At 35.7% G+C, this 121,896-nt stretch overlaps 4 protein-coding genes and 1 long non-coding RNA gene across 6 annotated transcripts; 4 read left to right on the top strand and 1 right to left on the bottom strand.

Annotated features, from left to right (window-relative positions):
• The first annotated feature begins 637 nt into the window (after positions 1 to 637).
• Positions 638 to 26,763, top strand: LOC111792861 (putative triglyceride lipase). 2 transcript variants are annotated; one of them, XM_087123876.1, is made up of 18 exons: positions 638 to 1,038; positions 1,203 to 1,261; positions 1,448 to 1,529; positions 2,539 to 2,606; positions 7,048 to 7,117; positions 11,434 to 11,515; positions 15,667 to 15,731; positions 16,025 to 16,993; positions 17,123 to 17,185; positions 17,264 to 17,310; positions 17,878 to 17,923; positions 18,023 to 18,102; positions 20,702 to 20,815; positions 21,969 to 22,050; positions 24,455 to 24,580; positions 25,000 to 25,080; positions 25,704 to 25,829; positions 26,422 to 26,763. In XM_087123876.1, exons 1-18 carry the CDS (start codon positions 730 to 732, stop codon positions 26,467 to 26,469), a joined length of 2,517 nt encoding a protein of 838 aa, XP_086980002.1. In that variant the 5' UTR covers positions 638 to 729; the 3' UTR covers positions 26,470 to 26,763. The 2 variants fall into 2 exon arrangements, with proteins under 2 accessions (XP_086980002.1, XP_086980009.1); XM_087123883.1 differs by lacking the exons at positions 638 to 1,038; positions 1,203 to 1,261 and adding an exon at positions 3,214 to 3,233.
• A 1,090-nt stretch (positions 26,764 to 27,853) lies between these two features.
• Positions 27,854 to 32,580, top strand: LOC147794657 (uncharacterized). The gene is made up of 2 exons (XR_015420977.1): positions 27,854 to 32,239; positions 32,359 to 32,580. It is a non-coding gene; the product is annotated as an uncharacterized LOC147794657 (long non-coding RNA).
• A 5,828-nt stretch (positions 32,581 to 38,408) lies between these two features.
• LOC111792922 (auxin response factor 1) lies at positions 38,409 to 46,365 on the bottom strand. The gene is made up of 15 exons (XM_023674553.2): positions 46,104 to 46,365; positions 45,296 to 45,392; positions 44,989 to 45,104; positions 44,442 to 44,537; positions 44,268 to 44,324; positions 43,928 to 44,080; positions 43,762 to 43,846; positions 43,466 to 43,556; positions 43,191 to 43,355; positions 42,931 to 43,050; positions 42,776 to 42,851; positions 40,262 to 40,427; positions 39,683 to 40,182; positions 39,381 to 39,571; positions 38,409 to 39,171 (listed from the first exon to the last, which is right to left on the bottom strand). The coding sequence occupies exons 2-15, from the start codon at positions 45,342 to 45,344 to the stop codon at positions 38,997 to 38,999; spliced, it is 2,040 nt and encodes a 679-aa protein (XP_023530321.1). The 5' UTR covers positions 45,345 to 45,392; positions 46,104 to 46,365; the 3' UTR covers positions 38,409 to 38,996.
• Positions 46,366 to 54,885: 8,520 nt separating this feature from the next.
• Positions 54,886 to 90,941, top strand: MAD1 (mitotic checkpoint family protein). Its single transcript, XM_023674506.2, has 16 exons — positions 54,886 to 55,266; positions 57,670 to 57,769; positions 66,790 to 66,950; positions 71,742 to 71,939; positions 72,082 to 72,174; positions 79,115 to 79,231; positions 79,839 to 80,086; positions 80,420 to 80,591; positions 81,728 to 81,838; positions 81,924 to 82,127; positions 83,842 to 84,004; positions 86,030 to 86,120; positions 86,264 to 86,333; positions 86,629 to 86,757; positions 88,804 to 88,842; positions 90,497 to 90,941. Exons 1-16 carry the CDS (start codon positions 55,069 to 55,071, stop codon positions 90,584 to 90,586), a joined length of 2,184 nt encoding a protein of 727 aa, XP_023530274.1. The 5' UTR covers positions 54,886 to 55,068; the 3' UTR covers positions 90,587 to 90,941.
• A 4,406-nt stretch (positions 90,942 to 95,347) lies between these two features.
• Positions 95,348 to 102,468, top strand: LOC111793056 (nucleic acid binding/RNA binding protein). Its single transcript, XM_023674762.2, has 8 exons — positions 95,348 to 95,590; positions 96,214 to 96,282; positions 96,905 to 97,027; positions 99,420 to 99,502; positions 100,420 to 100,495; positions 101,121 to 101,303; positions 101,482 to 101,610; positions 101,891 to 102,468. The coding sequence occupies exons 1-8, from the start codon at positions 95,516 to 95,518 to the stop codon at positions 102,050 to 102,052; spliced, it is 900 nt and encodes a 299-aa protein (XP_023530530.1). The 5' UTR covers positions 95,348 to 95,515; the 3' UTR covers positions 102,053 to 102,468.
• The last annotated feature ends 19,428 nt before the right edge of the window (positions 102,469 to 121,896 follow it).

Raw genomic sequence — 121,896 nt, 5'->3', positions numbered from 1 at the left:
ATCATTCAAACAAACAAAATTTTCAACAACCATAAGCGAGAATGGTAACATTCTAGCATAGTTTAACATTCTCACGTATCTAAGCCATTGGTTAATAATAAAGTAAGAAAATAATAGGATGAACCTAAAATAAAAAAATAATAAAAATAATTAATTTAAAGAAATTATGCCTAACAAAAATTACTATAAAAATATTCCACTTACCATAGAAAATAAAAAAAAACGCTGGACAAAAATATGAATAGTTATACATTAGATTACAACAAAGAAATAATAAATGAGTTAAAATTTAGAATTAAAAAAATCTAATAACACTAATTTTTTACCCATCACATAGTACATAGGTGATTTCAATATACTTAATAATATTCGTCTAATAAACTTAAAATTTAAATTGAACTTATTCAGTTTTAAAAAATAAATCCAACCTAATTCAAAACGCTATTTAATAAGATCAAATTCTTATAATTCGAATGGTCATTTAAAGTTTAAAGTTATGGACATTCTACCCACAAAATTTAAAAAAGAGTGGGAATAAAGGTGAAATTTAACCGATTTAAAAATACGAAAAACACCCAACATTTTTAATAAAAAAAAAATGTGTGAAAATAGGCGCGCTCTAGAATGACCGTTACCTTCTAGACTTCACTCGGTGTTGCGTTGGCATACGCTAACTTCCTTCTAATCACTCCACAGAATTCAGAAGCTATCGCTCTGGCAGCTCCTACTATGGCGTCTCCTCTTCCCAGCCATCTTCACTACAATTCTTCTCTCTCCACTCTCATTCCCAACCTCCATTGGACCCGATGGATCCAGCTCTCCCGCTCAAGAGCCAAGTTTTCTGGGAAAGCTAGGGTTTTAGCTTTCCGGGTAAATCCTAGGGGTCGACGCGGCGTATCCTCTTTTCGTTGCTTCAGCAGTACAGGGACAGAAGTTCAAAATTTATCGCGCCTGGAAGAAAGTGAACGACCGCCATTCGATATCAATCTCGCCGTTATTCTTGCCGGTTTCGCGTTTGAAGCATACACCAGCCCCTCTGTAATTGGATTATTCTGCATGCTTCATTTTTTTTTGTTGGTTTCGTTTTTTTGTAGACTAGGAGAGGGTTAAGAACATGAATTTTAGTGTTTCAAGTGTTGGATGAATTGTTAGTTTGAAAATTTCTGTGATCTTTATTTATATATTTCTCCTGTTTGGCACAGGAAAATTTTGGGAAGCGTGAAGTTGACGCTGCAGGTTGTGAGACTGTATTTCTTTCGGAGTATGTAATCGCTGTAATAAACTTTAAATTGACTACACTTGTGCAGAATGAAGTCTTGGATTCTTTTTTTAATTGCATATACTTACTGCAACAGCGGTTCATAATTCTTTTTGCTATTAAGTGTAAATAACTTTCTTGCACTTCATCTTTGGACGTGACAAGTTCTATTCATGAATAAAAATGCAGGTCATTTGTTAGAGAGATATATGATGGTCAACTATTCATAAAATTGAAGAAGGGCATTGATTTTCCTGCAATGGATCTATGGGTAGCTCCTTTTCCCCTTATTATTATCATTTTTTCCCCCCCGTAGGAAACTTAATAAATCAAGGTCTTATAAAAAATTCAATTTTGTATTGGTCTCTCGTCTTTGGAAAACATGATGCTGTTGAAAAAAATGCAAGCTCTTACACCCTTTTACCTTTACCCACAATGACTGAGGCTGCTTTATGTAAAAGTGCTTGAGAAAACAATAATCATTTCTTCTTCCATTTCAACCATTTGGGGAATTGTGTTAGTACTTTTAGCTTTCCTCTCTTTTGCTATTGGTTTTAAACCCGAGGCAAAGCTGAAATCGTTTTTGATTGATACCATCTTGGTTGTTCTCTGGGAAGTTTGGAAGGAAAGGAATAGAAATATTTTCTTGAGAAGAGAAGCTCCAAAGACATTTGTGCTGAGGTCTAGTTTAGTGTTCAGTTTGTCTTTTACTGTCCAAAAATTTGTGGCTCTTATCAACAATGAAAGCCGTTGAACTTCAGACTTGCTAGCCCCCGTTTATTATTATTATAATTATTTTAGTTAATATGAATTTGAGGGTACTCTTTATTTCATGTATTAAATTTTCTCTTCTATAAAGTTTACATCGTTTCTTTTGGCCTCTTAACACGAAATAAGCAGTATCCTTACTTATCTCCCTACTGGTGAGGAGTACTATTTTTTAAAAAAGCTCTGAACTTTATACAACCACCACTTTTTATTTTTATTTTTTTTTATCTTATCTTATTTTATTTTACTGATAAGCCAAACTTTTCATTGATAAAATAGAAAATACAGAATCTTATCAATGATACTAAAAATAAAAAACTAAAATTTAAATTAAACCCAAACTTATAACCAGAGACTGATCTTAAGGATAACTCAAGACACCTATCCCTACTAAACAAAGGCACAGTAAATGACAACTGCTAAATCTGGACCAATTAGTACTTGGTCTTCTTTATAGACTTCTAATGCTATATGTTTTTTGCAACTCCTATTTGATAATATTTGTTCCTCAGGGAACCAGCGATCCATATGTGGTGTTTCAATTGGATGGTCAGGTTGTTAAAAGCAAGACAAAATGGGGGTGAGCAATGTATTCATACTGAAATCCTTCATCTTGTAAAAGTGGTTTTACACATCATTAAAAATATCAAATATTTTTGCCTTAATGAACAAATAACAATTAATGAAATTTCACTTGGTCTTCAAGTCTACGAACTTGGGTCTTGGAAGAGCTTTGGTAAAGGTTTTTACGATATGAAGCTATGTAGGTGTGCAAATGAGAGGTGCAAACTTTTTCTCTTTAGTGAAATGTCAATCAATTTAACATATTTCATACAATCAAGATGAGCTAGATTTTTGGTTATATTTATAGCAACGTGATTACCGTTTTTGAACTGGGAACAAAACTTTGCATATTCGGTCATGTGATATGACGCTCTAACATCAATTCAAGGCTTCACTTATTTTACTAGATGTTAGGCAATAAATGTAGTTCCTTGTGTCAACAACCTTAGTCTCGTCACTGTCTGACGCAGTATCATTTGCATTGTTTCTATCAATATGGAGTTGTCTCTACCTCTCTACCTTCTTTAATTATCAGAGAGGAGCAGTAGAGGTTGTAACTTATATGAGAAAGTACAAATAAACCACCAAAAGCAAAGGGATGACCGACATTTTCTTGATGGCAGATCTCTATTGAGAACTCGAGGTGAACAAATTCTTCTCTCTACAATAGGAATGAAGGTTGAACTAAATCTAGTTGAGTAAAAAATTCAAGCTAGGCTGGAGATCGATGACAACAACAATATGATAGAGATAGTGACCAGGTATCTCATGGTAGTTGAAAACTTGACTCGTGAGGTGGTTGGAGAACAAACAACTTGAACTCGTTATGTTGTCAAATGAAGACTAGGGCATAATTGGCAATGCATAGTAGGATCTACACAAATGCATGAAAAATGATGACAAAGATGGTCTAGCATAGGAAAATGTACGAACACGAAGATATTAGAACTTGAAGTGGCAATGAGAACTTCGAGTGGCATATGAATGTAGGCAACAACACCAGAGATTCTAGATAGAAAGAATGCATAATAGAGATTTTGTTGCTGTCGATGGAGGTGTCATCAAAAGAAGTTGTGTCGGTGGGGAACGACGATGGCAGCTAGGGTTTCAACAACTAGGTTTATGATCGTTATGGTTTTGATGTGATACTATCAAGTTTTTGGAAGAGAATACTATTGAATAACCTGAAGAGCTCTCCAAAGTGCTCTCTCCTCTTTCCTTTGTCTCCCTTCTCATTTAAAAAATCAGCCTTCATCTTGCAGCATCTCTTTTTCATCTTGCAGCATCTCTTTTCTTGTGGATTAAGTACTCATAAGATTTGTTCTTCCAAATAAGATTTTCTGCTCGTTTTAGTTCTTATTGACCAGCTTACATCTTTTTTCGCTATGTAAGTGAGTAGTTGCTGGGCTATTAATTCGTTCTTCTGTATTTGGTGCGAAGATGAAATTTATTTATTTATTTTTATCTAAGACTCTAAGAACAGGTTTATTAATGTTCCCATTGCTCTGGATCATCTGCGTTGTTTGCTTTGGTTTAAACGCTCGTTAATAGATCTTCTACAACTCCCAATTTCAACAACTTTCTTGCTAGAAGGCTGTGATGATAGAGAAATAATTGGTTGTCCAAATGTAGATATTTTTCAGGATGGTTTGTTGGTTTGTTGAATGCATAGTATACCCAATTTTTGGTGGAAGAAAGATGATTCAGGTTCCTGTGGGCTTTGAGAAAAAGGATGGGTTGTTTTTTGGGAAAAGTTTCAAGGATTTTTTTGAAGAATTATGAGAAAATCACCGAGCTTCCCTTGCTTTTGATTAGTAGACAGTTGAGAGAAAATCCTTCTCCAGTAGAAATATGAAGACAGGGAGGATGAACAAACCCTCTATTAGTAGTTATCTAGAGTTAGTAAAAAAGAATTTGAAGGGAAAGCAAAAGTTTGAGAGGTCCGTTGTTGAAACTGCAAATGGACTTTTAAGGAATGCTGTTGTGCAATCTATTTCAGATCCTCTTTGGATAAGAAAAGATCATAAGGTGTTTCACCAGAATGTTAGTGAGCTCTTGGTATCTAGACTGTTTACTCCTAATAGTTGGAGGGAGATTAAGGAACTTTGCAAGCACTTTTTAGGGTACCTGTTTTGATTAACCCTTTCATGGCAGACAAGACATTGATGAGAATTGAGGAAGGATTGTATCTCCAAACGTCAGATTCTTTTGGGAAATGATGATATATGGAGATTTTCCTTTAAAATTAAACAGTGGAGTTTTGACAAACACTCTCATCCAGAAGTTATTGAAGGGTATGGTGGGTGGATCTCCATAAAAAACCCACCTTTAACCTATTGGGAACGCAACACTTTCAAAGCCATTGGTGAGTACTTGGGTGGATTGGTCAGTATTTCCTTTAATACTTTAAACTTGCTAAATTTGACTGAGGTTCATATAGAAGATAAAAAGAAATTGTGTGGCTTCTTTCCTTTTTCTATTGAAATCATGTACAATAGAAACATGGACAAGTTGGTGATATTGACTCTATTGGTCTCATATGTCCTCCATCGAGAGCCTTTTTTAAAAGAATTTTCAAATCATTTGGATTTATCACGTTTACATCAGGTAATGGTTGATAACGGGGTTATTTCAACGAACGAGCAGAGTAATAATGTGGCATTAATGTAGAAGTTAATGAACATTGAAATGCCCATTATATACATGATTAGAATTCTCACGGAGCCCTTAGCATGTAAGGTCTGGTCGAACTACTGGTCTCCCTTGTTATCCTAAATGGATTTGATGCTGCCAGCATTGTGGTCTTGAATGGATTAACCGTTTCTCACTCAAGTCCCAAAAGTAATTTAATTGTTAATGGGACTTTTCCCGTTGTTCTGGATCCAGAACCTTCGCCAAGATTTATTCTCTCTCTCTCTCCCTCTCTCGTAAACCATTAGCATTGAGTACTGAGGATGTTGGAAATTGCATAATGGTCGAATCAGCTTTAAATGTTACAATGTTTGTTGAAGGATTGATTAATGCGGAGCAAAATAATATTTTTTCTTCCTTGAATGATGCAGTTTTAACTTGTTTTAGTTGAAGACTTTGATTATTCATTTGCCTGTTGAGGCGTTAAGTCCTGAACATGTTCAGTGCTGAGCGATTTAGTAAAGCCTATCCATATTATTACTCAGAAGAAGGATTCAACTTCATTTATTTACACTCTCCATGAGAATTCAACTTTCAATGAAGATATTTTAGAGGAACCTTGTTCTCGACTTTAAATAATTGAGCAGATTGTTAAATTTCCTTTCGTTGTTCAAGATGAGTTGCAGACTACAACGCTGTTATTTCAGCTTCCAAATTTTTCCACTAGCATTAAAGAAAAGGTCCCAGAAATTCATTGAAGCCTACCCTCTCCATTATTCTCGGAATAAAGGTCCCATTAACCTCCCTCTATAATTGAGAAATTTGGGTTCAATTCAGACACTTCAGAAGAATATTGCTCACACCTCTTCTAACTCCCTTCATCATTGCCATCAAATTCTCTTTAGCAGCGTACACCCACCAAGTCACTTCTTTCAGTCTGTTATTATTCCTCACTGGGTTCAGATGTTGTATTGACAAATGATGTCCTTACTTCTAATGTAAATAACGACCCTTACTTGATTTGTCCCCTTATTGACTTTGAAAGGGAGTCGGTCGTTAGCTTGAGTAGTGTGAAATATGTTTTAATCATTGCATTGACACACCGGTTGGAAACAGAGAAGGAATTTTTTTCTATGGAAGATTATTCAAAATGAGCCTCCTTTGAAATCAGTTGTTGGAAAACCTCAAGTAGTTGTATCGGCAATAAATTCCCCTTCAATTCCTGCCAAAATTTCTTCTCTTATAAAGGTATGTGGCCTTCAGTGGCTGACAGATACATCTCCGTCCCCTCTAGTTGAAGCTTAACAGGTTTTTGTTGAGATAAGAGTAATGAAGATAATTTCATGGAACACTAGAGGTTTTGAAGATAGATCTAAAAAGAGTTTTTTTTTACGGAATTTTTGAGTTTGTATCGTTGAGAATTAAGTCTCTTTTCATTTCCTTCACCAAATTTCAAAAAAAAAAAGAAAAAAAGAAAAAAACCAGTGCCCTGACTTGGTGTTAATCCAACAGACATAAAACAGTAGATTTTGAATCGTCAATTGGTCGTCGAATATCCCATATGATGTGATTGGCTGGATGTCATGCCTCTTCTGTAGTCATCTTTATTCTGTTAATCAAACTAAAGGTTTCTTGTTCATGGTGCCAAGGGTGAGTGTGTTCCTTATTTTCTTATTTTAGTTGCTACTTTTTACTTTCTAAATGATCTTTTTCAAAATTGAGGGACCTTTTTAGATATATATATATATATATATATATATTTGTTATTTTAGCTTTTGATGGATTTATAACTTTCCTCTGATTACCATGCTAACATGTTATGACAGGACAAAACAGCCAACATGGAACCAGGACTTCACTCTTAATGTCAAGGATCCTTCATCTAAATATATTCAGGTAGCATTAACTTGGGTCAGCCTTCATGCGAACAAATTTTGCTTTACCATTCCATTTTTAGAAAGTATTTCATTTTGTACTTGAAAATAAAGATGTTTTATGTTTGGTACTGCTAGGGAAAGTCTAGAACATTCATTTGTCCATTGCTACGAGTTTATGGGATGCCTACTTTATGCTATTGGGTTCATCATATGCATCCTATCAATTACTTTTTGTCTCAAGTGGTTTGGAATCCTAGGTCCTACGGAGGGTCTTAGATGAAACTCGAATTAAACCACTAAAGTAATGCCTCATTGCATAAAAAATGCGTACATTCTCGTAATGAGAAGGTAAGTTTGTGGATGGTGCAACTGTTATAGTTGTTGAGAACTGTCATTGCCATCATTGTTGCAGTTAGTCGTAATCACCATTCTTATCCTCAGTTGCTATTGTTGTGGTTTTTTTTTTCTTTTCGTTTTTCTGGTCTCCCTTTTGCGGGGTTGTCAACGTCTTTGGGTTTTATCTTCTCCTCTATCTTCCCATAACCATCTGCCAGCGTTATCATTGTCTTAGCAGTCACCATTGTCGTCAGTGGTTGTTGTCGTCCTTGTTGCCGTGCACAATCATTTTGTTCTCGATGTTGTTTGGGTTTTCTTTTCTCCTACCTGGTTACTCCATTTCTTGCTCTTCGTTCTTCTTTGCCATCCTCCTCCTTTGCTAGATTCTTTTTTGCTTCAATTTAGATTATTGGTTTGTTGCTTTGGTTGGGTTCTTCTTACTTTCAAGTTAGTGTGGTTTGGTTTGCTGCTTAGATTTGGTTTCGTGAGGTTCTTTGCTTTCCTGGTTGTGTGTTGTTGATCAAAGGCACTTTGTGATGAAGCATAGTAGTTGTATTGACAACAAGTACTTCCATATTTGGTTTGAAGATGAGCATTTCTGTTGTAGATTTGGATCTTAAGCCAGCCATTCTTCTATCTTTCTCTCACCTTCGTTGTAGAGTTGCGCCCAATCCGTCCCTACAAGGTACTTGGTCAACTCAAGGAGGTTATGGAACTCATGACTAGGTGCTAGGACCAAAATACACGAAACAGTAACTCATAGTCTTTGAAAACCATAACTAGCACTTTATGGCACATAGTGATAGTCCAACCCATGACTGGGCAATAATGGGCTATCCAATCCCTAAATCATGCATAATAAGCATATAAAGGCATACAACATGCTCATTAAATGATAATAATCCAACGTCAGTATACTAGAAAGCATAGAAGTCTAATGATTTATCAGAGTTCACCATCATGCGTGCAGAAGCTATAACTATAAATAGAACTAAGTGGTAAACGTTCACATTATCTTAGCACAATTATCATGAGGCTAGGTCAAAGTAGGCTCCTAAACATAATACTCAATCATTGCTCTCATTCCTAATCGACTCCTACAAGTATTTCTTAGGAACTTGCTCCATATGGTTACTTACTTGATTGTAGACTTTTTGAGCTTGTTTCAAGTCTTCGAGCATATTCCAAATTTCTCCAAAATTCCTCAGTATGCCCTAAATCAAGTCAAAAGAATAGTAAAACGACTAGCTTCAATTTGACAAAGAGAAGGTTGAGAAACTAACCATTGACTATATCGTATCTTCTCCAACTTGTGTGCGTGTCATTTTGCATTTCTTCCTTTTTCTAATTTTTTAAATTTTGAAAAAAATATTTTATTTATTTTCTTAAAATTCCAGGTGTACAATGTGCTCCACCTCCTTTGCTAAATTTGTTGTTTTCTCAAGTATATGCTAGAAGGAAAGTCATTTTAGAACCAATACAAGTTCAAACATTCGACTTTACTCGAAATAAAGGTGCAACATTAGTACCAATAGATGATAGACTCGTAGCTTTCAGAAAACCCACTAGAGAATGCACAAAATGACCCTTATACTCCCGTTGAACTATATCTCTCTGGAAAGATTAACTCTTATCACATAAGAGTTTCATAGTGAGTCTATATTTCATTGTTATACGTAACACGATTTTTGAAATTTTATCCAAGAGAATCGCAAGATGCTAGGAGAGAAGAAATGCATGCTTTTGAAAAGAATAACACGTGAAAAGTTGTGGATAGGGAAAAAGGAAAAATTTAGTTATCACAGTAGAGGACAAGACTGATGGAATGTTGAAGAGGTATGAGGTAAGGTTAGTAGCTAAGATGAATACTATGACCTTATTGTTATTCTTGATTGCCAACTTAAATATGCAACTCACATATGATGTGAAGAATGCATTTTTCACAGAAATCTACATGATTATTCCTCTAGGATTTGAAAGCTCAAGAGGTATAGTTTGCATCAAGAAAGGCCCCGTATAGATTAAAACAATTACCAAAGGCGGGGTTTGGAAGATTCACAAAGGTAATGAAAGACTATGGGTATAAGCGAAGTCGGGATGGGAGGAGTTTCATGCATCTCCAAGTCATAAGCTTCCGTAAGATGAGCAATTTTGTACAGAGGGAGGAGGATGAGAAATCTGTCACATTTTTTAAGAAATTAGATCTTCAACATACGACTCTTCAAAATCAATATCATCAATTTTATTTTTTGTAGGTTTTAAGACTGATTCCACCCTGTGCTCAATCTAGTTTCAAATTTAGCATCAAAGTCATCATCACAAATAAAGGAGATTGAGAAGGTGATATGTCTTTCGTCGAATGAATGACTCCTTTAGTGAAGACAAAATTTGGACCTGCTGAAGATAGTTCTTTAGCTGGTTGGATTTGGAAGGAGATGGAGACTGAAAGTTCCTTGTTTATAGCCAAAACCTTCAATTTGGAGTCGAGATCCGAAGAATTTGGTAAAATGAAGCATTTTGCTTCATCCTGGGGGTTTTCCTAAATTTTCAAGGGAGGTAGACTTGCTCTTCTCCAAGCCACACTTACAAATCTCCCTATATATTATCTTTCACTTTTCAATATGCCAAGCAAGATTGGTCAAGATGAGGAGAGATTATTTCAGAATTTTCTATGGAAGGAGGACATCCGGAACATGCATTTATTTTGCAATAGGGAACAAAATTCTTCTCCCCTTGGATAAAGGTGGTCTCGATTTTCATTCTTTGAGGGATAAAATTAGAGCCCTTCTTACAAAACAGATTTGGCGATACAATAATGAAAAGGGTGCTCTATGGAGGAAACTTAATAAGGGTAAATATGCCGAACGCCCCATGTGCAGTGGTCAATGTTAAACACTGCCAATGGCCCTTGGAACCCTGTTATCAAACACCAAACCCTTATTACTCAAAATTAGTCATCATATGGGAGATGAAGCTACAACACTATTTTGGACTACTCTGGTTAACTATCATCCCATTGGTATCCTAATACCCCTTTTATAAAGGCTGTCTAAAAAGGGTGTTGACTATGGTATCTCTTAGTGTAAATTGTCAGCATTGAACACTAAGCGTTGCCAAGGGTTCTGGGCACAACCTCTTGATGATTTTTGACCTCGTTGTTTTCTATGGTATCTCTTGGTGTAAATTCATATAGTGACGCTACCCTTTTAACTACTAGGAAAATCTTTTGTAATTCTTCTGGATTACCCACCCTTTTTGTAGATTCCATACATCAATGAAATTGATTCCTATAAAAATAAAAAATAAAATAAAAAAATAATAAACCAAAAGCTTCAAAATGAGAATCATCACGAACAATATTCTTCATGTTAGGTTACGTAACTGATTCCATAGTGCTCATGTAAACGTTAGATTCAACATTAGAATCATCATCATGTGAAGGAGAAATACGGTCTCTTGCCAAGTAGATAACTCTTTTGGATTCAAACGGGAGGTACTATTTGGTTGCAAGTATCGGAGAGTAAGGAATCAAAAGGTGAAAAGACAACTTGCTTCACGGGGGCTTAAGGACTTGAGCAGCTTTCTTCAAGTCAATCGAAATCCAAAGAATGTTTCCCAATTGTTGAAAGAAATGAAGAACTGGCTTCCTTTTTTTTTTTGGAGAATATGGCATATTCTCCAAATAAAACAATTCTTTACAGGCTTTGTTGACTCAAAAGGTGATTAGTTTCTTAATCTACAAAGTACTATTTCAAATGAAATTTGAATCAAAGACTTCCTGCCAAAGGAACCCACAGTATTAGTAGTGTTTACGAGCTTAATTTAAAAAAAACAAAAAATAAATAAATAAATCAAATAGTTATCATTTTATGTATTTACTTTCTATTGCCTCATGTAGTTGACCATATATATATATACATATATGAATGTTTATTTATTTTATTATATAAGTAGTTCGATTCATAATTTTTGAATGTTTATATATCAAGCAAATCTTAGGTTGCTGCATGGGATGCAAACTTGGTGACTCCTCATAAACGAATGGGTAATGCAGGCATCAATTTGGAATCTCTTTGTGATGGTGAGGACTGATTTAAAATTTCTTACTTTATACATTTTGGAACTGAAGTATTAATATAATGTATGACTGACTTTCGTTAGTCTTGAGATTTCAGCTTTTTACTCATCTACTCAAGTTCTTTTGTTATCAAGTCATTAGAATCATGGATTTAACTAGTTTTTATTGTTGTTAAAATTGTTTAAAGTGTTAAACTAATTAATTTTCTATAATCCATCATCTTAAGCATTTGGACTCATGGGTGATTTAACATGATACTAGAATAGGAGGTCCTATGTTTGAACTCCTATAGTGTCATTTCTCTCCAATTAACATTGATTTTTACATGTTGGGCTTTCTACAAATTTCCAAGTCCACAAGTAAAGGAAATGTTGAAGTGTCGATATAATTCATTTACCAAAACTCATTAGCTTAAGATTTTGGGTTCATTGATGATCTAATCGTTTCTTTAACAAGAAACTTCTTATTGATATTCAAGGGAGACAAACTCTCAAAAGCAGAGTCTTCCAAATCTGTTGCTATAGCTTTTGTTTTGTACCTCTTAGAAATGGCGGGGTAAGCATCATTGAGCTCTTGTTTGAGTTGGAGAAGAATCTCTAACTTCTTTTGAAGATATTCTATAATGCAAAGAACCATTTCATGATTAATTAATTCCAGCTTCCCAAAAAGTTGTGCAAACCTAGTTGAAAATTTATCCATAACAACGGCACAAAGGAAACATTCTTTAGATTAGCTTGCTTTAACATGTATCTTTGGACATGCATTTGTCTCCATAAAGAAGCTTCATAAGCAAGGCACAAAGGAATGCACTAGAAGACTAAATGAGGAGAAAGTGTGTAAGGCCTACTAGAATAATTAAATGGAAGAATGGCCATTGCAAAAACAGTTGCTCTTGAATGATAGATAGCCGAAATTCTTCTTGGAAAAGGAAATGCCATAATAACTTTGAACTTAATGATTCATCATTCATGCATATTTATGCAACCCTGAGCTATGAGAATTTAATAAAAGCTTCAACTTCATGCCCAATATTTGAAATTGAACCATCTTGAAATTTGGACGGCTTGGAGACATCCAATGCTGAATTCGAATTTAGTGTTGTCATAATGCTTCAAAAAAACATCCTCGAAAAATGCAAGTTCAGTTAAATATGGAAAAGATAGAAGTTTCTCTCCTACAACATTAAAGGGCAAAACATGAGACTGCCCCAAAATCAAAATTAATGGTTTAATTTTTTACCATCCTTATGTCCTAGGAATTAAGGCAACCTCTAACAGTTCAAAATGCAAAAAAGTAGAAAATGTTAGCTTGCTGTCTTTTCTTCTTTATTTTTAGAGAATTACATGTCCCAATTGCAGGGAAAGACGACTAAATCTAAATAGATAGTTAATCTAAATTCCCTAGATACTAGGTAATCTAACTCGATAAATCTACAAAAAAATCTATAGTTACTAGTCAGAATAAATCTAAACAATAATCCTACATACTAGGTGAATAAATCTAAACAAGGATCCTAGAGACTAGAGACTAGATACTAACTTATGAATTACACAAATATCTCCCAACTCAAATCCTTCGATGTGCATGGAGAAAACTTCAAAACCCCTAAATAAAAAGTTAAATCTCCTACTGAGTCATCAATAAAGTTTTTTCTCTAATGCATGAAAAAACTTCTAATCACTTAATTAAGAAACTTCAAACAAATGCATGATTCTCTTTGATTCTCCTGTGAAAAAGAAACTATTTTCAAAGTTGAAGACCACATGTCTCAATTTGAGATCGAAGTTTGATAGGAATAGAATTTGAAGAGGACGAATAATCCACTAAAGAAGGTGGGAAGGATCAACAGGGGAGGAGACTCTTGATGTTCATCTTGAAAAATTAACCCAAGAACGTTTGCGAATGAATCTTGAATAGCATTATCAAAAACATTCTCCTAAGCTGCAAGTTTAATTCCACACTGTTCACGTTGACCACTGATGTCACATTAGAATCATCTGAATAGGACATGGAGGAGACCTGCGCATGGAGGGATCTTTGATGGATGGTTTTTTTTAGTGTTATCTCCAAATCACTCAAGAAACATTAGAAAGAGTGAAATACTTAAAGAGGCCTGGTGTGAGGGCTCGATTATTGTTGCATCAAGAATAACGATTTGCTGAAGTGAAAGAGCCAAAAGATTTGAACATGATTCTTCAATTGTATCCAAGTTAAAATTAGAATTTTAAAAAATGGTTGTAAGTTAAGAGCCTTTTAGATGAAAAGGACTCTCCACAATGGTACGATATTGTCCACTTTGAACATAAGCTCTCATGACTTTGCTTTGGGCTTCCCCAAAAGGCCTCTCACCAATGGAGAGAGTATTCTTTGATTATAAACCCATGATCATTCCCTAAATTAGTCGATGTGGGACTTTCATCATCCAACACCTCCCCTCGAACAAAGTACGCCTCCCCTTAATCGAGGCTCGACTCCTTTTTCTTTTGGAGTCTTAGTCATTTTTTACTATGCCTTCGAGGAGGCTCGACTCCTTTTCTTTTGGAGTCCTTTGTTCGACATTTGAGGATTTACTAATCTATTGGCACGACTAAGTTTAGGGCATGGCTCTGATACCATGTTAGATGAACACGACTCTCCACAATGGTATGATATTATCCACTTTGAGCATAAGCTCTCCTAGCTTTGCTTTGGGCTTCCCCAAAAAGCCTCACACCAATGGAGAGAGTATTATTTGATTATAAACCTATGATCTGGGACTTTCATCCTCCAACAGAGCCAACCCTTTTTTTCAGGAATAAAAACAAGAAATAAATTTCAATAAAACAATTTTTTAACTTCTTGAATACTCTAAGGGTTTTGAGTCATAGAACCAAGAAACTTTATAGGGCGTACTTTCCTTACTCCTAGATCATTAGGAGGCACGATTGAATTTAGATCATTATCAAGAATACGGGCAGAGGCATCATTAATAATTTTGAAATCTCAGTTGTATCAATAAAGCCGATTGAATTAATTCCATTTGATAAAACCAAGGAAAATGGTTGTATCTGCAGATCATTATCATTAATATTATTTTCTTTTTCATGATGAGAGATACATTCATCAATGAAAGCTGTCATTTGAGAAGCTCCTCTATTAATTCTTCCCACCTCTTCGAATCCTATTCCTACCAAAATTCTCCCTCTCATTGACACTTGGATTTATGTTTGTTTGAAGTTTCTTATTTAAGTGATTAATAATTCATAGTTATTTTATGTGTAACAAGGAGTTTTATTAATACTTCATAGTTGGAGATTTGACTTTTTATTTAGGGGTCTTCGAGTTTCCTTCATGCATGCACTCTTCATTTTCTGCTCTTTCTGTAGATATTGAAGTTGTCTTTTGAAGCTTACCTTTATTTGCTTTGGTTTATTGCATTTTGAAGTGCTTGAGACGGCCTTAATTTCGCACAATTCGGGGATTGTGAAACATTATTAGTATTGATTTGGTGGCCATGTCTCGTGAAGTTTTTAGCCTTCAACATTTGTTTATGAGACAGAAGTTCTAATTTCTTCAATATTCCCAAGTTTCAAGTTAGTATGGTTTTCAACATTGTGCATGATGATGAAACTTTTATTCATCTCGTTAATTAAATATTTTTTTTGTTCAAGGTTGAATTAATATTCATAAAGAGTGATGTATAAAATTGAAGTTTCTAAGGTGTTTTCTTTTCTGTGAAAACTTTGTCTTCGTTCCAGAGCGGCTGTTTTTGCACTAATTCCCATCAAACTTTAATGGTAAAAGAAAATAATGCTCTCAACATTATTGAATAACCTGAAATTGAGAAGACACTATAATAGGTCAATGAATGCTTTTTTTAACCGGAAAATCGTCTCTTGTGCAAGCAAATAATGAAATAAAATGATGAAAGAAGAGAATCTCATCTTTCCCACCCTAATCACACCCTAGGATCATTATCTAATGTAATGGAAAGTACGTATATTCAGTTATACACTGATGGAAATCCGTTGAATATCTTAAGCTTAGACTTCATTGTTGAAATTACTTGAGCGATAGCTATGGAGGAAGCTAGAAAAGAGAATGGCCTGCCTATTATTGTTTGTGGTTTAATGAAAATAAACGTGTAAACTGTGAACAAATGTGTGTTTTGCTAGGAGATTTGCATGATGTATCAGTGGAGTTAGAAGGGATGGGTGGAGGTGGAAAGTTGCTATTGGAGGTAAGTTACCCTAGCAGTTTATGGCAACTAAATGTAGCATTCTCGTTTATGTTTTCTTAATTTACTGCTTGTTGTAGTAACTGTTTTGTTTAGGAGCTTTACCATATTCGTTTCTGTTTATATGTTTGTAACTCAAAAGGTAAATTTCTTTTCATTCTATTTTGTTTGTTTTAGATCTAGTAGGATAATGAACTTTTGAAGGTTTTGGTTCTTGTTGGATAATTAAGTTTTGCTTTCTTAAAACAAGTTTATGGCTCTGTGATTGATGTTTGTTTGTTAATGGTGTCTCTCAGATCAAGTTTATGACTTTTGATGAAATTGAAGATGACAAACGATGGTGGAGAGTCCCCTTCATTTCTGAATTTCTTCGCAGTAATGGTTTTGCATCTGCTTTAAACAAGGTTGTTGGGTCAGACACCGTGTCTGTAGGTCAGTTTGTAGAATATGCTTTTGGGAAGTTAAAGTCATTCAATGACGAATACCAATCAAGTGATAATTTATTAAGCAAGCAAAAAGACAAAGAGGATATACCTTCATACATGCAGACTAATGCAGAAGTCTCTATAACTGATATAAGCGATCCCGAAGAGGATGAATCGGATGACGATGCAACAAATGATAATACTAAGGAAACTGGACAGTTGCTGAAAGAAGTGACACAGAGTATTTTAGCAAAGCAATTCGATAAACATTTTTGGACAAACTTGGCTGATGTAACAAATCAAAATATTGTCAAGAAACTTGGTCTTCCCGCCCCTGAGAAATTAAAATGGGATGGATTTGAGTTATTAAATAAAATTGGTTTGGAGGCACGAAAGAGTGCTGAAGCAGGTTATATCGAATCAGGGCTTGCAACTTCCAAAAGTTTGGATGTTGATCAGGAACAGAAGAACATTAAAATGGACTCAACACTAACGGATGTGAAGAAAATTACAAAAGATCTATTAAGTCAAACTGAGTCTGTTTTAGGGGGATTGATGGTTCTGACAGCAACAATTTCTCAATTGAACAAGGAATCTCAGATAGGTAAAAAAGATACTGAAGATGAGGGCTCCAAAAAGGTTGGAGAGAAGCTTGGTAGTTCAGGGGATGGATCATTGTTGGATAATAGAAATTCTGAGGAAATGCGAGCGCTTTTTGCATCTGCAGAAAGCGCCATGGAAGCTTGGGCAATGCTTGCTACATCACTTGGCCATCCTAGTTTTATAAAGTCAGAATTTGAGAAGTTATGTTTCTTAGATAATGAGTCTACAGACACACAGGTAAAGTTTTCGGTTTTCAGAATGGCTCTAATATTGTAAAGTTGTGCCTAATTTTAGTGATTGAATGCCATAGCATTAGCAAATTTTGCCCAATTTTATTGTTTCAGTCCTAACTCTAGGAGTCTACAGGTTGCAATTTGGCGTGATTTTCGACGGAGAAGACTAGTTGTTGCCTTCAGGGGCACAGAACAAGTAGGTTATTATGTTGATATTCTGTTAACTGGAGTATAACTTTCCATGTAATAAGTTCATACCTTTTAACTTCTCCAGTCAAGATGGAAGGACCTAAGGACAGACCTGATGTTAGCTCCCGCAGGGTATTTTTTCTTTCCCTCGAAGTATAATCCCTTATTTGTTACTTTGCACATTTATCAATTTCATTGTTTGTTATGGAACGATGGAGAAGAAAAAAGAAAAAAGAACGTTGTTCATGGGATAACCCTCTCGAATAAAAAGCCATATACCATGGTAACTGTGGTAGTGCTGTTTATTCTAGTTAGTTAAGTTAAATCAAGGGGAAATAGAACTATTGAATTTTAAATGTACTTGAAATCACTAGCCTAGCTTTCCCATTTCTTTGCCAAGATCTATTTGTATGTTATTTGACCGGATCTCAGGAGAAGGGGCTATTTGACCCTTCATCCTTTGAATTTTAAATAGAAAGAGCCACTCTTTCTTTTGAATCTTAGGGAGAAAGGGGCTAATTAGAAAACAACTTGCATAAAATATTTCTGCAAGCATTGGCCAAAAAACGGTAAATGAGTGAGCATATGGCCATCTGAAGCCTTTAGAACTTATGTGAATAAAATGCGGTTATGTTGTGGTTTCATATCAGCTTCAGTTCTACAATCTTTTAACATGTCACCTATTTTCTTCTGTCTTAGGTTAAATCCTGAAAGGATAAGTGGAGATTTCAACGAGGAAATTCAAGTAAGAAATATTGTTATTTTATTACAGGATATTTATTGTTCTGAACTCCATGCACAACCTTTCTTCGCTTATAATGATGAATATCTCTGATTATTCCAGGTTCACAGTGGATTCTTAAGTGCATATGATTCAGTACGAATGAGGATTATGTCCCTCATTAAAATGGCTATTAACTATAAGTAAGTCTGCTACACTTTTTTTTTTTTTTTTGACACTTTTTATTAAAGAAATAAAAAAAGAGATGGATGCTTAAAGGATACAAACTCTAAAAGGAGTGAAAAATAAAATTTAGAAAAGAACTACAACAAACTAATAATAGCATTCCAGTTTTTTTAAAAAAAACGTCTTGCAAAGGAGAAACCATTAGAAATGTTAGAAAGAGGATTCCTACCATGTGGATGCACTAATTTGAGTTGAATCAAAATGGTCCCTCCAAGTCATTTGTCTGAACTTTTTCAACTTCTTCTCCAGTATCACCTCTACTCAATTTCAAATTGGCATCAGTAAGAGTGTTGCGAGGAGAAACATTTTCCAACCTGAACTTTGTCAACGAGTCACTAATATATTTTTGCTATGAAATAACAATCTCACCACCTTTTTGATTGACTTCAATCCTAAGAAAGTAATAGATGAATCCATATCGCTCATTTCAAATTCTCTTCTTAAGGAATTCTAAGTCATCATGCATCAACTTATTATTTTTAGTAAAAAGTAAGTCATGGTTAAAGGAATGACCTTGATGTAAGGAATATTTGTGTGATTCTTAGCCTTAAGTTTAGAGATATTTGTGTAATCCCTTTAAATAAGGGAAACGGTTAACCTCTCTAACTTATCTGTAATGTTATCTAGTATTTAGGAAGTTATTTAGAACTATCATTACTCTTGGGATTTAGTCAGCCTTTCTGTATTATAAAAGACATATGTATCTCTCTTAAGATCAATATAAAAAGTAAATAGTTGCTGGAAATCTGATTGTAACCAAACCCTAACCCAATTAGTGAAGCTTTCATAACTATTGATCATTCACTATGATCAAGTTTTATTCGAAGCCTTTATAGTTGCTGCCACCGTGACCAAATTTCATTCAATCTGCCTTTGGTACGTTCCCTCCGATCCATTTTCAACGGTTAATGGAAACCCAGCCAAGTATCCTAGCAAACCACAACTTTCTGAACAATCCAGCAAGCCTCATATCCTACCGCCTCTCTGCAAGCCATATTTAGCAAGCCAAGATCCCACCGCAAGCCATACCGCACTCAGAATCCAATATCTAGCAAAATCCTAGATAATCTACTTTCAATTTATTACCGTTCTGCAAGCCACATCTAACCCACTTTCAAACCACCGCCTCTAACCCACTGCTTCTAATCCCACTTTGAAATTATTACTGTTCGCGATTATTATTCGTAGTAAACCATCGCTTTTAAACCACTTTCAAATACAGTATCCAGTAAATCCACTTTCAAATCCTTGTAAACCACTATTCTCACGTTCAAGCCTAGTAAACCATATTCTGATTCTAACCCACATTCAAGATTATTCCTATCGATTCTAACTCATTATTTCCTATATCCAATATTCCACTTTCAAGCCCACTATTTCCTATATCCGGCAAGCCCACTATTAGCACTTTATTCATTTGTGCAATCTCTCTATTCCGCAAGTCCACCATGTTCAAGTAAGGATTTTTTCGTCATGACTTGGATAAATTTTGTTTTTAGACTAAATTTTCCTTCAAACTAACACCCACTAGTTCATCATGTTAGAAGAATAAAAAATCTCAAAGAAAGTTCCTACAACCCATAAGAAGGGTGACCTTCAACCCATCTGATTGTGTCATATCGACTCAACAAAAAAGAAAGAAAAAAAAACTTCCTCAAATGGTCTCAAATCGTGTGACAACCTTAAGGGAAAGGGAAAACTTCGATATCTCAATGGACTAGGACCAACAAAAACAGATCCTAGACTTATTGCATGGGACACGGAAGACTCTATGATAATGTCATGGCTCTGGGATTCTATGTAGTCATCCATCAGTGGTACATGTATGCTTTTATAAAAACCTAAGCCATATGAGTTTTTATTCATCATATTTACTCCAAGGCTAGAGATGCTGCTCAGATCTCACGATCATGAATGGAACTATGTGAATATGTCAATGCCTTGCAAACATTTTGGTAGGAACTTGACTATTATCCGGTATTCGAGATGAATTGCACTGCAGATGTAATTCTGAAGAAATTTATTTAAGTAGATCGTGTCTATGATTGTTTGGCAGGTCTCAACAACCACTGCAGATGTAATTCTGAAGAAATTTATTGACATAGATGTGTCTATGATTTTTTGGTAGGTCTCAACAAAGAGTTTGACCAAGTCTATGCTCAAATCATCATAAAAAGAGGGAACACCATTCTTGAAAGAAACAGTTTCCCTTATTCAAGCAAAGATAGCAAAGAGAACCTTATGCCTGATAAACAACTCATTTAGATACATAAGCCTTGGCTCTAGAGAAAGATAGGAACAACAGAAGACGAAAGAGACAATCAATGGAAGAGTAACAAAGACCATTTATGGTGTACAATAATATAACCATACTGGCAACCCAATAGACACCAAAAGGCTATATTAGCCATGTCATTTCTATTGTTTGACGTTCTTTGAGGTTCTTCTGTAAAACACACACTAGTGTTTCTATGCAATATTTTCAAATCAAGATGGGTTGCCCATTCTGAACTCTTTTTTATGCACTCTGTTTGACTTATATTTCTTTTCTTGCAGTGATGATTGTGCTGAGCCACCAGTCAAATGGCATGTTTATGTTACAGGTCACAGTTTGGGCGGTGCACTAGCTACACTTCTTGCTCTTGAACTTACGTCCAGTCAACTTGCAAGGTGAGTTTATTTTCTACATGAAGAGGTGATGCTGGACCGTAGGAGACATTTGGAAGATTGGAAATAGTTTAATATTCTCAAGTCCTTGATAAACTTGCTTGCAGGATCATTCTTAAACTAGACTTGCTAGATCGAGAATAATATCATAAACATTTTGATATGATACAATTAATAAACTAGCTGAAGCATCTTGAAATTGAAGAAACTAATTTGCAATTAATGAAATGTGGATAGAAAGTTATAAATAGTGCAGTCAAGTGGTTTTTAAATCAACCAACTCTTCGTCAAAATAAAATTTAATGATGTAAAAAACATTTTCTTATGCATTAAATTTTACAGTAAACCAACCATGGATAAGAAATTGTTATTTATAATAATCTCAATTAAGCAATTAGTTTTAAAGCCAAAGAACTATTAAAATTATCTCAATTAATCAATTAAAAGATTAAACATTTTCAGCTTAATTTATTTTACAATATCTTCAATACAACTAACATAACAAGATTGATAAATACGATTAGGATTGATCCTAGCACGAATACGTATTTTTCTATAATTTCAGATTGAGAACAAACATGTCTTTTCAATAAGTTCATACAAGCACAAACAGGTCTTTGGCTATATCTTTACTAGCTCTCAGGGACATAGGGAGTTGATTGAAGAGCTTCTCCTTCATACACCTTTCTATCAGAAAAAGATATTTGTGTGGCAGACTAGGATTTGTGCTATTATGTGGGGTCTGTGAGGCAAAAGAAATAATAGAATCTTTCGGGGTGGCAGAGTACTTCTAGTGATTTTTACTCCCTTGTTAGATACTCTATTATATTTGGGCATCGTATTTAATTATTCTTTAGGTCTCACTTTACTTGACTGAATTCCCTTATTGTGGTTGGATCCATTTTTTTGGGTTTCTCCTTTTTTTATATGTCCGTAATTTATTTTAACACCTCCCTAGCATATATCCATGTTTGTGCTTGGAGTGAATAAAAGTTCAGTTTTTCATCCAAGAAAAAATTCAAAGAGAGATACTAATGCTACCGCATAAATTATCCTACTTTACTAATTTGATTGGCAAGAATTGGAAGGTTATCATTGTAATAATATACTGCAATCAAAAGGCTTGCTTACCCTTTTTTTCCTTTCTCTAATTTAGGCATGGGGCAATAAATGTGACCATGTATAATTTTGGATCTCCTAGAGTTGGCAACCGGCAATTTGCAGAAATTTATAACAAGGTACGAAAGCCCCTTCTTGTCTTCTTATCTTTATTGTTTTATGTCCGTAAATATAGAACATTCTCATCGTCTTAATTTGTTCGTCTTGCTGGCTTCTTTCTCCCTCTTCTTCTGGAAATTTGTGTCACGTTTTTTGGAGAAATTATTGTTCTTATTTCACAAAGAACAACCCATTTGTCAGTAAGTAACGAGAGAAGTTTCAACTAAGAACACTAATTAAAAAAAGGAAAGGATACTGAAAAATATTCAAATATAAAAGACTAATAAGAAAAACATTATTATACTACACAAATCTGAACTCCCCCTCAAAGCTCAGTTGTATAAAGCTTGAAGCTAGATTTATCAAAGTTTCTGGGGTAATGGTTTGGTGAGAATGTCAACAATTTGATGGCAAGATGAAATATAATTTAGCTCCACTTTACTATTGTTTACCTTATTAAATACGGAAATCTATGATGGACAAAAATTTTGCTATGTTTATTGCTGATTGACTAGCACAAAATATGAATGAACTAAAAAGTTTAGTTCTTTTGAAAGCTTTTGAATCCACCTCCCTTTACAATTCCTCAAAGCTAGAGCTCGATTTTCTGCTTTGCACTACTTCTTGCTACAATTGTTTGCCTTTTGCTTCTTCGAGTGACTAAGTTACTCCAAACATGATAGCGATATCGAGATGTAGATCTATAATCAATTAATTCTCTAGCAAAACTAGCATCAATATAAAGTTCAACTACTCAGTTTGATGACTGACTTTCTAAACAATACCATGACTTGTAGTGTCTTTCAAGTATCTTCAAAGGCTATTTATGGGCCTAAGTGACATTTGTTTGGACCTTTCATAGATTTACTAACCATACTAATTGAACATGCAATGTCTGGTCTAGTATGTGAAAGATAAATGAGCTTGTCCACAAGTCTTTGATACATGCCCTTGTCAAGTGGAATTACCTCTTTCATTTGATGTTGGACTAAATTTTTATTCATAGGTATTTCAGCAGGTTTACACCCAAGATTTCTCGTCTCCTTTAGTAAGTCTTGGATATATTCATAGAGTGTGTTCATGCGGAGAAAGGACAATATCAATCTCAGATTTTGTCACTACCATTCATAAAAAGCATCTTAAACTTTCCAAGTACTTGGTTTCAAATTCTATTTCTAGCATCTTTTTCAGATTATTGATCTCCCTTAGATCATCCTCTGTATTGATAATGACATTTACATACACAATGAGGAATGGAGTTTAACCATTTGAGGATTTCATGAACAAGGTTGATCGGCTATCCATCCAACTACGAGGATATTGTTTTATTCCATAGAACGATTTTTTCAACTTGCATACCAAGACTTATTAATCTTATTTTTCATTCCTAGAGGATCTACATACAAACTTCTTGTGATCACCATTCAAGAATGTATTCTTGACATTAAGTTGATGACGAGACCAATCTTGATTTAGAACTAAAGATAAAATGACATGGACATTGTTCAATTTCACAACAGGGGCAAGGATGAAACCCTTGGCCACAAGGCTTGCCTTTCAATATTGTTATTTGACTTTATTCAAGGGTGAAGATCCACTTGCAGCTAATAGAGTTCTGATTACTATCAAGAGCTGTTAACTTCTTCATCTACGTTTTTCTACTTGGGACCTTTAAGTTCATCTTTTATAGCAAGTGAGATTTGAATATTGTCCAATTGAATTACAAAGGCTTAGTAAAATTGAAGCAAATTTTTATACGCCGCATATTTTTCAATGGGATGACTTGGGTTGAATGTGGGTCTAGGTTTAGGAAGTTTGACCATGACGTTTATGTTTCTTGATATTTTAATAATATACTTATTTTAATATATCCAATCCAAAATAAATATCAATATTAAGTTCATTTAAACGTGTAATGAATCAATTTTTGGGGTGTAGAACTATTTTTTTTTTTTTTTTCATTATTATTATTTCTTATTTTTATATTATTTTGATTTGATATGCAATTATTCATGAATCCGCATTGTGTCCTTAAATCTATATTTCTTTAAATCTAATAAAAATTTGTAGAGATTATTCTAGACAAATAAAATATTGATAAACTACAAAAAATGAAAATAATTACTTATATTAGTATCTTTTTTAAATCGTTTGAGGCGAGGTGAGCCTTGAGGTGTGCCAACGATGATAAAGATGAAAGCCTCTTTGCCTACACATTTGAAGTTTTGCTTTCCAAACTTTAAGTACATAGAAAATCCAAATGGTGGCCTCTCCAAGTGTTAGACATGTCAAATTTGGTATATATTATGTATGAACTGATGGACACCATTCAATAGAAATTTGATTTTTTGCATTCGAAAAGTCATTCCAAGTCATCCTAATTTGACCTTAGTTTCATTTGCAACTTCAACACTAATACTGCAGAAAGTGAAAGACAGCTGGAGAGTTGTAAATCACAGAGACATTGTACCAACCGTTCCTCATTTGATGGGCTATTGCCACGTGGCTCAGCCAGTGTATCTTGCGGCTGGAGATCTGAATGATGCATTGGTGAGTACTTACTATGGCCTTCTTTCTTGTTGATTATTATTTTTATTTCAATCCTTTTTTTGTGAACTTGGCCTCAATATAGAAAGGGAAGCAATGCTAAAATTTTCAATCCAACATATCTGTTCAGTGAAAAAAAATAAACGAAGTCAGACTAGGAATTATAATCTTCAATATTTGGGAGCAAGAAGTACTATACTTGTTCCTTATATGAAATATTGGTGTGGTTACATGAACATATCAAGTTGCGATTTCTAAACAAGCATTAGATTCTCGTTGAATTGACATCCACTTACTTCTGTTATTAACAATGGAAGTGGATTCCTGTTATAATGCATGTAAGAACAGCCAAAATAACTGTAGAAGAAACGCTTTTGAATTCAATTGAAAATTGGTAACAGCAATTGCCACGTTCAATCCAGGAAAACATGGAGCTTCACGCAGATGGTTATCTAGGTGATGTCATTGGGGAGTCTACACCAGATGTTTTAGTGAATGAATTTGTAAGTTTCTTGCCCTTTGACCATAATCTTGAACTTTGGAAAATTTTCAATTTATACCCCTGAAATTTGGAGTTATATCTATTTCAATCCCAAACTAATAATTGTAACATTTAAATCCTAAACTTTCTTAAGTTAATCAAATATGACCGTGATTTACAGCGAAATCGCCTATATTAAATTATTCTCTACTATGATAGCAAGAAAAATTATCACGTAATTCTTTCTAAAGAATTTGAGAGAAGTAGAGAAAGACGAGTAGATGAAAAACCACTAAAGAAAATTGGTACTGTCTAGTTGATTTTTGCATTTTTCTCTAATTTACATTCGTCTTCCTTGTATTTAAATAAGCTTTATACACATGTGAAAGTTATGCATTAAAAGTTTGAAATTTTAATGGAGAGTCTAAATCGATTCACAGATGAAAGAATATGTTATATCGATACAGTATTTATTAGTTTGAGGTTTTAATCGATACAACGTTTAAAACTTAGGGGTATAAATTGATTTTTCTCCCAAAAAAAAAAAAAAAAACTCATAATCTTGAAATTGACTGGCCTACCCATGAACTGACCTAATGTTTCTACTACCAATAGTTTTTGTTTATCAGTTTAACCATTCTGCAGTTGAGGGGTGAAAAGGAACTTGTTGAGAAAGTTTTGAACACAGAAATTAATATATTCCGCTCAATTAGAGATGGAAGTGCGCTAATGCAACACATGGAGGATTTCTACTACATTACATTGCTGGAGGTAAATCTCTCCCTTTCTCTTGCATTTGAACTTGGTAAGAGTTAAGAAAGCTAGTTTGTCTTTGTTTTTTCTTTAAAATAAGAGACTTTTCGTAGATATGGTGAACCGATAGAGATTAAAGTAAAAGAAAGTGGGCAGAATCATAGCATAATTAGAGCTTGATTGCTTGATTGTACACAAGGAATTGAGGATGCTCAACTAAAGCTTGGTTGCTTGATTGTATACAAGGGATGGAAAATACCTCAGTTTATAGTGAGTTTATAGTGTTTGAAGAAGATTCTAGAGATGCCATAACTATCTAAGAAAATACATAATATGGACCCTAACATATTCCAAAAAGTCTCATTGAATAAATCAAAAGATTTCTTGAAAATTACAATTTACTTTCAATAGAGACCAATAGTAGAATATGCTCCTCAACCTTTGAGAAGCAAACAATCAACCGTCCAAAAGTTGAGAGACTAAATTAAAACGTTGAAAAATATAGAGAGAGATTATGAAAGTTGAACCAAAATAAAATAAGTAGAATAAGCCTTCAAGAAAAAGTACATCCTATTTGTTATTTGCCATTGAGCTGTGTTTTTGTGATCAGAATGTGAGGTCAAATTACCAAAATGATGGCCCGGACCTAGAGGCTTGACCTGTGAATTGGCTATAAGAAGGCATTTGAGGCCACCATGCATCTTCGTATCCACAGTGGAATCTTTTTAGGCATTATTCCAACAACTCAACCCATGTAATATAGTAGTATGGGTACAATTATTACAGTCAAACTAGTTCACATTTCTATATAGCTTCTATTGTTTTGGACATGTTGTATATCTAACCTTGTTATTTTTTAAGATTTGACTGTACATACACAGGTTTCTTGGTCATAGATGTTACCCAAGAATCATATTGAAACTGTATAGAGGTTGCTTGATCAATTTGTAAATTGATATCACTTCCTTAAATGCGTATGGGAGGGTTTCTGAGTAGCTCATTTTAGGGAATCTACTTTTAGTATGGACTTCGACACTATTTTGAATGAGGAGTTCTGTTTGATCGAATGCACTTCTAAACAGTTCAAGAATAAAAACTATGGTAAAATTTCGAGAGTGGAAAGAGGCATCATTGTTGTTCGAGATGGTATTTTTGCATCATGGATGCGAGTTTTTCAGAAATAAGTGCATATTAGCAACACCAAATGATCCTCGAACCGAAAATGCACAACACAAATTTTACTATCTTCATTTTTCCATTAACATTGAAAAAACGTGCAAGTTTTCTTTCCACCAATTCATATGATTTTGTCTGTTAAATTATTTCTTCGCCTTTTGTTTTCTATTTTTCTATTATTTTTATTATTTGGGTGATTATTATTTGTTGTCAATGAGTAGTTTTCTCGTTAAATAGCTTGGTTTGCTTTTTCTTTTGTATTTTAAATCATATTTATTTAGGATAAATGGTAGCTTTCGTTTCTGGCATTGGACTGAGGCCGGCCAATACTCTTAAACTCTACCCTTTGTTTCAAAATGACTCGAGTTTGTGTAAGATTCAAAATTTCATTAAAGCAATCTGGGAAAAAATATCTATACGTAGGACTTTGTTTTTGGTATTGAGAGAAATAGGACTAAAACTTCTAGAGGTGAAATTTATTTTCTTGTCTTTATAAAAAGTTCTAAGAAAATGGTTAATATGTGTTGAACCTGACTTGTGGTTTTAATGTCGAAAACGGTAGGATGTAGGTATAGTTAAGTAGTGTTCTAATTGAACTGTGCAAAACTCAAAAGAGTGAGATGTGAGGTACACATAGACAGCCATCCCTAGCCAATTTGGACTAGTTGAGCAATCTTGATATGGACCAAGACATCGAAATGTTATTAAAATTATCAAAAGATGTTTCAATTCATGCTACATTGAAGGAGAATTGAACTTCATTGGTATAAATTTTGGATGGATCATAACTTAGAGTTTGAACTTCATTGTTATAAATTTTGGATAGATCATAATTTAGAGTTGTTATAAATTTTGGATAGATCATAATTTAGAGTTGTGGTGTTGCATTCATGCATTTTAGGATATTTTATTTACTCTAGTTTACCTTTATAGAGTGGTTAATTAGGTCAAAAGTATGGATGTTACCACTCTTGAATTGCTTAATGAAAGTTTAAGAGTTTCATTTGAAGACTATATAGAGTCATGTATGTTGTATTGGTAAAGGAGACTTGAAAAATGGAGTAGAAAGAGAACTTTTGCTTTATTTAGTTAAGGGTTAAATTTCTTTGTCATTCTATATAGTTTGATTGCATGTTTATAATCACTCAAGCTTGATACGATTAACCTTGCTTGTGGAGTAATTCGAATCTCATTCAAGTGTTCTTGCCTTGAGATATTTGATCAACAAGGTTATTCGAATTTTACTTCCCCTTGGAGTTATTCTATATCATGAATCTCATTCAAGTGTTCTTGCCTTGAGATATTTGATCAACAAGGTAATTCAAATTTTACTTCCCCTTTGAGTGATTCTATATCATTAGGGCTAAGCGTTCTTACATTTTTCCTTTAGCTAATGGCTAAGTTTCTTTGTACTTCTACGTAGTTTAGCTTGCATGTTTATAATCATTTAAGCTAGATATGATCAATCTTGTTTTGTGGAGTGATTTGAATTTCAAACAAATGTTCTTGCATGAAGATATTCGATGAACAAGGGAATCCGGTGTGATTCTTTATAATTAGGACAAAATTTCTTTGCAATTATACTTAGTTTAGGTTGCATATTTAAAATCATTCAAACTTGATATGATCAATGTTATTTGTGGAGTCATTCGAATCTCAAACAAGTATTTTCGCCTTGAGATATTTGATCAACAAGGTAATATGAATTTTAATTCCCTTGCCGTGATTCTTTATCATTTGGTATTAGAGCTTTCTCTTGAGTTGATTCCTTATCTAATTTGTAGCACATAGGTATATATATTTTCGACTGGGGTTGAAACGACTTTGGTTGCAAGTTTAGATGACTTTATTTGTAAAATTGAATTTTTGTAAACTATTTAGAATATTATTCATTTTATTACATGTGCACTTGCAATAGATTGCAAGGTCACATCCAGTTTTTAACGACTTTGTAAAAGAGCATTATTTGTAACAAATTTTCAATTTTTGAATAAGGTTGTGATCTGATTGCAACCGTCTGAGTCGGTGCATGAGCTAAAGGTCTTGCTCTTTTGATCTTAACTCTAAGGTAGAGAAGATTTTCCACGGGCATTATACGGAGAGGAGGAGGAAAAGAAGAGAATAACCAAGAGTTGAGATCACTCTAATACCCTATTCAAGTAATTTTAAGGAACTCAAGCAAGGATAAGGGGTTTATGTAATTCCAAAACCGTAGCAAAAGAATTATAAGGATTTAAAAAATGATTTGAAAGGAAAAGGCAAGACAAATGGGAAAATGGTTATTTTTTTCTGATTTTTAATTTCTTATAGAGAAGGAGTTTAAGGTGCTCAAGAAGAAAAAAATGACCCAGTTCGAGTTATTCGATCCAATTTGTGCACGACCCGACCCAATTGGTACAAACTAAAATTGAGGGTTTTTCTTTCCTTTTTTCCATACAAATTTGATCAATTCTATCCAAATCTAGTCACATTTCTCCCCAAATCCCTTGATCCCTTATTTTATAGGACACTTTTGAGGAGTTTAGCCAATTTGAACCATTTTAGAAGACCCAAGACATTAGAAGAAAAAAAAAAAAGGAAAATTGTCCCATATCCCTTAAGTTGAGAATGAAGAGTGGCCTCCGTTATAAAAGAGAGGTCCCTTAAGTTGAGAATGAAGAGTGGCCTCCGTTATAAAAGAGAGGTCCCTTACTTCATTTCATTATCCCATTTGAACGGTTTGAAGCTATTCGGAGACTACATTTTTTAATGGCTCCAGGGCCAGCATTTTGGCTAATCCAGTTTGGATCTGATACACTTGAACCTTTTTCTACTAGTTTCAACTCTTCGTAAGCATTTAAGGTTAGTATGACTACCTTTTAGCTAGTTTAAATTTTTGGAGTCTAGTTTAAATTGTTTTATGCAAATTAGGTTTAGTTAGTTTAAATTATTGGGAGTAAGTTTAGATTAATTGAGTCAATCCCCATAGTAGAAGGCTAATTTATAATTGTGGAACTTCTTATAATTAAATTTCAGAGAGTAGCGTTACCCTAGAATCAAGGGGTCGTAGTAGCTTCAGTCTAGGTCAACTAAGTAAGTGGTCGTACCATCGGCTCGGTCAGAAGACTTGTTTTGTGTATGATAACACGTGTCTAATGGCCCTTGTATGCGACATGTTTGTTCATATGATATTATGATGTGCTACGATGATGATATAATGTTATGATGATGTGGTGTATTATGATGTTATGATATGTTAGGATGATGATGCATTATGATATGATGACATGAGATGTATGATAATGATATGACATAGTATGATGATATCTCATGTTACGATGATGTGCATGTATGAAGATTACATGTATTATGATGATGAATTTTTTGATACATAACCCCTAAGTGATGTTATAAATGATTTAACATATGAAAGCTTATGCATGCATGTTACCTAGAGTAAAATGTGAAGGATGTGTGGGGTTGTGTCATATGAATGATTTAAGATGAAAAGTATAGGGACTTTATGTATATTGTGTGTTCATTTACATCGGGATACTTCCTCTTTTATGATGAGTACGTACGTGTACACTATGATGATGATGATCTGTTGCATGATACTCGAGGGTTTGTTGTACCTCTAGACATTCAGCTACAGTCAACTAGCCTAACCATGCAGGTCCAGGAGGTGTGCGAGCCCGCATGGTGGGCTCAGGTTTGCATGTGTGGGTCGTGGGTAAGGAAGTACCACATCCAATTTGTCCATACTAGAGACCACCTCTATGATGGTTTTAAATGATAGGTCCCTCTAATCATGATTGCATGTTTGCATTTACTGACCCCAATAGTGGTGTCACTTATAGAGTATTCCTTAAAATACTCAAGTCACGTACTATTCCTATATTTCTGGTAAAGACAAGGCATCTATGTACGGTTATCGGTGGCATCACAATTAAAGACCATTAAACTACTTGTCGGGGTAGTTGCATTTAATTTCATAGATCTTAGGTTAGTACAGGGCATTGCTATCTTTATATTTACTGATGTTTACTTTAATATTTCACTTATTCTATTTTAACATCTTATTGTAAACATGTAAGTCTATGACAATATTTTATGAAAATGTTTTAAATGAATATTTTCGCATAAGAAGTTACGTCATGCATATGCTAGCGACTTTAGGTTAGTAAAAAATTAGGGTCATTACACGAAATAAGCTCGGGAAGTCTACATTCAAGTAAGTAACCGTATGGAGCAAGTTCCTAAGAAATACTTGTAGGAGTCGTTTTAGATTGACTTATTAGTATGTTTTGGAGCTTTGTTATTTTAGTTTCATGAGAATTTAAACTTAGATCATGTGACCGTTACCATTTAATTATATTGCTATCATATAGCTTTTGAATGCATGTTCTTGTGATATTTGATAGACATTGAACTTATATGTTTCCTAGTATGTTGAAGTTGGTTTATTATCATGAGCATGTTGTATGTCTTTACTCATTATTATGTATTGATTTAGGGCTTGGATAGCCGTTATTGTCAAGTTATGAATTGGATGAATTACTATGTGCTATAGAGTGCTAATCACGGTTTTCATAAGCAATGAGTTACTATTGCATATATTTTGGTCCTATTACATAGTCATGAATTCTATAATCTCCATGAGTTGACCAGGTACCTAGTAGGGACGGATAGGATGCAACCCCTATCTGTAAACTGATTGATAGAGGTTAGTGTATACTTGATACACATGGCCTAATTGTCGCCCATAGAGGATATTAGTAGCCCTAGAGAGTATACTACTACATGATTATATTTGTGGTGTCTAGTGAGGAGAGTCATGGTCTTTTTACTAATCCAACCCAAGTGGCATAGTGTTAGGTAGTTTACTGTTTCTGCCTGGAAAGGCAAAATAACAAATAGTTATTGTTCCCAAGAGAGGTAGTTTTACTTTTCTAACCCGAAGAGGTACATGAACAGGTAGTTTACTGGCCCAGCTTTAAAGGGTGTAGTGGCAAGTACTTTAATGTTCTAATCCAATGAGGGGAAATGGACAAGTAATTATTGTTCCAGCCTGGAGTGGGCGTTGTGACAGGTGGTTTACTGATCTTAGGAACAGGTAGATGTTGTCCTTCCCCCTTAGAGAGAATCAACTAATTTGAGCTCAATATGTAGATAGGTATGGAGTCTGGCCACTGTTCGAGCGAGAGGGGCTCCTCCATATCGAAGAGCATTAACTTAGGATCTTCTCTTGGAGCCATAGTCTATCATTAAAGGTAGTTTCGAGCACATAGCCTAAGACTTCGTGTATAGGATTAGTCCGACATGAGCCTACAAATAGGTTGCTTACTGAGTATTTTTATACTCATTCCGTGTTATTCTATTTCTTTTTCAGGTGGAATTTAGACTATTCTCAGAGGCAAGAACGTGCAGAGCCATGCGGCTGCAGAAGGGGCCCTTAGATCGAGTCCTCTCCATCCATGTCGCTTTTAATATTATTTTGAAAGTTTACTTTGAAAAACTCATCTTATTTTGTATACTATTTTTCATCGACTCTACGGACACCGTTGTAGTTTTTAATTATTTTGATTTTAAATGCATGTTTAGAAATTTTATATCCACTTGTGTTTCCCCGTTTATAAAAGGAAAAATTGTATCACACGTTTACCCTTGAATCCACGTGGCGATTCATTATTTAAACTGTCGAAGAGCAGTTTTTATAGAAGAGCTCAGGATCGAGAGTAATCAAAGAAATGGTTATCGAGTCTATTTTTTTATGGGTTCGGGGAAAACTCCAAATTCGTCAACCAAGGTCCATTAGGAAGGGAATAAACTCTTCATCTACGTAGCGGACGCATTGGAAATAGTTTTGATTACGTGAGTAAGAACTCCACTTTTGTAAAAACACTAGGCAAGACTCCTTGAAGTATTTCAACCTGCTTCATATTCCATAAAATCTCTTTGTTATGACTCGAACACAAGGTTAAATCTTGTGGACTCAAACACAAGACTAAGACTTGTGGGAGATTTTTTTAACGAGCCTCAGGAAGGAAAGTTTAAGAGAGTACTTTGGATGAACTATTTACACGGACTTAGAAGAATCTTTCTCAACTAATATATTTGAGTATCTTATATCAATCATTTTAATATATATTTAATTAATTTAATCTCATTTGAATTTTAAATATATATATTTTTAATGTATATACATGGATTGATTTAATATTTAATTGCATTAAATACAATAAATATATTTTTCTTTTTTCATATATCTAATATATTAAATATTAATTTTAACTCTTCAAATTATTATTTTTTTCTTCATTTATATTTAACTTATCTAATATATTAAATATTAATTTTCTTTCACGTTACATCTATTTTTTTTTATATTAATATATTTAACATATTAAATATTAAATTGGAACTTTTTAGGTTACCGTGAGTTAGCAAAAGACTTTATGGACCTAAAGATTATAAGCTCTAATGATACAAAATTAATTAATTAAACTCTTTAATTAATCAGTGACATTATAAGAGCTTATAATACAAAATTAATTAATTAAACTCTTTAATTAATCAGGTCACTTCACTCTAGATCTAGAGTTGTATTCTTATGTTCTAGATCTAGAGTTGCATTCTTATGTACTATGACAAGTTATGTCCATTGATATAATCATTACAAGTAAGTTAATCATTGGTCAAAAGTCCATTTACCCCTGTAATTGCATAGTTTACGTACCACTGATTCTATAATGAATAATTTGTTTATAATTCAATCATAAACAAAGTCCTTTCGCGCCAATGAGAGGGTAGGCCCCATTATTCAAGTCCCGGAATCAATACGTAAGAGAACAACTCCTCTACCTCCCTTATATGAAAAAGAGTAAATTTCATCTCATGATATTATGTTCTCAACTGTCTGTTCAGTAAGTTCCTAAAATGGTAAGCATATTGAATCGATTAAAAGAGTCATTCTCACTCATGCAAATTAAAGGACAAGCCCTCACATGCATTGTATAGGGATTGAATATTTCTTGGTTTAGTTTTATACAAACTCATTGTATAGGGTACCTCCACTTACATGTCTCCACATAAACGATTTGGATCAAATTATTTGTAACAATTACAAAATAGGTCGTATCAATAGTGTTAACAAGATAAGACACCCAACCTTATCCATATACTATAGATCTTTAACGTTATTACTTGAACACGATCTTCTTGTATGTCAACCAGATATTGTTCAAGATTACATTAGTAACTTTGGATTTTCATACCATGAATATTAAATTGTAAATAAAATAATAATAAAAATATTATTAATAATTAATTTCGAGATTTTAGGGCATAAATTTTAATACATTAAGCTTAAATCAAAGAATGCATCGAGCTTCATTGGGATGAGAGAGGAAGAATTCACGAGGAAGTCGAGGGTCGAAGGAGCTCTCTATTAGGTTGTCCAATAAGCCTTAGTTTCTACACAAAAATGGTTATGCAGTCGAGAAGAATATTGGAAGCATCCTCCAAATTACTTAAGAATTTAAGAAAGGTTTACTCAAGATTTTAATCAGTTTGATGAGGTTACGAATCTAAACTCAGAGACAAGACCCTAAGGATTTCTCAAAGTTATAAGAAACTTAAGTATGACCTTAAGAACGAGTATATAAAATTTCAAAAATATTAGAATACGTTAGGGGTATAAGTCAAAATCTATGGGAAAGAATAAAATTACCTCTAATGACTCCTGACCAAGATTCAAGATCCTTCTAAAATTTACAAAGAGCATTGTACGACTTTACGACACGATGACTCAGGCATGTTACTTGAAATTTGGGTAAGGCTTAAGAAAACATGTAATGACTTATGCCTCAAGAATAAGAACTTAAGAATCCCAAAAACTAAGAAAATGGTGTAGACAAGAACTAAGGAAAGACCAATACAAGGCCTATATCCATTAAGACAAAGAAGAATGTTAGGAACCACTCAAGAATAAAGAACTTAGATCCTCAAACTCAGAAACTCAAGAAACCCCTGGTTCTCATAGTGTACAACATGTTCATGACTTAGACTGAATTGCTTGGAGCGTAAGAAACTTTGGATGCAAGTTTCAGACTAGGCCGCTTAGAACGCATGAAGCCTTGAGCGTAGGTATTTAGACTATGTCGCTTGGAACATATGAAGCCTTGAGCATAGGTTCTCAGACTGTATCGCTTGGAATAAAAGAAGTCTTGGATGTAGGTTTTAGACTAAGCTGCTTGGAATGTATGAAGCCTTAGGCGTAGGTGTTTAGACTATGCTAGAACGTAAAAAACCTTTGGCATAGGTTTTCAGACTACGTCGCTTGGAACCTAAAAAGCTTTAAACGCTGGTTTTAGACTACACCGCTTGAAACGTAAGAAGTTGTGGGTATAGGTTTCAAACAGTATTACAGAGAACGCATGAAGCACCGGATGCAGGATCAAACTACATCGTTTGGAACGCAAAAAGTCTTGAATGTAGGTTTAGACTGTATTGCTTAGAACATAAGAAACATTAGACGTTGGTTTAGAGTGTGTCGCTTAGAACGCATAAAACCTTGAATACAAGTCTTACACCATAAATCTAAGGGGTAGTGTCTTAAGAAATGGAACGAAAAGAAAGAACAAGAACTAAGAATTAAGGATAAAAACTAGAACCTATATCAAAATCCAAATTCTCACGACTAGAAACGTAGAACATCAAAACTAAGACTCTCGGTCAGATTCAAGGTTCAAGAACTCAAAACCCAAGACCAAGATCTTTGGACAATATTCTGACGAGGATTTTGACAAGGACTTAGAACTCAAGAACAAAACCTAAAACCTGCCGAGAACAAGTAATTTCATTGTAATTACATAGGTGTGATTGGAAACAATATATATATATATATATATATATATATATATATATAGAAAGTTATGGATATTTGGGATGAGAGCATAATTAAAAAATAAAAACATTTGGAACAAAAAAAAAGTGTTTGAAATTGTTGAGTGAAACATATATATGGTAACCACAATATTATGATGTATTTACTAAAAATTATTGATTTGTTTTGTAACATTGAAGAAATTTCCGGAGCAGAAATGGAACGTGAAAATCTAAATTCAATTCACACAACTCCTTCAAAGTCAAATCGCTTACTAAGCTTCTGGAGTGCGAAAACAGGGACAGAAGCATCCAATTATTCTGATCCCTAAATCACCGACACATCCGGAAACCGCGAACCTTCTCGATCTCGATCCATCTCTTCTGCTATCTGTTTGCACGATGATCGGCACTCCGTACACCGGATCCGGATCCATGTAATGCTGGTACAGCGGAGCGGCCACAAGCGGCGCTGCGATTTCTGCTTCCTCGGGATGTACCGATGGCGGAAAGATCCGATCGTCTAGCCATGGGGGAAGTGGCGGAGCTGAGGGCTGGATTGCGGAGGAGCAGTGGCAAGTGCAGCAGTGGCAGGGCGGCGGCGGCGGAGGGAAATCGTTGGGATCGGGGATTTTCTTCCGCTTCTTGGATCTGGACCAGAATTTGAGTTTCTTCTTGGCGGCCTTGAGCATTGTTAAGAGAGTTTGAATTGTGGAGTTGTGGAGGTAATTGGTTTCTGTGAAATGGGGATTTGAATGATTGCTTGCATCTTTCAAATCTTATGACCGTTGCTTTTCTCTTTTGTCCTCTCCTTTACGCTCCACCTCCCACTCCCTTTGTTCAATCTTTTCTATATTCTCAAAAACATTATAAATAAATAAAACATTCAAAAAGAGTATTTATGCTTTCGACTCGTTCAACCTTGACTTGGTTAGTCTTAGTTGTGGAGTGAGTGATTTTGTATCAACTAGCTTTCAAGAATCTCGAGCCATCATAAATTCAATTAAAATATTAATGAAATTTTTTATTACCAAAGATAGACGGTACCAATACTACAAGTTTAAGCCTTTTACAATACACAAAATACATGATTTAAAGAAACAAAGTATGAATGAAAATCTAGACTCTAGATGTAACATGACTCCCTATAACCAACAACTCACATCCGGCTCCACCCAGATCGCTACATCATGCTCCACCTGAAAAGAAAATTGAAATAGAAGGGTGGAGCATAAAAATACTAAGTAACTTGTTGGTAGTTCTTAATTCGTTCTTAAATGTTATGAAATTAATTTCATTTGTTGTGTGTCTCATTCTTTCTTAGGAGTTCAATCCTATCCTAAGAGTAAGCTTTTCCTAGATTACGCCCTAGGTTAGTTTGCTCCACTTAAGCTCGACTAAGAGTAATTTAACAAAAGCTAGTTAAAGTTCTTCGTTATTATCCAATTTGGACCTCTAGCCCTCGAAATTTTTCTTGAGTTCTTATTCTCCTAGTCTCTTTCGTAGTCATCATAGTCCTAGACCTGTATTGTAGGCCCTCAACATGCGACCTCGATTATAAGTTGATATGAACCAAGAGAATTTCTTTGCAAATTCTTGTGTTTAGAACCTGCATGTAGAATCATTCAAGCTCGACATGATCAATCTTGCTTGTGGAGTGATTCGAATCTCAATCAAGTGTTCTTGCCTTGAGATATTTGATCAACAAGAATCATTCAAGCTAGACATGATCGATCTTGCTTGTGGAGTGATTCGAATCTCAAACAATGTTCTTGCCTTGAGATATTCGATCAATAAGGTAATCCGAGTCTTACTCTCCTTGTAGTGATTCCTTAACATATCATAAATTCTCATAAGATTTGTGCATTCTAAAGTTCAGCCAACTCAAGGTACTACTACGAACCTCTGTCATTTATGACAAGTTTACCCAGAGAAAATTAACCAACAAACTATCTAATATTATCATGAATATAGACATGGTATAACTATCTAAACATGGATCAAATAAATTCAACTCAGTTCAGGCTCGAATTTCTAAAATGTGTTTCTTCTATCGTGCTTTCATATATTTTCCAAGCATAGTTAAATCAAAAGTTCCAAAGAGCCACTTGGTATGTTCGACACTTTTTGTCCAAGTTCAGGCCTTTCGAATGTTTCAAATTTCATTAAACTCCTCAAATATGCCCTAAATCAAGTCAGAGAAAAAAAAACGAACCAAAACGGCTTGCAAAATGGACTTTGAGAAGAGCCCCTCCGTTTTGGGTATTCCGCTACTCGAATCAAATTATTTTCTCCACCAAACTTGTAGATCTGAAATTCAAGAACATAATGGAACAAGTTTCAGAAAAAACGAGAAAGATATGATTAATCCAAATTCAAAAAAAGATTCAAATCATATATTCTCGATCTTCTCCTCGTTACGAACCTATAGCAACTCGAATCAAATAAAACCATGAAGAAATAAGAATGAATATGTTCGCATAAAGTTCGAGTTAAATCCACGGCTTCCCCTCCATTTCATCCATCCTCCCATATAATTTCATAAATTCAATAACATTTGGCAATCAAAAATATAATATCAGATAACATTACATTTACATTGGAAGCATGGAAGATGTTTTGAGCTTCTTCCTCCCTCCATTATCATCCACAACCCATACAAAAACAGACTCCTGCAATCAATATAGTGCAAAACAAGACAGCATCACATGTTCCTTATGTACAAAAATGCAAGCTCAAGCTGACTCACATGGTTTCATAATCAGGAGACACAAAACCCCCAAAAAATTAACTAAACCGAACCGAACCGAACCTTATTAGCTACAAATATTCGTTACAACGTCTTAAAACACAGGACACTATTCCTAAATAACAAACTCATTCCTCACTCTATTGATGAGCTCAGAAAGCCTTCACCATTTACCCCAACCCCCTTCATATATGTAGCAGCTCCTGCAGCTAGCTTTGTCGTCGTTGGAATCTTCGGAGTTTCCAAGTGAAAATATACGAACGCCTTGTTACAGATTCCATTCGATCGACCCCTGCAAGACGATATCTATTTCTTCAACTTCCCCATCCCCTGGTGAAGATTCCACATTTTCTTTTTCCTCTGCCAGTGACTATACGACATAGGATACATCTCCATCAGCAATCTGACCCGACGATGGACGACTGATCCTCTGTGTGGTTGGCAGTCGTATCGGAATCTGGCTTACTAAGCTTTGTCTCTCCACCAAGGGGGAGTTTTATCTTCGGCGACAGTCTCTTCACTTCTTCGGTCGTGTAGATGAATATCTTCCTTACCATGCTGACGAACTCGCTGCAATCATTTAGAAAGCTATACATAAACCCCAAGTTTCGAATCCACACGATTAAGATATCTATCAGAAAAGACACCATTCATTTAAGCAACTATAGCAAATAACTAGGTGGATGAAAGCATTTGATTCGTTCCGATTTCTGTACTAATATTGAACAGGCAAAAAAAAATTGGGTGTGTTCGGCGATGGGATTGAAACGTGTACTTACTTCCATGGATCGTCTCCAACCATCATCATATCATCTTCGTCGTCGGTGTAAACAACCTGCCATTTCTTAACAGAGCCACAAAGCTCACCCTCTATGTCAAACATCTCCTCCAGTTTCCTAAGTAGATCATCATATTGATTGAACCGTGTTAAATCAACGGCCCTCCCAACGGCAATTCCTTGCATATGAACCTGAAAAAAATATATATTTAACCTTCGTTTATAAATTTCAAACGTCAATGAAATATGTTTCTTCTCAAAAAAGAACAGGCAAAGTGATGAAAGGTCGATGGATTGAAATACCTTCGTGCAGCTGCGGATTTGTCTGCTTTGAGACTCTAGTGGGGAAATCAAACATGATTTATCAGCATCACAGCTTACTGAAGGAATATCTAATCGGTGAACGTTTGATCGCTCAGAATTCTGGTCGAATTCCGTGTCTACCGGTGGAACCAACCTATCCACACTGACCATTTTAGGAGTTGTATCTGGAGAAGCTTCACCGACATCGGAATTTCCAAGAAGCTGGATCCCGAAAAGCCTGCACCCATTTTTAGTGTTTTGTTTCTTTTCAATGGGTTCCCTGTTAGCTCCATGAGATGAAGTGTCAATAATATTTTCCACCCTATTGGTATTAGACCAGTAGTTGTTGCTCGACACAGCGCCAAGAGAACTATTCCCATTAAAACCAAGAGAATTCGAAGCAGCAGTACTGAACTTCGGTGATGAATACACGTCCCTTCCACGCTGTGGTGGCTCAGTAAACGAAAAGGCAGAAGATTCAACCGTAGGTTTCCACCCGCCTAGTACATAAAGATAATATCAATAATGTTCCATCTAAAATCAAAAATGATTTATTACTATTAAGAAGAGTTGTATTACCGAGTACAGCTGCATCGGCCGTAGGTGAAGGCAAAACAGTTGGCCGTGGACGCTTGTTCCTTTGCGTAGGCTGAGAGCTTAGAGGGTTCGAAGCAACAAGTGGTTCCAATTCCCAAGCAGACACCCTATCTGGACGCAAGATAGATGAAGGTTCATCCCATTGCACCTATACCAACCAACACCAAGAAGTGAGTTATTGAATTATAAAATAAATCATTGATTCAAAGTCTCTTATTTTCAGATGATAGAGGTTACGTTAGCTTTTGGTGCTTATTTGGCTAAGGGATTGCCATCTAAAGGCTACCATCTCACACGTTATCGGTAAAGGAAAGATCAATACTATGAGAACCCACTACGTTTCTTTATGAATACTTATCTATGATCGATGATCGATGATCGGACATGCCTCTTAGGCAGTAAGGTTTATGATGTTAGGAAACTTTTGGGAATTGATCTAATAATCTTGTTGAAGAACAAGACCTTTAAATCTAATTATCCAAGAACCCCTAAAACGATAATGAATCGAGCCAAAGAAAAGTTTTGGAACAGGTTACCTTACTGATCAAGATCAAGAGAAAAGAACTCATGATTTGAATCATTCTACAAGATAGTTTGATCAAGACTACTTGAATGACTCTAACATGTAAATCTAAACACAAGAAATGCAAAGGAGCAAACTCATGGCTTAAGAAGCGTAATATGCAACTTTATACTAACGCAACAACATGAATGGCTATTTATAGCCATGAAAATAAACCTTATGGTAACCTCTCAGGCCCATCAATACCATAATGACGAACTAATTGCAACTTAAAATCTTAAAAACAATACTCTAAAACGGAAAAGTACAATGAAACATCCCTAAATCCAAATATGGATGGTACAATTTTGTTATCCACCATGAAGTCCCCTTCTTCAAGAGGATTCATCCTTGAATCCAATTGATCCCCTTGTAATGCAAACTTAAATCATTTGCATTTCGTGGTCTTAATCTTCTCGAGGTCTTCACTTTTATCTTTAGGTCATGCATGGATGTAAAAGTGAAATGGGAGTGTCGTTTCTTGTGTAGCTCATTGGTCTTGTTTTGTCCATAATTTGATGTTGGCTCGAATAAGAATCAATTATTGAATCTTGCTTTTCAATAAGCATTTTATAATTTCCTGCAATAATTCAATAGAAAAAGTAGGTACACTTAAGTTAAACGCTACCATTAGAAAGAAAGTCCTTTCGCTTTCAAGTTTGTGTATTTGTCCTTACATATACCAAACATTGTTCTCTCACACTCTTTCGCCTTTTCACTTTCCGTCTCTAATGGACATGGAACAATATATACTTGCATACTGTCTTTGCTGGTCTCCACGTCATCCGTAACAATACCATCATTTTGAAACATTGTCTAGCGGGCATAAGATAATCTTCCTCTTTTTGAATAGGTTGTACAATTTGTCTCTCACTTATTTGGTCTCATAAATTCAACTCTTGACGTAATTTAGACACGTGTTTCATAGATCGGTGGATTTCATCCAAATTTCCTTGAAAAGCTATCGAAAATGGATCTTTGTGGGTCTCACAATGTATTTTTGTGCTTGATGGAACATAGATTTAGTTGATCTCCTTCGTGACATATTGCAAGGAATGCAAAGAGACAAGAAAAATAATTTTTCCACACGTCTTTATCGAAGTACATACTTTTCTCCTTTATGCAACCCAAATTTCAAGATCTTATAAAATACAAGGTTTTAGAATAAGACGAGATCTATAAGAACACAGAAGACAAAAAAAAATATGAAAAAAATAATAAGAATGACACCTTTTTTTTGTTTTAAATGATCGGATAGAATGTGATGAGATGAAAAAATAAGAAATTTCTGTATGAAAAACAATGGAAACATATATCCGACTTAGAACCTAAAGCTTTGACACCAAATGTTACGAAACTCTTGGAATTCGTTATTGAAGAACAAGACCGTTCGATCTAAATTATTCAAGAACCTCAAAAATGATAAAGAATCAAACCAATGAAAAGTTTTGGAATGAATTGCCTTGATGATCAAGATTAAAGGATACTCATTTCTGGACTCATGATTCAAATTACTCCACACGATAGTTTGATCAAGACTACTTGAATAACTCTAACATGCAAATCTAAACCTTCATACAACATGAACGGACAATTTATAGCCTTGATAATAAACCTTATAGTAACCTATGATCAATTAAAAGGTTGTAACTCGTATGCCCATCAATACCACAAACTAATTGAAACTTCAAAACCTTAAAAATAATACTCTAAAATTGAAAAGTACAAAGAAACCTCCCTAAATCCAAATACGTAAGGTACAATCCCGTCCTCCACCATGAAGTCTTTGTGGCATGATTAAGACACCTTATTTCATATCATATAAGGAATTGAACTCAAAGAGAGAGGAAGTGTTGTATCCAATACACATCACATAACATGTCTAGACTGAGCTTTGACGAAACACGAGAAGCAATATAGGAGAATTAACTAACCTTTAAAGATCGCCAATCAGAATTAGCCCACCCAGGTGATGCATTATCTCCAAGACCAACAATTGTTCCGCTAAAACTGTCGAAGAATATAACAAAAATTAATATATCAACCAATCAATGAAGGATAAAAGAGCTGGGTAGTTTGACACGGTTACCTTCTTTCAGGTACTTCCTCGCCCTCAAATCTCATCTTGAACCTCATCCCGACAGAGAGTTTATGGTTTTGAGCTTCAAGGTACTTGTTTAGACTTACAAGAAATGTAGACCTGCTTGTTCTGTCATAAGGAAGGATATTCAGGAATCGGGAATTCGCTAGTTGCTCGAGATAAATCAACAAGGCAATGGCAAAAGCGAACAGCTGACTTGGAGTAAGATACAAAAGCTAGCAAAAGAAAGCAACGTAGAGATGACAAACCTTGGCTTGTAAAAGACAGAAAAGAGCGTTCCAGTTGCAACAGCATGAGAAGCAGTGGCTAAAACTCCAAGATGCATACTGTGACTTGATATAACAGAAGATGGCATGTTGTTTAACTGTCTCATGAGTCTTCTCACCCCAACACGAAGCTCTCCGTTTTCACCTCTGCGAAGTAACGCACATAACAAAAGAGATCATGTACTCGTTCCGTCAAGATTCATCTAAATCCCACTAAGAAATAGACATTCTTCTTAAATGGAAAGCCACAAAATTACCTTAAAAAGATAAAAGCATCTCCAGCTACTAGCTTTTTGGAACTAACAAAGACGCTCCACCCAGTTGTTAGTAAATGACGCCTTGGCTGACCTGCAATTTCATGTATCAGTATCAAAATCATGTGTGTGACTGGGGGAACTCTTCTTGTCCAATGAAAAAATGAGTGGTTTTGTGCACGTATGATCGTACATATGTATTTGTGTAAATTCATGTGTGAGAAATCTTTATTAGCCAGGACAGCAAACATCTAAAGCTTTTCACATGTCTATTACTTGTTCGACTTTATAAACCATACCTCGGAAAATGTGCCTAAAATGCCACTGATTCCCATGTAAATCAGTTGCTACCAATTCTTGCCATGGTGGCTGCTGAGACATATCCTGAAAAACGAAAGGACTTTATAACACGGAAGAGAAATAGAAAATGGATGCTGGCTTGCAATATCATTTCTATTATCTAACCAGAGGTGGCAGACAGTCATCAGCATGCCTCCTAAGAACAGAGAAGCCACCATGAGTGCTAGTGTCAGAAGCAGTGAGCGTCTTGCAAAATGAGTGGACGTTACATCTTGTCGGCTCAGGAAGTGCAGGATCTGGGGTCGTTACTTCACTTTGCTGCTCATGAAAAAAGATTAGACATAAAAGAAGTTAGAGATATCGACACAATTATTATTAAAAACCAGCAAAGAGATTGAATACCACAATCTGTTCAAATATACAATGCAAGCATTAAAAATGCTTGGCTGTGATGGCTGCCTACTATAGTTCAAGAGTTCAAAGAATGAAAGAGTACAGAACTAACATTGCTTTCTGGTAACAGAGTTATCTGAGCATAAACTTCATCTGTGTCAGGTTCCGCCTAACATCCAAAGTGGTAGTCATTAGATACGTTACAATGTGCACAGATATGCCAGTCGCTTAGCCAACGATATGGGAAAGACAGGAAAAATATACCGCCACATGCAATAAAACTCACCCGAAGAACAACATTGACAACTTTACAAAGTATTTTTGATGCTAGGTTGAATGAAGGCATTTGTTGCTCCAATCCTTGATTCATCGAGGCTTCCAGCTAAACATATGAGATAAAACAAACTCTGAATTTCTAACATTTTCAGCATCAATATATCAAACAAGAAACTCTCGTTGATATAGTGCAAAGAACATATATGTTACAAGAAATCTATAGAACGTCTTTTAGGAGTCAACAAAAGACATGAATTCCAGTAAGTTAATTATGAAGGGAGTACAACTACAAAGCAAACTTAAAGATATCAGTTCAATTCATAAATCTTAACATTCTTCCCCTATTGGAACCGTCCAAGCCCACCACTAGCAGATATTGTTCTCTTTGGGCTTGTTCTTTCGGGCTTCCCCTCAATGTTTTTAAAACACATCAGCTAGGGGAGAGGATTCCACACCCTTATAAAGAATGTTTCGTTCTCCTCTCCAACCGATGTGGGATCTCACGCCTATATAGTCCTAAAAAGCAAACGCGGAGAGTACATCACAAAATCAGATACCTGTTCCATGTGACCCTGTGGAAAGTAGTATACTCGTTCGTCTTGGCGAGGAAGGGTGACAAGAGGTCCTGCACAGGCATGCCATAATTCCCTATACAATGCATCAGAAGAGGACCCTGAAAATAGAAAAACAAGGTACACGTTCAATAAGTTAACAGAAGGCTGAATAAACGACATGGTAATGGAATGAAAAATTTTAGAAACACCAAACAGTTGTAAAACAAAAATCGTACACAATTCAGTATAGGTACCTTATACTAGCTTAAATTTACAAATGGAACAAACTTCATAAACAATAAACACAAACCTGAATGGGGTCCTCCTGAGGGAAGATTCGAGGCAGCTGAAAAGGACATGATAATATCAGAGAGATATTTATGTTCCAAATCAACCCAATCGCCGACCTGGAAAACCGGTGGTGGATGTGTTAAACAATTAAATCACAAGTATCCAATTAAATGCGTTGCTATCTATGCAGAGCGCATGGGGGGCTAAAGCTAAACACATTTGTAAGTCCTTCGAAGATATTTAATACCAACCCAGAACAACAGCAAATGGTATCTATTAGATAGGGGCGGCCTTATAGATCCATAAATGCCTCAGATACTTAGCTTAGCCGCACCTTACTTTTTGTATCTTAAATGAAGCGCTTAAAAGGCATCCGCTATTAGAACTTCAACAGCACATCCGATCAGAACATGAGATATCCACGATTTCAAAGATAAAATTGAAACCCAACAAAGGAACACATCCATTTCATCAAAAAAACAAAGTGGATCGTCCTATGATTCAACAACATAAAAAGACTACCCAATTCAAATAAACAACACAGCCCCAAGGAGTTGGATCCCCATATCCCGGATCCAAGAAATAGAACAAGAATCACAACCCCCCCACATGAGTTCAACACATTCACCTAACCCAAATAAAAACCCCCCAAAAAGAAAACCCCAGAAAGGCAATTGAAGCAAAACACCCCCAGGAGCTCGATCCAAGGTACACCCAGTTGGGGAAAAGGGAGAATTAAGAAGCAGAAACATAGAAAAAGAAAAACGAGGAAAATAAGGAAACCCAGAAGTAAAAAAAGAAACAAAAAGAAGCCGGAAATCACAAACCTGAAGATGAGTGAAGCAAACAGCTGGTTTAGTATATTGAGAGGGGGATTGTGAAGAGAAAGATCAGAAAGTAGGGTTAGAGAAAGAAGAAGAAGAAGAAGAAGAAGAAGAAGAAGAAGAAGGTGGAAGAGGGGGGGAATGGAATGGAAGGGGGAAGAAGAAACGATAAGATGGTGTTTGGTCCAAGCCGACAAGGAAATTTCTTTGTTTGTGTGTAAGAGGAGAGAGAGAGAGAGAGAGAGAGGGATGGGTGTGTGTGTGTGTGTGTGTGTGTAGACTTGGAAGCTTAGACCACAAAAGAGAAACAAAAAAAAATAAAAGAAAAGAAAAGAAAGTTGGAATTGGCATGGGAAATGTAAGGAAGACGGGAGCTGGGCCATTGGGGGTTTGGTTTATATATTTATTTATAAATTTTTAAATAATAATAATAATAATTAATTAATTAATTAATTAAAACAAGAAGAACACGGGAGAAGGGGGCGCCCCCAAAGGGATACACTCTCTTCCGTAAACTCCTCTGCCCCAACTCCCTTCTTTTTTTCTTTTTTTCTTTTTTTCTTTTTTTCTTTTTTCTTTTTTTTAATTAATTACTTTTATTTTCTCTTTCTCTCTCTCTCTCTATCCCATTATGACCCATGTATTTATTCCATTTTTATTTCTTCTCAATTTAATCCTTTTAAACAAAAATTAATTGGTATTTCAAAAATTATTTTTTTTTTCTTAATATTATTAATTAAAGTAGAAGTCTTTTATTCACTAATATAGCAAACACCGGTAGACTTCGTATTCTAACAATATATTAGTTCCGTTAGTTTTGTGTTTATTGATATATATAAATAAGGAATATAATCTCCATTTTTATCCCTATTTTAAAATTTATAATTATAATATAATTAAAAAATATTTTAATGATGGCTATCTTAATATATTTATTTTAAAACAAAACAAATTCTGTTGTAGAGGGTTAGTCATGAGTTTAAAACCTAATTTGACCTACTTTATTTATTTCAATAGTTAATCAAACTTATGAGGATCTATTTTAGTGAAGGAATCCCGTTCAATCAAGTTATAGAGATAAAAATTATGAAAATTATTATGAATATATGTAGGCGTCGTCGTTAGAATTCGAATGCAAGCTTTCAGATATAGGAGTGTACAAGAGTCAAGCGTACAAAATAGAAGCGGTATCCATGAGGCTTAAAGCATGGCACATTTACATTGTGGGATCCACGTGACGCCAATAGAGAAATCGAAGAAAACGTTGTGAAACGCTAAAGCTCAAGCTCTAAACTAAGAAGCCTTTCACATGGTAGAAACACGCGCTCAGAGCAATCGAATGAAAAACAATGCACCCTAGATATCATATTCATGTAATGTTTTATGAAACACTTGATGAGTCAAGGATGTTAAGAATGAATGATAGGTCATGTACACATTCGTACATCCTATAGGAAAGTTATGGCATGAAAGGTATGGAAGTATAATATGTATAATAACTATATCTATGATTTGAAAATGTGAGACTTCGTGCATGTTGCATGTCACGAGCACGAGATACTTCTCCAATATGCTTTTGTACGAACGCGTACCCAAGATACGATATGCCCTCCTTTCTTTATATTTAATTTCAACAACATTAATCAGACTTAGGGGGCATGTGTACGAGCCCACCTAATGAATTCATGCGCTCATTCAACCCTATCCAGAATAGATATAGTAGAGTCCAAAGAATAGTCATGAAAAATTAAATCTCGTCATAAATTATGATTATACGTGATTGCATTATTATTATTATTATTTTTTTTTTTTTTTGTTGTCAAGTTTTAAATAAAATTAAAGTTGATTTTAATGTTTCTGTTCCGTGAATGAAGGGTTCATTTCCAACATCATATTGCTTCACCATCCAATCATCCATGAAGATTCTTCTGCTTGCACCATCGTATAGTGACCCATGTGATGCGAGGCTCACGACTAGCACACGCAACTCATGAGCTTCAATCCCGCCAAGGCCTTAGTTGTCCTCAACATATGTTGGGTTGATCGAGTTGTCTCAAACCATACTGCTCGTCCACATCGTAAGCTCATGTGAGCAGCTTCTTCAAGCCGTTAGCTCTAGACAACTTTCCCTCAGCTTGGCTGCTTCACTTCGGCTTAGCTATTATTTTGCTTCATTCAACCATTTGGACAATATAGCTATTGTTTTAGGCATTTAATAATATTTATCTCCATATAGTAATGAGTTAGAAGACTTAAGATACGCTGGGCTCCACCAAGAGATTCTAAATTTGATTTTTTTGAATGAACCAAATATCAAGACCACGTAAAGTTGAACATAAAGTTGAAGTTGAAGTTAGAATATTTAAACCAAAAAATTACATATAAAGCAAAATTAAAAATAAAAATAGATTCTATATGTTATTTTAAAATGGTTAAATTAAAAATAAAATAAGATATAATTGAGTACATATATTTTTGAGGTTGATTTAAAATAAAATATTGATTTAATAAATTTAAATAGGTTATTATTTTGAATATTGTTAATGTTAAAAATAAAGAATCTTCCCGCAACTTGAATGGAGAAGGTGAAAAGCGTGTGGTTTGACCCGGTGAATACAATGAATCTCTACTGCGACTGCCACGTGGAACGCATGTTATGAATGTGGGGGAGAAAATTGACATTGGCGTGAAAATAATTGAAGTCCTCCCCTTCTTTTACGCTGCAAAATTGGCCCACCACTCCTTTTTCATTTTTCATGTTTTTACTATTTTCACCTCTCAAATTCATTGGCTCATCAATCTTCTTTTACTATTTTTACCCTCAACCCCTTTCTTTTTATGGAAGGGCTTCAAAGATGAAAACGAGTAACGACTATTACCTCGGATATATTCATATGATCCGATAATCTGATCAACTCCAACTACTCAACTTGAATGATAAAAGTTTAGTTGAGTTATTTTTTTTTCTCGATTTTGATTGGGTCGAACTTTTAGAAAATCAAGAATTCGGGTTAATTTGTGAGCTGACATTTTCTTGGTTGGGTCGAAAATAGGATTACAATCCAATCATGCTTTTAAGATTATTACGAAAATTATGTTTTACATTTACCATCAATATTAGTGATGGATTGTGACTTGTGAATGTTTAATATTTGAAATTTATTCGATTTTAATTATTGATATAACATGTGCTGTAGATAGTGGATTTTTTTAAATAATAATAATAATAAAAAAAAAAACAACCCCACAACTCAACTCAACTTGAAAATAGAGGGTTGGGTTGGGTTGAGTTGGATTGTGAACTTCGTTCAGATTGGTTGGATTACTAATTCAACCAACCTAAAATTTTAAGTTGTTCAAAAGATTTTCTAACTCAATCCGACCTGAATCAACCTGTGTACACACCAAGTTACTATCGCACTTTTAATGGTAGCGGACTTGCGATTGTGAGACACTCACTTTCCAACGACAAGTGAGCTAAGCCAATTCGTTCTTGCGTCGCCTACGGCCAAGCGACGTATGCTCAAGCCTCTGGCCTCGGTTTTAAGAGAAGGTTTTAGAAAGTGAGGGCAGAAAGAGATTTTCGAAAGAGAGATTTTTTAAAGAGATGTTATATAAGCAAGCAAGAAAGAAATAACAACGGCTTAGAGTATATAACCTTGAGTATGGAGAAGTTGACAACTAGTCGTATCCCTCTATAGTACATCCTGAGGCATTTCATGTCGCCTAGACATGATATTTCTGAAACGTCATACTTCCTAGAAATATAAGAGTAAAACACTAGAATATGAAAAGACATAAAGGGTTGGACTTGTCATGAACATGCGGCCATGGGCAATACGCCTTGGACGAGCATGACCGTGACATTCTCGAGTTTAATAGTAGGATTCTCCTTCCCTCTCATTCTTCTTTTTAGTTAAATTAAAATTTTAATTTTCAATTGAAGAGGTCCTTCAACTTTCAATTTTGTAATAACATGTTTGAAAGCTTAATTATATGGACGGTATGCTAATCATAAAATTTTATCTTTTAAAGATGTCACTTCTCGATTTTGGTTTAAAGTTTCAATTTTACCTAATAAACATGGAAAAAGACGATGTGAAAGTTTGAAATAATATATATTTTTAACTGTAGAGTTTATTTACACCTATATAGTATAAATGCTTTAATTTAAGCAACGAGCCTGCATGTTTTCCTCGTTAGTGGAAACACTCACATTTAAGGGATACGTGACAAACACGAAATTATATTAAGTTGAATAAATTAATATTAAAGATAATATAAATGTATGAATGTCATTGCAACGACTTTATTTTTATTTTAAAATAAGACAGTTACTACGTGTATGTCGTGTTTGCTATGTGTAGAAAACTATTTAGGAACATTATATATTAAAATTTGTTATGGGTTTAAATGTTGATAAACTTCGCTATGGTAAAAACATATTAGATAAAGAAAGAAATCATCAATCTATTGAAGTTTAAATATGAAAATGCTACTAAATCACTCTAACAATGGACTTATGATGTAAATGTAGATAATTATTAGTGCACGGTTGAAATATCCGAGCCCCGATGAGAAATTGAAAATTAAAATTTTCCTTTTAAAACTCGAAATTTTAAGATTTTATTGACGGTCTTAGAGATCGAATTTGAATATGAGGCGGAAGAGAAAAATGCTTAGAAAAATATTTAAAAAAAAAAAAAGTGAAAATTTGAGAAAACTAATGAAAGTCAACCTTGGATAAATTGGTCATTTTGACCCTCCATTCCTAATTAGGGGCATGGATTAGTCCTGGTCAAAGAAAAAAACAAATTGATTCAAATTTTGGACGAGAAGTTATGAAATTTGATAGAACATAAAAAAGAATAAAAAATCGTGATAGAGAATCTCGAAAATTAAAAAGAACTTGAATTGCAGGTGGACATGCATCGTACGAATGGTGGCAAGTTCGTCAAGCAAGAGAAGAATATGTATCCAATAGAGGAAGCAAGAGAATAATATGTATCCAATAGAGGATGGTGGAGCGCGTTTGGCATCGTGTTGACACGCATTGGTAGGAGGACAAAGACACGCATCATTCCAACAATGGGAGACTTGAACCACGACCCGATTTGAACCGAAGCATGACCATGACGCATCTAGGAAGTCTAGTCCACTTGCGCAACATTTTGAGACAATGTCAAGGATCGAACATCCACCGTCAGATTTGTAGTAGCCAACCAACGTTCCACATGGCAAACCAAGGCAACGAGTAGACAAGAGTGTCAAAGATAGACTTGTTGAAGGGTTGGGTAGGGCACTCGGTCTTAACCACAAAAGTCTGGGTTTTGAAGAAAATTTTGGTATGCGATTTCTGGAGTCAAGTCAGTCCATATGAAATATGAAAGCTTGCCAAATTTAGTGTCGATTGAATAGCGGGCGGATGCTCTATGATACCGTATGTTCGTTTGCCAAAATCATGTTTACACCTGCTAGTTTGGGAATGCCTCCAAATGTACTTTACGGGGAAGCATGGTGTCATCTCTTCACCATCCCTAGGCCTTGTGACCTAAGTAAGCTACCATGTGGCACATGCATGTTTCACAGTAAGGGCGAGCGTTTCAAGACAAGTGTCTTGGACGACTTTCTTTGAAATAAATTTTTGAAGGACAGTATCGGGGTACGAGTGTGCCAATATTGTGCGCCTACCTGCGTGTTAGAGGTTGGATTTTGCACCCATTATCCGGTACGGTATCCGTAAATGACATGACATGGGCATGAAGAACCTATGCATCGATATAACTCGAATGGATGGATGTTCGGGATATTTTGATGTTATGAACGCACATGGACTCGTTCTCGATGACATGAACGAGTGAGTTGCGATGGCCGACAACACCCCGTGACTTGGGATGACGTCAAGACATAGAGACCATATTGATTAGGAACCAAGATAATGTTGGATGCAACGTCGCATCGAAAGACCTTGGTCTTGAGTAGAGGCAAGGTTGAGTCGAATGACTTGGCCTAATGTAAAAGCAAGTTGGTTGTATAGTAGATGATTGAACATACACATGCAGGCAGCGTGTGTGGCCAAACAAGCTAGTATTCCGCACGAGCGATGTAACGACCCGGGAAAGAAAGAAAGAAAAAGAAAATATTATATATATATATATATATATATATAAAATAAATGAAAACCAGAAAACGAAAAAAAAAAAAAACCCAGTCGACGGAAAACCCGCGAGTTTTTCGGCGACCGCCGTGTTTCGCGGAACCCACGCGAAACGACGGCCACAGCACGCCCACCCTCAGCCCAGCATCTTCAGAATGCCTGCAAAGGGAGAAAAGAGAGAAAAATTTCGAGAGAGAGAGAGAGATTTCGGACAAACGTCGGCGAGTGTTCAGTTTCTCCGACGAGCCCTCAAGCCACCCTTAAACCGACACCAAACAACCTGTTACTACCGTAAGAGAGATCCCTAACGAAAGCACAATAACTCAGGGGCATTTGGTGTTATTTCGTAAGCGTCGTCGTCGGTAACCGAGGTCGGAAAGTTAGGTTTCTTAATCGATTCTTAGATCTATGGCTTTTAGGAGCTTTTAGGCCGCAAAACTCCCAAAAAGGAAAGAAGGACGACGAACAAAGAGGAAAAGAGAAGGAAGAGGATCGAAATCGGCAACGAAAACGCCGCGGGAAGGAGAGAGAAAACTCGCCGGAAAATCGGCCAAAGTCGGGTAAGGAAGACGAGATCCACGGATCCGGGTCAACCCGAACCCAGAACCCGGGAGAGCCAGCCCGTTTCCCCCCTTGGCCTCTGCCTTCGGCCCAGCCCAACTACAGCGGCCCAAACCTCAAACCGGCCCAGAAGCTACGGTTCAGTTGAACCAACCCAGACTAGACCCACGGTCCAATTGAGCCGGCCTGCAAACCAAACACTTGCGGCCCAGCCCAGTAAGCCGAGGCCCAACGTTTAGCCTTGGCCCAGTAGCCTTCCACAGCCCGCGACCCGAACCACGACCCGAACCGGACTGCGACCCGCGCTTCGACCCGACACTACCGCCCGACGTGGCTTTCTCTGCTGCTGCCACGTGTCACACAGCGGCGCGGCAGTCCTCGGCTCGGCTCGGCGCAAACGGCTCGGGCTCCCTCCGGTGACGCTCCGGCGGCTCCTCCGACGGCTCCAGCGGCTGTTCGGCTCAGCTCACCTGTTTTCAGCCCGGTTTCCACTGTTTCGACCCTCCCGGATCTGTTTTCGGCCCCGATTAAGGTATCCGAGGCCGTTTTAGAGCCGTATTTCACATTTATTAAATTAGGTAAATTAATTGTGAAATACTAACGGAAAGTGGTGAACGGTGTGATAGGAAACAAACCCCAGCGAAGTAGGAAGCAGCTCTCACGGAACGGGAGCTTACGTTTAGCTATTTAGGGAGTACTTCGGCCGAGGCCAACCAAGTAAGTGGCCTTACTATAGGATAGGCTATATAAATTGTATGATGCTTGATGATATGTGCCAGTTTATACATATTTTGTTGAGTGACGCTTAATATGTTTGACGCACGTTGTGGCATTATGATGAGCATGATGATTGCATGATTTTTACCTTAATATGATGATGTTTTCCATATTGAGCATGCTAGATGATGATGAGTGCCATATTGCATCATGTCGTTAGATCGACGTAGGACACAACCCTAAGAGCATGAAAATGATATTAATATAAATATCCACGATATGCGTTACCTAGAGTAACAAAGAGATGAGACTAGAGGGACCTCATGCATTTTGTATGTTCATAAGCATAGGGCTACTTCCCCTAGAGATGATGAGTGCGGACGCGCACCTTATGATGAGCGCGAATGCGCACAGGTGCGAAAGCACACAGATGAGGGTGTTCATGAGGCGCATGACACTATGGGGTTCCGCTGACCTCCGGACGTCGCTACAGATTAGCTTGACCAGAGGGTCCAGGGGGTGTGCGAGCGCCCTGGGGACTCACACTCGCACGTGTGAGTCGTGTGTAGGGAAGTACTACACATCCAATTTGTCCGAGACTGGAGGCCACCCCTAAGATGATTAGAGATAGGTCCCTATTCATGATTGCATGTGTTTGCATTAGCATGGCCCCTATAGTGGGGTCACTTACTGAGTATTTCTTCGAAATACTCAGGCCGTGTGCCATATTGTTTTTCAGGTAAAGGCAAGGCTCCCATGTACGGTTGACGGTGGCATCGTGATCAGAGAATGTGGCGCTTGCATAGGATAGTTGCATATTTAAAATTCCTAGTCTTGGTTAGGATAGGGCGTTTGCATTTCATTCATTTATATTAATTAATTTGTAATCGTTTTATTTTGTCTTTTGAACTCCAGCATCATGTTTGAAACACGTAAGTCCGGCAGTGTTTTTCAATGTTTTAACGTATTCTGAAGTTTTAAATTTTTCCGCTAGTAAAGATGAGCATGCTTAGGTTTTTATTCTGCATTAGAGATGAGCATGAGACGTTAGTGGCGACTCTAGATATGTGGAAATTTAGGGTCGTTACAAGCGATGTTCGATTGGCAAAGACAAATCTCTCATAAGGCCTGGTGAAGCCACAAAGCTAGGAAAAAAAATGAATATGGGGCTTGAGTTCCCCTTAGATGATCGTAAACGTGTCAAGATCACGACGTTGCACGGTTAAAAAAAAGAATATGACCGTGACACCATTGGTGTGAAAATCAATCTCATGCTCTTAACATTTAAGAGCCAAACTTGAAAAATGAAAAAGAATAAAAAAGAAAAGAAAAAGAAAAAAAAAAAAGGAAGAAAAATTACTCCTCCGTCATCACCTCCCCCTCCATACCATATTAGATTGCATCGTTGGGATGAAGCTCTTTAGCTGAATACAGCCATTAAACGACCGTTGTTTTCAAATTGGTCAGTAGCCACATCACTGCAGTTTGCGAACAAACCCTAACACAGCAATTGGAATCTGGAAAGGCAGCAGGATGATTGTCAGGACTCCTCCACCGAAGAAGCAACGATCCGAAGTTAGGGCTCTGCCCGATTCCTCATCGGCAGGTGCCTCAGATCTTCCGCTCGTTATCTATGAAGATCCTCTTCCCGTGGTGCCAGCAACGACACAACCAGAGTGTTCGCACGAGCCCTCTGAGCAGATGCTCTGCACTTACCAATGTCGCCAAATGGTTCGGAAATGACGTCCCTTTCTCAAATATATTTATTGTTATTGATACATCATTTCATAGTCTTACTATTTAGTGAATATCGTTAGTTGTTCGAAATGTTTGATGTTTCTGAACTCTATTAGGAGGCGTAAATGTTAGCCTGTCTAAACCCAGTTAACTATTTTGTGGAGATGGCGGTTTGAACACACTTTTGAGTCACTGGGAATCTGACAGCCATGTGCTTCTAAATCGTGTTGAAGATTAAGGTCACAAGAAAACTCCTAAAATAGGAGGTCTTCATCTAAATGGGCAGGCGAACTCCAACTAGACTGTCTATTTTGACATTCCCGCCCATTTCGTATGTTAGCCGACATACATTTTAAATAAGCCCTGAAATTTGACAAATCATGAGATATTTAGGGTAAATTTAGAGGGAGGCAAACTGTTGCCTCTTTCCCAATTGTTCTTGAGGTTTTTATCTGGAATTCGATACTTCGTGGCATAGCTATCTCTAGCAAGTATGGGTACTGATTGGATTGGTTGGTCCAGTGCCTCTTCTTCTCTTAGTAGTTGTAGATGACTACCCCGGGGTTTTCATTTGTGAGCGCAAAATCTTGGTTAGTTCTGTCTCATTATTCTAAGTTAGTAATGGTTCTAAACTTTATATTATGTAAATCTTCTTAATTTGGTAGTTGTGCCTTAAGGCAAGTTTACTCGAGACTGTCTCTGATTGACAATGACTGCAGCAATAGCTGAGACTGCTGGAACAATACCTTTGGTGGTTGGATGCTTAATTTTAAGAGATCCTCCAATGACAGAGCATTCAACTTTCGTTTGTCACAGGCTTGGTTGGATGGATGGGTTCCCTTATAAAAAAAGGTTGGATGGCAGGATTAGGAAGCATGATAGACTTCGAGGCGTCTGCAACCAGTCATTGTTTTACCAAATTGAAGAATCAACAAGTCCCTCCTTGTCATGAAGGCCTACGGGAAATTGTTTTGAGTGGAAAGACACTTAATTTGTTTCCTTTTGACTAAGCTCTTTGATGTTCAAATACCGATGAAACCAAAGGAGAAGTTCAAACATTTTCATGTTCCCACATTTATTTATTTATTTATTTTTTTTGATAAGAGACAATTTCATTAATGATTGAAATTTACAAAAAGGATGTAATACCCACGATGTTTACAAAAGACCTTCCCAAATTAAAATGAGGGAGGTATAATTATAGAAAGTAAAATATTAGACAGTTTACACCAAGATATAACATGGTAAACAACATTATCGAAAAGTTTTGTTTAAGTTTGTGTCTTTTCTACAAATATTCTTTGATTTCTTTCTTTCCATCAGTGTGTCTCATGCAGTGAACCTGGGCACTAGACTTTGTTCATTTCCTTCTTTATTGCTCCTTTACACGCTCAAGTTGGTAGTATTTTTTTTAGGTTTGGTACACCCTGATGCTTTTGTAGCTTTTTGGTTTCTGTTATTAGATCATGTATGATCAATCTTTTGGTGTTAAAGCCTAGATTCTCTAGCCTATTGCAATAAAGCCAACGAGGGAAGGCCTAGATTTGAAGATTTGATTAAAGAACTTGAGGGGCTTCTGATGAGATAATTAGATACTTTTTGTGATTTTGGTAGTTGTTGAATTTTGCTGCTTCTAATTGGACTTGGTATTTTTTAGTGATTTTTCTTTCCTCACGAAAGCTAATTGGAACATCAATTTTTTGATGTCTCTCAGCTTTTAGCCATGGGGGACATTTCTTCCTGGCTATACTTTTACTTCTTCAATCAATCGAATTGTCTGGTGTCTTATCATAACATAAGAAAAAAAAAAAAAGAAAAAGAAAAACCTTCCTTTGGTGCATGATAATACCATCTAAGGCTGGTATTAATTGCTAGATCTCTCTTCTATCAGGTCATGTTAAAATTTGATTATTTCCAGATAGACATCACGATGTGTTTAATATCAGTTAAGTCCCTTTAAAGCATCAACACTGGAAGAAAAGAAGACAATTTATGATCCCACTTTGTAGGTGATTCATTGTCATTTATTAATCAGTGTGGACTAACCAAGCTAGGTAACTATGATATTTGAACTACTCCAATGGTTTTATCCTCCATGGAGAAGTTGATATGGTGCAATTTGTGTCACCTTCTTTATGAATGCCATGTCAAAGTATGTTTGGCCGCTTGCAATACTTTTTACCTATTTCACAGTAATTTATTATAGTTTAGAAATCAAATGTCTTTGCTCCTTGACACATTTAACTTTAGTTTAGAACTCACATACGAACTTTGCACAATAATAAGCTTTCCAATACCTCTTTCATATTTTGTCCCAATCAATTTTGTCTACTTGCTTTTATTCCTTAATTACTGGTAGAACTTGAACCATGAACTTTAATTGTGTTTCTTTTTCAGGTGAAGGCAGACTTCTTAGATGCATTAAGCAATGCAGAGAAGCAAGTTCATGATTATGAATTGAAGTTGGGCGTGCTAAATGAGAACCTCTCCAAAGTTGGTGAGTTGTTAGCATATAAGTTCTATTAATTGCTGGTAGATGAAGTGAATGCAGTTTTATATTCTTTTGAAGAAAGTCTAATGCTGAAAGATAAAAATTTTCAAAAAGGAGGAATTAAAAAGAGAGTGAAAATACTAAGGTAATATACAAGCAACCCAATTTAAACACATATCTTGCAAGGAAAAATCATAAAAGAGCTTGGAATAAGAACACCAAATAGAAACCTGGAATTTTGCTGCCTCAAACGATCTAGCCAACAATTGCTTTCAAGAACTGACTATGCGCCAATTGAATTTTTGATATAATAGCCGAACTGGATTATAACCCACCACAAATGAAGCCGTGGAGGAAGACTTGGACCAATTAGCAATTGGAGAGTTGTGCTTGAAACCATTAGTGAATACCCATGAAGATTAAAAATCCCAAATAATTTCTGCCAATAGATGAAGTGTATCAGTGAAGACTCTTAAGTTTTGGAAGTGAGGAGCTTCTGTGTATGAAATAAGTTCTTATGCATTTGGTTCAACGATGCGATGTTTTGTTTTTTGTAGAAGATATGAAGACAAAGTTGGTGGTTCCTCTTTATATCTCTCATTTGCGTTGTTCAAACATTCGTTAGTTGATTGTTGCAACTCCTTGTGTATTCTCAATTTTCTAAGCAAGATAGAGATGATTTTGTTTCAACTCAGTTGTTGAAGCGTTGGTCCTTCCAAGGATGGCACTTAGTGTGTTGTTTGGCCTCCTTCTGGAGGTAGGAAGTTAATTCAAATACTTGCTGATTTCTCCAAAAAAAAAAAAAAAAAAAGGCGAAAAGGTTGGCTTATTTTTGGGAAATGTTAAAAGATTTCCTTCAGAATTATGAAGAACATTATTGGTCTTTAATTGATTTTCTTAAATAGATTTTGTTAGAGGATTCATCTGTGTTGTCTGTGGTTAAGGAGAAGCTTGTGATTAAGGAGAAGCCAATTCATAGAAGTTATGTGGAGGCTGTAAATAAGAGCGTGAGGGACAGTCAGTGTTTTGAACTCCACTGAAGACAATCTATTTGAACATCTTCTTGGGTTCGAATGGAGAAAGAAGTGGTGAATATGAACTTCTGTGAGGTTTTAGTTAAAGAAGTTTTAGAAGATACTTCCCAATTTCCAGTCTTGATTAATTACCACAACAAATCAAATGAAACTCGGCAAAAAAGAAATGAACACGCTGCCAAGAAACTGTGTTTCTTTTCCTTCAAACCTCTAATTCGCTCTTGCTTGCTGCTACTAACCGGTGTCGGTGATTTTGGTGCTTCAATTTATCCTTTCATGGGTTTGCCCTCTAGCTTAAGCTTACCTAGTGGAAAAGAAGAAATCAGATCTTTTGATAGTTGTTGATCACGCACAACTGAGTATGTGTTCGTTTTTGTAGCAGTCCTCTCAATTCGACTAGCCATGCTTCCATTTTTCTTTTAATATTTTTGAGTCTATGTAGAGAGAAAAGTTGGAGTAGGGTATGACGGGGTGTAGCGATAAAAAACAGGATGTGTGGTCAATTTCTATTTTGTCATTCCCAGTGACGAATTGTCTCAACTTTCTTTTATTCCAAGAGATTCGATTTTAATACAACACTGATCATAAGTGCTATAAGTCGTCGAAATCCTTATTTTTTTTGTCATAAACTCTCTTCGCTATTGTAATAATTGCAAATGTCTTTTTATACATTGGTACGAGTGAATGAGGATGTTGTTATAAAGACTTTGGGGTTCCAATAGGTCACTGTAAATGTACAGGGCTATCACATTCTTTGGTTAGATCTTCCAACCTCTTCCTTGTTCATGCATCGTCGGTTGACTTGGGGTTAGATCTTCCAACCTCTTCCTTGTTCGTGTATCGTCCGTTGATTTGATTTTCCACTGGGATGTTTCAAATCAAAGAAAGAAAGGAACCATAACAAATCCTCATTAAGTAATGGGTTTTTAAGGGGGTTTGCTTTGCTGGCACATCGGGTTGCCTAAATTGTCGAATGATGCTATTCGGGGTCGATGCTTGCATACGTGTTAGATATGTTTGCTTATTGAGTTCATTGCTTTTTTGGTACGAGGGACCTATGCTTGCCAAATTAGCTTTCTTAGACAACACTCCAGTTTCTCTCGAAGCAAGAGGTCTTGCTTATCCCGACCCAACAGTTTGAATAGTCAACTACTTTTCAGTTGAAAGATTGGTTTGTTCATTAAATTGGTTCATAGATCAAGAAAGAATTCAGCCCCTTACAAGGGGATGCAATCAATCGAAAGTCTCTTTCGAAGCTGAAATTTCTCTTTGGTCATCAATGAATTGAGGTGTGAATTTTCAAAAGGCAAGAAGCCCTTAAGTAAGGAATGATTCAACATTAATTGGACTAAACTCCTTTCAACAGAATAAATGGGCTCTCCGAATTGTTCTTAATAGTCACCCATCATGCGGCTCTCAAATCCAACCTGTGGTGGATCCGAGAGACAAAAGTCAAAACAGTTATGGTTTATGAGGCTTTGCTGAAATTAGATGAAAGTTTTGAGGTGTTAGAAGCTGAAATTTAATCGAGAGTCTAAAGCTAGAATTTCTCCTTTGCCATCAATGAATTGAGGTGTTAATTCCTGAAAGGCAAGAAACCCTAAAGTTAGGAAAGAATCAACATTAATTCGACTGAACTCTTCTTGGTAGACTATTAGTGTTTTAGAACTGTGCTGGACAGTCACCCATCACACACTCTCAAACCCAACCTATGGTGGATCTCGAGAGACAAAGCCGAAGCGCTTATGGTTGATAAGACTGATAAAATTAGAAGAAAGGATTTTGAGGAGTCATGATGAAAAATGGAGGCCATATGAAATTTTCTATTTAAAAATTGAAAATTGGTCATGAGAAGCATACCAATTCAAATTTTATTGAGGGGCATGAAGATTGGATCTCCATAAAGAACTTACCTTTAACATATTGGGAACTAAGCACGTTTGAAGCAATTGGAGAATATTCTGGTGGCCTTGGTAGTGTTTCGTCTCAAACCCTTAATTTGCTTGACTGTACTGAAGCTCGTATTGAAGTAAAGAAGAACCTGGAAAAAGAGGGCATTCTTTTCTTAGATTTGATGATGTGACTTCACTAAATCCTCCAAATATCTTTAATGGTGTTCTGTCTTCAAATGTTTTCTCAAATTCCTTAGATTTATGTAGGCTACAGCAAGTCATGGAAGATGGAGTCATTAGTGCTTCCAAGAACACTGTTTTAATTATGCCAGCAGATGAAGCTTTAATGGTGTGCTGTCTTTAAATGACTTTTCAAGTTCCTTAGATTTATGTAAGCTACAGCAAGTCATGGAAGATGGAGTCATTAGTGCTTCCAAGGACACTGTTTTAATTATGCCAGAAGATGAAGCTTTAATTGTCCCTAGCCTGCCTGGCGAGCATTAACAGTCAGCTCCCATCATCATCTTAAACGAGGAGGATGTCATTAATGTGCTAGAGAATGAAGGTTTAGTTATGCCAGAGAAGGAGGCTTTTATTGCACCAGGTATTGAGGAGACATCTTTAAATACTTGTCCTTTATCTGAACAGGTGGGTCCTTCTACTGTGCCTTTTGAGAATATTGATTCTTCTTTTGTTAAAGAAATACAAAACAGGCCTCTCATTGAAACAGTTCCTGTAATTAATGAAGATCTCTCTTCCAAGGTAATGGTTCCTTTGATGGATGATGGTCTCCCTCCCAAGGCAACGGTTCAAATTGATGATGGTCTGTCTTCCAAGGCAATGGTTCATAATTCCTCCAAAGATTTAGACTCCTTAGTTTCAATGAGTATCAAAGAAGTAAAAGATGGTTTTATGGCAATTATCATACAAGATAAAAAGAAATTATCCCTTTTGACTTCCAATGGTTACTGATGAGCATTGTTTATAAGAATATTGGCTCACAGAAGACTTTTCAAGTAATTCTTCAAGCATCAATTAGCCTTCCATACTCACTTCTGGTAATAATGATTTGGTTGGAATAAAAGTCTCTTAAGGGTATCATTCGTTCATCCAAAGTCCTTTCACCTTCTGAATAAGCATCTAATCCTTGTTTTAATAACTCTGATGATGAGTTGGATGTTAGTTTGAGTAGTGTGGACTGCATCTTCATTCTCATGGCAACAACTTTGATGTTATCATAATAAAAGATCCATTTGCAGAAGCTTTTGAGTCCCTCTTTCAAAATTCAGATCAGGAAAATCCCTCTTACAAGGATGAATTGGTTGAGAATCATTACGTCAATGACACTTTTTCTTCTTCTTTAAACCAATGCAGGTTTTCGTCATTATTATAGCTCAGTGGTCTGCAACTGCATGAAATTTCTCCTTTGAGTTCCATGAGGATTCATAACAAGAATTAAAAATGCATTTTATTTCTCGTTTTTTCATGAAAGTTCTGTCATGGAATATCAGGGATCTGGGAGTTTTTTCAAAAAAGTTCAATTTTGAAGAAATTCCTACAACTCCATTGTCCTGATATCTTATTCAAGAAACCAAGGTTGGCTTTTTTTTTTTTTAATAGGAAAATCATCAACTTATTATGGAATCTGTAAGATATGAGCTAGGTGAATGTGAAATCCATTGTCGGTTCAGGTGGCATGCTAATCAAGTGGGATGACAGCAAGTTGAAAGCATTGGAAGTTCAAAAAGGTGGTTACATTTTGGGTTAAAATTTCTTTTCAACAAGACATGATTAGTTAGTTTACAATTGTTTCGGGTCTAAATGACTAGAGAAAGAAAACATCTTTGGAATGAATAAGATTAGCGATCATTATGTGGGCTATAAAATACAGTGATTTTCTGTTTCAAGAAAGTGCTTGGGAGCAGTTATGGGTAATTTTTTGCGAGATTTTGTACCCTCAGAGACTATGATTGAGCATATTATTGATGTGGAGATGGAACTACATCAACACTTCATACCCAGTTTTCTTGGTTTGCTGGGGTTAAATCTGTTGAGATTGCATTGCAACAAGTCAAATCCCTAAACTTGATAAGACTGCATCAGAGAGAATTTTAAAAACTCGTGGTATTCTGGCAAGGCAAGTAAATGGGATAGTTGCTGATCAGGGTGTTTAGCTATCGGTAGAAGGTGAAAAAATTACTTTGTCTAATGGGACACTCTCAAACATTTATTTTTTGGCTACTCATACTCGCGCTCTTGTTGGCTCAAGCTGCCCTCCTTATTCAATATCCAAATTGTGGATGGAAAGAAATCAAATAATCTTAAAAAGAAAGCAACTATCTTGACTTTACAGATTTGAATTGGTCCGTTTGAAAACTTCCTCTTGGTGTTCTCCCTCATAGGATTTTGCTGGATTTTCTCTAGAAGATATTTGCCTTCAATTGGAATGTCTTTATAATTTATTTTGAGTGATTGATTGTTTAATTTTATTGCTTTCTTTTATCACTTTCTCTTTTTCAGTCCCTTGTGGAGTTCGTATCTTTGACCATTAGACTCTTTTCATTTCTTCAATGAAACATTTCGTTCTTGTTAAAAAAAAAAAAAAAAAAAAAAGAAAAAAAAAAGAAAAAAAAAGAAAAGAAAAGATGAAGTGAATGAGTTGCCAAATAGCAAATGATTTAGGTTATCTCATGCCAAAGAACACAAAAACACATTGATGGCATGAGGGAAGAAAAAGCTAGCTTCCTTTGCAAAACTTGAGAGGAATTCAATCTATTATTAATCACCATCCACATAAGAATATTGATTCTCTTTGGACATTTTGACTTCCATAAGGCCGATAAAAAATCTTTTGGAATAGGAGAACTATTATGCCAATTATCAGCTACAGAACCATAAGGAAGGGATTAAAGAGATATTGTAGAGACTTGGCATCCACAATTTTTAAGGAGAATCTCCAAACCAAGCGTCCTGTCAAAAGTGAATCCTCTTCCCATTGCCGGGAAAAAAAATGGGAAAGTTTATCCACATCTTTCTAGACTTTTGAAATATTGAGCTAGGGAATTTGAAGGCTCGCTTTTCTCCTAAGGGAAAGTGAATGCTGTTCTATTGCTGATAATATATATATATATATATATATATATATATATATATATATATATATATATATATATATCATATTTATAAACAAGAATTGAACTTTTCATTAAGGAAATGAAAAGAGACTAATCTTTAAAGATACAAACTCCAATGAAGAGTGAAAAAACAATAAAAAAATGAAATAAAGACCAAACACTACGAAGAAAAAAAAACTATAAAGCAGAAATAAAGGCATGCTAATTAAGACAAATACCCCATAAGACTAAGGCATGCTAATTAAGACAAATACCCCATAAGACTATCCAGCAATAATCTTTGAGAATATCAAGAAGACTTTAACCGCGCTGATTCAAATCTGCCAAACCAAGAAAGGCGCTGATTTTGAAAAATTCTCTGATTCTCTTCAACCACAATTCTGATAGGATGACTTTGACCACACTGATCCGTAGGAGCTTTGCCTTTGGATTTAAGAAGTTGAAAAATATTTTCCTTCATTAAACAGTTCTTGATTTTTCTTACCAATAAGAACCTTGAGAAAGCTGCCACTCTGATATTTTATCTGGCGTATTAAAAAACCTTGGATCTGTGTCTTTCTTGCAAACACCCAGCCAAAGTTTTAATAGCTCCAGATGTCTTAGATTGTATTGGCTGAGATAAAGGTTTTGTCTTAGATTTAAGGTTATCAAACTTTGTAGGGAAACATTTAACAAATTCCAAAATGTAAACCATCCCTTCTTTGAAAAGCCCATTGACACTTGAATGTACTTTCTGCCACTTGACGAGGGCCAAACAACACATCTCATGAACAACCTGTAGGAGACTTGAGTTTTTCCGGATGAGAAGTACATGAATAATCGCAAGCTTGCTTGGAGAAGTACTGTCGATTTGGCCAATGCAACAATTTAACAATGGATCTTTCAAACCACCTCAAGTGTGGTGGAGAAAGGGGTATCATCATTTTGCTTGTGTACCTTCCTCATAAAAATTTTCAGATTTAAACCAAAAAACGAAATGTTGATCTTGCAATTACTAACTTCCAGGACTTAAAATGAAAATAACTAAAATCGGATAAGAAACTGGAGCTAAACAGACTTGTGCCTGAATCGGTTGAAAGCTAGAATCAGTGAGGTAGGGGGAGTGAGGAGAGAGAGTGTGTGTGTGTGTGTGGGGGAGGGGGGGCGTTCTAGAGACTGCAAATTTCATGGAAATTATTCTATTGTTGGGTTCCCTCTTGTATCATTATGTCATTGAGTGAGGAAAGAAGAATTTAACTCTATTTGTACAAGAGGGATCCCAGTGAGAAAATAACGATAGCTAGGATCCCTCTTGTATAAATAATCCTATTTTCTCACTCAAGAATATATTAGAAAATTATTCTCATACCTAGCTATATGGTATCAGAAAAGTCCTGTGTATGAACCCCTATTGTATCATTTCCCTCCCCAATTAATATTGATTTTCATTTGTTGGGCCTTCTTCAAATTCGTAAGCTTGCAAGTGAAGGAAAATGTTGGATGATTGACATAATTAAATTTATCATAACTTATCAGCTCAAGCTTTTGGGTTGATTGGTGAGGTAACGTTTGAAAAGGTTTTATGTACTCATTTTTGTGAAGAAATTGGATATCCTTCAAAGAATCTGTCTGATAAGTCTCCTCCTCTCCTTCCTGACAATGCAGTAGATGAAAAAGGAACAATATTTTCTTTTTAAAGGAGCTGTGGCGTTGATTTGGATGAGATTAATGCAAAAGCCTGTCTCTAGTGGGTGCCTTTGGTTGATATTTCTCTTTGGATTTTTGTTTCGGAGTTTGTTGAAGTTGGTTTTGTTTTTTGGGCTGTGTACGGTCATGTTTTGTTGTTTCTTTAGGTGTTTTATTCCCCCCCCCCCCCCCCCCCCCCATTTGGGAGTTTGTATGATTGAACACTTTTCCTCCTTTTGGACCTATCATTTAAAATTATATTTCTATTTAAAATAAATAACATCAACAGCAAACGAAGGTTCCTATAAAAAAAATCTCAAACTGAAGATGCTGGTCTCTTATCAATCTTTTACTGAGTAGTATTAGTGTTTCTAGAACATATACTTACACTTGCCTTGGAAGCAATTTTAGCTGAAGGTTGTCTTGATATTGTGAGTTGGGACCTTTCCTTGTCTTCCATTTTCTTTATTACTGTCTTCTCTTATTTCAAATTCCAACCTAAGTAGGGGTGTTTTATCCTTCTTCATGGGGAAGTTCCTCAAGTGTTATTTCAAAGTTTAAATATATCTATATGGAAGTTCCAAAGGAATTTTTAAATAGTATCGAGGATCTTTCTCATTTTTTAAGGTTGCCGTAAGCAGGTCCTGTGTCTGAATAGGGGTTTGTTTTCATTGTTCCTTGTAAAGTTTTGATGTTTTGAAGTAAAGTTGGAGCACCCTCTCCTATTGGTGTCTTCATGACCTTTTCTTCCAAGTTTTGTCTTCTGGGCAGTGGCTCAGGAGTTGATCTTACACATCGTTGGAGTTGGTCTTAGCTTCAGTGGTTCTGGTTTATCGGTTTTCTGTGTTAGTTTTTCACCTCATTTCAGTGGCTGTTTTCCATCGAGCACTTTCTCTCTTCAGTGTCTTTTTTAGGTTTCTTATAATTTACGGAATTTGTTCTTTATTGGTTTTGTTGGTTGTTCTCACTCCCACTAGGAGTTTGTATCCTTGGGCCTTTTTCTTTCTTTTCATTTATTATTGAAAAGTTTGTTACTTGTTAAAAAAAAAAAAAAAAAATTGTTGTGTGATCTTTCAGTTTGTACTTACTTGTTTTTAGGATGGAGTTTACCTTAAGGTGAATGATTTGTTTGGTTTGTTTTGATCATTTAGTTGGGCTGGTATCTGTTTTTGTTTTAGTTCTTTGCTGGTTTCTTCCTAGGTAAGTTATTTCTACTTCCATGTAACTTTTCATTTTAGTTTTCAATATTTGATCTAAAAAATTTTTCTTGCCGATTTGAGTTGTCATTGTAATTGTCGCAGAATCGGAGAGAAAAAAATTTCTGGATCAGTTATTATACACAGAGCAAGAACTTGCTGCTGCAAGGGGACGTGAAAAGGTTTTGCAAGAGCAATTAATTAAAGAAATTAATGATTCCGGGGAACAATTGAAGAAGCAAATGCAAATAAGCAGTGAACTGGAGGTATGTTTATTTGAATTTCAAGCCCAACGACCAAAAGAGTTTTATTTCCTAGCTGGTTGGTTCTTATTTTCTATCCTTGAGGAGAACACGGAGGGAGAGCACTTTCTCTTCTCACTTTAGTCATTGGTTCTTTTTTTTTTTTTTTTAAAAAATAAAAATAAAAAAATCAAAGAAACAAAATTTTCATTAATAGATGAAAAGAATAAAAAACTTCAAGATACAAACTCCCATGCGGAGTGAAAGAGAGGAAAAAACCAACTAAACAAAGCCAACCAAACTCTCCAAACCCTAATTGGGTTTTGGAAGCGACAATAGGGTTGTGGAGATGATTGATTAACAATATGAGATAGAAAAGCAGAGGGCGGCCAGCTCACTTAAAAAATAGTATGTAACTTAATAAAATATTCAACTGACCTATATAAAATCACTTAACTAGATTGCTACATCATTTTTTGATGGTCAACTAACAGTCCAAGGTCCATTTGAGAACCATTTCTCGTACTCCAGACACTAAGATGTCTCTTTTGAAAAGAGACTAATACTAAAAAATACACATTCTTCAAGGAAGTGAAAAATAGAACACAACGTAACACAAAAAATAAACCACTATAGAGAACCAAAAAAGAACAAGATATAGAAATAACATTCAATATGAGAAATACCAATCAAATTGTACAAAAATAAATTAGAAAAGAGAGCCTCAAGGACCAAACTCAACGCAAAAGATTGCACTCTAAAAATGGAACCAAAGACAACGCCTGAGAACTAAAAACTTTGAACAAAAAAACTGGAAAAACTCAAAGATCTGAGCTCTAACCAAAAAGAACAACCACTAGGGATAAAAGCAGAATTGAGCCTCAAAACATCAAGCAAGAACCACTGAACCCAAACCACAAATGCAATATAGAGCAATCAAATTTCAACAACGAATGTCTTGGGAGTTGAATGGAAGAATTTCATGCATCTCGAGGCCACAAGTTCAATAAGAGAAGCAAATTTGATAGGCATTGTTGAATGAAGGGAATGAGGAATCTCTTTGTTTGTTTCTTGAAATAATGATACCAATCATAACTAAAAGAATCTTGTACACCAATATCATCAATTATAATTTCCATAAGCTTAAAAGTAGATTCCACACTACTCAAACTAACTTCAGATGCATCATCACAATCATCAACATAATGTGAGAGGAAGGAGAAGTAGTGAGATCCTTTGAAAAATGAAATACTCCTTTAGTGAAAACACCATCAAAATCTAATACAATAAAATCTTGTCTACTACAAATATGAGAAATTACTTTCTTGATCGATGGAGCCAAAAGGCTAGAAGCAGTTTCTTTAATACAATCTGGATGGAATGTATTATCCGCGGTGGTTGGAAAAATTGAAGAATAATGCACCTTTCTTCGAGTGTAGTAATGAAGATAAGGTGCAACAAAACAATTCTTCACCTCTTGAATGCTTAAAGACTTAGAAGACTCGAGCAACCTTTGGGAATCACCAAAAGACGTTTCTTTAATGATTGTAGTTGCCATCTCTGGATTTTCCTTTGAAGCATTGCAAAAAATCTGGTGATTGAACTAATAAGTCACCAAAAGGTGGTGAACAATTATGTTGAGGAGACTTTTATCTTCAATTACTGAGCTAATTTGAATAGTGTCCCACAAATGCATGACCGATTTTGACTGCATGATGGTTCCCCATTCCTCATTCTCTTTATTGAACAAAGTGGACAATTCCGAGCCGCCAATTGATTGGTCATGAATGCTTCATTCAATAGGCACTGGAAAAGCATTCATTACCACATGATGGTTCCAAACAAAAAATAGTCTAACTCATGGTTCAAAAAAGGCCTCCATGTATTTTTTATTGTAAGTTTTTGTCTTTTTTAACTAAAAAACTTCTCATTGATATAATGAAACTGAATGAAAGTTCGAAGGACACAAATTCTACAAAGGAGTTAAAACTAAAGAAACAAAAAAGAAATAAGGAAACGAACATAAAGATAGTTGTCAACCATGGAAAACAATAAATTTTTTAAAGATCAATGGACTTTTACAATCCTCTTCTAAGTTGATCCAAAATAGAGATCAATGTGGTGTAGCCTAAGAGGATAGATGAGATTTTTCTCCACGAGGTCTAAACTCCAATCTTTATTATGAATCAATTTATGTGGAAATAATTTGCGAAAGATAGTAAAAAGTGGATTGATCTAGATTACCTTCATTTCTCCCTACATTAATTCTAACCCACCCAAAAAGAGAACTCGTTCTCAAGTTTAAAAAGAAAAAAGAAGACTAGGAGAAGAAACCAAATTGCCAAACAATATAAATGATGTGGAATCACTACAAGAGAAGTAAGATTCGGATTACCACATCAATAACATTTGTTTGAGATTCGAACCACTCCACAAGTAAGATTGAACCTTGAATGATTCTACATGCAACCTAAACTACATAAAATTGCAAAGAAACTTAGCCATTGTATAAAGAAAAGCACAAATGCTTCTTTTACTCTATTTTTCCTTACAAAAATAACATACATGGCTTTATATAGCCTCAAAGTAAAACCCTTGACCTTACATGAGACATTTCAAGAGTTTGTAACATTCATACTTTGTGACTATAATTAGTCACTATGTATACTTTATGACCATAATTAGCCACTATGTATACTTTAGGACTATAATTAGCCACTATGTAAATAAGCCTTAAAATACATTAAAGAAACACCATAACTCTTAATCACACTAAATTATGATCCACCCAAAATTTATAACTATGAAGCTTCATTCTTCTTCAATGTGGCATGAATTGAAATATCTTTTGATAATTTCAACAGCATTTTCTTCACATCTTCATTGAAGTATATTGTATGATTGATGTCTCTTGGTCCATATCAATATAGTTGATGAGTCAAATCTATTTGCTTCTTTTGATGATTTGAAAATTTTCTCTCAAAATACTTTTTTCCTCATTGTAAATAATTTACAAACCCTTAAAAAAAACCTACTTTTAATCACTTACCCATTTGAAACAATGTCGAGTGTGAAATTTGGAGAGATTGGTGGAAGAATCGTGTAGAACTGATACCGTATCATCAGCCGAATTTAATGAAGCAAAACCCATGTCACAAATATGGAAAAATGACATCCTAGGCTCGTTTGAAATAAAGTCAGTTGGTTGGGGTATGAGTTGGGTCATATTCAGGAAGTTTATATTGGGATGGTTCTCTAAAATTCGAGTTGAAAAACCCAAATTTGTGTCTAGAGGGGTTGACCATGTGGGCTGGACAGAAGAAAGCACACAGGTTAGGTCGAAAAATGGGTTGTGTCATCTTCAATGCACAAATGCAACTTCTCCATCATCAACGTTTCATCTTCTTCACTTCTTTGCAAATGACTATAATTAGGGATTCGATCTGCTTCTTTTTCTCCTTTGCACATGATTACACATAGGGTTTCCATCTTTGAAACTTCTTCTTTTGGGTCGAAAATGTAACACACACCTCTTTATCTTATTCATTGCATACTCACGTATTTTACATCCATGATCAGTTCAAAGAAGCTTTCCCTACAGCGTCCATTTGTCGATTCCTAGTAAACTCTGCTCTATTATTGAAGCTTGGGGTTTCAGATGCGGGCAATTCCACCTACATTGCCTCAGATAAAAGCTTAGCTGCTCCCTATTGTTATCATTTCAATGAAATTAATATCAAGGAATACTCAAGATCTTGGGCATTCCTATAAAGGGTCGGCTTGGTTGATAGAAAGTCTAGTGGAAAGGTATACGAAAGGTTAGGGGATGAATCTTCTCATTAATTAATTGACAGGTTTTTGGTTTTGAAATAATGAGATAACTTATTTGATAATTCCAAGAGTGTGGGACAATAATTGAGAAGTCTCTCCTTCAAGATCGTTCTTATTAAGATTTAAGATTTGGAACGCTAAGATTTAAGATTTGGAATGCTGAGAACGAAGACAAAAGAAAAAAAAAAAAAAAGCCTCCTTTTAGAGTTGAAACTGAAATCGAGATTCTTTCTCCTTTTTATATCAAAATCTCTTGGATACTTCAGCCAACTTGATGTTGTATCACATTTTCTGCCTTCCTTTTTGCAACTATATTGTTTCTACACAGAGGTAGTCCTCAATTTGCTCAATTAGGCGGTGAAATATTTGTTTTATTTTATAGTGATTATCTTGTTTTAGATCAAACTTTGTTGTGGGTTGGCCATTCCAGCCTTAAACTCAAAATTAGTAGTATGGCCATTTCTCTTGGAGGCTGAGCTCGTTGGTCTGTTGACCTTGTTTAATTTATATGAGCATTGCAGCTGATTCGTATGCTTGGTTGCAAAGTTGGAGGTCGATTCTTGATTTTCATCAGAAGGTTGTAGTAGCTTTTGGTTTTAAGTGTTTGGTGGCGGCCTTTTTCATAGCTTCAGTTTTTGTTGGCTAGCTTTCCAAGTCTTTCGGGTGAAGATATTGAAAAGTTCTTTGTTCCTTCCTGATTTATTTTCATGGTTAAATCCTTACGTGGATGTATTTACTGTTTTGTATTTTTTCTTGTTCTTTTCATTCCCTTTGGGAGTTTGTATCCCTTGAACATTTATTCCTTTTTATTATATTAGTGAGAAGTTATTTCTTGTTTTTTAAAAAGTTGGCCGTAATTCTGAATCCACACTTCTCAAACTGATATCAGATTCTGCATCAGAATCATCATTATGTACATGTTTATCATATTGGTCACTAAAACCGTACATGATGCTCTATTAATCTCTTGCTTTTTGAATTTAGGTAAAGTTGCAAAATGAAGCAAACCTTCGGATGAAAGCTGAGTCTTTAATTGCATTGTCAGAAGAGAAAGCTAAACTCTTAGAAGATAAATTAAACCATTTTTCTGAAAGCATAGAAAGAGAAAGGAAGCGTCTTCATGGCGAGCTTGCACAGTTAAAAGGAGAATCAAAACTTTCTGTTTCAAGGATAAATGCAGATGTAAGTTGACACTTATCAATCACATTCCCCGAAAGAATTCTTGCTGAACATATAAAATTCTCTTATAAAATGTCAATCACATTTGTTTGATCATCATGGAAGACTAAACCGTTTAACTTTGTCTTGATGATCTTTATTGTAGCTGGAAAAGATGGCTTGCAGAGCTAGTAATGCTGAGAAGGAATCTGAGCTACTAAAAGAGCAGTTGGAAGATTTGAAGAAGCAACTCAATGAGGTCTGTTGCCTTCGTGATTATTTGTGTTATGTTTTCTGAGAGAATTTTACTAGGATGTCTTATTCTCTATTTCTTATTCTACCTTATTGTAATTCAACATTTCTCTTTTTATGTCTTTTATATTGTGAGTATCCATTAAACTTGCAATGTGTATACCTTAACTGGTTTCTTTAAGTAGGTGGCTCCTATGGAGTTTGAACCCATAAAACTTCATTGTCCTTTACCCCTTTTTAGCTTGCCCTAATGGTTATTAGACCAACTTAGGGGGTTATTATAATGGTTGAAGAAAAAACCTTGATTGAAGGAATATTAATATAATCTCATTAAACGAGAGAAGTAGTTAATCTTATTTATATTATTACCTAGTAATTAGAGATTTCTTTAGATTTATCTTATCTTGTTACCTATTATCTTGAGATTTATTTAGATTACCGAGTATCAAGGGAATTTAGATTATCTATTGATTTAGATTTAGTTAGCCTTTTTCCCTCTAAAAGGGACATGTAATTCTCTAAAAAAATTAGAAAAACAGCCCTCTAATTTAGATTTGCAACATGGTATCAGAGTTTTTCTATCTTGAAAATTTTGATTAGAACCAAAACCCTAACTCAATCGTTGAAGCCTTCATTCCTGCCGATCATCGATCATGATCAAGTTTCATTTGAAGGCTGCGTCACAGTGATCAATTTTCATTCAGATTGACCAATTTCCATTCAGATTGACCAATTTCATTCCAATTGTGAAGAAAAAAAAGTTGCCTCTACTCAACTCTGCTTCTGCCTATGCTTCTGCAAGCTACCTCAAATCTACCAGCTTATTCAAACCATCACCGCAAGAATATTTAGCCTTCCATCACCTCAAGCCTTCCATCACCGCAATACTTCCGCAAGCATTTACATGTTTTTTTTTCCTTACTTCATCAAGCCCAACCGCAATATCCAATAGTCACTGCTTTGCTTCCAAATCCGGCTCTGCTTTGAAATCCCAAGCCACTCTCCCGTTTTTTTAGATCCTACTGTTTTGAAATCCTAACCCACGGTGGGTTTTCGCTTCAGTTTCCAAACCAACTATTTTCAAATCCTAAGCCCAATATTAACTTAAACTCTTCAACAAGCCCACTGCAAGCCAAATTTCTATCAGTCCATATCTAACACATTTTATCTTTTCCCCATATCTAACATAAGTACCACATATCCATATCCTCCATATCCATTTGGCCCTTTCTATATCCGCATAGATTTCCACAAGTGCTTCCACCCAATGCATACCAATGGAAGAGACTACCTATGGAAGAGTAACAAAGGTAATGGTGTATTCACGGCAAGAAACCACAACACACGAAGGAGAGTTGTTAGAAGTTGAATGGAAAGCCTCCCAACGATGAATGGAGAAACTGTGGAGACTAGTGGATTCAATTGTGAAGAGATTATGAGATTGTGGGTATTATTGGACTCCCTCAACAAAATATCGAGCTCCAAAGCCTTGACAATCTCAGGTAAGTCTTCATTCACCTTTTGTATAAATTCTTTAGAGATGAACCTGGATAATTCTTGGATTATAGACTCTAGTGCAGCTGACCACATAACTCCTCACTCCCAATATTTTAAAGCATATAAACCATGCTCGAATAATCGAAAAATTACAATGGCAAATGGAACCAGTGCCATCATTGCAGGGGTAGGCAATGTATTCATTTCTCAAGCTACCAATTAAACCATATGTTCCACCTCCATTACTAGATTCGTTGTTCTCTCAAGTACATGCCAGAAGGAAAGTCATTTCAGAATCAATACAAGTTCAAACATCCGACTCTACTCACAATGAAGATGCAACATAGGTGCCAATAGATGACAGACCTTTAGCTCTCCAGAAACCTACTAAAGAATGCACAAAATGACCCTTGTACCCCTTATCAAACTACATGTCTCTTGAAAGGCTATCCTCATTACACAAAAGTTCCATTGTGAGTCTAAATTCAATTGTTATACCTAAAATAGTTTCTGAATCCAAAAGGGGATGACAGGATGCTATGAAAGAAGAAATTTGCCCCAGTTGCAAAGATTAACACGTAAGAATATTGTTATCCTTAGCTGCAAACTTAAATTGGTAGCTCACACAGTTTGATGTCAAGAATGCACTTCTTCATGGCGATCTAGATGAGAAATCTACATGGACATTCCTCCTTGATTTGAAAACACAAGGTAAAGTATGCAAATTAAGAAAAGCCTTGTATGGACTAAAACAATCACCAAGGCCGTGGTTTGGAAGATTCACAAAGGTGATGAAAGACTTTAGGTATAAGCAAAGTTGAGGAGATCACACTCTCTTTATCAAGCACTCAGAAACAAAGGGAGTTATAGTGCTTCTAGTGTATGTAGATGACATCATAGTCACTGAAGATAATGAAGAAGAAGAAAGTGAAATCAGTAGGGGATTGATGAAAGAATTTGAGATCAAGGAACTTGAAAGGCTAAAATACTTTCTAGGTATTGAAGTAGCATACTCACCCAGGGCATTTTCATATCACATAAAAGTATGTGATGGATTTATTAATGGAAACAGGGAAAAACGGATGTAAACTTGCACCAACACCAATGGATCCACATCAGAAATTGGGTGAGTCAAAAGAAGAACCTCCAGTGAACAGAGAAATGTACTAAAGACTAGTGGGAAAACTAATATATCTAGCTCATACTCAGTAAGTGTAATTAGCCAATTCATGTATGATCCGCGGGAGCCTCACCTTCATACAACATATACAACATATAGAGTGTTACGTTATCTGAAAGGAACTTCAGAAGGAATTTTGTTCAAACAAAATAATTTCCTTGCATTGAAAGCTTACACTGATGTTGACTATGTTGGATCAATAGTAGACAAAAGATCTATTACATGGTATTGTACCTTTCTTGGAGGTAATTTCGTAACATGGAGGAGTAATAAGCAAAATGTGGTGGTTAGATCATCTGCTAAATCAGAATTTTTAGGTATTGCACAAGAGCTATGTGAACTCTTATGGTTGAAGATAATTCTTGATGACTTACAAATTAAGGGAGAAGGTCCCTGCGACAACAAATTAGTCATCAATATTGCACATAATCCTATCCAGCATGATAGGACAAAATATATTGAAATTGATCGACATTTTAGCAAGGAGAAATTAGAGGAGGGAATAGTATGCATTAGTTATGTGCCCTCTCAGCTTCAATTAGCAGATATACTAACCAAGGGACTTCATAACTCAACGTTTCATGAGTTAGTATCCAAGCTGGGAATAGATAATATCTATTTCCTCAGCTTGAGAGGGAATGTTGAAGAAAAAACCTTGATTTAAGGAATATTTGTGTAACCCCATTCAACAAGGGAAATAGTTAATTTTATCTATACTGTTACTTAGTAATTAGAGATTTATTTAGATTTATCTTGTTACCTAGTATCTAGGGATTTATTTAGATTACCTAGAATTTAGGGAATTTAGATTATCTATTGATTTAGATTTAGCTAGCCTTTCTCCCTATAAAATGGACATGTAATTCTCTAAAAAAAGTAAGAAAAGACAGCAGTCTAATAGACTTGCAACATTAATAATACTATTGCTGTTATTATTTTAGGTATGAAACATTTCATTATAAGATTAAATTACAAAAGGAGCAAGCTTTCTACTCGGAACCAGAGGAAATTATAATAACATTGTTCAAATATAGATCTTGATAGGTTCTTTGATAAAATTGAGCATGAGCGAAATTTTTGCATTGAAATTCTCTTCCTTGGCAACACCAGAAGTTGCTCCTTCAAAGAATTACTTATCTTTTAGGAAGAAAATACCCTAATTCCTCTATTATGATTTCAATGAGGGAAAATTTACATAAGCTGATTCTTTTGGGTAATGATGCAGCCAAATGCATTCTTACTCTACTCCTTAATAACAGTTTTGAGTCATTTAAGTTTCTGAATGAAACCACGACTTGACTAGCCTCTAAGAATGGTGTTCTTTCCACTTGTTTAGTGGCTCCACCGAAGGGAGGAGAGAAGAATGTTGTAACCACATATTTTCAAATTGAAAGGGATTAGGACCTCAAGATGAATGTCGAAGGATTAAAAGGATTGAAAAGTGATCCAAAGTAGGTCTCACAAGTTTTTTAATTGACGCATTCGTCAAATTTTCAATCACATTTTCTGGTACAGAGAACTAGTCAATCCGAGTGAAAACGAGATAATCTTGTTAGTCTGACCATGTGTACCTTCCATTTTGAAGAGGAATTTCAATGAGGAAGATTCAAGGAAGATGAATGTCGGGGGGTTAAAAGGATTGGAAAGTAATTCAAAGTAGGTCTCACAAGTTTTTTAATCAACGCATTTGTCAAATTTTCAATCACATTTTCTGGTACAAAGAACTAGTCAATCCGAGTGAAAACGAGATAATCTTATTAGTTTGACCATGTGTACCTTTCATTTTGAAGAGGAATTTCAACGAGGAGGATTCAAGGAAGATGTACGTCGGAGGGTTAAAAAGGATTGAAAAGTGATCCAAGTAGGTCTTACAAGTTTTTTAATCAATGCATTTGTTGAATTTCAATCACCTTTTTTGGTATAGAGAACTAGTCAATCCGAGTGAAAACGAGATATTCTTGTTAGTCTTACCATGTGTACCTTCCATTTTGGAGAGGAACTTCAACGAGGAAGATTGAAGGAAGGAGCTAAATAGTCATGTTTCTTGTTGTACGACCTACATTGGCTTTTTCAAAGGATCATCTAGTGACTTTAAAATCACCTCCAACATCCAAAAAACTGAATATAGGAAAGACAGATAACTAAATTCTTGCCAAAAAGGTGCCATTTCTTTTTAATTATAATGTTAGTATATATCTGAAAACCAAAAAATAATACCCATTAGTTGGGGAAAATATCTGACAACCAAAAAGTAATACCCACCTGTGAGGGAAATATGAATTGAGAGGGAGTATTCACCTTTGGTAACTTCTAATGCCACAAAGGATTGGTGGCTCCACATAGTAATGATTATGGCGGAAGAACCAACAACATCTAAGGCGGACCCGACATTTTGATGAGAGCTCCAAAGGGATTTGAAAGCCTATTGGCAAACACCAATTTTGATTCTTAAAAGGATAAAAACTGTTGGATTATGCTTGAGGATGAGGGATTTAACAAAAGCTTACTTCCATCATGATCCCAATCCATGAAAATTTGATTAGATAATGACCATAAAGACGATGAATTCCTACCTTCGGCCTGTTTGGAGGCAGATTTCCTATAATTTAGAGTAGTGACATGTCTGGTTAGTTCCTTGACGTATTTAGTTTGCTTTTTGATGGTTTTGGACATCTTTGTTTTTGATGGAGTGGGAAGAATACAAAAGTGCATTTTTCAAGCAAGGGGACTAGGTGGTGAAGGTAGATTGAAGATACCAAAGATTGAGGATCATTATCATGGAGAATTTATCCCAATTGGATTCGTCAAGCATCAGAGGACTAGTATACATAAAGCTCCTGTCAGTGGGGATAATTGCCAAGGAGGATGGTTTGATGGTTTGATGGTTTGATGGTTTCAGATGGGGAAGGAAGATGGGTAGGGACTGAAGGCAAAGTATCAGGGTCAGAATCTTCTTGATGGACAAGGTTGAGTTCTTGGTGTTGGTGACGATATAGGATGGTCAGGTATCTTAGTTAATGACTGTTAGGGCTTTTAGTAAGGAGGTCGGGTCGAGTAAAGAGAATGCATAATCAAGAGGTAAGAGGTCTATGAGTAAGGGTTTTATGTTAAGATTTAGGGTTGAGGGAAGAAATGAAGTGGCATTAGGTTTAGGATACAACCTCAAGCAAGTATAGGGAAAAAGTAGAAAGTGGAAGGGAAATGTCAAAATGGTGCCAAGCTTTTCTGTTGAGGTACAACTTGTGTCTACCATAGGGTTTATCAAGGTACCTATTTGCAATCATTTTTTGGTCGTTGTGTCCCTCTATTGAAGTCTCACATCGACAGGATTGGGCCAGGAACGTTGGTCATATAACTAAAGTGGTTATCAGCTACGAAAAAGGGTTGATCTTGATGAAAATATGTGTTCTGGATGAAGATGGAAATCTCGATTCAATCAAAATAAAACCAGGCCCATTTTCTGAATCTTTTAAGACGCTTCCATTATATCCATTCATGATGTTGTTTCAGACAAATTTTCAAGATATCCTCCACACGCATGACCTATGAATTTAATATTTTCCAAATCCCATATGTCAGGGGGGAAGAAACCTAATCTTAATATGGTACGGTCCTACTTGATACCTAGCCTTCCATCCCATTCTTTCTTCTCCAATAGGAACTAAAATTTTGTCGATACCTCTTCTTTTCTTTTTTAACTTGTTGATTTATGCTAACCTACCTTTACGGTTAGTAGACTTCTCAAACAATATGGTTTGCTCATCATTACAAAATTTAGATTTTCGGTTCTGGGAGGTTATGAGGCGAGTTGAGGAAGTTATACATAGCCATTTTAGACAAGGCAAGAGTATAGAAATGAAGGGAGCTTTGTCTCTAGTGGTTTATGAAATTTTGACTCGAGAGCCCCTATATCTATTTGTCGGTTCTGATGGAGAACTTTTGCTTAATAGTTGTCATGGGAGACTGGAAGTGCTTATCTACGGTGGTGGTTGTAGAGGTAGCCATGGAGAAGATATTTTTCTGGAGAGAGTGGAGTCATGTTTCCAAATTAATTTTTTTTTTTTTATAAGAGTCATGTTTCCAAATTAAATAATTCCAAAGTTAAATCTTTTCATATTTTGCAGTATTATTTTGTACTTTATTTTTTCATTGTTTCACTTGTTAATATTTCATTATTTCTTATTTGATAAGTTTCTTTTTGTTCATCATCTTCTAATAGTATTATGACTGAAATGTTTTTATATTTCGTGGTGGTATTGTTACTTTCCAGTGTTTATGCCAGAAGAGTGAACTAGAGAAGAAATTAGCATCTTTCACAGTCAATGAAGGTACAAGCAAGGAAAGCAATATTTTGATTAAGCATCTGCAAGAAGAGCTTAGGAACTATGTATGGTTTTCTTCTTCTTTGATTTAATCTTAATGTTTACTATAGCTAGTTTCTCTCTTTCCTATAAAATTGAAGAACTTGTATGTGAAGATATTATTTATCGTGACAGACAAATTTGGAATCTTGATTTTTGTGGGACATTTGCTTATAATTAGTTGATTAACATTCTTAAATTAAGTTTGCTCCTTGTAATTAATTTGCATGCAAATGTACATAAAAGTTGAACTTTTTGCTCTAGAATGGCTAATGCTAATGATTTTGCAGTTAAAGCTATATTTTTTCCCACAATTTTTTGAACAAATTAGATCTAGTAGTTCTTGCTAAATGAAAATTCTCCGAAGGTTGTCTTTAATTTTAACATTATATATTAGTTTAAATTGGAGATATACTACATCAAGTAATTTGATGAAGTAAAATAACTAGAATAGATAATTTCTAAATTATGCAACAGATGATAACTAACCATAAGAGTTTATCTTCAATGACTATCTACATTAGTTTTGTTTTTTTTTTTTTAAAAAAAAAACATGTATGCAATATCCATGTTACTTTTCAACTACAATACATATATTATATATATATATTTTGTTTTTGGATGTCTTCCTAGGAATCTGAAGTGAGAGAAGCTAGGAAGTTGAAATCATCTCTCGGAGATATTGGATTATTGAAGGAGAAGCTATTAGAAGAAAAAGCCAGAAAGGAGAGAGCAGAATCAGAGTTGTCTAAATTGCAAGACATTCAATTAAGTGTAAAGAATCTAGAGGACGAATTGACACGCAGGGAATTGTTAATTAAGGACATCCCTGGCATTACAACTTATGAAGATATACCAAATAAGATTTCTTCCCTCCAAAAGTAAGTGAGTTTATTTTTAATTATTGTCAACCATCTCCATCTTCTATTGCTTCCCTCAGTTCCAATTGTGCTTAATGTATTGCTTAATTTGTGATGAAAAGGAAGCTATATTTTATTTTGTAAATAATATATTGTCTTCGAAGAAAGACCAATCGCAAATAAGGGAAGAAAAAACAAAATTAAACCTCTCTTGCTTACTATAGCTATTATGAGAGTAAATATGGATCGGTAAATTCAGTAGAAGGGGGCTCTCTTTATTTTTTTTTTCCCTTTGTAATCTTTTCCTTTTCTCAATAATTTTAATAGCTTCGTTTGTACCAATATCTAAACCAGGGAGGTAATTGATAACTCAATAAAGATGGGTGAGGTGAATGCTCGCTTGAAACAATTGGAAGTAGCACTGGATGCTGCTCAAACTGATAAACAGAAGGCCGAAAGTGAGGCTACACTTGCAAAGGAAAAGATTGAAGCATTAAAGTTGGAAACTCAGCAGAATGAATTGCTTGTAAGATTTTGTCCACTTTTTTTTCAAGATAACTTGTTAGTTTTCATTTGTGAAATGAGAAATAACCAAAAAAAAAAAAAAAAAAAAAAAAAAAAAAAAAAAAATCCATCATAAAATTGTGTTTCTGTAGGTTTTTGCTTCTGAATACCAATTTGATACTAAATTAAATTCTTCAAGAGTCTGTTACCTCCTGAAATATTACTATCACAGTTTTTGTGCTTATGTCTTCTTTATCTTTTTTTTCAACGTTTACTAGTACGCCTCCCACTTGTTAACAATTGTAGTAGAAGAAAAGTCAGTCGCCATCTCTTTTGTTATTAAAGGCTATGAAGATGCGTAAAAATTAACTATATTCTGAATGTTGATTATCACTTTATTTGTCTCAACAGGTGCACCTATTTCTTTCTATATGCTTGATATATATATATATATATATATATATATATATATTTCTTTCCTATTGTGTTTTGTTTTTCATTAACGTTTTCAATGTTTGATTAGATGAATTCACCATTAATTGTTTTGATTTTAGTTGGTAGGAAGTATAGTTCAGTAGAATTCACTTGTAATTAGAAACTATCGTTTATGAAAAAGTAGACGTTGTAGCATGACATAAAACCTCATTTGAATTAGTCACCATTCTGTTTGATGTTTCTATGAAATTCCAATTTTTTTTTGGTTTCTTTATACTTGGTGTAGATTCGCGTTATGTTTTGTATATGTTTTATCGGCATGTGAATATCAGTGTTAATTAAGACCTAATCAAGGTTTTTCACTTTTATCTTGTATCATGTCTATCTGCCTTCTCAGAAAATTCAGACCTCTTTGAGAATCTCTGTTCCTCTTTCTTTCTTTCTTTTTAATTTTTTTTATTTTTATTCTTAAACGATTAGATTTTTACTGTTAGCCTACTATAATCCTTCCACGTATCTTTCGTTTGGGAACTTATGGTTACCCTACTGTTAGTATGTGCATATAGTTTCAGTAGTATTTACCATATAACTAATATCAAAGATTCTGGTTCACCTAAGAGGTTAAGCTGTGTGTGTGTGTGGATAGAAAACAATAAGTATATTAAAATAGGAAGAAACAAATATTGATTATATTTTTTAAAATAAATATTCTTTTTATTTCAGCTCTCCGTGGCTACTGAAGAAAGGGATAAATTGAAAAGTCTGGTAAATGAGTTGAAGAGTCTGAAAAATGGTGATGCAGACGCTAAGGCAACAAGTGAAACTATTTCTCAGGTTTCCACATTATCATTGTTTCACAAGCTAACTTCATGCTAGTCTTCTGAAGGTCTTTGTGTTTGTGTTCTGTTCGATCTTACAGGAACTAGACTCAGCCCTTGCAAAGAAAGATTGGTATATTAAAGAATTAGAAAGTAACTTGCATGAGCAGAAACAGGTTAATGGCCGTCAACATGATGAGCTAAGGTTGTTGAATGAGAGATTAAATAACGAAGCAAAAAGAATAAAGTCGTTGGAGAGGGATTCTGATCGGCTCCGTTCTGAAATTTCTCTGTTGGAGTCGAAGGTATGTAACAAAGTTATTGTAAGGATTGCAAATCATAATATCTTAAATATTTAAAAACTGTTCTAGACTCCATACGTATTCAAGTTGTGACTCTTGTGATGGAAGATAATTTGAGTAAAACATATGTATTTGAGGTAGTTTTATTACCACGTTCCATTCTGTTAGTTGTATTAGTTTGTAGGTTTATTTACATATTGTTATTTATGCTTCCTATAAGTTGAAGTTTCAAAATTAATTTGTTAATAAATTTTCTTGACTCTCCACTGTCTTCAATACCATTATCCTTTCTAAAACTACCTTCGGTTTGCAGATGACTCTGACCATAGGTAGAAATACAAATACGAATGAATCTTTTACCTTCGGTTCTACAAAGTTTGATTGCCCTATTGCATTTGTAGGAGTTAGTATCATATTATATTGCCTTTTTTTTTTTTTTTTTTTTTTTGGTATTTTCTATCGTTGTTTTTTCTTTCTTTTTCACTTCCTTTAGGAGTTTGTTTCCCTTGAACATTTTTTTCATTTCCATTTTAAATGAGAAGTTGTTTCTTGTTAAAAAAAACATCAAGTTGGTGGGAAGACCAATCTAAATTGGCTGCAATAAACTAAAGCACTCTAATAGAGCTAATTTTAGCCGTAAGTAAAAACATTTCTTGATGATCAATCCCATGAATATGAGTAAAACCTCTAGCAACTAACTTTGTAGTTTTCAACACTACCTTCAACCTTGCATTCTTAACATCAAGTTGGTGGAGAGGTCAATATAAATTGACAACAACCTTGGATTCATAACTTTATATGTTGAACTATTGATATAACTAAATTTACTATAACCTATCAGCTTAAGTTGTTGAATTGGCTGCAACAAACAAAAGCACTCTAATAGAGCTAATTTTAGCCGTAAGCAAAAACATTTCTTGATAATCAATCCCATGAATATGAGTAAAACCTCTAGCAACTAACTTTGTATTTTTCAACACTACCTTCAACCTGGCATTCTTAACATCAAGTTGCTGGAGAGGTCAATATAAACTGACAACAACCTTGCATTCATAACTTTATATGTTTAACTATTGATATAACTAAATTTACTATAACCTATCAGCTTAAGCTGTTGAATTGAGTCGTGATTTAACAAGGTATTAAAACAAGAGGTCTTGTGTGCGAACTCCTGTTATGTCATTGCACCTTTTTCAAATTTTCAAGCAGGGGGAGTGTTAAAATATTGATATAATTAACTTTACCATAATCTATCAGCTTAATTAGGTTGAATGGTAGATTTAATGGTATAAAGTCTAAGAACAATGGTATTAACCATTAAAAATTTGGCTTTCAATTTGATGTGGAGTTGCTTTCTTGATTTAAGAAAACAAAAAATTGATGTAGCGAATTTTGAGTTTGATTGTAAAAAATCTATAGCTTGAGGGTTTGATTGGAACAATAGTTCAGGGATTAGGGATAATAGCTTAGGGATGGTGGTTTGTGCATTTTGTAATTAAATTTAATTACAATTATTTGGTAAGTTTAGGGGCCTGATTGATTAAACTTTCAGTTTGAGGTGTGATTTAACTACTTATATAGGTTGGGTGGTTTTTTCTATTTTCTAAATGTTTTTCAGTTTCATGGTGCTCGTCTCATGAGCCAAACTTAATTGAATAGCACGGAGCTTGTTGACCCAGTAACTGATTAGAAATTGATGTGTTCTTTCTTCTTCCAGTTAGGACATGGTGATTTTTCCTCAACAAATACAAAGGTTCTACGAATGGTGAATACCCTCGCTGTTGATAATGAGGCAAAACAGACTATAGAGGCCTTAAAATCTGAATTGCAGAAGACGAAGGAGAAGTTACAAGCTGTTGAAGAATTAAAGACTCCTTCAGGTATGAGATACTATCTACGATTTGGTGATATAGCTTCGGTTGACCCTTCAAGTCTGAGTAATTGACTTCATGGTGAATTATCATTCAGAAACTTTTCAAATTTAATGGATTTAAGGAGGATAAAAAAGGCAATGGAAGATGAAGAATTTATTTTGTCGTATGAAGATAAGTTGAATGAAGTAGTTGTTAGCTCTAAGGCACCATTAGTGCATGATCCACTTCTTAATTTGAAAGATTAGGATGCCTTAAAAACCAATAAATTTCATTGATCATGACGGATTACTGTTGTCCGTCCTAATGTGGTTAATCCTCTCTCTTCTATTGGTGATATTTTTCCACAAGAAGAAGCTAAACATTCAAAAGGGATTCTTCAGAATTTTTCATCTCCTAAAAAATCTTAGCAGTGGCGGCAGAAGTGGTGACTGTAACAATGACAACAACAACGACAACATCTAATGAAGGTAGTGGTGAAGGTGGCTAGTATTTTAAGGTGAGTGATGACGACACTAAGGCAGATCCGTGAGGCGACAACAATGGCATACGAGGGTTTTGAGATTGAGATGAACGATGGTGAATGGGATGACCGAGACTGAGAGTTTCGGCTTTGTCTGTTGGATCAGTGACTGTCTTAGGAAGAAGGTTAGTCTGACGACGAAGCTAGGGCTTAAAGAAATTCAAGGCCTTGATAACATGAAGAAGTTATGTATGGGAGAGAAGTTTTTCTTATTCATCGAGGGGTGAGGAAACCTCAAATTTATACAACTCAATCAACAAGCTGGAATTAAGTATAATGGTTTTGCGACCAGAGAAGATGCGAGGATAAATACTTGGTTGTGCCAAGGAAACACAAGAATTATTAAATGATAAATTGGCTGGTAATAATTTTAAGTTTGATGAATATGCTCGAAATGGTAGCAAGTAACGAGTAATGGAAATAATAAAATACATGTCAACTATGAGATTTTATAACAAATCAGATTAAACCAAACCAACTTACAAAACACAGAATTAGATAAACCAGAATGTGAATCGAACCAAATCTAAACCAAACCCAACTAGACCTAACCTAGAACCAAATTGGACCCGGACCTGATCTTGATATTAGGTTATAGTGAAAACCCTTGAACAACTTGAAATCAAAAAAAAAAAAAAAAAAAAAAAAAAAAAAAAAAAAGCAGCAAATGCCAACAAACAGGCGCTACAAACAGACATAGCTGTGACAAACATGCCATGATTAGAGGTAGGTGCGTTGTTCTGATGACGATCAATGGCATGCTCGAATAAACACTCAATGTTGAATGATAGGGGCGTGCGATCTATTTCAACCCAGAGTTGAATGTCATAGAGACTGACGGAGACGGTAGGGAACAAAGTGGAACACAAGCGAAGTCAACAAACATAGATTGCAAAGTTGACAGATGAAATGGACTGAAGGTTTAAGTCAACTAACGAACAAGAATAGAGACTTCAATAACTAATACGCTGGAGATATTGTGTGCTATACAAGACAATAGCTAGAGTTCCAATCAGTATCAGTCTGCGGCTGCTAGGTGAGGTAGCTAGGTTTGGTGTTGAAAGAAAAAACTAGAGTTCTTATTTCCTAGCTCTGATACCACTTTGAATGGAATAAAATACTTTGTATTTCACTAATTCAAGTGTAAGATACATAACTTTGTTATATAGGGGAAAAGTTGGATACATAGAAGAAAAGAATCAGAACAAGAGAGAAATAAAATCATTAGTGATTTTACAGCTAATTAACATATATGCGGCCAACAATAGGTACACATGGAAGCCATGAACTAAGAATAGTAAAATTACAATAAAGAAAAAAAAAAAACTAATAAGCTCCTTTATTCACACCTATACTATAATAGGTGATGGCATTTATAATCCCCCTTTTGAGTAGATGGGTATCCAACAAAAATACATTTGTGATTGTTTAACTAGCCTTGTTCCATCCTTTCAAAGTATGGAAAAAATATTTTCTTAATGATTGATATTAAACGCATGTTAACCATTCAGGTGATGCCGGGAAGCTCGTGGATTCGTACATATCAGGAAAAATAATGCAGCTGAAGGAACAGATTGCAACACTTGAAAAGCGTGAAGAGAGGTCAGTGCTTGATGGATGCAACATCCAGTAGTTGCAGGGTTTGGTGAATTGTTTTCTTATTTCTTCCATTAATGGAGCATTGTCTGATACGTTTTCTTATTTCTTCAATTAATGGAGCATTATCTGATACTACTACTATACAGGTATAAGACTGTTTTTGCGGATAGAATTTCAGTGTTCAGAAGGGCTTGCTGCGAACTTTTTGGCTACAAGGTATTTGCTCTAAAAAACTATTTTCATCTTCATGCTTGATTGCTTCTATATAAGTTCAAATCGTAATGAACAATCTCCGAAGTGACTATAGCCCCACTAGCATAAAGTGTATACTTTTGACTAAAAGGTCCCACCTCATGTTGAAATGAAAAGATAATTGCAATGGACAATCTTCAAATAAGTTTATTAGGACTTGTACAACTGAGGTACCTAGTGTGTGTACAATTGATGTTTGACTATAATGTGTTTGTACCTTACTGTCATCTTCTACTCAAATTGTTCGTAATTTTTTCAGATTGTGATGGATGAACACCAGCGAACCGATGGCATTCCAGTTACACGGTTTACCCTCCAATCAATATATGCACAAAGTGACGATGAGAAACTGCAATTTGAGTATGAATCTGGGAATACAAACATTTTGGTATGATAATCGTTGAATGAATAACCTTGATTTAAAGAATATTGGTGAAATTTTTAGCCTTAAATTGAGATATATTTGTGTAATCTTATTAAATAAGAGAAGTAGTATCTAGGGATTTATTTAGATTTATTGTACTTAGTATCTAAGGATTTATTTAGATTTAGTGTATCTAGTATCTAGGGATTTAGTTAGCTTCTTGTATTATAAAAGGGGCATGTACCTCCTTGAAATTATAATAAGTGTAGCAAGATAATTTAGATTTGCAACATAGTATCAGAGCTTTTTTTTCTATTCTGAAAGTCTGATTAAAACCAAACACTAACCCAAACAGTGAAGCCTTCGGAGCTATCAATCATCCATTGTGATCAAGTTTCATTTGGAGCCTCTATAGTTGTCATCACCCTAACCAAGTTTCACTCGGTCTACTTATTTGGAGTTCCACATAGCAAGAAGTAAATAAATAAAAAAAAAAGAAGGAAGTTTGCCACTGCCGCTCAAATCAAAAGAAGAATCCAGTAAGCCCACAATTCCTCTGTTGCATCCTTGTCGCAAATCAGAAGCCACCTCCCAGCAAATTTTCAAACCCTTGATACCAGTAGTCAAGTAGTCAATGTCACGTTGATCTTATACTTGATCCGAGAGCAATACCAGTAGTCAAGGATACCACAACCCTACAACTAGGAAATCTTATACTTCAATTGATGTGACATTCACCAAGCCTAAACCGTTATTCTCCAAAACCTCTCTTTAGGGGGAGAACATATAAATTGAAGAGAGTCCTTAATATTGGTCCCTTAAATACACTAAATGACCAGCCCACAGAACCAGCTATTGAGGTCATACCTGCTACCGATTTTACTTATGAGCCCACTCATACTACCATAGAGATACCAACTAAACCATACATACCACCTCCACTATTAGATCCGTTGTTATCTCAAGTATATGCTAGAAGAAAGGTCAGTTCAGAATCAATACAAGTTCAAACATATGACTCCACTGCAAATGAAGATGCAACACAGGTACTAATAGATGATAGACCCATAACTCTTTGAAAACCCACTAAAGAACATACAAAACGACTGTTATACCCTATATCAAACTATATCTCTCTTGAAGGACTATCCCCTTCACACAAAAGTTTTATTGTGAGTTAGTTTGGGAAGTCGTGGATAAGTAAAAAGGAAAAAAATATAGTTGGGTGTAGGTGACATTTTACAGTAAAGTATAAGGCTTATGAGACATTTGAAAGATATAAGACAAGATTAGTAGTTAAGGGATAAACTCAAACTTACAGTATAAATTATCGGGAAACATTTGCCCTAATAGATTATCGGGAAACATTTGGAAACATTTGCCCTAATTAATATTAATGCTCCTTATTTTTATCGAAAAACTAGAGAAGGGAATAGTATGCATTAGTTATGTGCCTTCACAGCTCAATGTTTCATGAGTTAGTATCTAAGCTGGAAATGGATGATATCTATTCCCCCACCATTTGAGTGGGAGTTTTCAAGGAATGACATTGATTTAAGGAATATTTGTGTAATTTCTAGCCATCTAGGGATTTATTTAACCTTTTGTGTTCTAAAAAAGGCATGCACCTCTCTGAAATTAGAATAGTAAGATAATTTAAACTTGCAACAAATTTTCTTCCATCGTATCTATGCAAATCCATTCCTTTTTTAAATTGCATTGTTCTGTGCAATGAATCGAAGAGGCCATAAGATTGTGGAGTGTGTATTTTTTATGATAGATTTTTCCTGGAATTATCCCAAGTTAATTTTTAACAAAAGAAGTTACAATGTTCACTTTATTTTTTAGTCTCTGTTTGTGCATGAATAAATTTTATTTAATTAATAATTACTTAATTAATTTTAATTGAACAAATATATTTATATTTATATCTATATGGATATATAGATATATATATATATATATACTCTTTTTTTTTTTTTTTTTTTTAAGTAAAGTTTTCACTCAAGATTGTAGTTTAAGAAAATATTTCTAAAGACGTCTAAGCATTTATTCTTATTCTTGTAACAGGCAAATAATTATACCTCTCAACCTGAGTTATCTCGTCAGGTATGCAAATTAGTTTTACCTTGTTTATTTTCTTTTCTTATGCCTGACACTGGCTGGGGCCATGTAGAATTTTTTTCTGAATCAAACGGTTGGTTCATGAATTGCATTAATTAATTCCTTCCTCACATGATTGAAGGTTCTATTATCATCTATTGATTTGAGAGGTTATGGAAAACACGATTAGCTGACTCTGAATTAGTATATAGCACTACTCAAATTAAGATTAGAAGGGTAAAATATATTTTTGATCCTTGGAATTTAGACTTAGTTTCCAATTTGAAGTAATCCCAAAAAAGAAGAGCAAGCTTGGATTAGACCAGGCTCCATTGAAGCTAGAGAAGTGAACGGATAAATTACTATTTGAGGAGGGCTATATAGTCCGAGGAAAATTGTTATGAGGGTGACCAAAGTCCCACATTTGGCTATAAGAAAGAGGAAGATGATGGGTATATAAGTGAGAACAACCATCTCCATTGGTTTGTGCCTTTTTGGGTGATTCTAAAAATAAGATCATGAAAACTTGATTCTAAAAATAAGATCATGAAAACTTATTGTCCAAGGTGGACAATATCATATTATTATCATATTATTGCAGAGACATGAGTAGTTCACTTGTCCCTAACAAGTGGTATTAGAGAAAGTAGTTCTATGTTCGAACTCCTAGAATGTTTCCTTCCAATTAATGTTGATTTCCACTTGCTGGGTCTTCTTCAAATTCAAATTTTCAAACCCCTAAGTGGAAGGAAGTTTTGAAGTATTGATATAATTAAATTTATCCTAATCCATCAACTTAAGTTTTTTAGTTGATTGGTGATTTAGCATGTAATAGTTTGGACACTCGGGCTATCGGGATGGATATGATTATCCAAAAGTTGATTTATTTTCTGACATTATTGCTTAACAAGTCAAGAATAACTATGTTGGTTACTAACCTGAAAATTAAGGGCAGGCTGAACTAGTGAGCAAAGAACCTGTTAAATGGTATACCCAAATGGGCAAATGCAACCCAAGTTACAAACAGCGAATAGATGTAAAACCAGCCCCCAAAAAAAAAGTGGTTACGTGCCTTGTGTGTTCAAATGATCTGGTGGCAAACCAAGGCTGTGAACTTCGGCGTTGGGCAAATCGAATAGGGACATGTATTGAACAGTTGAAGGAATGTTGTAACCAGAGTCACAAATAGCGGAGACCAGTTGCAATCAAACAGCAGTGGCGACTAGGTTTAGGGTTTATTTTGACTCTAACACCGTCTAAAATATCAAGAGAAATATAACTTTGTCTTACTCATATGAGAAAAAAAGGTTTCTAAGTAGAAAAAACACCTATTGCAGTTGAGGAAATACCCTTACAAGTAATCACAAATTACTACTAATATGATACAGTTAATACAATGAACTTCCTATTTAATTAAAAAAGGAAATAAAATAACTGACACAATGTAATCCAAGATAGCCAAAACCGCTTACTTTTTGGATTTTCTTCGGAATGTTTCATTTGCATCTCGTTACATGTTAAGATGGACAGGCTCCGCTAACTATCATTTTATAAAGTATCCATGTAATCTTGGTATTTATTTCTGGTGTGATTGCTTTTCCGGAAGATTTGTATTTACAGATAGTACAAGCAGTGACTGTTAGATAATTAACTTTTGCAGGTTGAGATATTCATCCGGAAGATGAATTCAATACCAGCTTTTACTGCAAACTTAACTGTGGAGTCCTTCAACAGGCGAACGCTTTCATAATGACGTATTCCACATTTTCAGAGAGCTAATAACCATTTTGTGAATCTTTGTGTTCTACGCATGTTACTCATGGGTCAGTTTAGATGTGAGTGATTTTGTCTCTCTCTCTAGATCTGTTCTTGAGTAGACGCTTTCATATGTCTCGCAAACTCGTATGTTCCTCCCAGTGGTAAAAGAAGGTTCAGCCATTTTCTGATAAAATTTGCAGATTCATTTAGCTGAGAAGTGTTGCGAGTGAATGTTTGTTGTGCTGTCTGTCTGTTTTCTTCATTCTATTGAAAACAGGGTATATGTTAAAATGTACCGCTACACACTTGCATTTATACGATCGTACATTAGTGTGTGGTGTTCACAAGTGTTACGTTGCAATGACCTCTTTCACAAGGCTTGATGTCTAACTTCTAAGCAAGACTTAATCTCTCGAGCATTTCTTAGTAGTTTGTTCAACTTCTTCCCATAAACATCAGGCTTGGATGGATTAGTTCTATGGAATTTCAGTTAAAATTTGCACTTTATTGTTGTGAAGTAGAACTAAATAGATTTCAAATGTGCATTTAGTTCAGAGATGATTAAAAGCTGAACTCATTCGATTTGGGTATGGGTTAAAATTGATTTTGGGTAAGAAATGTAAAGGAGCTTGAGGTAGAAGTGAATCTTCATTTATTTAGAAATTTATAAAATTTATGAGTATATATTGGATACACCTAACTAGATTGAGTTGGATGCCATATGTCAAGGCAGAAGAAGCTTTCGAGTCACTATTTCAATCTTTTTAGATTGTGAATGCCACAACTTTACTCAGAGAAGCCAAGAAATCCAAGCCATGATCTTAAAAATATCTTGTTCTACCAAGTGTCATAATAATGTTTTTTCGAGATGCTTGTAAGCGATTGTGCGGTACTCACTCTCACTGTTGAGTGAGTTAGCCAACTCAAATTTGTGTCTCTTTCGATCGGACAATGTATACTTAAGCTTTTGACTCCTGAGAAAGTTTTAGAAAATCGGGCAGAGAGATTTTAGAAAGAGAGTTTGAAAGTAAAGTTGAAAGCAATGTTATAAGCTAGCAAACAAGGCAACATAATGGCTTAGATAGCATATAACTCTGATCAGGAAGAATTGATGACTAGTCACATCCTCTTATAGTACATTCTGAGTCATTTCAAGTTTACCAAGCATAAACATAATTTTGTCGGAACGTCGTACTCCTACAAAATATAATAAGAAACATCATGAAAGTAGTAAGTAGTACATGCATTTGTCCCCATTTTGGACAAATATAACGGTGAATAGACGTGATCACTCCTCGAAAGTGCTAGCATAATTCACTCGAGAAGCTATGAGGACAATATAATTGCAGTCGTAATGAAGGAGAGTTGTCCATTTTTTGTTTTCTATTCAATCCAATTTGTTTGATTCTCATTCTACAATTCTGTTCTGTTACAATTTCCCCATTAGTTAAAATATTCTAGTGTCATTTATATATTTGCTTTATTTCAAGACAAAATATTTACTTTCGTTATTGAAAACTTCAATGGAAGGGAAGTAGGTTGCAGATGTATTCAAAAATGTTGGATTTGCAAAAATTAGAAATCTTGTTAGGATCCTTGTAAAGTTTCACAAGTAAAGCAAACCTAAAGAATTATTCCAACCAAGAGCTAGTTAGAAAGATCAATAACACTTCGATCGAATTCGGAATCTATAATGGTTACTCTCAAATATTAAGACGATTCACTCCAAAATTAGTTTGATCAAGACTAATCAAATGAATCGGTTTAACATCAAACCTAAAGCAAGGTTTGAAAAAAAATAACACCGTTTTAAGAAAACACAAGGTTTTTGTATTCAATAATGATTTTCAAACTTAAAATTATATGTCTTCAAATAGGCCAAAAAGATAATCCAACTATAATTGTAGTTTAACTCCCCAACTACCCAGCTATTAAATGAAAACGGAATAAAATAAGAACATGACATAAATAGTCTTAAATGTCAACTACAAAAAGTATTCAAATCTCCTTCCAATGTCAAATGGTACTCATTGTCACTCCATTCTTTTCTTGATTTGATATACTAATATTACAAATATTTTTGGGCTCAAATGTCTCTTGAATCTTCCTTATCCTATTCCTTGTAATCGGTCCTTCGAGTACATGCAAAAGATCAGTAGTTGGATTCATATTATCCCGTCTTCTTTAAAATGACTTATTCTCAAATCAAAGTCTTCATTCCCTACATCAAATGAAGTCAAATCAGCGAAAAAGTAGAACTTACATTGTACTTACCTCTGAGATCTAGCTTGTATGCATTGTCCTTGATCCACTCTAGTACTTGAAAATGATCCTCTCTTCTTGGTTGAAGTTTAGACTTTCTCTGATTTGGAAACCTTTTCTTTCATAGATGAACCCAAACTAAATTCATACACAATCTCAAAAGGTGAACAATGAGAGTGGTGCTATGTATCGCTCTATTGGATGAAAATTCCACACATGGTAGAGTCTCTTTCCAAGACTTAAGATTTTTAGAAATTAGTGACCTAAGTAAGGCTCCTAATGTTTTATTAACGACCTCAGTTTGTCCATCGGTCTGGGGTGACAAGTTATAGAAAATAGAAGCTTAGTTCCTAACTTTCTCCGCACAAAACTGTCCAAAATGGCTTAAAAATTCTACGTCCCTATCACTAACAATGGTTTTGGGAATACCATGCAATCTAACCACTTCCCTAAAGAATAGATTAGGTATGTTGGCAGCATCATCTGGTTTGTTACATGGAATGAAATGTGTCGTCTTATTAAACCTATTTACTCCAAACTTTTCAAAAAGTATCGGGAACGATCTAGATGTTAAAGGAACTTAGGTTTTTCGATTAAAAAGTTATTATCAAAAAGTTGTAGTCATATTTACTCCAAATGTCGATTGTTCTTTCAATTTTTGGTATTAGAAAAATGTTCTTAATCAAAGAAAAAATTAGCTTCATAATTTAAAATTTTATTGGATGAAAATAGGATAAAAAATCGATAAAAAAAAAACGCAAACCAGGAAAGGAATTAGCAAACTACTAAGGAAAACAACTTGAATTAGGTCGTATCTGAACCTAGCCCTATTCGGAAAATCCAACCCAAAATCGATCGACCCAATCCCTTTTCTACCGCGACCCAATGCACTCCTCCAACCGAGGGTCTAAACACTCAAAGCTCAATACTCATAACTAGGCTAAACCCATGCACGACCCATAACCCAAACACAATACTGCTCAAACTGATTCAAGAACTCGTACCAACTTCGCCAAATTAAAATGTTATAAACTAAGTTAGGGGCTTAATCGAGGATGTTAGGTGGAGAGGATCGATTAATAAGTTCTAATCTGATGTCATGAACTCATATAGGTTAACTTGAATTTTAAAAAAACAAGTTTGGATTAGCTTCAAAGATTAAATAGTGACTTCAGCTTAAGCTACCCACGTAAATTGTTTCAGTACTAGTTTGGTTAGATGAATTGTTTAAAGTACGAATCGTTAGTGTCCTGTGTCCTTTGCACATGCCGTATCTTGTGATTGATATGTTTGCTTATTAGGTTATGATGTGTTGTTATTATGAGGTATGTCATGCTATGGAGTATCATGTTAACACGATACGCCATTGAGAAATGTGATATGTTATGAAAGTATGATACCGTATTGTACACTACCTTATGAAATTACATGAAAGGATTATGCTATGTAGGAAATGAATGAAGATACATATTGCATCAAAGACACATGTCATGATTTTAAACGAGGGGGACTTTATGCATATTGTATATTCACATGCATCAGAATACTTTCCTATTATGATTAGTACGGATACGTACACTACGTTGATACGATACGGTGTTATGTACATCATAATACTATGCATGCTCCCTTCCCTCTGCAGTATACGAACTTGCATGGGTCCATGTGTGCGCATGTGAATCATGTGTAGAGAAGTACTATACATCCAACTCTACTTGAATGTGTAATATTTTTTTATAATAACCACTTAATTAATTCTAACTTTTCAAAGGTTAAAATTATTTTTTAGATTAAATATAAAGTTTAGAAATATTTTTATTAAGGTTAAATCGGTAAACATACATTAGGTTTTACCCCAAAAATATGTTTAAACTTTTATTACTTTTAAAATTTTAAAACATTCTAAAAAAAATATTTTAAACTTAAAAAAAATTTAAAAATACCCTTATCCTTAAAAGTTCATAGAGGCGGAATGGTAAAAATATTTTAATTTTTTTTAAACAAATCGAAGGATATTTATAAATTTTTTTAAAGCGTAAAGGTAAAAGATATTTTTGAAATAAAATACTAACGATTCCCCTTCAAAGTTATCGATAAAGGTACATTTTAGACATTTTTGAAAGTTTAAAAATATTATTGAAGGTCTGAGCTCTGAGAAAGTGGATGATATTTTAAAGACAGTACAAAATTTATGGATATTTTTATTAATTTAGTCTATTTTTTTATTAATACAAAAATTATTTCTTCACTTAACAACAACTTAAAGTTTTAATTTCCATATTTGAATTAATTTCTTTTTGTCGTAGAAAAATATTCATAAATATCCATATATTATATATCTATGAAATTGAAAGATATGTTAATTCTTATACATTATTATATATATTGTTTCCAAATAATTTAAAATATATATAATTATTAGAAAAGGGTGGCCGTCCCTACTTTGGGCCGACCCGGATTTGAAAGCCCGAACACTGAACCTTGAAAGGGCTTCTTCGTTCTAAATCGCGGCGGAGGCGGTGTTGTGTGTGCCTTATTCTTCGTCCAGATTTTCCCAATTTCACGCTCTTTTTCTTCCTTCTCCTCCTCTCTTCATCCCTGCAACATATTCTCTCACACCATTCTCTAGTTTCAACTTCTCAATTCATCTTCTACCAAAATGCAAGGAGGAGAAGATGTAAGCATGGAAGAGTTGGCTACTAATCTCTCTACCTACAAAGACCAGCTTCAGCAGGTCACCCTCTTGCCCAATCCTTTCTGCCTATGAATTGCTTTTTCTTTTTCTTTTTTTTTTTTTCGTTAAATTTTCTTCATTTTGTTTCACTAACTGGGGTTCTCTTTCTTTAAATTTATTCCAAGCAAATTTGGATATCTATGATCATTTGAACCTTTGCCGTCGTCATTCTTCAGTTCTTTCTAGTACTTTGTATCTGAATTAGGGTTTTTCTCAACTCCTTCGAGTGTTGCGGTGCTAAGTTGCAGCGAATACCGAGGAAATGAAACCTGTGTTGGATAATTGCATTAAACCTAGGAAGTTAGAACTTAATTCAGATATAGTATCAACATTTCTTTTTACGACTTTTCAGTTTAATGAGGTATTATCTGTCCTGGTTCTTTGGATTTTATTATTATTATTACTATAATTTTTTTTTTTATTATTTTTTTTTTATGTATTCAGAATTCTGAAATTTTTTTATCAGGGTTTAAGCAACTGAAGAATTTTACATTTGCATGATGAATCTTTAATTATCAATCAGTCACTTCCTTCCCATAACTAAATGAGTTCTTGGCTTCCTCACTTCGTTACATTTTTTGTGTACGTTTTTCAGTAAAATAACTATTTCTATTCTGATCCAGGTCAGGGAGCTGTTAGATGATGATCCTGGCAACTCTGAGTACATAGATATGGAAAAGGAGCTTGAAGAGGTAGTTTATTTTTGTCCACCTAGTACGCCCATCCTTCCTTGTGAACTCGTCACATGTTTATGGTTTAGCACTCTTCATATTCCCATTGAATGTATTTTAGGGTCATCTTCTGCGGTAGACTAAGTATCCGAGAACGCTCAGAACTATTTTTTTTATTATGTGGATTTCCAGTCAAGTTTGCTTTGTTTCTTTTGTCTGTCTTCTTTCTTCCTTTTAAAGGAAACATGTTGTGGAAATACAAAAGAGTTATGGTCCCTGTGGAGATTGTCATTCTCGTATTTGGGAGGAAAAGGTGAGGGCCGTGTATCTTTCATTTATGTGCTCCAGAGCTCTAATCTCTGGTCATAAATGATGATTATTGGATATGTGTGAAAATTTTGAACTTCCTCAAGATGCACATCACTTCTACCTTGGTTCCCTTGCAGGTGTGCTAATATTCGTTGGCAAGTCTGCTCTCCACTGACCTCCTTTCAGATGCTGATCCTGAGATTTAAGTTCTTGTGTTTTTTTCTTTTTCTTTTTCTTTCCCTTCTTGGGACAAATACCTGCTCTTTATGAAATTTAAGTTGAAGAGTATATTTTAACAGCAACATGGACTTGGACTAAAGTTGCAGTAATGCAGGTTATCGCCTTGACGGAAGAGCTTCTTTCAACAGCAAAGCAAAATGAGATTTCTGGATCAAATGTAGAAACTGGTGATGACAGTGCATCAATTAGTTTCCAGCAGACTAAAGGAAATAAGATGGTAAGTTCACATTTGTTCTTGTTTTGAGCATTACATCTCTGCTGGAAGCAACATTATATAATAAATGGTTATGGCTTTAGATTTAATGTGCACTGCTTGGATCTCTGTATTGTTTATTGTATATGTTGGTATTGTTTCTTTGCCTTATTTGGAAGCATCCCTCCTAAATGGTTACTGACATGTAGTTTTATTGTTATGTGCTTTAATGATTCTTTGTGGTGCATATTTTTGGCCTAGGATTCTCTGTGTGCTTCTGCTTGGAAGCGATTTATTTATGGTTTCAACCATTGTTAACAATTAGAGGTTCTTTCGCATTTGAACTTGTTTGTGGGATTTATAAAGGAAACTTGTTTGTTTCTCTTAATTTATAGGTTATGTGATTTTTGGAGAAATTAATTATTAGGTTTTAAATAACCCAAGGATAGACAAATATGATGCAATACAAATAGAAAGCATTGAAACTGATTAGGAAAGGAAAATATTAACTATTAATAATAAAAAAAAAAAGACTAATATCTAATTTGAAAAATAGTAGCCTATATAAATGATACAAATCTATACTTCTCCTCAAGTTGGGTGGAATACTGAATACAAGCCAAGCCTGAAAATAAATTCATCAAAATAAGTAAACTTGTCCATGGTAATGATTTGGTTGCGGTGTCAACAATTTGATGGTAAGATGGAGCACATTTTAGTTTTGCTATACTATTATTTACCTTTTTAGACTTGAAGTAGTGATCTATCTATAGGTATTGACCTTCTAAGGGGTTCTCTTGTTCACACTTTCATTTGCTTTGTTTCCCTTCTATTCAAGGAGCCTCCGTCTTTTTCCTTTCTTTGGAAGATTAAAATTCCTGAGAAAGTGATTTTTTTGCTTGTAAAATCTAGCATTAGAGAGAGCTAGACCATCCATGATTATACCCGACATTCCTCCTTTGTGTTTGCGGCCACAATAGTTTGTTATTTGCAAATGTCGTATGGAGAATCCAGATCATCTCTTGTGGGGTTGTCATGATTTTGAAACCAAAAATTTTCTAGAATTGGGGTAGGTGCTCACTCTCCTTGGATTTGATGATATAGTTAGTTTGGGATTGTTGCTCTTTGATTAGGAGATTCTAATGAACTCCCCCTTTCATGATTAGGGAACAGTTTTATGGTGGACATGTTTCACAATTTTGTGGGAGATTGGCTTAGGAGGAGAAACAGCAGGATCTCTAAAAGGGTTGAGAGGTATCAAGGGGAGAGGTGGGAGGTTGTGAGGTTTAATACCTCTTTATGGGCTTCCATGAATTTGTTATTTTTTTGTTATTATCAATTAGGTCTTACTCTTTCAGATTATAATCTGTTCTTGTAGGTTGTGGTGGATTCCTTTTGAGGCTTGGTATTTTTGTATGTCCTTGTACATTCTTTCATTTTTCTCAATGAAAGCACGATCTCTTATTAAGGAGATCTCGTTGTCACTCAATATTTCGATTTCCTAACCCACCATTGGCAATAATTAGATATGTATGAGACTTATGCATGAAAATGTGTTGAAATCTTATCTTTTTATCAGAAGATAATTGAACAAAAGAGACCTTGAAGTTTTCTCCTCGTCTTAACAAGGAGTCAAATGATGTTAGAGGAATAATAATGGGTGCAGAACCCCTTCATTCTATCCAGGAAATTGTTGCTGCCACGCAAAGTGAGGAGTGCAGAAAATGACTGATTTCTGGCAAGCAACAGTTTTGTTGCTGCCATACATTTAATTCGCACTTTACAATCCCCAAATTCATGTCAAATATTACTAATAATTTTTTTCTACTTCCTTTTCTTCTAGCAAGCAACTTCATCTATTGATCTCCCTTTTCTCTACCATGTTTTCCCCTCCCTCATCATCATCTTCTTCTCTTTTCTTCCCAAGGGAGAGTAGGAATCTCTTCTTCTTGGCCACCATTTTTTTACCTCCAAAAACACCATCTTCATCTTTTTCTTATCTTCTTCCTCGTCATGTTGCATGAAGAAAACACCTCATTTGGTTCCACCATTTTTCACTTTTGGCTTTCACCATTTTCACTCCACCATACTCACCTTCAAATAGCCTCCACTTGACAATCTCTTTCCCTCAAGCAGCAACCAAAATTAAGTTGTTCTATTCTTCTCGGTTTGCCACACATAAGCTATGGAAGGAAGTCAACACTCTTATTTTTAAGACATACTGCAAAAAACAATTTGAATGGTTTGATATGGAAGCAGTACCACTCAAGAGACGTCATAAATTGCTAGGCAGTTGAATCAACCTTCCTTTGAATTGTATTTCAATATTGTATTCCATCCATGTACATAATATTTACATGGAAGTATGCGTTGAGATGTTTGGTGTTCTAATATTCTATATGTTTTTTGTATGCAGGAAGCTGAAAGCATGTCTGACTATCACGAAAAATTTCCTATTGGAACAAAAGTTCAAGCTGTTTGGAGCGAGGATGGGGAGTGGTGAGTAAAAAAAGAAAAAAGGAGAAAACTTTACAGACTTAAACAAATTCTGTTTCTCTAGGTAGTACACTGTGTCATTGAATTCCAAAACAGAAGAAAGTTTATTTGCCAACTTATTCCCTTTTGAGTTGGAAAAGAGACATTGTTGAAGAAAAGGGATATGTGCTTGAAAGGTTACAAATTACTTGAACACGTACTAGAGAATATTGAAAGTACTCTTTATTCACTGTTTCAAATTGACTGCCCCAGGAAATGCCAAAATAGTAAGGGTCGGTCTTCATTTGTGGGCATGGAGGATAATTTTTTCTTGAAAATTTAGACTCTATCCAATTTAATGAACTTCTACATTTCCATAAGTTTTTTTTTTTTTTTTTTTTTTTTACAAAATGGTTGTTAATGAAAACCAGGCTCTTGTGCTATTTTTCATCATGTCATTCGGTGAAGAGGGTTGGTCCCTAGTCAGGTTTAAAGCGTCTCTTTGGGCTTCAATTGCTAAAGAGTTTCATAATCCTTCACTAGGTCATATTTTTTTTTTTATTTAAGAGCCCTTTTCTGTATAGCTTGTTGTTGAGGCTATCATTTTCAGGCTATCATTTTGTCCACCCGTTTTCTTTCATGTTTCTCAGTGTAGGTATTTTTTCTTGTTAAAAAAAATTCTGTTCAGCTATTTTGATTTGAGCCTTTGAAGTAACATTTCACTTGGTCTCTGGTCAAAAGGAGTGATAAGTCTATGAGAATAATTAGTCCGTTGAAGCTGATTTTACTTTCTAGATCTCTAGGCATATTCTAATTTTGTTGCTGGACGCATCTAAACTTCTCACAACCTCATTGTTCTTTGCCTCCTTTTCCGTTGACTGTTGTTTTTAATAGAAACAAAAAAATTTCCATTGACTGTGTTCAATTGTATAAATATTCAGGTACGATGCTACAATTGAAGCCCATACTGTAAATGGTTTCTATGTTAGTTATGATGGTTGGGGAAACAAAGAAGAGGTAAGGTTTCTACTGCTGCAGTTTGCATGACTTTTGATTATTTCTAAAGAGTATTATAGTACTTCTTCAGAAAGATCTGGGTCTGATTTTCTCTAAATTAACTAGAACTGTGAAGAATTGGATCATGGTGAGTAAATACGGGAAATTTCCCTTTGGGTGGGTCTAATTTGTGGGACTAAAAACATTTGTAAGAATTCTTGGAAGGCCATCTTCGTTTTAGTTCCTTTGTTTGTTGGATTAGTTGGTATAAATGCCAAGGTTTCCTCTTTGTAAGACTTGATTGAACATATAAAATTCTAGCATTTTGGTTTACACCAGGCTGTCCAGAAAACTGGAAGGTATCTTGAACTCATTCTCTCTAAAGCCCATTTGTTATGTATATATTGGCTTTGATTACCACCAAGCCCTTAAAGAATTGTTTCCTTTTAAATGTAAAAATGCACGTTATTGAGAGATAATGGGAAGAGACTACTGCTAGTACAAGGAGAGTAAGCATGAGGGAGAACTCGAAGTTTAGGAGTTCGAATCATAGAACCTGTTAAATGGAATTGTTCACCTTTTACCTAAGTAGACAGTAAAAACATCTGCACCCATTGTCAACACTAACGATATCTACTAATTGTAGGTGGACCCTGCTAATGTAAGAACAATCCAACTGGAAGTTAATGCTTTGCTTGAAGCAGAAAGAATGGCTGAAGCTACAAAACAGGCTATCAAGCGCAAGATTGCTCAAGCTGCTTCTGTTGACTTCCAATCACGAAATTTACCATCAAGGCTTCGAATTGAACCTGATGATCCTGAGGATGTAGTAAGTGGTTGATAATCTTAATATTTCATGACAACTAATTTATTAATCTAGTAATTAAGACAAATTTAGTAGTGCATTTGTTTGTACCTGTGGTGCTTGAAGTTCATTTTTATTTTTATTATCAGAGTACAACCCCCCGCCCAAAACTTGCTCTGATGTAGTAATTTTTCTTGTATAGAAAGCCACCAAACGCAAGAAAATACATGCTTTCAAGTCAAAGATGCGCATAGAACAGCTTGAAGTTACCCAGAATAAACGGCAGAATGCTTGGCAGCAGTTTCAGTCAGCAAAAGGCAAGTCTAAGAAGGTAAGTTTTGTGAATTTTAGAATTTTGTGGAACATTCATGCGTTTTAGACCGAGGCCCAACAGGTATGAGGTAAAACCCCAAGGCCAAAGGAATAAGTATTTCAATTAGCATTAATCAAAACAGAATCATAATTGTAAGAAGGTTTCAAGAGGGGATGCCAGGTTGTATTTGTATCTGAGTATCTTCCCAACCCTTAAAATAACTTCCCTTGTTATCACATTTTCCCCTTTTAGCACCTTTGTGGCTGTCCAATGATAATTTATACATGCACATTCTCAGATTGGCTTCTTCTCTGGGCGCAAGAAGGAGAGCATTTTCAAGTCTCCTGATGATCCAAATGGCAAGGTTGGTGTGACTGGAAGTGGCAAGGGTTTGACTGAGTTTCAGAAGAGGGAAAAACACTTGCATCTCAAGGGTGCATCAGTGGAGATGGATGATTAAGGGCAGGTCAGATTTTGTAGGTTGCTGCTTTCTTTGTATGTATCTTCATTTAGTATCCATTTGGGGCCATCTGTCTGGTTAGATTCATATAAATGGTTATACCTGTACTAAAAGCTTAGGTTGGGGGATGATTCCCTCTGGGTAACATAGTTTTCTTATAAGAATGGTTACGAAGCCTAGCCATGACAGGATCTCTTTTCTTCGACGTTTTATTTTACGTTCTGTTTCCTTATTATGTGAAAAACCCAGCAATTGTGTTCAAATTTCCTCTCCCGCTAATCACCCCTTCATTAGCAATGAAGAGTGAGTTCTATCCTAAGATGTTTAAGGGAGCTTAATTTATAACATAGCATTTGCTTATGTGGAGGGAAGAATTTCAATATTCAATAATTTTAGTTCCATCCATTTGAAATGCATTTGCTAAGCTTATATTTATTATAGTTTATTATAATTTCATTTTTACTTTTACTTTTACTATTAATATTGCTATATAATTGGTAGTGTAACGGAGGATGTGCTAATACAAAAAATTCAGCTTTAGTTTGAGTGGGGCTGTGGCTCCATTGTTCTTCTAGTTTTACACTTGGATTTGCATTTATAATGTATGAGAGATATTTGTAGAATGATATTGATAACTAAATGTAAATGTAAATGTAAATTCTATTACAATTTTATATTTGCTTTTACAGTCCTAATCTACAAATTCTCTACCAGCCGCAATTGTTTTGGTCTCAAAACATGTACTTGCTTAGTAGCCGTAATTAAATTTGAGACCCACGGTTTGTGTCCTATTCCATCTTCTTCTAAGTTGTTCCAGTCCGGGTTCATAGATGCCACCCGAGTCGAAGACTACTTTGATGCCACACCCTCGTCCTATGATAAACCCTCGTGGATAATAACTGTAACTGTATGATATCCAAAATTTGGAAGATGATTAGTTTGGAGGAAGGCAAATAGTTGATTTGAAGGGAGATGGGTGGAGTACGGAATCCCATTCATTCAATTTATTTATAAAATAAAATCATAAAACAAAAACATTTTCTTTAAATTAAGCAAAACAAAGTGTATAATGTAGTTACATTCAAGAAACACAAAATTATAGAATACATACAAAATTCAGACTCGAGAAGTTTTCAATTTGGTTGTTCCACTAGTATAATCCTTTGTTCGATAAAAGGTATTCAAGCTATTTCAAGCTTAGACTCCTCTTTATGTAAATTTTTGCTTGACTAAATACGCCTCGTTGCGGCCTATAACGTTACATAATCTAACGGTTAGGAATTATAATCGTCCCTAACATAGCACACAACGCGTCGGGCAACAATTTTTTGGGAATTATAGATTAAAAATACTCATGCATAGTCCATGTCATAATTAACTAAAGCATAATCTAGAGTTATGACATTTCCATTTACATCTACATTTCCATTTTACATCTATAGATGTAAGCATGCATGTATGTATGTATGTATATATATAATCGATTAATCACATCATAAACGCATATATTGAATGTATTAAACCCCTTATTACATAATCAACATGTTCACGTATATAAAACAAGTTATGAACTTGTTTAAGGGTCTCGATATGCTACTTACTTAATTACAAACCCCTTTCCTCTTGTAATATACTCTTTATAGGGTAATACTAACGATATCTTCTAATTGAACCAATATTTCAATTTTGGCCAATTTTAATAGAACAGGTCAAAAGGAGTCCAATGGAACGAATTGGAAGGAAATTGGCGCCTTCGCGTGCCCTAATAGTAACTCCCACGCGCCAGAAGCTTTGGCTAGTTGCGTTTTCACTTGCAGCCCACGTGTGCATGCGTCTTGTCATGGTCATGCTTGTCCTAGACGTGTTGTCCATGACCGCATGCCCGTTCCAAACTCCTTTTACATGCTTTTATCTTGGATAGGTCTTTACTATTTCATGTTGTGTCAATACGAGGGATATGGCCGGTCACCAAATCTTGTCTACACCTGCCCAGCTAAAATGCCCCAAAATGTACTATAGGGGGATGAAACTAGTCGTCAGTTCTTCCTACCCTGAGTTTTATGCTATTTAAGCCTTGATGTTTCTTTCTTTGCTCATAGCCATGTAACATTGTTTTCTTTAATTTTTTCAAGTTGTTTTCAAATGTACTTCCTCGCTCACGATTTCTAAACACATTTCTTGCAAACGTGACTCAAGGCTCGAGCATACGCCGACATTGTCCACGAAATCTAAATTTCTCACGGCTGACTTGTTTGCTGGTTAGAACAAGTGCCGCACAATCATTGTCCCGCTGCTGCAAGAGTGCGATTGTGACAAATTAGTACGCAATCATGTCCGCTGTAAAACAACTCAGCAAGTCCCATGCTGACCGATTAACTAAAATCGAAGAATAGTTAAGGCATGAGTGAAGTTCCTGTGGCTTTTAGAATCTCGCATGAATGAGATTGCCGCTAAAGCCGACAGGATGGATGAGATGGCAAGCTGCCTAGAGGCAATGCCTGTCTGCAAATTAATGAATATGGTCGAGGTCCTAGAAGACAAGGCCACAACTGTTGGTGGCTTCGAGAGTAGGGATAGCTCGACGGGCTCTATTGTCCGAGTGGAAGAACACGTTGAGGGCTTAAACAATGTCCAACAAGCGATCTTTTAGATGGTCTCAAAATTTGTCTAAAGATTTTAGAGCGATCCTTGGAATGGTTCAAGGCTGAAGTGGTGGATCTAAGTGCCAGATTAAACCTCACTATGAGAGCGGTGGGAGCCAAACCCCAACTGGGGGTGTAGTACAATTTAACAAGGTAAATGTCTCGGAGCCCAAGCCCTTCTATGGGGTTCGAGATGCCAAGGCTCTAGAGAACTTTATTTTCGACCTCGAACAGTACTTTTGAGCCACAAACACCGTGGCAGAAGAAGTGAAGGTCACTATCAAGAATGAGAAATAGAAATAGAATTGGGATCGAAAGTATGATCTTCATTCATGTTTACCACGTTTAAATAGGATACAAACTATCAACTAATACCTAAAAATAGGAAAAAATATATAACTAACTAAATCTGGTAAATAAATAAAATATACTGTTAATCAAATCTACTAAATAAATAAAATATACGGTTAATCAAATCTAAGATAAAATATATACTAACAACTTCCAAAATATCTCAATATACTCCTAACTAATTATTAAAATATATATCTAAATATCGTATCTTAATACTCCCCTCAAGTTGGAGAGTGTATGTCAATCACATTCAACTTATCCTTCAAAAAATCAAATTGATGTCTTCCCAAAGCTTTAGTAAAAACAACTGTCAATTGCATTTTAGTCAAAACATAACACGGTTTGATGATTCCAGCTTGTAACTTTTCTCAAATTATATGACAATCTATTTCAATGTGTTTTGTACGTTCGTGAAAAACTGGATTGGCTGCTATATGTAATGCTGCTTGATTATCACAATATAATAATGCTGGTTCGGACAGTGGAATATTCAAGTCTTGAAGAATGTATCTTAACCAAGTTAACTCTAAACAAGTATTTGTCATAGCTCGATACTCGGCTTCTGCTGATGATTTGGACACATTAGTCTGCTTTTTAGACTTCCAAGAAATAATTGAATTTTCGAGGAAAATGCAGAACCTAGAAATAGACCGTCTGGAAGTTCGACAACCACCCCAGTCAGAATCGCAATATGCTTGTAATCTTAAATTGTTTTCAGATGGTAGTAAGAGTCCTTGACCAGAAGTGCCTTTGATGTACCTCAGAACTCGAAGAGCTGTCTCCCAATGTGGTTTTCTTGGTTCATGCATAAATTGCTAAGCATACGAACTGAATAAGCTATGTCAGGCCTAGTGATGGTCAAATATATTAATCTATCAATCAACCGTCTGTATTTACTTGGATCATTCAACTTCTCTCCTTCCGTTAAAGAAAGTTTCAGATTTTGCTCCATAGGAAATTTGTCTGGACGTGCTCCTGTAAGACCTGTGTCTTGAAGGATGTCTAGAGCATACTTCCTTTGAGACATAAAAATTTCTTTTCTAGACCGAGAAAATTCAATGCCTAGAAAATATTTCAAATTTCCTAAATCTTTGATAAGAAATTTCTGGAGTAAACTAGTTTTGAGATATTGAATTTCTTTGAGATTTTGCTCCATAGGAAATTTGTCTGGACGTGCTCCTGTAAGACCTGTGTCTTGAAGGATGTCTAGAGCATACTTCCTTTGAGACATAAAAATTTCTTTTCTAGACCGAGAAAATTCAATGCCTAGAAAATATTTCAAATTTCCTAAATCTTTGATAAGAAATTTCTGGAGTAAACTAGTTTTGAGATATTGAATTTCTTTGAGATCATTCCTTGTCAACAGAATATCATCAACATAGATTAGAACTGCAGTGAAAGAAGTACCTTTACTCTTAGTAAATAAAGAGTAATCTACTTTAGACTGAGTGTAGCCTGCATTTTGTATAGTTGAAGAAAATATGGAGAACCAATTGCGAGAAGCCTGTTTTAATCCATAAAGAGATTTATGGAGCCGACATACTGTATTCTCCCCCTGTCGGCGAAGACCTGGTGGTAAAGACATATAAATTTCCTTGTCTAGATTACCATGGAGAAAGGCATTTTGAACATCCAATTGATGGGTGAACCATTTTTGAGTAGCAGCAACAGTGAGTAAGCAACGAAGTGTAGTAAGTTTCGCTGTAGGAGAAAATGTTTCTATGTAATCAATACCTTCAACCTGAGTGTATCCCTTTGCTATAAGTCGAGCTTTATAACGTTCAATAGAACCATCAGAGTTGTATCTAATTTTGTACACCCAATGACAACCAATAGCTTTATGACGAGGTGGTAGAGGAACAAGAGACCATGTATGATTACGTTCCAAAGCTGCAATTTCATCATTCATAGCCTGCTGCCATAACGGGTCGCCAACTGCCTCGTCATAGGTTTTAGGTTATGTCTGGGATGTAATAAGAGCTAGAAAAGCACGTTGAGTAGGAGAAAAACGAGAGAATGAAAGGATGAGGAAGGGGATACCTGGTGCCAGTGTCGGGACTTGAGCTAGAGGTTAAATGATTGGCTCCAGAAGACATCTCATAATCCTTATGCCAAGCTAGAGGCTATTTAGTACGAGTAGAACGTCGGAGTGGAGCTGATGTATTAGGTGGAATAGGATTAGAATTAGTGGGTGAATCTGGAGAAGGTGGAGGAGACGACGAAGTAGTAGGTGAAGGGATAGGAGGTGAAGGAATAGAAGGTGGAGGATGGATGTTTGAGTAGGATGGATCATGAAGTGGTACAACAGGAGTCGAAGGAGCTAATGTCAAAGTTTGTGAAGCTGATGAAAAAGGAAAATCATCTTCACAAAATTTAACATCACGGCTGATAAAGAATTTGTGAGATTGCATATCATACAACTTGTAACCTTTATGACCACAAGGATATCCTACGAAAACACAAGGAATTGCCCGAGGTTCAAATTTTTGCTTAGGATGTACTATAGTTGCATAACATTTACAACCAAAAACTTTAAGATGATGAAATGTAGGTGGTCGTTTGTAGAGTGCTTCAAAGGGTGTCTTGTTAGATAACAATGGTGATGACGTTCTATTTATAAGATAAACAGCCGTTAAAATGCACTCTCCCCAAAAATTAAGTGGAACCTGTGACTGAAAAAGAAGAGAACTAGCTACATTTAGGATTTGGCGATGCTTACGTTCTACGACTCCATTTTGTTGTGGAGTATAGACACAAGTGCGTTGAAATTCAATGCCACAATAAGTAAAGAATGGTTGCAAAGATAGGAACTCAGTCCCATTGTCTAATCGAACTATCTTGATAGTAGTATGAAATTGAGTTCGAATGAATTTAACAAAGTTCATTAACAAATGATGTACTTCTGACTTATGTTCCATTAGAAAAACCCAAGTATATCGAGTAAAATCATCAACAATAGTGAGAAAAAAACGCAAACCAGAATGGGTAGGAATTTTATGTGGTCCCCAAACATCAGAATGTATCATATCATATCAAAGGCAGAACTTCTTAGGAAAGACAACCTAGTTTGTTTTGCTAACGGACAGATACTACAATTATGAGAATAACTCACATTATTAAGATGCAATTGATCAGCTAGAAATTTAAACCGAGAAAAAGAAGGATGACCTAGGTGTAAATGCCACAAATCAGATGACTGAGATACTTGATGAGCTGAAGATTTGATTGGAGATGAAGAAATATGATAGAGATCTCCAAATTGTTTACCCGAGCCAATCATCTTCCCCGTAGCCAAGTCTTGCATAACACAAGAATCAGGATAAAAGGTGACATAACATTTCAAGTTATTGGTAAGTTTGCTGATGGACATTAGGTTTAAATTGAATGAAGGTACACATAGAACGTTGTTTAATTTAAGGTTAGGGCTAAGGAAAATATTGCCAGTATGTGACACACGTGCTGTCTCTCCATTAGGCAAATTTATTGTAGACATGATGGCAGCCTTTGGTTGCGTCATAACAGAAGATTTTAATACTATATGATCCATAGCTTCACTATCGAGAATCCATGAATTAGAACTCGCAGAGTTAATAGATAATGTAGATATGGGAAACAAACCTGCAACATTGATGTGATTGTCAGAATTACCAGGAGGGTGATGATTAATTGTAGATAAGGCTTGTGCTATCTGTCGTAATTGCTCAGAAGAAAAATTTGGAATGAAATTAGGTGACTGTTCTTCTGTATTCAACTGAAAAACATCGGTCATATTTGTAGATGATCGATATCCACGATTATTGTGTTGATTGACTTGTCTTGTCCTTCAAGAATTATTTTTCTGTCGACATCGATCTTCTGTATGTCTCCTTCTATCACAAAACTTACAGTGAAACTTAAGGATTTGACACTCATTGATTGTATGACCACTTTTATTGCAGTGTTCACACGATTTGTCCTTGGCGAATTTTGAATATGTTGTTTTCTTCTGCACTGTTGATGCGATCGAGAAATTCTCAGTAGGTTTAGAAGTTACCTGACGCTGCATCTCTTCTTGTACAAGTACTGAATAGGCTTGCCTCACATTAGATAATGGAGACATCATCAATATGTTAGATCTCACTATTTTATAAAACTCATTGAGCCCCATGAGCAATTGCATCAACTTGTCTTCTTCGTGTTCATCAATATGTATTTGACGTTGATTACAGGTAAATGGTGTGCGGAACGCTTCCAGTTCATCCCAGAGTGCTTTGAGCTTGGTGAAATATGTTTACAGTGTCATGGTTCCTTGTGACATCGTTGCTATCGAGTTTTGTATCTGAAAAATTGCTGGAGCATTCTTTTGTGAGAATTGATCGTGAAGATCAACCCACACTTGATGAGCTGTCTTGGCGTGAATAATGCCTTTAGCGATATGCTTCAACGGAATGAGTTAACCAAGATATTATCATACTGTTGCACTGATTCCAAAGTTCAAATTCGGTTGAATTTGCATCTTGGGACGGTTCTTCAATTGTGCCATCAATGAAGCCAATTTTCTTCTTGGCAATAAGAGCGTGCATAGCTGATTTACTCCAGGATTGATAATTTGCTCCATTTAATTTTATTGGAACAAATGAATATCCTGGCTGATCAGAGTGATGAATATAATAAGGATGTGTTAAATCAACATCCGAAAATTTGAAGCTGGATTTGGCTGATTCCGCCATAAAGGAAATTTTGATATTTAAGAACACCAAGGTCGGTGCTCTGATACCATGTTAAGAATGAGAAATAGAAATATAATTGGGATCGAAAGTATGATCTTCATTCATGTTTACTAGATTTAAATAGGATACAAACTATCAACTAATACCTAAAAATAGGAAAAATATATAAATAATTAAATCTGGTAAATAAATAAAATATACGGTTAATCAAATCTAAGATAAAATATATACTAACAACTTCCAAAATATCTCAGTTATTATACTCCTAACTAATTATTAAAATATATATCCAAATATCATATTTTAATAGTCACCTTGGCAACAATGCATCTAGCTAGCGATGTAAAGTTATGGTTTTGGTCCAAGTACTTGGGATAGCTTGAAACAAGAACTCTGCTCTTAGTTTTTCCTAGAGAATGTCAAGATAATTGCAAGAAGGAAGTTAAGAGAGTTGAGGCATACTGGTAGTATTTGAGACTATGTTAAGCAGTTTCTAAGCTTATGCTAGATATTCTCGATATGTCTCAGACAGACAAGGTCTTCAATTTTGTTGTGGGGTTGAAGTCGTGGGCGAAAATCAAGCTCTACGAACAAAGAGTTCAAGACCTTTCTACGACCTATGCTACTGCCAAACGAGTGTTTATTTAAGTATCGATCAACCTCAAGAGATAGAGCAGAACCAGAAGCTCGCAAGTGATGAAAATATGAATTACCGACCAAACTCTCTCAAAGGAGGGGGAAGTGACAGACTTGAATTCAGAGAAGAGGAATGCGAGTCCTCCCAACAGAATGGTAGGACTCCATGATGGAAATCTCACAACCAGAACGATATAGTATAAATCGAGGCACCTCGTCTTACTTCATATGCAAAGGGGCCCATCAAACATCTGAATGCCCAAGAAGGCGACATTATACGCCTTCCAAGAAAAACTCGAAGTGAATTCAGAAGCCGAGTATGAGACTGTAGAAATAGAAATATCGTCAGCTGAATATGTTGAACACCCCACGTGGGGCACTAAAGTACTTGTCTGCTCTTTAAAAGAGAGTGGAAGAGATAGAAGAGCCAGTGGAATGCAGTCTTATGTATGTCGAGACCTCGATTAATCACAAAGCAACCAGAAACACTATTATCGACTGTAGAGCCACCCACAACTTCATGGCGGAGATCGAAGAAAAATGCCTAAACATCCTTTGGCATTAATCGCTTGTGGATGTTGAAATAAAATTCTCTTTGATACCAATTTTTTGAAAATAGCAATCCTCTCTGATACCCATTTGTAGAAATAAACACTCACTCTGAAACTAACTTATTAAAATAACACTCAAGAGGCTGTGAAGGAGATGCCGAGAGGGGAGAGACAAGGAGACAAAAGAAATTTTGAAGAGCCCTTTTCTATTACAGTGTACTTAGCTAGTGCTCTTGCTCTTTCTCTTCTTTTTATCATGGAAAACGAATTAATTTATAGGTTTTTTAAAATCTAAAATTGGGTATCCCATAACCCACTCTCTCCTAAAATGATTATTGGCCCTTCATTTTTTTTCTTTGTCCTTTTCCTTCCGACTCAATTTCAAAAAACCTTACTAAAATTAACAAAATTAAAAATAATCTTTTTTATTTAAGTTTATTCCCAACAAAACTCTCCCATAAACTGAAATGCTCTATTCAATGATTCCACTTGTGTCACTTTCGTTTTCTCGAGCTCAGTCGTGGTTTCTTCAATTTCCTCTCCTTGTCCTCGAGCGGCAAACTGAGCTAGTCCTTTTCTGATGAGACTTCATTTGAAGCTTCTCGAGAACAGCCCATTTGAGATACCAACTCCTCATTTCTCCCGTTCTCAGCCACGCTCAATTCAGACGTCATAGCTCCGTTCAGTTTACTCAATTTCCTTCGCAAGTCCACAACGACATTTTCATCTTCCATTTTTGCTTCCTCCATTTCGGCTTTATCAGGAGTGAGTGTCTCAATCGTGTGTCGTAAATTCACTGCCTCTTGTTGGACTTGATTCAGGTTCACGTCGAGTGAGTCTCTCTGTTGAGTCAGCATCTCTATATCTTTCTCGTCCCTCACTAGCACGTCCACTAGATCAATCTCCATTAGCAGGCCATTCTCTTTCTTCACAACTTCTTCAACTTTCTTCTCAAGTTCAGAGTTTACCTGCCTATTATCTTCCTTCTCCTATTTGAGATAGGGAACTCTCACTCAGCTCAACAATTTCCTTCTCTAACCTTTCAACCTTTATTTCTAACTCTTTCTTTTCTTCTCTCATTTTCTTCCTCTTTCTTCTTTATTCCTCGAATTGCCTTTCCGACCATTGAAGCTCTCTCTCTTCGAGCTCGAACTCTCTGTTATTCGGTTGTTCATCTTTCTTCGATTTTTTCGTCTCCATTCTAGTGACAGGAGCAAACACTTCGTCATAGTCGATTCCCACCTTTTGCTTGTATCCCTTCGCAACAAGTCACACCTTGTACCGCTCAATCTCCCCTTGAGCATTCATCTTTTTCTTGAATACCTACTTCACACCTATGGGCTGAGTTCCTTCCGGTAAATCTGTCACTTCCCATGTGTTGTTGCGATGAATCGCTTTAATCTTCTCATCCATGCCAGTTTGCCACTTTGTGTCTTGCACCGCCTCTTCAAAGCTGATATTTTCAGCATTTGCCTGAAGACATACAAGGTGTACCTCATCTATTGAGTCATACAAATCTCGCAAACTCTGCATTTTGGGTTGTCGTGGTTCATCTTCATCATCAGAAATTTCTGAGTCTGTTGGTACACTTGTTGGTGCAGCAACTGATGATTCTTCTACTTCGGTATTGACTTCCGTCAAATTGTTCCAGTCTCATCCGCTTGCTCATTTACTCGCACATCGCGACTCACTATCACCATCTTGCTAATCGGGTCAAGTAGTTTGTATCCTTTTGTCTTCTCATCATATCCAATAAAGATATACCTTTTGCTTTTGTCTTCGAGCTTCGTTCTTCGTTGGTCCGGTACGTGAGCATAAGCCACACTACCGAACATTTTGAGATGAGAGATTGTAGGCTTTTGTCGGCTCCAAGCCTCTTGTGATGTTTGATCATCTAACTTTACATGTGGATATCGATTCTGTACGTAGATGGCACATTGCACGACTTCTGCCCAAAATTCCTTCGACATCCTTTTGCTCTTGAGCATTGAGCGAACCATGTCGAGAATGGTCCGGTTCTTTCTCTTGGTCACACCATTTTGTTGAGGGGTGTACGGTTCGGTTAGAAATCACCTTATGTCTTGCTCCTCGTAGTACTCCATGAAAGTCATGGAAGTATACTCGCCACCTCTATCGGATCGTACAGCTTTGATGTGTCTACCAGTTCCCTTCTCCACCATTACTTTGTACTTTTTGAACACCTCGAATACCTTGGATTTTCCTTTCAGAAAGTAAGCCCAAGTTTTCCGTGAGTAATCATCGATAAAGGAAATGAAATACCTCTTTCCGCTGAAGGACTCGGGGTTAATTAGTCCACATATATCTGTATGGATCAACTCGAGAGGTTGTTTAGCCCAAAATTTAGCCTTCTTTTGAATTGAGGTTCTCGCATGCTTGCTGAGCACGCATTCTTCACAAAATTTTCCTTCAAAGTCCATGTTTGGTAGCCCATGTACCATATTTTTCTTCGCTAACTTCTTTAGGCCGCCATGATGTAGGTGACCAAAGTGGAGATGCCACAGTGATGCCTTGTCTTCTACGCCGACTCGCAAACACTTTTCTCGTATGCTTCTTAAGTTCAATTTGTACATCCAATTTCGTCCAATCTCGACTCAAGCAACCGAACACCCTTTCTTATCCTTCACGTGTAGCAGGCGGTCCTTTAGGAATATCGAGTAACCTTTCTCTGTGAGTTGCTCCATACTCAATATGTTGGTCTTGAGGTCTGGTACGTAATAAACATCTTGGATTGACCCCATTACACCTTCCTTTTGCAAGAAATGTATCGTACCTCGGCCTTTGATCTCCACCTTTGACGCAGCTTCATATGATACATGACCATCTTCAATCTTTTGCTTTTCTTTGAATAGATGCTCGTGACTGCACATATGGTTACTTGCCCCTGAGTCGAAGTACCACAGAGTGTCGTTGTTGATGTTCTCTTCATCTTGAGCCATCAAGAGAAGACCTTCATATGTTACGTCTTCCACGGCTAGGTTGGTTGTTCCTTCCACCATTTTTCCGGCTTGACAAGCTTTTGCAACGTGCCCCATTCTGCCACAATTGTAACATTTTTCGGAGTTACAATCATTTGCATAATGACCATATTTTTTACATTTATAGCACTAAATGTTTGATCGGTCGCCTCTTCGTTGACTGCATCCTCTTCCACGCCAATTTTCTTGGCTCGATAATCTCTTCTCCTTATAATTTTCTTCATAATTGTTGCTTGACTACCTTGACCATTCCCGCGACTTCCTCGATCTCTACCTTGAGTATTTTGAGAGTAGAGTACCTTTTCATCCTTTATTGATGCCTTAGTCTGAAGCGTTTGATCGAGTATCTCGTCTTTCTTTTTCTTACGTTGCTCGTGTGCCTCGAGAGAACCGGTGAGCTCATCGACCGTGAATATCGCTAGGTCCTTCGCCTCTTCTATGGCACATACAACATTCTCAAAGTTGTCTGTTAACGACCTCAATATCTTCTCCACAACCCGCGTCTCAGGTAGCATTTCTCCGTTTCGATTTAGTTGATTTGCCACGGTCTGTACGCGCATAATGTAGTCAGATACATTTTGTGACTCCCTCATCTTCATGCTCTCCAACTCGCCACGCAGAGTCTAGAGACGCACCTGCTTGACTCGGTCGGTTCCTTTGAACACTTTTTCTAAAGTGTCCCACGCTTCTTTTAAAGTAGTTGCCCTTCCAATCTTCTCAAAAGCCCGACTCGTCAACAGCCCGAAACAACATGTATAATGCTGCCTTATCCTATGATCGTAATTCTTTTAGCGCCTTGTTTTGCGCCGCCATATAACCCGTGGTATCCTTTGGTTCTTCGAAACCTTCTTCGACCACCTCCCATGCGTCTTGAGAACCGAGAAGAGCTTTCATTTGAATGCTTCAATTCTTGTAGTTCGTCTTCATCAATCGTGGTAGCAGCATTTGTCCCATCATGTTCGCCATCGGCTCTGATACCAATTTGTTGAAATAAAATTCTCTCTGATTCCAATTTGTTGAAAATAGCAATCCGCTCTGATACCAATTTGTTGAAATAAAATTCTCTCTGATACCAATCCGCTCTGATACCAATTTGTTGAAATAAAATTCTCTCTGATATCAATTCGCTCTGATACCAATTTGTAGAAATAAACGTTTGCTCTGAAACTAACTTGTTAATAACACTCACGAAGCTGTGAAGGAGATGTCGGGAGGGGAGAGACAAGTAGACAAAAGAAATTCTGAAAAGCCCTTTTCTATTACATACTTTAACTCTTGCTCTCCTCTTTACCATGAAAAATGAATTAATTGATAGGTTTTCTAAAATCTAAAATTGGCTATCCTATAACCCACCCTCTCCTCAAATGATTATTGGCCCTTCATTTTTTTTTTTTGCCCTTTACTTTTGACTCAATTTCAACCCACCTTACTAAAATTAACCAAATTAAAAAAAAACTTTTTTTTTTTTTTATTTAAGTTTATTCTCAACTTGTAGATATATATAATAAAATGATGTAAAAATCACAAGAATAAGTGCAAATATACACTATCACAAGTAGCAAGTAATAAGTAAATTATTGATTCCACATAGAACCTATCTTTTTGGTTAATTTTATCGTTGGAGATTAAGTGAGTTTTTGGGTAACATTCAAATGGGTGTCGGTGATTTTAACTAATTAAGCAAAACTAATGCAGAGAGTCACTACTGTCGAAAAACAGAAAATGATGAGAAAATCAACTATAATGAGGAAGTTCGGCTAAGAGAGATTAAATAGATAAGTTGTTGAGTTTTGTGGTAGATTTTTGTTCCTTTAATAGATTCTCAAGCCCACTCCCGAGGGTCATGCATAGTGATTACTTCCATAATCGTTTGTAATTTCTATTAACAAGGCTCTAGGAGAAGATTATTTCTAACCCTTCTATTACCCTTCAACGAGGGTCATGCATAGTGATTACTTCCATAATTGTTTGTAATTTCTATTAACAAGGCTCTAGGAGAAGATTATTTCTAACCCTTCTATTACCCTTCAAGTCTCCTTGCAATGTAACTAGAGTATTAAAGAGGATTTCATTGCTCCCTCTCTTCTCCTGAATAAGAGAACAACTATGTATGTAAAGTAGCTAATTAAACACACATGTAAATCATTAACATCAACTCTTTAATAAACTAAAATCATACCATCAACATACTTAAACTATATAAAACTTTCTCGCCTCCCCTATAAAGTTTAGCTTCCATACAAACTGAATTAAACAGAGGAACCCACATCACAATCATATAAAATTGATAGAATAAGAAAAGAGAGTAAGGAAATAGAGAGTTATCCAACTTTGTTGTTGTTCTTCAATGGAAGTTCCCTCCCCTTGAGCTCACACATCCACCTCTTTGCCCTAATCTATCCTTCTTGGTCTTTTTTTCCTTCTGCCGTCAACAGCTACTGGATTAGGGTTTTTCTTCTTCTCTGGTTTCACAGTAGTTCACAGCAGCAGAGACTCTGCTGTCTAATCCGATTTTTTTTTTCCCAAAATGTGGTTCTCCTCCTTTTTTAGGTATTCTTTTCCTATTATTATAATGGTTGTTTCTTCTCATTTAGGGCTGAGAAAGGATAAAATCGTCCACCTAGGATGTTTCTAATTTAGTAGTCAATGACCCACGTGGACTGCTGATGTGGATTAAAATTTCCATGTCATCCCTGAAAAGTTTGCGTTCCGAATTGCTTCAGCATCAGAGTCAGCAATTTAATTCTAAATGCAAGCAATGTTGTTTCCAGATTTGATACAGCATCATGGTTCAGCATGAATGTTCTAGAATTTTACCAAATAACTCAATTAAGTATACAATTAAGCTCGATTTATGCAAATTGAACTTCTTTCATATTAAATCACAATTGACTATTTCATGTATACTAATTAGAATAATGGAGCAATTAGTGAGAAAATGGTGAGTATGAGTGCAAAATTAACTATAAAAAGACTTGATATAACCCTACTTTTGGAGGGTTATCAGGCATCGAGACGCAGTAAAGATGAAGGTCATTAATTCGACAGCTTTACCTATCTTAGGAGTTGCAAGGAGAACTCCGATCAAGTTAAGGACTTGGATTGGATGAATTGACTTTGTGATAGTCAAGATTGACTACTTCGACATCGTATTAGGGATGGACTTCCTACTAGAACACAAAGTCATTTCCATGCCCTAGCAAATTGCTTAGTAGTAACGGGGTCCAACCTAACGATCATTCTAAAAAATACTCATCAACTAGGAGGGGTGGAAATGATGTCGGCACTACAACACACTGAATGAATAAGGGACTAAGTTAAGTAGCTATTAGCTTTAATGCTAGACATTAGGGATATTTCTGAGAAGGACGAAGTATTATGGTTTGTCAAAGGATTGCAACCCTAGGCAAGAGCAAAGTTACACAAGCAAAGGGTTTAAGATCTTGCCGCCCCACTCGCTGCCGCAGAGAGAATCCTAAACTTTGAGGCAAAGTTGAATTTCAAAGAAAGAATACATCACCCTTAATCTCTTTGAGTTAAACCGTATAAGCCAACCGAGTCAGCAGAATGAAGGCCCCAATAGGCCAAATCGAGGGAACGATAGACCAAATGGGGAATAAATAGATATCCTTAGAATACAAACGTCAGGTTTTCTTGATAGGTCCAAAAAAAACTATCAAACAATGCCTTTACAATACCTATTATGCAAAGGCTTCCATAAGATGTCCTATTATCCTCACCAAGTGCCCCTCGGTGCACTTCAAGTCTCCATGCAAGAGAGCGATCACCTACCAACATGAGAAAAAGAAGAAGATCAAGATACCCCTAGAATGGGTGCATTGAAATTTTTGTCGGCCATCCAAAAGAAGGTCGATCAAAAGGAAGTGCCCGAGAATGGGCTGATGTTCGTGGATGCAGCGATAAACTTGCAACCCAGCAAAAACACCCTAGTAGACTTAGCCACAACCCATAATTTCATCTTTGACCAAAAAGTCCGCAAATTGAGACTCAAGATAGAGGACCCTAAGAAAATGAAAGCTATCAATTCAGAGGCCCTACCTATCATTGAAATATCTCAGAGAGCCTCCTTAAAAATAGGGGCTTGGTCAAGAGAAATGGACCTAGTTGTGGTTCACATGGATGACTTCGACGTGGTACTTGAGATGGACTTCCTCCTTGAGTACAAAGTCATCTCAATGTCATTGGCAAAGTGCATATTGATTATCGATTGCAATCCTATTGTAATCCCGCAAGCATCAAACAACCAAGCAACCTAAAAATGATTTCTGCCCTGCAACTAAAAAGAGGTTTCGCTCGAGAGGAGCCTACATTCATGGTCATACCTTTGGTGGAGGATGTAACCACCACCGAACTCATCCGGAATGAAGTTAGAGATGTCCTGAACAATTATGTTGACATAATGTCATATAACTTGCCAAAAATGTTACCTTGTTGGGGTATTGATCACGAATTTGAGCTTCTCTCTAGGGTCAAACCTCCAACGAAAAATGCATATCGAATAGCTCCACCAAAGCTAGCTGAACTGAGAAGGCAATTAGATGAGTTGTTAGTTGCAAGGTTAATTCGTCCCCCAAAGGAGCTCTATGGGACCCTGTGCTATTTCAGAAGAAGAAAGATTGAACGTTACATCTGTGCATTGACTGTAAAGCTTTGAATAAGGTGACAATGCATAAAAAATATCCCCTACCAATAATATTCGACCCGACAAGCTTCACAGGGCCAAATACTTCACAAAATTGGACTTACAATTAGGATACTACCAAATACGCATTGCTGAGGGAGATGAACCCAAGATAATGTGCGTAATTTAATATGGGGCTTTGAAGTTTCTGGTAATGCCTTTGAAACTGATGAATGCCCCTATTACATTATGTACCTTGATGAACCATGTTTTTCATGAATACTTCGATCAACTCTTCGTTGTATATCTTGATAAGATAGTCGTATACAATGCCACGTAAGAAGAGCTCAAGATACATATGAAGTTAGTATTTGACAAGCTAAGGAAAAATCAGCTATATGTTAAGAAGGAGAAATGTGTCTTCGCACAAAAACGCATCACCTACCTCAGATACGTCATAAGGTGTGGGCAAATTAGCATGGATAGCAACAAGATAAAAGTTATATAGAACTAGAAAGTTTCCATTTCGGTGACTGATGTACGATCCTTCCTAGGATTGGAAACTATTACAGTCGGTTTGTCGAAGGAATTTCAAGGTGAGCCACCCCATTTATAGAACTACTGAAGAAAGACCACCCCTGGTCATGGTCAGATGAATGTCAAAAGGCCTTCGAAGATATGAAGGCAACCATAACGAGGGCCCCTGTCCTCGACTTGGTAGATATCTCTAAGCCTTTCAAAATAGAGACGGATGTATCTGACTTTGTCCTTGGGGTGTTCTTATCCAGGAAGGTCGCCACATTGCCTATGAAAATCAGAAGCTCAACAATGCAGAAAGGAGATACACGATCTCCAAAAAAGAAATGCTCGTTGTCATCCATTGTCTTAGAGTCTAGAGGCAATATTTGTTGGGATCCCACTCCGTGGTGAGGATGGACAACAGTGTCATTTACCACTTTTTTAACCAACTGAAGTTAATGTCAAAGTAAGCCTGATGGTAAGAATCATTAGCTGAGCAACTTTAAGTTGGAACATAAAGTAGGAAAGAGTAATCAAGCTGCTAATGCACTATGTCGGAAGGGCTAGCATGCAGCCCTGTGCATGCTAGCCCACGTTCATTCTAGTAAAATCGATGGGTCGATGCGCGACATCATAAGATAACTTGCATAAAGACCCTTAGACCAAAGTTGTGGTTGATCTAGCCAAAGTCGAGAAGACTAGATAATTTTGGGGCGAAAGAGACCTTCTACTAACAAAAGTAAAAAAATTGTATGTCTCATGAGCGGGAGAACTAAGGAAGAAGTTCATCCAGGAATGTCATGATACTTTATGGGTTGGACACCCTGGATGGCATCGAACTTACGTCTTGGTCGAGAAAGTGTACTTTTGGCCAAACATGTGAAACGTCATAATGTAGTTTACAAGACGTGTCTGTTAAAATATCATCACTAGCCCAATAGAGTCAAGCCCAATAATTGTACGAGCTCATTGTATATTTATTTTAATAGATATTTTAGGAAATAGATTTAGATATTTTAGGAAAAAGATTTAGATTTGTTAGGTCTTGATTGCATAGGCTATAGTATAAATACCCCTCCACCCTACCTAGGTTATCATCCCAAGCAATACAAAGACTAGTATTCTACAAAGTGTCTTGTATTCTCTTATCGATTGATCTTAATAAAGAGTGTCAGTGTTTCCCACAGAGAGTTGTGTTCAACAATTTGGTATCAGAGCAAGGTTAGTGTAGGTTGTCAGATCTCTTGGAATTCCTAGTATGCTCTATGGTTGCAGTGCTGTCTAATCTTCCACATCATAAACGATTTCTTGACATTATTAGTGTGTGAGTTTCTTTTGTGTCTTGAGTGGTCTGTGACTCTACAACTCTTGTGTCAAAAGAGCTTGTTTGGAATTATTGAGATATTAACAACACGATGGGTGACTTCCAAATCGTAGGAGGAATCAAGAAACTCAACAACAACAACTACAACACATGGGCAACATGCATAATCTCCTATTTACAAGGACAGGATCTTAGGGAGATCATTGGCAGGAGTGAAACTACGCCGCCAAAGGAGGATTCTAACGGCTCCTTGCGCAAATGGAGAATCAAAACAGGCAAAGCAATGTTTGCCTTGAAAACCACAATCAAAGAAGAGATGTTAGAGCATATTTGGGATGAAAAGACACCGAAAGAATCATGGGATACGTTCGTGATGTTGTTCTCAAAGAAGAACGATACGAGGCTACAACTTTTGGAGAACGAGTTGTTGTCAATTTCACAACGTGACAAAAGGATTGCTCAGTACTTCCACAAGGTCAAGTCGATCTGTTGGGAGATCACTAAACTAGACCCGAAGTCCGCCATTTGAGAATCTCGAATGAAGAGAATCATTATCCACGAATTGTGACCAGAATATAGAAGCTTTGTTATTACTGTACAAGGATGACCAGCTCAACCATCACTTGTAGAGTTTGAAAATTTGTTAGCCAGTCAAGAAGTCATGGCTAAACAAATGAGAAGAATCACATTAAAGGGTGAAGAAGAAGCACTCTACATAAATGAAAGTCGGAGCAACAATAAGTTGTCTACCAAACGTGAATACAAAAATGGTGACAAATGAAGAAACAACCAAGGAACTGCACAACTAGGGAAAGCCTAGAAGAACGACAATAAGAACTCTCAAGGGAAGAGATTTGGAGGTATTTCTTACAATTGCGGGAAAAATGGCTACATGTCCAGGGATTGTTGGTCCAAGAAAAAATATGTTGAAAGCAACGTGGCAACATTAAAAAAGGAGATGAGGAGGAATGGGATGCAGATGCAATATGTGTCATAGAAGAAGACGAGCTAGCGCTCATGGCAATGATGAGAGAACATATTGATTACGAGGACTACTGGATCATTGATTCGGGATGTTCAAACCACATGATTGACGATCAATGGTGCAATGGAAGAGGGGTGGCCCTCAGAGAATGAAGTATTACCAAGCTTGAACAACACTGAAGAAATTCTTCCACAGAAGATGGGGGAGCAAATTGTATACATTTGCTTAAGTGCTGATATGCTTGAAGATCTAAGTGACACTAATGTTATTGAACAAGAAGTGACTCAATCATGTGAACACGGTGTAAAGGAAATGGCACCTCAACAACTTAGACAGTCAGAAATTATTCAAAAGTCAAATCCAGAGTATGCTAATGTAGCTATTATAGAAGACGGAGTTAATGAGCCAGAAACATATGAAGAAGTATCACAAAACTTGGTTTGACAGAAAGCGATGGAGGAAGAAATTATCATCCTAGAGCAAAAT

This window comes from Cucurbita pepo, chromosome 1 (genome assembly GCF_057944985.1).
Source record: "Cucurbita pepo subsp. pepo isolate OVF chromosome 1, ASM5794498v1, whole genome shotgun sequence".
In the NCBI taxonomy this organism is placed as follows: Eukaryota; Viridiplantae; Streptophyta; class Magnoliopsida; order Cucurbitales; family Cucurbitaceae; genus Cucurbita; species Cucurbita pepo.
This window is presented reverse-complemented; position numbering and strand designations above follow the sequence as displayed.

Excerpts from the sequence above, each read along its gene's own strand:
- LOC111792861 (XM_087123876.1), top strand. The coding sequence starts at position 730 with ATGGCGTCTCCTCTTCCCAGCCATCTTCACTACAATTCTTCTCTCTCC. Across the intron at positions 7,118-11,433 it reads CTTCATCTAAATATATTCAG|GTTGCTGCATGGGATGCAAA; the intron begins GTAGCATTAACT and ends AGCAAATCTTAG. Across the intron at positions 15,732-16,024 it reads GTGGAAAGTTGCTATTGGAG|ATCAAGTTTATGACTTTTGA; the intron begins GTAAGTTACCCT and ends GGTGTCTCTCAG.
- MAD1 (XM_023674506.2), top strand. The coding sequence starts at position 55,069 with ATGATTGTCAGGACTCCTCCACCGAAGAAGCAACGATCCGAAGTTAGG. Across the intron at positions 80,087-80,419 it reads AAGATTTCTTCCCTCCAAAA|GGAGGTAATTGATAACTCAA; the intron begins GTAAGTGAGTTT and ends TATCTAAACCAG. Across the intron at positions 88,843-90,496 it reads AACCTGAGTTATCTCGTCAG|GTTGAGATATTCATCCGGAA; the intron begins GTATGCAAATTA and ends TAACTTTTGCAG.
- LOC111793056 (XM_023674762.2), top strand. The coding sequence starts at position 95,516 with ATGCAAGGAGGAGAAGATGTAAGCATGGAAGAGTTGGCTACTAATCTC. Across the intron at positions 96,283-96,904 it reads TGGAAAAGGAGCTTGAAGAG|GTTATCGCCTTGACGGAAGA; the intron begins GTAGTTTATTTT and ends GCAGTAATGCAG. Across the intron at positions 100,496-101,120 it reads GTTGGGGAAACAAAGAAGAG|GTGGACCCTGCTAATGTAAG; the intron begins GTAAGGTTTCTA and ends TACTAATTGTAG.
- LOC111792922 (XM_023674553.2), bottom strand. The coding sequence starts at position 45,344 with ATGTCCTTTTCAGCTGCCTCGAATCTTCCCTCAGGAGGACCCCATTCA. Across the intron at positions 42,852-42,930 it reads GAGGAAGTACCTGAAAGAAG|TTTTAGCGGAACAATTGTTG; the intron begins GTAACCGTGTCA and ends ATTCTTCGACAG. Across the intron at positions 39,572-39,682 it reads AAATCCGCAGCTGCACGAAG|GTTCATATGCAAGGAATTGC; the intron begins GTATTTCAATCC and ends TATTTTTTTCAG.